This window comes from Schistocerca serialis, chromosome 1, assembly GCF_023864345.2.
Source record: "Schistocerca serialis cubense isolate TAMUIC-IGC-003099 chromosome 1, iqSchSeri2.2, whole genome shotgun sequence".
Lineage (NCBI taxonomy): Eukaryota > Metazoa > Arthropoda > Insecta > Orthoptera > Acrididae > Schistocerca > Schistocerca serialis.
In genome coordinates this window covers 321,780,829-321,925,007 of record NC_064638.1, presented here as the reverse complement: position 1 = coordinate 321,925,007, position 144,179 = coordinate 321,780,829, and the positions used below count along the sequence as shown (strand labels likewise).

Genomic DNA, 144,179 nt, shown 5'->3' with positions numbered 1-144,179 from the left:
CTTCTCCAGATAGTCGCCGCTCCGATGTAGACGTTTTTCGTAGAGTTGTACCAGCTTCCAAATGCCCTCATCATGGAAGGCCAACTCATGTGCTTATCGCCACTTCTCTACTTTCGTCGGCGGTTCGTGGTGCCAAAACGTGGTCTTCATATAAAGGGGCTGTTCTGAGCAGATATGAACGTCAGAGGGAACCAAGTCCGGGCTGCATTTTGGGTGATCAAACATTTCCCATCGAAATTGTTCTGCGGTCTGTGTGGCTGAGCAGTTCTAGGCGCTTCAGTCCGGAACCGCACTGATGCTACCGTCGCGGGTTCGAATCCTGTCTCGGGCATGGATGTGTGTGATTTCCTTAGGTTAGTTTGGTTTAAGTAGTTCTAAGTCCAGGGAAGTGATGTCAGATGTTAAGTTGCATAGTGCTTAGAGTCATTTGAACCATTTTTTTTTTAATTTCTCCTGCTGTGTGCGGCTGAGAATTGTCATGAAGAAGGAAACGCGTGACCGGTACTTCATGTGGGGGTGCATGAAATCAGGCTAAACCTCTCAGCGGACACCCGTACTTGGCGGGAGACACTATTGTTCTAGGAATCTCTACGTTCTCACTGTGTGCTCAGAACTTTTCTAATTAAATGCAATGCGGCGTCAAGAGACCAAAGATGGACTCGGTAGCAGCTTTTGCATCGTCAACTGAGGCAGGGAGAAGAGAGAGTAATAAAAAAGGAACTTGTCACTGGAGGAGACGGGGTGAGGCAGAATCAACAAGTACGCTTTGTAGTAAATCAAGAGTTATTATAAAGTTCAGTTTAATACTAGAAAAGAGGAAAATGGTGGAGAAAGAGGAAAATAGAATGTCTCTTGTTAGGGAAAGGCTTGGAGGAAGTGATACTGTGTCGCGTCCATGATGATGGAAACGGTGGTTGAAGGATACAAATTGAGCAATCTGTTCGGCGGCAGACTTATCAGGGGCGGCCACAACGCTTCTCTGAATCCGACAACGTTCTCCAGCACGCGGGCTCCAGCTGCCGTCATCGGCAAGATATCAGCTGCAGGGCTGGCAGTCTCCGGCTAAGATTACGAGAAAAGTCGGCTCATTATGTCAAGGCTGTACAAGCAAGTGACCCTGTCGCAAAGCTGTCAACAATTTAATGCGAGACTGTTACCACATTGGAGAGCAGACTGTGAATAAAAAGGCTTATGGGCCACCATCTAATAATGGGAATTAACTATGTAATGCAGGTTCAGAAAGAAGTTGATTATTCAGGGTAATATAAGCTTCATAACAAGTTTTCTGAACTACTGATTTTTCTTTCACAAAATACAAGCATTGGCACCTAACCTATCAACCTCTGAGTGCAGCGCAAGATAAGAGCAGGTATGACATAACCTGATATTACCACCTCAAGAAGAGCATCCTGAAGACTTCATGTAAGTGGACAGTGTAAGTACCTACAATTGTAGTCAAATTCGTTCGTTTGAACAGTTACGTTTCTTGTGTGGGTTGTTGCTGGAGCCACCATTACACTTTTCTATCAGCAGTAATTTTAGTGAAAAATTCGGTAAAAGGTATCATTATTTTTTATCATTGTTATATAAGCATGGGCTTGAATAACTCTAAGATGTCGAGAATTGTAAATAATAGATTACAGCTATCAGTCGTCCTTATTTCAATTTTTATTGGCAGATCTAGATTTCAGCTAGAGACTAGCCATTCTCAATGCACTATCATTTTTGGTGAATGCATGTAATGCCTGTTGATCGGGCTTCATCCACAGTTCATTGAATAGTACTCAATGAACTGTGGATGAAGCCGAGTGGAGCCGAGTAGAGGATCTTAATCAGAGGCTCAGGCGGTTCTGCAACCATGTAGACTGCAGATTCCTCTACTTGCGCCATTGGGGCTGGGTTTTTATGTTTCGCTTCGTAGGTCAGGAAGCGGCTATACGGTCACTGGGGGCTGTTTGGAGCGGTCTGGACGTTTCCTACGTTGGCGACAATAAATATGTCAAGTTAGCGGTAGGTATAAATGTCCACTGAAATCGTAGTCCATGCTGTATGAAGATTATTTTGAACAGTTACGTCACGAGCTCACTCAAAGGTAAGTGTTTTCCAAAAGAGACATTACCTCTCAACAACGAACAAATCCAGGCAGGTAAGAAGCATCATCTTAGATGCAGGTCGTTGGAGCAAGACTCAATGTACCTTAGCATCAAAATCCACCAAAAACAAAACCATTATAACTAACTTTTTGGTCGTGCCCTTGTAACGTCTTTGACTAGTAATCAAAACGTCATCCATTACAGCTTCACACTACCCCTGCTTGAACTCTGAATAAAAATCATCAACAACGGTGGCCGAATAGATCCGACATAAGAAATCACCCTCATTTTGCAAATGACCTTTTCAAAGATGCCGGAGGAGCGGACAGATGTTCACAGGGCACTCTCCTTCCCTGGGGGTGGGAAACTACCCCTAAAGGTGGCTGATTCAGCAATGATCACGGCATGACAATGCAGAAGGCAATGGAAACCATTGTATTAAAGACACATAACATGTACTCATAGGACATGTGGCCTGTAATTAAGAAAGTGTAGTGATGATGATCTCTCCATTGGCGAAAGACAGTCCCCCATCTCTGGGATGGGACTGTCGAATGGGAGGTAACCATGAGAAAAAGTTTGAATAACCAAATAAAGGATAATGTTCTACGAGTCGGAACGTGAAATGTCAGAGGTTTGAACGTAATTGGCAAGGCAGAAAATCTTAAAAACGAAATGTTAAGATTCAGAGCAGTGAAATGAGAAGGCAAGAATTTCTGATCAGTCGAGTACAGCGTACTATCAACAGCAGAAGAAAATGGTGTCTCGGGAGTAGGATTCTTTGTAAAGTGGAAGATAGGACGGAAAGTGAGTTACTGTGAACACGTCAGTGACAGGGTTTCTCACATTATAATCGACACCAATCCAACGCCGACAACAATATTTCAGGTATACATATCTACATCTACATCTACATACATACTCCGCAATCCACCATACCGTGCGTGGCGGAGGGTACCTCGTACCACAACTAGCATCTTCTCTCCCTGTTCCAAACACAACGAGGGAAAAATGACTGCCTATATGCCTCTGTACGAGCCCTAATCTCTCTTATCTTATCTTTGTGGTCTTTCCGCGAAATGTAAGTTGGCGGCAGTAAAATTGTACTGCAGTCACCCTCAAATGCTGGTTCTCTAAATTTCCTCAATAGCGATTCACGAAAAGAACGCCTCCTTTCCTCCAGAGACTCCCATCCGAGTTCCTGAAGCATTTCCGTAACACTCGCGTGATGATCAAACCCCGCCTCTGAACTGCTTCTATGTCCTCCCTCAACCCGACCTCATATGGATCCCAAACGCTCGAGCAGTACTCAAGAATAGGTGGTATTAGTGTTTCATAAACGGTCTCCTATACAGATGAACCACATCTTCCCAAAATTCTACCAATGAACCGAAGACGACTATCCGCCTTCCCCACAACTGCCATTACATGCTTGTCCCACTTCATATCGCTCTGCAATGTTACGCCCAAGTATTTAATCGACGTGACTGTGTCAAGCGCTACACTACTAATGGAGTATTCAAACACTACGGGATTCTTTTTCCTATTCATCTGCATTAATTTACATTTATCTATGTTTAGAGTTAAGTGCCATTCTTTACACCAATCACAAATCCTGTCCAATCAAGTCAAGTCTTCAAAAGCTGAAGATTAAGAGGAGGAGAAAATATATGAGGGTATTGAACGGATAATTCAGTACGTAAGATGAAAACCTAATAGTCACGCGGGACTGGAATGCGGTTGTAGATTCTTGATAGTAGGAACGAGAATGGAGAAAGACTAATTGATATCTGCAATACCCTCTTCAGCAATCACAAGAGGAGGAATTATGCTTGGAAAAGGCCGGAAGATACAGAAAGGTTTCAATTAGATTACATCATAGTGAAACAGAAGTATCGAAATCAGATATTGGATTTAAGGCGGATCCATGGGCAGATATAGACTCAGATCACAATTTGGTAATGATGAAGAGTAGACTGAAGCTGAGACTCGGCAGGAAGGTTCAATACGCAAACAAGTTGGATACGAAAGTACTATGGAATGGAAAGAGAAGCTTGAGGTTTTCTGGGGCCATAGATAGAGCGATAATAAAGAGCACAGTAGGCTGTCCAGTTGAAGAAGAATGGATGTGTCTAAAAGAAAATAACAGAAGTTGGAGAAAAAAGCGCATCTATAAGAAAGGTAAATGTGAGGAAACCACGGGTAACAGAATAAATACTTCAGTTGATCGACGAGAGAGGGAATTAACGTTGAGGAAAATTCATGAATATAAAAATAAAAGTTACTCAGGAATGAAATGAATGGAAAGAGAAGCTTGAGGTTTTCTGGGGCCATAGATATAGCGATAGTAACGAGCACAGTAGGCTGTCCAGTTGACGAAGAATGGATGTGTCTAAAAAAAAAATACAGAAGTTGGAGAAAAAAGCGCATCTATAAGAAAGGTAAATGTGAGGAAACCACGGGTAACAGAATAAATACTTCAGTTGATCGACGAGAGAGGGAATTAACGTCGAGGAAAATTCAGGAATATAAAAATAAAAGTTACTCAGGAATGAAATGAATAGGAACTGCAGGGAAATTAAGGCGAAATGGCTACATAAAAATGTGAAGAAATGGAAAAAGAAATAGATGGCAGAAGGACTGACTCAGCATATGGAAAAGTCAAAACAGTTTTCGGTGAAATTAAAAGAAAGGGTGATAACATTAAGAGAGCAAAGGGAATTCCACTGCTAAATTCAGAGTAGAGAGTAGATAGGTGGGAAGAGTACATTGAGGGCTCCTACGAGAGGGAGGACTTACTTAATGGCGTGATAGAAGAAGAAGTAGACGTCGATAAGGAAGAAACAGGGGATCCAATATTAGAATCAGAGTTTGAAAGAGCTTTGGAACACTTAAAATCAATTAAGACAGAGGCGACAGATAATATTCTACCGAAATTTCTAAAATCATTGGGGAAAGTGGAAACAAAACAAATATTCACGTTGGTGTGCAGGACGTACAAGAGTGACTATATACCGACATATTTTAGGAAAAACGTCATTCACGCAATTCCCAAACTCTGCAAGTGCTGTCAAGAGCGAAAATTATCACACAGTCAGCTTAACGGCCCATGCAGCCAAGTTTCTGACAAGAATAATAAAGAGAAGAATGTAAACGAAACCTGTGTATCTGCTAGATGACGATCATTTGGCTTTAGGAAAGGTAAAGGCACCAGACAAGCAGCTCTGACGTTGCGGCTGATGATGGAAGCGAGATTGAAGATAAATCGGGACACGTTCATACGATCTGTCGACCTGAACAAAGCATTCGACGATGTAAAACAGTACAAGATGTCCGATATTCCGGGAAAAGTAGACGTAAGCTATAGGAAAGATGGGTGATATACAGAATGTACAAAAACCACGAAAAAACAATTAAAATGGAAGAACAAGAACAAAGTGCTTGGATTAAAAATAGTTTAAGGCAGGGATGTCGTCTTTCAGCCCTCCCGTTCAGTTTATACACCGAAGAAGCAATGACAGAAGTAGGTTCAAGAATGAGACAAAAACACAGGGTGACAGGATACATCGATAAAAATGCGCTGATGACATTGCGATCCTCAGTGAAAGTGAAGAAGAATTAAAGAGTCTGCGGAATAGACTGAATGGCCTGAACTGAGAAAAGTGATCACGAATTATACGAACTTAAAGAATTTCGCTACCTAGGCAGCAAAATAACCCATGTTCGACCTAGCAAGGAGAACATGAAAAATGTCTTGTACTGGCGAAAAGGTCTTTCCTGGCCAATGGAAGTATGCTAGTATCAAACATAGGTCTTAATTTGAGGAAGAAATATCTGGGAAAGTAGATTTGGAGCACAGCATTGCAATTAAAATCACTCCACTTCATAACTATCGCGGTGGCACTTTTACCAGTCTGTAATTTCTCCAGATTGTCTGACGATGCCTAGAACGGGCGAAGTGCGTCACATATGAAGATTAAATAAAACTGTCTTGTGCAACTAAGTTTATTTTGCATCTACACTACTGGCCATTAAAATTCCTACACCACGAAGATGACGTGCTATAGACGCGAAATTTAAGCGAGGAGAAGAAGATGTTGTGATATACAAATGATTACCTTTTCAGAGCACTCACACAAGGTTGGCGCCGGTGGCGACACCTACAACGTGCTGACATAAGGAAAGTTTCCAACCGATTTCTCATACACAAACAGCAGTTGACCGGCGTTGCCTGGTCAAACGTTGTTGTGACGCCTCGTGTAAGGAGGAGAAATGGGCACTATCACGTTTCCGACTTTGATAAAGCTCGGATTGTAGCCTATCCCGATTGCGGTTTATCGTATCACGACATTGCTGCTCGCGTTGGTCGAGGTCTAATGACTGTTAGCAGAATATGGAATCGGTGGGTTGAGGAGGGTAATACGGAACGCCAACGGCCTCGTACCACTAACAGTCGAGATGACAGGCATCTTATCCGCATGGATGAAACGGATAGTGCAGCAACGTCTCGATCCCTGAGTCAACAGATGGGGACGTTTGCAAGACAACAACTATCTGCAGGAACAGTTCGACGGCGTTTGCAGCAGCATGGACTATCAGCTCGGAGACCAAGGCTGCGGTTACCCTTGACGCTGCATCACAGACAGGAGCGCCTTCGATAGTGTACTCAACGACGAACCTGGGTGCACGAATGGCAAAACGTCGTTTTTTCGGATGAATCCAGGTTCTGTTTACAACATCATAATGGTCGCATTGTGTTTGGCGACATCGCGGTGAACGCACATTGGAAGCGTGTATTCGTCATCGCCATACTGGCGTATCACCCGGCGTGATGGTATGGGGTGCCATTGGCTACACGTCTCGGTCACCTCTTGTTCGCATTGACGGCACTTTGAACAGTGGACGTTAGATATCAGATGTGTTACGACCCATGGCTCTACCCTTCATTCGATCCCTGCGAAACTCTACATTTCAACAGGATAATGTACGATCGTATGTTGCAGGTCCTGTACGGGCCTTTCTGGATACAGAAAATGTTCGACTGCTGCCCTGGCCAGCAAATTCTCCAGATCTCTCACCAACTGAAAACGTCTGGTCAATGGTGGCCGAGCAACTGGCTCGTCACAATACGCCAGTCACTACTCTTGATGAACTGTGTTATAGTGTTGAAGCTGCATGGACAGCTGTACCTGTACACGCCATCCAAGCTCTGTTTGACTCAATGCCCAGGCGTATCAGGGCCTTTATTACAGCCAGAGGTGGTTGTTCTGGGTACTTATTTCTCAGGATCTATGTACCCAAACTGTGTGAAAATGTAATTACATGTCAGTTCTAGTATAATATATTTGTCCAATGAATACCCATTTATCATCTGCATTTATTGTTGTTGTAGAAATTTTAATGGCCAGTAGTGTAAATAACCATAGCATTGTTTGGCAAAGGGACATGGACTGTGGGAAATCGTAACAATAGAGAATAGAAACATTTCAGATGTGGTGCAACAAAAGAATGTTGGAACTTAAGCGCATTGGTAGGGTAAGGAATGAGAACGTGTGAGTTTCCCTTCTCCCTACATACAGAGTGCACATGCGAGGCAACGTAATTTATAGATGAACAGTTAGCAAGTTATGGATTCGAGCTGTAACCGTCTACCGCTGACAGCTCTACACACATACATATATAGAGACCATGCATGCATATTACTAATCGTGAAGTCTCAATTTCAATCACTAATACGTTATTTTCGACAATGCAACAGCCACACAAATAGCAAAAAATCTCTTCGCAAAACAATTCTGTAGTGGATGTAGGCACATTTAAATTCATCCTGGTATAGAGTACAACATAACAGTTACATTACCGATTTTTCATAAAATATTGTCTACATTCTCCAGAAAGGACAACAAACAAATGGATCCTGCTGCGCCTATCACAACCCTTTTATACTTTTAAAGATCTATGATGACAATACATGATCATCCAAATTCCGCTATTTTTTGGCTAGATGGTGACAGGGCATCGTGAATATTATCCTTATGTACAAGACTGAACAGCACATTAGTCAAATGGTATAGTATAGCACTGTACCTGAGTCCATCCAGTGACCCCCAACCAAATGTTCTATGGATGCAATGCATTCGCTCTATTTTCTGTATGTCTATGTCCATGCATATGTCGTGGATGGCTCCAATAAATCCCAACCAGGCGTCTCGCTGGTGGATCTACCTTCGAATCCTACCCCAAGCATATCGTATTGTGGATCATCCTCTAGACAGCGTTCCCGATATAATGTGTAGTGGATCCATCTCCAAACTCTGTCCCAGACATAGCGCATTTTGAATCCATATCTAAATTCTGTTCCAGATATAACATGGGGTGAACTGACATTCTACGACTACCTCAGACCTACCTTGAGTCATGGGATCCACCTGCAAGGTGATGGTAAAAGGGAGGTTGGCTAAAAATAATATTAAAGAGGTCCATAAAAGGAAAGCTACTTGATGGACAATTTTTCTGGATATTTATGAAGGGCTCCGAAAGGGCGACCAAGACGTTATTGCCCAGATTTTAGGTCTTTTTCAGATTAAAAAGGTTTCTCACTCTCTTGGTTAGTCTACACTGTCGTGCATAACGCAACTCAAGGGCTCATTAACACAGTGTTTGTATGTTTGTTACACAACTTGTATAGTATTGCGTTCTTAACTCCCTGAATAGAATTTAGTTACAATGTATTGCATTTTGGCAAAACTGTAATATAAATACAATGATGGTTTACAAACTAGAAATGTTTTTGGCTGCAATGCATTATACTTTCTAATTTGATGTGTACCCATAAGATTACATTTACTAGAGTGAAGCACTGAGATGTCACACACGTCTGTCATCATTGGCATCTAGATGCTGTCTCTGACGCCACCTACTGGCAAAGATGTTTACCTCGTAAAATGCTGTACAGCATGAGCCAATTCAGACGTTGATGTTATTAATGCTCATAAATGACAAGGTATTATGTGTCGACGTAAGGCATTTAACCCATCTCCACTGCTTCACTGCAATATACTTTACTCTACTTTGTCTTATATTACAATTTTTTACCTCAAATGCAATTACAGTTATATGAAAATATGTCATGAGATGTGGAAATAAGGAAAAAGAGAAGTGTAGTCATGGGTGTCAAATATGGGAGCAGATCCCTTGAAAGACTTCTTGTGTAAAGTGGTTCTCAGATGAACATCAATAAAGGTAAAACAAGGATAATGGAAGGTACGTGAATTAAAACTGGTTATGCTCATGCAATTCGATAAGGACATGGGAAACAAAAAGTAAATGATGAGTTTTGTTAATTCTATATGGTGGTGTTGTATTACATTCCTTATAAAATGGAGCAGGATAGAACACTTGTTAATTTACATGGTGAAATTGCTACGCTTCTACATATTTTTGGGCCAAATCGCAGTCATAGTATGGCTACAGACATTCCAAGCCCCTGCGCACATGACTGCCACGTCCCCACAGTGACTTTTCAATATCAAGATGGTGGGGGTAGCAAATTCAAAAATGCATGAGGGGGGAATCCCTAATGGCAGTGGTGGGAAATTCAAAAGTCCAAGATGGCGTAAGTAACCCTACTGCGCTAACAAAATGTTTTTTAAAACAATACGAGTTGGTTAAACCAGCATTCTTTGCAACCTCTCTAATGTCACAAGCCGAGACAGCGGACCTGACTTGTATAAACTGACATCTTGTTCGAAAGTATCCGAATGGCCTGAATTATTTAAGAGAAATACGTGAAGATACTTGACATTACTAATGCATCTTACAGTACTTCCATTTGCATGTGTAAAATTTCTGTATTATTTTTCACAAATATGCTGGCAATAGACACATTGTTTAAGTGAATATCATTTCCAATCATAAAATGTATCCCGAAAAAACATTAAGGGTGTAGGTTTTATTATTTTCACATATAAAATGTCTCAAAATACGCATGAAACTGCTGACTTAACTTACAGGTTAAACTGCACTGAACAATGAAAACAGTAGGAGCATTATACCACACTTAGTGCAAGGAATAATGGAGTCCCAAATAAATGTTGTAATATGTATATGTTCCATAATAGCACAAAACACATGTGGCAGTTGTAATAATTGGAACTTCTACTTATGCGTAAATGAAGCTATGTTACTCATGGTGCAGAAACTAAGTTTCATCAGCTGACCAAGTGCCCGTTTACAAAGGAAGAAGATAATACACCAAGACAAATACAGTTGATCTTACTGACCGGAAAATGTAGCTTATTTGTTACCTTTGATCTTGTGCATCACTGAAATTATGTTCCACTAACATACTTATCCACTGTAACAACTACAACGGCTTCTGACATTAAATGTAACAGTTGTGTTACTAAATGTGACAGTTCTGTCACTCAATGTAACTGGGTTTTCTCTTTTGATGCTGTCAATTGTCAGGATGAGCATTCTAAAGCATTCTGTCAGGGTGAAAATATTAAATAAATTAACTTTTCTCTCTTACAACATGTGGGCAGGGTGGGTTCTTCCTTGGCTCGGGTATGAGGTCGAATGAAACATCATTTTTACATAAGATAACTTTTATTGAAAGTTTCGTACAACTGTATCTTACTGGGACGTTCTGGTTCGGAGAGCGGCGGCCGTGTCGTTGCGTAGCCTTCTGCTGCGACAGCGGCGGCGGCGGCGGCGGCGGCGGCGGCGGCGTCTGATTACGCGTAGCGGTGTGTATCTCGTGTCGCCGTCTCGCCCAGCTGACCGGAGACGCGCAGCGCGAGGTGGCCCGTTTAATTATTGCGAGCGACGTCGTGCATCGGATGGTGATACCTTGAATGTGGCGTCCCAGTGTTTCTCTTCTCTAAGCGGCCGCGTGTGTTGTGCGTCGACCAGCGGAGCAGCGCGGCGGGGGAAGGCCAGTGTCCCGAACTCGAACCACGGACTCCCGCTTGCCAGTCTTCGGCTGTCAGTTCTTTATCCCAGCTCACAGGTGACTGCTGAGGTGAGGCCGTCTCCTTCCCGTCCTCACGAGTCACCCGGGTACGTAAAAATCAGACTTCCAATACCTTTTAACTTCTGTCTTCTGGCGCCGCGGCTGCTGCTTGCTATTCCATTACAGCGGCGGACTTGGTGCGACTGTGCATGATGTAGTCTCTTCTTGCATGACGGTCTTCAGCACCGAAACTGACTGAAAACTACTGCTACTCTTCTTTTCTTCCTTCGTCTCTCGTCTTCGTCTCCGTTCCCGTCTCCGTCTTCGTCTTCGTCCCCGTCTTCATCTGTCTTCCTCTGTCTTCATCCGTCTTCAACTGTCGGGCCCACCGCGTCTCGCGTATTTATTCACTTCAGTTCACTGGAGGTGAACGACTTCACGGCCATTGCCTCTTCTGTCACGTTGAAAAGCTTCTCGAAGAATCTACTTGACCTCGGTCATTGGCTCTTGGAATGTAGGCGGGGGCCTCTGATCGCATGTGACGACTGAGAAACACGTGAGCCGGTCATTGCCTCTTCCGTCACGTTGAAAAGCTTCTCGAAGAATCTTCTTAACGTCGGTCATTGGCTCTTGGAATGTAGGCGAGGGCCTTTGCTCATGCGACAACTTAGAAACACGTGAGCCGGTCGGGCGATGCCCTGACGGCTGAATCGACAGCGCCCGCTTATGTGGAACTGCTGACTTCACGGTCATTGTTTCTTCTGTTCTGCCCGCTGAATGCCAGTATGTAACTCTCTAAACTAAACCAAGTTTTCCATTTATATTCTAATTTCTAGTTCACTTTGATTTCACTAATTTATTTACTTAAGTACCACTCAACACCACCAACGTCAGATTACCCGACACTTCAGACAATGAGCTTTACTGAAAATGGCACGTTTTGACGTGGGCTTTAATGTTTTATATCACTTAATCTGAATATTTTCGTAATACACAAGTAGAGGGCCGAAATATACCGAATACAACGAGCAAACACTACATGTTTTGTTTATGTCATAGACAAATGGCTCTGAGCGCTATGGGACTCAACTGCTGAGGTCATCAGTCCCCTAGAACCTATAACTACTTAAACCCAACTAACCTAAGGATATCACACACATCCATGCCCGAGGCAGGATTCGAACCTGCGACCGTAGCAGCAGCGAGGTTCCGGACTGAAGCGCCTAGAACCGTTCGGTCACAACGTCCGGCCTTCATTTAAAGCTCAAAGCAACCGACTAATTGATATCGACGTTTCTGACAAAAAAGTGACTGACATGAAAAAACAACGGTGGCCTGTCCTGCAAAGTCTTTTTGGCATTTATCTCAGGAATTTGGGATTTCATGGAGCACATGTCGCAGAGCTGTGAAGAAAGCCAGCATGCATACATACAGGTTTACAGTTCTACAGAAACTGAATGTCAATGACAAAGACAAACGCATTACATTTTATCGTTGGTGTCAGGAAATTATTTCTCAGAGACCAGAGGTACTGCAGTACACGAGGTGCAGTGATGAGGTGTGGTTCCACCTCTCTGCCTATACAAACTCTCAGAAAATGAAAATCCACATGCACTCGTCAAACAACCCCTGCATTCACAAAAGATTGGTGTATTCTGTGCAATAGCACATCGTCGTATCATCAGACCAATTTTTTTCTAGTTTACTGTGACAAGCGCAGTTTACATCGTATTGTTTTGGAAATTTGTGAATCTGTTTGACGATGAATAATTTACACTCGGCTGCTACCAAATGATGGCGCCAAATGCCACACATCTCGCGCGACCATGGATGAGATCTAATCATTTTCCCCACCAGAGTGATTTCGAAAGGACTATGGTCCGCAACGTCACCTGATTTAACACCACTGATTTTTCTCTGGTATGACCTAAAGGGCAAGATCTACAGAAACAAACCACACAACTTGGAAGACTAATGAGAGAATATCATCCGTGAAATCCAGGCAGTGATACCAGAGGTTTTGGTCGCAACATTCGAGAACCTGCAGTGTAATGTTCAAATGTGTTTACACCTGAAGAGCGGTCATTTCCAGCACCTTTTGTGATTCTCTTGTATTAACCCACGAACAACGTATTACATGTTCATTTAATTTCCTAATTTTTATGCAAAGCCTTTAACTCTAATTTAAGAAAAATGTTTGTTTCTGTGGCCTCCTTTGAGAGGGACACCCTGTATAATAGTATGAAACACATGTGTCACTACTGCTGCCGTTTATGTGTTCTGTATCAGTAGAAAAACATAAGTTGCTTGCAAATTGGCACTAAAGCTGCTCTGACAACAAGCAAAATTCAGGCACTGTACTCCACTTCAAAGAATGTTTCGCTTATTGGCACTACCGTTCTAACTTACAGGTTAAGGCATATTTCTCGACAAAAACACTTCAATCCTTGTGCCACACTTTAAGTAAAAATGAGTCCAAACGAATCGCTTATAAATTGCTAATTAAACTGACAGTTACCGATAAGCATCAGATAAGATCAGTTCTTTTGTTTTGCGTACTGAATCACAGTTTACCTTAACCCTGTTGCCGTTAGTTCTTTGATATTATATAAATGAATGCTGTTGGGGTAATGATGTCCATTTGACATGGAGACTGTCATTACCTCCACAATCATGGTGATTACCATCACAATGAATGCATGGTGAATATTACTTCGGTAATGATGGTCATTTGACATGGTGACTGCATTACCTGATCATGTTGAGTACCATTGTGCTGAATGTATGGTATACTGTAATAACATAAACCACTGCCAGATGCCAGAGCTGTGACTATGGCACAACTACCATGGATTGCCACATTCGATGGCCTGCCAACACAGCACTGCAGCAGAAGCAGGCACTTCCACGTCATACCCATCCACAAAGCAATAGTGTCGCAGGACACCGACCATCCATTCAGGAGACTTCTGTGTGATATAGGAATTCAGCAATGTTACAGTATGTCTTCCCCATGGTCAGCCCAAGGAAACTTTATTCAAACCCATGGCCCAGTTTAATAAGTTGTGACATGACTGGGCTGCGTTATGATGCCTGCTGTGTAACCTATTGTGAGACTGACACTGTTGTACTAACGAAATAATAATCTCTCTACAGCTGGACTATGCTGTGCCAGATGGCGCTGTACTTATGACGCAGCCACTACCGCCTCTGCTGGACCGCGAACCATCAACCACTACCTCATGGTCTAAAGCACAAACGGACTACCATGCGTCTCTATACCACTGGGGTCTGCCAGCTGCACACTACTCCTCTGCAGACATTGGTCCACTGTTAGACTGGGCGACGCCGTCCTCTGCCACAACACTAGATGACGCTACCGGCTGCCTCTTGGCAGCAGCAGAGCAGTTTCAAGTACTTTACTTAGCCATCGCCACAACTGTTGTGTCGGCATTCTCTGAATAAGCAGCTTCCCTTCCCGCTGTGTGCCACCACTACCAGGCTGTATGCTACAATGCCGTTCTGATGCACAGACTATGCAGAATGACGCCTCTCTAATACAATTGTTTAAGCCTAAGAGAATAATAAAGGACTGCCATGTTTACTGATGGTTTTGCTGCAGCTACCAGTACCGTCCTTCAGTCTCCTTCGCCATCATCCAAGTCCAGGAAGCCCCAGGTGGGAGTCGAGGACGGAAGGTTCCCACAATTGGCCTGCTACACTGTGGAATGGCTTTGAGACTGACCGATGGAGAGGAAGGCGGCCTGATGCATTCTGGTGGCGGAAGCAGATGGAGACTGCAATGGTTTTTAGACTTAGACAGCAGCATATTAAGGGTGTTTGGCAAGGAAAGATAATTATTTAGAATAAGTAATTCTGAACAAAAAATTATATATGAACATAGGCCAGCAAATGTTTCGTTATGAAGGTATGGGTACTGCAAAACTGATGTGCACAAAGTGAACGTATACGCAATACAACTGGGCCATAACGTGATTTTCTTGTCAACAATGCACGGGTAAATGCCATGTTTACGCTATACAACCTATCATGTGTTATGGTCATGTGACGTACGTAATACACTCACCCGTTGTTCGCGCAGTTGTGGTGTGTAAGCCACATTGTGTAGTGTACCGGCGACGGATCGGTTAGCTGTGTAGTGTATTGTGTTAACTGTGTTCGTACAAGTGCTGCTAACACTGCTACACTTTTGCAGTAATGAGGAATACGCTGATATGGTTATGTTAATGGCTTCTGCGATGGTAGTGTTACCGCTTCAAGAGAAGAATACCACAGGCGCTTTTCGATTCGACGATTACCTGATCGCAGGGTGTCTACCAAAGTGTTTATCACTTAGCGTGCAACAGGCTCTCTTCCAAATCGACATTTTTCGTCCGAGCGTGCACGTCAACAAACTTTGCAAGAACAGGAAGAAATTATCACAAGTGTAAGCGAAGTCCCAGTACGAGCATACGGAGACTGTCCCTGCGTATGAATGTTCCATAGACACGTGTATGGAGAACACTACATGCGGAAAACCTGTACCCATTTCACATACAGCATGTCGAAAATCTGCACGTTGGCCAAAATGCCCAACGACTTCAATTCTGTCACTGGGTAATTGAGAATAGTCATTTGATTTCGTACTACTATTCACTGACGAAGTCCAGTTTCACGACGTGGAATAAACAACACAAGCAATAATCATCGATGGTCACGGTAAAATACACACACTTTAGTGGATTGCAATTTCCAAGTTCCATTTGCCATAAATGTTTGGTGCGGCATGATCGGTAACCTTTCGATAGGTCCATTTATTATCAATCAGCGATTGACGGTAGAGAGGTACCTACATTGTTTTGGAAAATTCGTTTGTGGCACTATTGGAAGACGTTCCTTTAGCCAAGAGAACTGGAATGTACTTTCAACGTGATGGGGCCCCTCTACATGTTACCTTACTTGTGAGGGACCATCTCAACCGCACATACCCTAATCGCTGGATTGACCGTCGCGGTGCTTTTAACTGGCCTCCAGATCACTTGAGCTTACAGCTTTAGATTTGTGTTTATGAGGTTGGATGAAATCAGAGGTGCAGAAAGTGAAGGTAAACACACGAGATGAGCTGCTTCGTTGCATCATGGGCGCTGCTAAATTGACCAGGAACCAACCACAGGCAACTGAACAAACATTAAAACATGTTATCACCAGAGCACAAAAGTGCATTGACGTTCGTGGTGGGACATTCGAACCTGTTTTGTGAACTGTACATCTGTACAGTAAGTGTTAAAGCCGTTTGCAAAAGGCATGGTACGTCTTTTACAACTGAATACATGTAACATGCATGTTGTAATGTATTATGTACTAAATGCAAAGTAAATGAACATTATGTAAAAATTTGTAACGTAACTGTACTTCTTTATAACATTGTTTCCAAGAAAATCACGTTATGGTCCAGTCGTATTGCGTATGTATTCACGTTGTGCACACAAATTTTGCAGAATTAAAGTTCCTTTCCATACCAATTCGTCCCTAACGAAGCATTTGATGACCTATGTTCATATAACATATTTTTTTTAGAATTACATATATTATCACTGTGTAAAATATTGACCTTTCCTCCCCAAAGACCCTATATAAATAGCAGATCAGATTTTGAATTTTACTCTTGCGATAACCTGATGTCTCTATCCTTGTATAATTAGATTACCGCTGTCCTGTTTTTCAGTGTTTCGTATTTAGAGTCAGTTTTATTTAGTAAAGACCTCTGGTCTGAACCATTAACACCTGTAGTATACATGCAGTGCAGTCTACTAGGATACAGCTCCATTCTTTGAATCACACGATGTAGTTTGCTGGGTATGCCAACAAAAAGGGCAATACGCCAGCCAATGGGGAGAGTGTGCTTGGCTCAGGCGTGGGAAACAGTGGGTTCAACGAAAGCTCAGGAATACATCAAAATAGCAACAATTTTTTTTCTGTAGACAGGAAATTTTGCAAAATAGAGTACATGTTTAGGTAAGAGATTAAAGGAACTTATAGTTGATATTTACATTACTTATAATGTGTACTGTAGCACTATGGGTAGTAGAAACTTAGTGTGTTTAATTTAGTAGGAAACGCTGACATCTGGTAGTTCGATATTATGAATGTAGGGGACAGTGTAGTCTGGTGGTATGACGACCACAAGAGCAATAATTTTAAACACTATTTAGCTCCCATACGTAAGGGAGATGATAAGGTGAAAGTAAACAGTAATGGTGCAGTGCTGGCAAAGTATAACACAACAGTATCGTATTGTTAGAATTTCCTGTCTTTGCATCGTGCGGCACTAAGTTAAAGCGGCAAGCCGCCGAGGCACCACATGGATAGAAGACGAGTCATTGAACCTGACGTCGTCAAATTGCTCCAAGTCCCTCGAAATACAGTGAGCATGACAGCACAAAATGCGTCCGGGCTAGAGATTTGACATTAAAGATAACGAGTCAGGTACTAAGAAGAATTTTGAAGTGTATAAGGCAGACTTAGAGTACCGGATGGTAGCTGATAAGCGCCTGAAACGAAGGAAGTGAGTCACGGTATCAGATAGCTCTTGAAGCAGAACAAGTGGATTAGACTCTCGGGCTGAGCGGTAATAGTGAGTTGAGGTGTTAAGGTATCTCAAAATGAATTAAAGTTTTGCTATTACGCGATACTGTAATGAAAAGGTGTTAAGATTATTATTATGCTGAATTATTGAATATGATGATGTACTACGTGTATTACTGAGGTACTGTGAAGACAAATTGTATTCATTGTGCCAAAGAACGATAGTCCTCTTCACAGTCTATTTAGCTGAGAATACGACCCAACAGTGCTACCGCTGATTCCTTTCTTTTGCAAATAGTTTTCCTTATTTCCTTTATCATAGTGATAAGGCAACAGAATTGATTAGCGTACATGAGATCGCACAGGTTCGCACAGGTTCGCACAGCGGTTACTTCCCTATTTGAAGCACCGGAGGGTGCACGAGATTGTTTGTCCATGTTAACAGAGGGCGTGCCTTAACAAAATTTACAAGAATTTTTTAATACTACTTAGAGGTATGCTGCGTATGTATTATGAAAACGTGCGAGATACGGATTGTAGTATGATACGCTTTTGTGGAGAGTCTTTGGGTCGTTAATTCCATTGAACTGAGGGATAAAAGTTCGTTGCGCTAGTATGCAGATAGTGGTAGGACTAGCAAGGTTGTGTTGATAAAATGATTTTATGATCCCCCTCCCACACGGTGAAACAACACAGCTGCTAATAATGGTTCAAATGGCTCTGAGCACTATGGGACTGAACATCTCTGGTCATCAGTCCCCTAGAACTCAGAACTACTTAAACCTCACTAACCTAAGGACATCACACACATCCACGCCAGAGGCAGGATTCGAACCAGCGACCGGAGCCGTCACGCGGCTCCGGACTGAAGCGCCTAGACCGCACGGCCACACCGGCCAGCCAGCTGCTAATAGAACCGAAGAGAGGGAGTTGAAGAAATCAGTGCAAACTAGGAACTAGAGACTATGTTGTGAGAGAGTGAAACGGGTGTAGAGAGATAAATGGAAGGATTAGCAAGGTTATGCTGATAAAATGCCTCCCTGATTCCCATCCTCCTCCGAGAAGGTGAAACAACACTGCTGCTAACAGAACTGGAAAGAAAGACTTGAAGAAAACAGTGCAAACTAGGAACTAGAGACCGTGTTGCGAGTCGGTGAAGTGACTCTTGAAAGAAAGGGACATGGTGGGATGCAGGTTCTACCAGAATGATTACCATCGATTCGAGGTAGAGAACGTTAAGCGTAAAAGGAATAACAATATATTTGTGATTTTACATCCAGTTATGTCAGTCTCCCCAAATACTTTGCACATTCAGAAACGTTGCTGTCACCGTCTTTAAATTATGTTCTCAGAAGTGTTACAGGTAAGTCGTCGAACGAGAAACTAAAGGTAAATACAGCAGCAAAGTCACCATTCTCTATATGTCATCTCATATTAAAGCTCAACTTGCAAATCCTCTCTTTGTACTAAGAAATAGTATGTTATTTGCATTCGTAAGAAATGCTACAAATTATACAAACAGCACTGACATGTGCACAGGATAGATTCCTATAAGGAAGACTCGACACTGAAACCTCTTGGCTAAACATCAATTCTTTTTATGGACTAAAGATCCATTCTTCCAATTAATGATTTTGGTTATCCTCTAGAGAACGTTTTCTTCATGTCCAGGACTTGGAGACGAGATTAGTTCGCACGTCTCAGCATCGGCTACTTCATCCCCCACGATATTTGCTTGCTCGTCCGCCGTACCTTGCGGCAAACTGTTGCCAAATGTATTGAACGTAGTGGCCTGATTGTCCTGCACTTCAAGTCACTTGCCTCATCCCTGTTTTCACTCGCGGTTGACCGTATTCTCCATTTGGACCTTGTGGCCACATTCATTCCTAGTAAGAATTTATTTACCCTTGACACAACAAATCAAATCTAGCTAGTAATCTAGAATGACGCATTGCTGTACCACTATTCATATTAACTCTTGGAGAATTTCGGCTTACTTCACGTGCACATTTTAAACAAAGTAACTCCTCCAAAAGAAAATTACAGGAAATGTCAAACACAGCATGCAGTCAAACAATTAAAAAAACGTCCAGAAAACAACGCTGATTCGAGACACATATGGAAATGTGTGACTTCTGAAAATTAGAAGCATTAGCTAGTAAACAGCATCCTACTATCTGGCTGTTTAACAGAAGCCCTATTGAGCACGGTCGACCACATGAAAGCTGTCTACTTCTTAGAAATCGGACGACTGATTTAAACTAGTATCATTTAGCTTTGATTTTTGTTCAGCCCTGCTACATTCTGCTCTAGCAGCCAGGTCTTGATTATGGACTTGATTTTCGTCACCTGGTATGCCAATTGAGAGAATGTTCATAAGATACATGACGACGGCGTCCCACTATATTAATTATAAAGTGATTACCTGATAATGTGCAATGGCTGATGATACCAGGATTCTGTTAAGTATGTGATAGTTATAGATGTAACAGGGGAGATTCACGTCTTGAGCAATGCAACTGCTGACTTGAATTTTAAGAAGGCTAACCTTTTTGTAATACTCAGTGTACTAATGGCTCAAGATCACATTATTCACGGTTTTGGGGGCCCACAAAGGGACTGGTGAAGGGAAGTGGTGATGAAATTCGCTGTTTGATTATCCAAGACAAGGTCTAGTAATTGCAAGAATGATTTATAGTCTAATATTCTTGAACACAGCCCTTCTTGTGGCATACAATCGCATGAAGCAGTGTACACAAACAGACTGGCATCTCACATACGAAAATTGATCGGTTAACTGACAGAAACTCTCCACAAATGTATGTGACCTATATATTTAGTCATGAGCAAGATGAACTAAGTTTAGAAATCATTCCAACCACGGATTTGATAACTTTGAACTAAGACACACATGGCAGCCTGATGTGCAAAAATCAATTTCCGAAAATTCAAAAACTGTGACATTATTCACAGAAGTGCAGGCGTCCAGGTATTCACGAAATGTCAGAGTAAGGAAACCATGCATTTAACATGATTGCAAAATTATACTCCGAACTGATTCGCACTTGGTTGCCTAATTGGAAAAAAAAAAATCAGTCAATTCAAGAACCATGGAGTAAGTCACAAGAATGCGGCATTGAATTCAGAGAAAAAAATGTAATAAGGACTATCACAAAATCATAGCATCAGACAAAGACACACAGGATGACCTGATGGGCGAAAACCAACCAATTTACGAAGATTCAAGAACTACAAAAATCTTATCAGTCAATTTAATTTTCAATATTCTTCCGTAGCATCACATCTGAAATGTTTCGATTCTCTTCTGTTCCGGTTTCTCCACAGTCCATGTTTCATTACCATACAATTTCGTGCTCCAAACGTTCACTCTCAGAAATTCCTTCCTCAAATAAAGACCAGATACCAGTTAATGTGAAGGACATATACCAGTAAATTTCTCTTGGTCGGCAGTGCCCTTTTGACGGTGCTAGTCGGCAATTTATTTCCTCCTTGTGCCGTCCGTCTTGTGTTATTTTGCTGCCTAGGTAGCAGAATTCCTTAACTTCGTCTATTTATTTATTTTATTTATTTATGCATTTATTTTACCTGGCAAGATTAGGGCCTTCACGCCCTCTCTTACACCTAACCAGGCATACTCAGATTCAACAAATTTCAGTGTCTACAGAAAATTAGGACATATAACATGTTATACAGTATTAATGTTAAAGAAAAAAAATAGAGATTATAAAAGTAGTACAATGATAATTATAACAATCAAAAAATAATTATAACAATCAAGAATAATAAAAATAATAATAATGATAATAATAATAATAATAATGACTATGTATATGAAAGTAAACATATTTTTCTTTTATGAGTGTCAGTCCTATTGCTAGTTGGGAATTTTCTCGTTATATTCTTGCAGCTTGTGAGTTATTCTCATCAAGCAGAGACATAAGACGATGGAATGGGGTGAAAGAGATATAGAAGAGGTAGATAGGTTAGAGGAGGAGAAATAGAATGGTAAAATTCGAAGCTATGATGGAGAGGAGAAAGAAAAAGATGAGGGGGGGGCACAACAATGGTGGCTATACCGTCCCTAATACGTAAGTCTTAAGTTCCCTCTTGAATGTTGAGTGGTTTTGGATAAGACGCACATCACAGGGGAGCGCGTTCCATAGTCGTATGGCTGAGATGGAGAATGACACGGAGAAAGATTTTGTGTTATGTAAAGGTACAGCCAAGATGCTAGACGTATCCGATCTGGTATTGCGGTTGTGGAATGATGATAGGTGTTTAATGTGAGAAGATAAGTATTGGGGGCACCAGTGGCTAAGAAATCGATGAAGTAAGCACATCGTGTGGAGATCGCGTGCCTTATGTGGGCGTATCCAACCTAGCTGGGAGTATGAAGGACTGATATGATCATACAACCGTATGTTGCATACGTATCTAACACAAGCATTCATCACTAGCTCGAGCCATCTCGAATTTTCATTATTTGTGCCATGTTGAACTACATCACAGTAGTAAAGATTAGGCAAGACTAGTGTTTGGACTAATTTTTGTTTAACATGGGTTGGAAATATTTTTCTAAATTTTTGAATTGCATGTAGGGAGGAGAGCGATTTCCGGCAAGCTGTGACTGTTTGTTCTTCCCAGTTTAGGTGTTCATCCAAGATTATTCCAAGGTCTTTTACTGTTTTTTGGTATGGTAGTTGGGTACCATTGAGGAGTATTTGAGGGACTGTTTCGCGAAAGTACCGACTGATTAACTTTGGATGAGATATAAGTATGACCTGGGATTTCTTGGGGTTTAGTTTCAGACCTAGGTTCTGTGCCCATCGAGAAACAGAGCAAAGATCTGCGTTCATACTCGCTACTGCGTCAGCAATGTTCTTGGGGCTTGCACTTATGTACAGTTGGATGTCGTCGGCATATAGATGGTAGTTGCAGGAGTGAATCACTGAAGAAATATCATTAATGTACAGTGAGAAGAGTAATGGACCAAGGACGGAGCCTTGGGGAACTCCAGAGCGCACGTTTTTCCATGATGACTTTTCCGACCCACAAATGACTTGTTGACTTCTGTTTTTGAGGTAGCTGTCGAACCAGTGTATTGCGCTGTTTGAGAAATTCAGCTGCTTCATTTTAATTAGTAGTATATCAAAGTCAACTGTATCAAAAGCCTTGCTAAAGTCAAGCAGTGTTAGGATGGTAGCTTCACGTCTGTCCATAGCATGTTTAATGTCATCAGTTACTTTGATTAATGCAGTTGCTGTACTATGGTGCTTTCGAAAGCCTGACTGATATTTGTCGTGGTCCCCACTTCTGTTGTTCAGTTTCTCACTGTTCCCATTTTTGCTACTTCTCATTACTTTTGTCTTTCTTCGGATTACTCTCAGTCCATATTCCGTACTCATTCTGATCATTTCATTCAACAGATCATGTAATATGTTTTCACTTTTACTGATGATAGCAACGTCATCAGCGAATCTTATCATTGATATCCTTTCACCTTGAACCTTCCTTTCAGTTCTGCCATTGAACAGTGATTGTAAAAGACTACACCCTTGTCTTACACCGTCTGTATCCCGAGCACTTCGTTCTTGGTCTCCCAGTCTTCTTGTTCCCTCTTGTTTGTTGTACATATTGACATTACCCGTCTTTTCCTATAGCTTATTTGTCCCAGTATGGCAAACATTAGTCCACCAGTTTTCTAAAATTCAAGAACCACAAAATAATTCGCAAAAAGAAAAACCCACTAAAATTTGACTAAAATAAATAGGTATGATTCAATCCATGGGTAAAGAAAACAATAGGTCTTTCCAAATGATATTTCTCATCTTTACACTAAAAAGGTTGCTTTCAAGGACCCCAGGTATAGCGGTTATTTTCACAGCAGAAAGAACGACCCAGGGAGATCCGGGGAAAAAAAAACGATTAAATTTAAGCCAAAAACTTCACAATGAGCGAAATCTGTGACGGCTGTGCGCACCGAGCGAGTGTACAACCCTACTTCAAATACAAACTGACGCAATCCGACAGAATGCATTATTCATGGAATCAGAGCAAACTGGCAGAGCGCGTCTGTAACTTCCTGACATCCAACGGACGGTGACGAGCCCCTGTCCCGTGGCGCGCATCTACTTCGTGCGAGGGAAAGCGGAATGGCTCTTGTTGCCAAATTTTGCACCTGCACTCAATGAAGACGGCGCATCCGCCCAGTATTGAGTGACGAGAATCTCTGGTTTCATCTAAGATGGTTGGAAATCTAGGTTGGTTTTACGAGTCTACTGCTCTAAGAAAACTTCTGAAAACCTTCACTTCAAACCTGCTGTATCCTCCCATTTACACAAGCTCACAAACACACGCGCAGCAGAAATATAAAGGAGAAAAACGGACTGCATAGAAAGGAAAAAGTAAATAAACATATGTGCATTCTCCCTTACCAGAAAATATGAGTGGTGCTGCAGTGAAACAAAAAAATATGTGTATAAATTAGTCGCTGGCAACAAGTTAAGGCAAAATTTTTACACCTCTTTTATAAATGTGGGTTTTATTCATCCGTTTCAAGGTGATCATACGTTTATGGCAGCAGTGGGAGATTGTATGTTCTAAGATGATAGTTATCACGGACACAGAAATCTTAGGTTTTGTTTGATGAGCATCAAGAGTAAATAATCGGACTTCAAAGGTCCGCACAATCACAAGTTCTGAATTTTATCAAGACACTGGACAGTTCGATAGAATTATGTCACAATACTTCGTGATCAGTAGTTGCGTCATAATTTTAGAAGGGTCTTACGGTCATATTGAATGAAATGGTAACTGGTAACGAATATACACTATTGTTGGTGATCATTCGTTCCTCGGCACCAGTAGGGAATTGCATCTTCTAGGATGACAATGTTCTCATTCATACAGCTATAGATCTTAGATTTTGTTTGACGAGATGATGAGTAAATGACAGCCTCCAGTATCACTGCTTCTGAATGTTATCAAGACTCTGGACAGTTCTGGGCTGGCTCTGAGCACTATGGGACTCAACTGCTGTGGTTATCAGTCCCCTAGAACTTAGAACTACTTAAACCTAAGTAACCTAAAGACGTCACACACATCCATGCCCGAGGCAGGATTCGAACCTGCGACCGTAGCAGTCGCACGGTTCCGGACTGCGCGCCTAGAACCGCGAGACCACCGGGGCCGCTGGACAGTTCTACATCGACGTCTACGAATATACTCGGCACCCCGGTATGTATCGAAGGATTCCTTGTATCGCTACGAGTGGTTTCCTTTGCTGTTCCACACGCAAACAGAGCGAGGGAAAATGACTGTCTATACGCCTCCATACAGACCCTAATTTCCCTCATCTTTTCTTTGTGATTCTTACGGCACGCAGTACGTTGGCGGGAGTAGAATCGTCCTGCAGTCAGCTTCAAATGCCGGCTCTTGAAATTTTCTTAAGAGGGTTCCTGGAAAGGAGCGTCACCTACTCGCCGGTCATATAGGATGTCTCTCTTCAAATTAACATTCTAGTCCGGTTCGTAATTTAAAATTAACTCCGGATTTCTGTCTACATTTGTACTGAACATGTAGTCGGGTGAAATGGGATGCATCTTTTTCAAACATTCTGTTTTACAAAAATCATTTCGCTGCATATCTGTATTTATGTTTCTGACGTCTAAAGTGGCCACCCTGCTCACGTTATCTACTACTTCTAATCGGACCCATATAGTACCTCGTTCGATTCAGAATGAGACTTGAGCAGTGCGGGCGCATATTGAGATAGTGGAGAGGTATTTTCATGCCCTGATCGTTGCAGCTGTTCAGTGCACAAAGGGTCCGGCAAGGGACCGCCATTTTCGTGTTCCAGACAGAAGGAGAGTATCCAGGGGAATAACAGAATGGCGTGATATGGTTTCTGTAACCAATGTGAAGCACAAGGGACCTGAAATGACAGTTCAAACACCGTACAATATCCGATGAGGACACGCAGCTCTGCAACGAACCCGGTAGCGATATCATAATGGTCATTCCAGAACACTGCAAATTCCGTGCAGATCCCTGCACAGAACTGTCAAACAAGATTATTGTTCCTTAAAAACCGTAAATGGCTGAATAGTTACGCCTGGGAGATAAAGTAAATGGGCGCAATATCAAAAAGCTTGCCAGGTGTGTTTGTCTGAATTAAAGACACTAGGAAAGTACTCCGACTTATACTTGAAAAGCGAAGTGCTGCTATTGGGCGACTTTTTTGAAAATATCCGTGCACTCTCTCTCAAAAGAGACGAACTGGATGCAGTGCGTAACGTGACTTCAACTGGTTAAAAGCGGAATGCTTTGCTTAAAACTGCTAACGTAAAATTTTGCAACTTTAACGGATCATAATTTGTTGCTAAGTTCCCGGGGGGGGGGGGGGGGGGTGTTAACTCCACGCCAAGGGCTGGACTCTGCCTTACGTGAGACAAAGTGGTGGAGGATCCCAACACTGCAACTCCCAATGACTGATGGGCTACTCGTGCAGATAAGTAGATGGTGTGCGAATAAGGATTAGCAAAACAAGCGGGTATGAACTGAAATACTGACATGGATAGTCCAGTAGGGGTCAGTTCTATGGGCAAGCAAAATTTTGTTTTACTTGCATTTCTCACTGATCATAGCCAGACAATGGTTGAAATCTAGTTCTACCTTGTGGGACAAGTAAAAAAGGCCCTTAGAACAGAGTTCCTGCAGAAGAAAGGAAATAGAGCACTAACCCGACTCTAGTAGATGTTAAAAGGGATCACGTTTCATCTTTTAGCACTTTTTAGCCCTGGTCAGCAAGATGAGGGAAGCAGATCGACGTTGGACTGCTGGCATTGCTGCAATCTCATCCAAACTGTTCTGCTGCAGTTCTTGAAGACTATGAGGATTGTTACGATACACCTTAGATCTGAGCGGTCACTACACAAAATAAACGCACACTGGAAGATCAGGTGACCCGGGTGGTCAGCTAGGGCCGCGACCAGACGGCGGGTCCAGGTGGAGTATTCGTCCGAATGACCGACGTGATATGCCGGTCTCTTGTGTAAGTAGGCTGTTTAGCTTCTTATATTGGTAATGCCACCGCCACGTAGCGCTCTGTATGAAAATCACTGACTGTGCTGTGTGCAGTCTGAGGCTGGTCGGCATTGTTGCAATATTTGCTATTGTAGTGTTGGGCAGTTGGCTGTTAACAGCGAGTAGCGTTGCGCAGTTGGAGGTGAGCCGCCAGCAGTGGTGGATGTGAGGAGAGAGATGGCGGAGTTTTGAGAGTGGATGATCTGGACGTGTGTCCATCAGAGACAGTAAATTTGTAAGACTGGATGTCATGATATATATTATGACTTTCGAACACTATTAAGGTAAATACATTGTTTGTTCTTTATCAAAATCTTTCATTTGCTACCTATGCCTATCAGTAGTTAGTGCCTTCAGTAGTTTGAACCTTTTATTCAGCTGGCAGTAGTGGCGCTCACTGTATTGCAGTAGTTCGAGTAACGAAGATTTTTGTGAGGTAAGTGATTCATGAAAGGTATAGGTTATTGTTAGTCAGGGCCATTCTTTTGTAGGGATTTTTCAAAGTCAGTTTGCGTTGCGCGGAAAATATTGTGTGTCAGTTTAGTGTTGATCAGAATAGGGAAAGAGCGAAATGTCTGAGTACGTTCAGTTCAGCTCAGCTGTTTGAAAATCAAATAAAGTAAGAGGTTTATCAGCACAGTAATTCATTAATTTTTCTTAGGGGACGTTTCGCTTGCGACAGGTGACGTGTTGATTTGGTAGGATTCTGAAGTATTTTCAGGTGAACTGCAGCCACATTTTCTGGTGTGCGGACAGTTTTCGGAATATTTTTTGACTTTTCAAAACAGATCCTGTCTGAGGCCACTTTCGGACTAAGCGTTGCGCAGCACACTTTGCTGGCACCTTGACACTTTTAAACTTCTCGGCAAACAACTGGCCGTACCGTTTCCACGACTTCGTCGTCACGTAACATTCCACGACGAACAGCCGCTGTTCCAATGTTAATACCACCGTCCCCGCCGGCCGCGGTGGTCTAGCGGTTCTAGGCGCGCAGTCCGGAACCGCGCGGCTGCTACGGTCGCAGGTTCGAATGCTGCCTCGGGCATGGATGTGTGTGATGTCCTTAGGTTAGTTAGGTTTAAGTAGTTCTAAGTTCTAGGGGACTGATGACCACAGATGTTAAGCCCCATAGTGCTCAGAGCCATTTTTGAACCACCGTCCCCTTTGCGCTGCTCCACTAGCGACGCAACCCGCGCTACGCTCTGAAGCGGTGTCGATCAAGTGGCGGTCGCACACGTGGTGTGCGCGTCACGGGTAGTGGTTACGTGCTTACATTCACGTGCAGTGGTGTCCACTTGTCCGGACCACTTTTATTTGCCCCCTCCTGTATAATAAATAGATCGATAGCGACTGACTGCTGCACATTTTCTAACTAAAAAACAAGCACCCGCAGATCAGCTGAGCAAGAAAGGACTTCAGTGAACAACCTTGACGCTGGAATAGGTCCGTTTCCAAGGGCAGAAGTGGTGGAAGAACCAGTGCAACGGCTTACTATCGTAGTTTTAACAATGGACAGAAATATCTGCCCTCTCAAATGTGCTGTAATGTAACAATGTGCATGATGGAAACAATTTTGTAAACAACTACTGCAGGTGATACCGCCAACAGGACTGCTTAGGCGGAGCGCAAAAATCTTCAGTTACTGGGGAGCACGCACCTATATGCAGGATGGAGTCTACATCTACATCTACATCTACATGTATACTCTGCAAGTCATATTGAAGTGCCTGGAAGGGGGTTCATCGAACCACCTTCACAATTCTCTATTATTCCAATCTCGTATAGTGCGCGGAAAGAATGATCACCTATATCTTTCCGCAAGAGCTCTGATTTCCCCTATTTTATCATGGTGATAGTTTCTCCCTATGTAGGTCGATGTCAACAAAATATTTTCGCATTCGGAGGAGAAAGTTAGTAATTGAAATTTCGTGAGAACATTCCGTCGCAACGATTTCCAGCCCAAACCCTGAATCATTTCTGTGACACTCTCTCCCATATTTCGCGATAATACAAAACGCACTGCCCTTCTTTGAACTTTTTCGATGTACTCCGTCAGACCTACCCGGTAAGGATCCCACACCACGCAGTAGTATTCTAAAAGAGGACGGACAAGCGTAGTGTAGGCAGTCTCCTTAGTAGGTCTGTTACATTTTCTAATTGTCTGCCAATAAAACACAGCCGTTGGTTAGCCTTCCCCACAACATTTTCTATGTGTTCTTTCCAATTTAAGGTGTTCGTAATTGTAATACCTAGGTATTTAGTTGAATTTACGGCTTTTAGATTAGACTGATTTATCGTGTAACTGAAGTTTAACGAGTTCCTTTTAGCACTCATGTGGATGACCTCACACTTTTCGTTATTTAAGGTCAACTGCCACTTTTCGCACCATTCAGAGTCGGTTCCATCTCGAAGCCCTTTACGCACTGGTGGTAAGGAGAGGGGAGTGCAAAAGGAGTGGAGAAAGGTGAGGGGAAGGGAGTTGCAAGGTCTAATTTTATCCAATGTCACCACTGCGTTCCCACTGCTCTCTCGTAGTAATATTTACCCCACTAGAGCCGAAATGTTTATAATATATTAAAATTGTTTTTCAACATTAAAAAACCTTGAGAAGACATTTGTTTTATACATTTAAATATGAATGGTTCATTATGAATTTTTAAACAAGTAAAAGAGTCGATTTTGTTGACTATTTGCACTGATCTTAACGGTTTCCAGATGACGATAGTAAATTTAACTAAATGAGAGAAAAGAGATTTTGAAGGTGAGGGATGGAGTACGTATTTATTCGTGTAAGGGAAAAGGTAGCCTGAACCTCTTGTCATGTTTTAGCGGGGAGAGGGGTGTGCGACCCCTAATAAGCTCTCGAACCAAGCTGTTGGAAAGGAGCTTTGGCAGAAGTGAAGAAGAGGAGAAATGTGTTTAATATGAACCGATTTTCCAGAATTAGATTTTCACTCTGCAGTGGAGTGTGCGCTGATATGAAACTTCCTGGTAGATTAAAACTCTGTGCCGAATCAAGATTCGAACTCGGGACCTTTACCTTTCGCAGGCAAGTGCTCTACCATCTGAGCTACCCAAGCATGACTCACGCCCCGTCCTCACAGCTGTACTTCCGCCAGTGCCTAGTCTCCTACCGTCCAAACTTTACAGAAGCTCTGCGCTGCAGATTGAAAATCTCATTCTGGAAACATCCCGTAGGCTGCGGCTAAGCCATATCTCCGCATTATCCTTTCTTTCAAGAGTGCTAGTCCTGCATGGTTTGCAGGAGAGCTTCTGTAAAGTTTGGAAGGTAGGAGACTAGGCACTGGCGAAAGTAAAGCTGTGAGAACGGGGTGTGAGTCGTGCTTCGGTAGCTAAGTGGTAGAGCAGTTGCCCTCGATAGGCAAAGGTCCCGAGTTCGAGTCTCGTGTCGACACACAGTTTTAATCTGGCAGGAAGTTTCATGAACCGATTTTGTTAAAGATATATGGATGTAAATGTGTATTTTCATTGATTTTAAGGGTTCCAAGATGCTGTAGGAAATCGGGTGTGGAAACAGTGTGCGTTTAAAGTTGTAGGCACGTTCTGGTGCTTCACCGCGGAGTATCAGGACTGAATATAGGCGCGAAACACCGGGATGGCTAGTACCAAGTTGTGTGGCGAATACAAGATACGTCGATTTAAAAAAATCACCTGAAGCAATGTGTAACGATGTCACAACTTTTATTTGATTATTCCAAGGTACACGGTACAGTAAAATGTTTCACCACAAGTAACAACCTCGCAGCACTAAACCATTCTGAAGTTACCCGGCAGGAAGCTATAGGAGCCACGGATGTTTTCTAGGAAGAAATCCCTGTGGACCCAGATGCAGCTGCAGGAAAACTGTCAGCGTTTCGGGGAGTTGGATGCAAATGCTGCCGGCTGCAGCGACCGCCAGGCGCCGCACCGCATCTGGAGGCTGGGCTCGTGACTCACAGCGGCCCAGCCGAGGAGCAGCGAAGTAGCCTCACGCAGTCTCAGACCGGCCTCCATCACAGCTGCAGTAGCGACGCGGACCCAGGTAACGCACATCTTCTCTACTAACGTCTCACCCCACAACGAGATACGCTCTGCGAAATCCAGCAACATTGTTGGTAGGTCGTCAGATAGGATCAGTTTTCTTTGAAGCTACAAGAGCAACGTGCAAGAGCACGCGTGAATGTTTTCGTCCCGCTTTCTACCACACCTCTGTGTTTGCCGTCAACCATATTGTCACTCTCATATGAAACGGTTATTAGGATCTGAACACGAGAGCGAAGAGACGTTCAATATCGTCCCATGTCAAAAATTTTATTTCGCGATATTTTGCTATGCCGTACCGTGAAGTCTATATATATAAAGCGAAGGACAGGTTGTGGCGGGATTGAACCTATAAACTGACTCCTTGCACATCATTCCCATAAGCAAATCGTTCAAATTATGTGTGAAACATGTAAGTAAGTACCTTACATCTCAATTTAAACTCACAGATCTCGTATATCTATACTGATGGCAAATTTTTAAACTGCTTTCAGCTATTCAGTGTCACCGAAAGTAAATTTTCGAGCATTTTTAGCTGTCGTGGGTTTGATATATTAAGTTCCACTGGTTATTTTTGTTTACGTCATCGGCATTCAAGGAATGTAAACATAACTTTCTTCTAATGATACCAAACAAGAACAAGTAGCCTTTGTGCGCTCTTTAAACGTTTTTATGGCTCCGTAACTCAATCGGTTACAACGCAACCCTTATAGGATCACATGTTGTCGGTCTGTCCGACTGTTAAGCCCCTATTTCTCAAGAACGGCTACACGTATCAACTTGAAATTTATGTTACGTACTGACGTCTACGGTGCCTTGATGCCTTACAAATTTTACTTTCCGCGTTAATGCACTCAGACTTCACGACCATTTATGTCACATATTTTGATACTCATAAACTCATTCATAAAAACCTGTAGTGGAGTTATGCACGTTCTTAAGTTTTTAGGTAACCCTAAGAGGTCAAGTTCTACTGGCACTTGTCAGCTTTTGTTTTGTTTCTGTCGTTTTTCGTCTCTTCTATCAGCCAATCCGAAATTTATGCCGATCAACAATATTTTCCCGTCATCAAAACTTTGAAGCACCACATTTTTTCAATCAATTGTGGTTTACTTACACTCTCTGCACTATCCAGTCCTGTATAATGTAATTCATCGTGACCTAATAATGCAATTCACTTACGTGCAAGATTTCGAATTATATTTATCCCTGTGAGTGTTTAGTGTAATATAGGGTAATTGTTATATGAGAACTACATTGACGGAAAAAAATCGCAACACCAAAAAACAAAAGTAATTGTTATATGAGAACTACATTGACGGTAAAAATCGCAACACCAAAAAATAATTGACCTATAGCGATGAAAAAAATGTTCAAATGTGTGTGAAATCTTGTGGGACTTAACTGCTACGGTCATCAGTCTCTAAGCTTACACACTACTTAAGCTAAATTATCCTAAGGACAAACAGACGCACCCATGCCCGAGGGAGGACTCGAACCTCCGCCGGAATCAGCCGCACAGTCCATGACTGCAGCGCTGAGACCGCTCGGCTAATCCCGCGGGCTATAGTGATGAAATTACTTTACGTAATGTATTTAAGAGATTAACATTCCAAGGTCACAGGTTAATGTAAGCGGGTGAGAAACCATTGCAAAAGTAAAATACTGGTACGTTAATAACCAGCGTAACCGCCAGAATGTTGAATCCAAGAACGCAAATGTGCATGCATTGTGTTGTACAGGTGCGGATGTCAGATGCCTGGTGAACTTGGTCGGTCAGTAAAGGGACGGTTAATTCTGTTTGTCGATGACTCCGGAGTTGTCGTCCGATGATGTCCCGTATGTCCTCTATTGGAGACAGATCTGCTGATATAGTGTCCGCAGCTCGTGGTCGTGCGGTAGCGTTCTCGCTTCCCACGCCCGGGTTCCCGGGTTCGATTCCCGGCGGGGTCAGGGATTTTCTCTGCCTCGTGATGACTGGGTGTGGTGTGACGTCCTTAGGTTAGTTAGGTTTAAGTAGTTCTAAGTTCTAGGGGACTGATGACCATAGATGTTAAGTCCCATAGTGCTCAAGAGCCATTTTTTTGCTGATCTAGAAGGCCCAGGCAACATGTCGACACTTTGTAGAGAGTGTTGGGTTACAACAGCGGCTTGTAACCCAAAAAATACCCTCTGAAGTGTTGTTCATGAATGGCAACACAACAGGTACAATCACCAGACTGACGTTCAAACTTGCAGTCAGTGTCCTGCTGTTATAAGGAATAGCACCTCAGCCCATAACTCCAGGTGTTGGTTCAGTGTGTCTAACACGCAGTCAAGTTGATTGCTGGCACCCAACTGGCCTTCTTACAACCAACACACCCATCACTGGCACCGAGGCGGAACCAGCTTTCATCGGAAAACACAACAGACCTCCACCCCGCCCTCCAAAGAGCTCTCGCTTGACTCCATTGAAGTCACAAATGGCGGTGGTTTGGGGTCAGAGGAATGCACGCTACAAGGCGTCTGGCTCGGAGCTATCCTTGAACTAACCGATTCCTAACAGTTCGCTGGGTCACTGTGCTGCCAACTGTTTCTACAACTGCAGCTGTAGATGCGGTACGATGCGACAGATCCATACACCCATCACAATGGTTTTCGCTCTTGGTAGTGCCACGTGGCCGTCTGGAATCCAGTCTGCTTGCGACTGTACATTCTCGTGACCTTCGCGCCTAGCAATCATGCACTGTGGCTACATTCCTGTCAAGTCTTTCTGCAGTATCGCATAAGAAAACATCCAGCTTCTCGTAGCCCTATTAATCGACTTCGTTCAAACTTAGTGAGATGTTGATAATGGCGTGCCGGCCGCAGTGACTGAGCCGTTCTAGGCGCTTCAGTCTGGAACTGTGCGGCCGATACGGTCACAGGTTCGAATCCTGCCTCGGGCATGGATGTGTGTGATGTCCTTACGTTAGTTAGGTTTAAGAAGTTCTAAGTCCTAGGGGACTGATCACTTCAGATGTTAAGTCCCATAGTGCTCAGAGTCATTTGATTTGATAATGGCGTCTTCGTCACCTTAAGGCATTCTTGACTAATAAGAACTCACCACGTACAACTTCAAAGGTTACTAACGCTAACAACCGCTACAGCGTGCATTTAAAGCAAACCTGATCTGCATTGTAACGGTCTTTTAAATTAAGAAATCTTTTGAATATTTAGTAAAATTATTCTGCTTTGTATGAAATACACTGAATGATGGCGAGTGCATAAAAATATTTATTTTGCCTTACCTCTAAAGCAGCAACAGTGGAACGCGATATATTTTGGTCTCTAACGAAAAAAATAAAATAAAATTATAGCTACAGGCTCAGCAGTTGCAATGCTGGCCCTAATACTCTGAAATGTATTGGAAACTCTTTTGGCAGATAAATGAAAATTTTTAAGAAAAATCCAACTTCTTTTGAAAACATGTGACCTGGACAGGGAGGCGGTAGTGATTGTGGTGAATTACTAACACTGAGATTTTTAGCAAAGTTATATTGCAAGTTATGTTTGTCTTTCCAAAACATCTAACAACTGAAGTTACATTAGTCAAAAAAATGCATCATATTTACTAAATGATTCACGGACAATAAGATTTGTACAGCAAGTATCATCTAACCTCACTAAACCAGCATAAATGCAAATCAGCAAATTAGATCTAGCTATGCTAACAAATCTTGGAAACCTTATAAAAGTGAAATATCTAATTAGCCTTTTTACTCAAAAATTACAAATTATCAGTCAAGTCATCTATAATAACGCGCTGCAAAACGAAAATCATAATTCTTTAACATACTTACCTTGCTTGTGAGAAGACTTCTGCTTACATGTTCTCGTAATTCCTACATTCATCTAACACCTGGTGGCTTCACAAAGCACACTACAAAAACTGCCTACACCATCCTCTTCCACTCACAGACAGCTACCACCAACTGTGCACCAAGTGCTCTTTACGCCAACACTACAATCTCAGACCAGAAACAGTATCTTTGGCTCTGCGGTCGTGCACAGTCAGCGATCGATTTTATGAACCCTATCAGAGACATACATCGTTTATAACATACTAGTTTTATTTTAATTTACATTAATATTATTGTCGTAGTCGGGTGCCACAAGTACAAGTGTCCTCCAGTAGACTCCTGTCACAACCCTCCAGCGGTCTTTAACAAATTTGGCATATATTTGTAAGTACCCTGTACAACAAATGTGTGGTAAATTTATCCCACTACTGATAAGTAGAAATCTTGAGTTGTGTAAGACCATAAGAGTGTAGTCCTGAGGATCATTATAAAGCAACAATGATTGTACAAAAAATGTAACTGTATAACATAATTAAACGTGAAAGAATTGGTGGTGCTTAGGTGCAGTAGTATTAATTATAATCCGGTTATATTGTGAGTAAATTGTCTCGTAAGCAAGGTTGTTGACAAGTACATCACATAAAGCAATTTCGGCATACAATCCTGACCGTGAAGATGATGGTATAGGATTGGGCAAGGGAAAACAAGAGTCATGGCTGAAACCTACGAGTATGTTGAAGTGAATGCATCATAAATTCCGTTTCCTTTGTATTGTGCAGGTTCAACAAATGAGTAGTGACCAATGTGGATTGCGTTCAGAGGACGAAGACAACCGAACTCCGTATTATTTGCTTCAGTTATGTACAGAAATACAATAGGTACTCGGCAACAAATTATTAGAAAACATAGTTGTCGGTTATCATATGACAGTAATGTGGTGATTTGCATCATCACTGTTCTTCATAGTGCAAATTCCTCTGAGAAAAAACATATACAGTCAGTTATACCAGTAATAAATTGCTTCAGTACTATGAACAGAGGTAGGACACCGGATAATGGAAGGTATGAAAAGGTAACAAAGGTAAGGTAGGGAAAAATGGTCATTTCTACCTATCTCAAGATCGAGTAATCTATCTGATGAGAGAAAGTTCAGTATCCTAATTAAATTGTAGACTGGATGACACAACAGCACATTACATCAGAGTGAATAGGCAAAATTGGAAGTGAACTCAGAATAAGCCAACATCAATAAGTGTGGCATCGGGCTGCCGATTATGCACTAGTATAACCTAATATGACAGAGAACATCACTGGTTCATAACATTATACTGTGGCTCTAAGTGGCCTTATACATGCAATAACGTGACATAATTTCTTAAGAAAACCTAATATCAAATCAAGACTGGAATGGCTCCAGGTGACATTGTAATTGGTATACATGCAAATTTTAATATTTCAAATAATTGTACAGAAACTATCAATCAGATGCTCGAAGTTGCCTTCCTACAAACTTAAATGTTGATCTTAGTAGCTGTAAAATGTGACAGAAATCATCTTTGTGGCTCAAAGTCGTCTAGTTTTAACATGAAATAAATGCTGACCTTAATAGCTAAAATGTTTGAGGCTCCAAGTGGCCTGGTTTTACATGAGATAAACATCAAAGCTGAGAAAGTATCAAAAACTATCATTTACCTATAACAGTACATGGCACTCAGAAACCTATCCATAATTCATAAGAGGAATATGTAGCTCGATATGGTTTTTTCAAGAACGAAGTGCATAAATAGCAGTATTATACAAGAGTATGGCTTTTTGCGAGTACATATTAGACAAATAGCATCATAAAATCAAAGTATGCCGTTGTATGAGTAAAGACACAATATTTATAGGTTGTGTAGCACCCTCAGGGCTTCATAAAACTATCTATAAAATTACCTACATCTCTAAAAACGTGCATGTCTACATGGAAGGACATGATAGATAAGGGCAGTGCACTTGATCTGTAAAGAAAGTGATTAACAGTCAATTGTCATTCGTCCTGAGTCAAGAACTGCTATGGCCAAAGCAAAGAAAAAAATGTGATTATGGTATATGCAAGCTTGAAGACAAACGTACAAAACAGCTTAAAGAGTAGATAAATGTAACATGTCACAGTAAATCATGAGATAAATGTGCAAAGATGAGGGTGAACTGCAGAAATAGTGGAACTTGGAAATGTGATTATCAACCTGAAAAAAAAAGGCAGTCATGCCTGCTAACATAAGAAGGCAGTATCATGTGCAACCTCATAAGGAATGGTGAAAAAGTGTTTTTAGGTGCAAAGGTTCTGTGACAGTGTTCCACAAACATCTCCAACCATGTGTCACAAGGTGAGACAGATTTTCCTAGACAGTACGCAACACACACAAAATACATATTAACATCTTACAAAATCATTATAGAAGAATCATCAATATGATCGTCATTACATTAGTGCAGCTCAGTGCATGAACGCTCATTAGACAACAACATAATGGCTCTTTCGGATACAATGAGACTTCAATACATTGTTTCAGCAAAATATACGAAATGGATGAGTATATGCAATGGACATGAGTTACAGGGTACATTGATTTCTTAAATTTACATAGGTTAAAGTAAGTAAACTATTGACATCATCAAGTACAACAGATATATAGCAAATTAGAGCACAAGACTGGACATAAATGACACATGGCAAAATTATAAAATGCAAAGAGTGACTAACCTAACAAAAAATGTAATAATAATTCATCAATCAATGGCATAAATTTTGGTAGTAATACTATCTTGTATAGGATGTGCAATGATGGCAAAGAGGAGAAGTACAGCTACATAAAAAGTAGCACATTAAAGTAGCACATTACAAGATGTCAGCAAAGACAAAATAGCATCAGAAATAAACGAATATAGGATACATAAATGCTGTGTACAAAAAGGACACCAATTCTAATTATGAAAAATAATGCTTGAGCTACAGTTTGTAGTAGTCAGTCCACCCAAGGGATGTAATCCACTTGACACATTTCAAAATAAGTGGTGTCGCTTTCAATTGTTGCTTTCACGTACATGGGTATGAAAACAGAGAAATGCGCAAGGTGTAAACTTACGGTAACAGAACCGACCTGCGAGATTCTCCGTGCCAGGTACGTCGCCAGCTAATAAAATGCTGAATAACGAAGGAAAAGTGAAAACAAGGTACTTATAGAATTTGTGCAAGCATGGGAAATGTGTCAATCAAAAGGTCTGGTGTGCTTTATAGTTATGTGGACTAGCATGTAGAACTAAAATAAGCATAAACTGAGATTTACTGGTATTGCAAATAACGACTTCTACAGGACAAATGCCAAATATCATCTTTCCTCAAAAGTACCAAAATATTTTATATACCAGGCTGAAAGGCGGAAAATAAATAGCTGTGGTATGTGACCATCAAAATTCTATCTAGCAACGTGAAATGAACCAAAGCAAAAGTTATTAAGGTGCTTGACGTGATGATTGCCTCGCGATTTTCTTGTCCGTGAAGTTTCAGTATGAATCACATTGGGATTGGGAAGGTTACGTATCTTAAAAGGTCCAGAATATAAAAGCTCAAATTTAGTGCAACGACGTTTTCCTCTATTGGATAGGTAGTGAGTGCGTACCAACACTTTTTGTCCTATGCGAAATTCCTGGAGGTTACATGTTTTTGTTGACGTTTGCGGCGCTGTGGTGCGTGCTTTATATTGTTAACTGCAATGTCTATAATTTCATAGTGACATAATCTTTTTGTAGTACGAAAAGAAAGCATTTCACGAATTTTGTTAAGTGAATCCGTATTTTTCGACACAGGATACGGAGAAAGCATGGTGGAGTCATTTAGTATGGAATTGATGTCGTCCTTACTTGCGAGAAGACTTCTGCTTACATGTCCTCGTAATTCCTGCATTAATATGATACTTGGTGGCTTCACAAAGCACACCACAAAAACTGCGTACACCATCCTCTTTCACTCACAGACAGGTGCCTACAACTGTGCTCCAACACTACAATATCAGACCAGGAACAATATCTTTGGCTCTGCTGTCGTGTACAGCCAGCGATCCGCTTCCAAAAGCCTATTAGAAACATACATCGTTTGTAACATACTAGTTCCATTTTAATTTACGTTAATATTACTGTGGTATTCGGGTGTCACATACAAGTGTGCCCCAGTAGTCTCCTTTCAGCCTCATCGCACAACTCCTTCTTGGTGTTTTGTTCATCAGTGTATGTCGATAACAGTAAATCTGTGGGTGGGACTGAAGGCGAAATTATATGAACAGATTTTGTGTTCATTTATGTCAAAATTTGTCACAAATTACACTAATGGGTTTTACAAAGTCTGAGTACTATTACGTATGAGAACTGGAGCCGAATCGCTTGGGTTTTCCAACGGATCACATCAGTGGTGGCACCCGAGGTCAAAGGTTATCAGCAGTGCCCGCTCTTGCGCGCCGACCGCACAAACAGACCGCGTGTTTGACCTCCACTCACGTCATTTACTGTACAAGACCCAATTGTTGTCGCAAAGTGATAATACTCTGATTTTTCAGTAATTTTCAGACTTTGTTCATCGTAGAAAGCTTCCTACAAGTGTCCCAGTGATTTCTGTTAAGAGCATATGGGACGATATTTACATCACGTGTTTCTTACACAGGCTGTAGAGAGGGAAGAGCTCACTGAAAGCATTTTGCGTATACACTCGATTGTAGATAAATCGAAACTCGATAAGTCGAATTTCTCGATAAATCAAGTAATACTGCACCTCGGAAAAATGCCCACAAATTACATACTTCTAACTCAATGGTTATCTAATACTCGATCATTCCAATCGCTTCGTCAGTTCTTTCGGTAATTTTTTAATTATTTAACTACTCATGAGATTACTCTGTTTATTCATTGCTGCATAAAAAACTAGAGTTCATAAATCAGCTGTAAAAATGACTTCAAATAACTACGCCTGGTTGACTGTCACAGAAAGATAGCAAGATGTTGGTTAAGTAAATAAAAGGATGTAGTGGCTGTTATCGTGATTCCGTCGTCCACATAGTTGAAACAGGAAGACAGGATTGCAGAAAAGAATAGTGTCGCATGGAGGAAGATAGCCAGCCAGGCATGCTGAGTTTTCGTTTCTTGAAGAATTCTTCGCCACTACTGAGGGATGGATTACTAGACTATTTAGAAAACCGTTTTAAACCGTTCAGTGCCGATGAAAGGGGATTTCGTTTTCGAGTGTCTTCGCTACCAAACATGGAATTACAAAGAAGAAGACTCTCGTGGGGGAGAAAATGACCACGAAAGACTAACGTGAAAATGGACGATTCTCAGAAACTAAAACAACATTGATAGCGAAGACTAGTGGCCACAGATGTTTCAAGGGTATCGGATCAATTCTAACAAAAATTCCTGGATGACAAAAGCATAATTCAATGAGTGCCTGAAACAATTTGCTAGACAGTTGCTATTGGATACCGATAATTTCATTTTTTTACTTTTGAGGACCCTCTCGAAATTCCAGCCGCTTGAACAAGGAATAAATTCAAAATTTAAAACTCTGAACCGAGAAGAAGTACGATGGTTGTGTTGGACAGCACTGAGAATGCCGGAGGCAATCTTTTATGTATTAGAAAAACAAATTGCTGACAGAAATGGAGCATATGACAAAAACGAATCACAATAGCTGTATTAAGCTGCCGTAATAGTAATCCACTGTAAGATATTGGTTGATTTGCGGTAATGGACCAAAAGGCGAAGTCATCAATCCCATCGGATTAGGAAAGAACGCGAAATGAAGTCGGCCGTGTCCTGTCAAGCGAACCATCCCAGAATTCGCCTGAAACGATTTAGGGAAATTGCGAAAAACCTAAATCAAGAATGCCGGACGCTGGTTTGAACCGTCGTCCTCCTGAATGAGAGTCCAGTGTGCTAACCACTGCTTCATCTCGCTCGGCCACAATAAAATTTGACAACGGTGAAGGAAACAGAAGGTGCGACCTGGCTCGTTCCTCGTGGGGTTGTTGCAATTAACAGTTATTTTGATACAGGTGTAGTGCAAAGCATTTTGAACCTAACAAATTTCGGTCCGGACTGACAATGATACTCGTACCTATACAGTATACTACTAATTCGGCCGGCTAGAGCCGTTCTGGAAATTGTCCCTTGAAAATCCCTTAAGTTCTATTTGAAACATGTTATACAACATTTACCGATCCTCATCCTGCACACGCGATTGTAAATCTTGAACACTTCAGCTACGTAAATCCGAACGAAACTTCCTTACTGTATTTTCCTCTGAATGCTTCTTCTCATCGCACAATCATTTCTTACCTCCAGGTTAATTTTTAATTTTTACCAGTTTCCAACACCACTGTTATCTTCTAAAGATTCTTCCTTCGTCGTCTTGCGAAGCTACGTACTTGCTCACTCTCACCCAAATTACTCTTTGCTTTCCACTTACTTAAAAATCACTAGGGGTCTCGAATCGAGAAACTCGGATTGTCAGTACGACAAGGTTCACCGAATGCCCACCTCTCAAGGAACTTGGCCCCGACAGATCTGATACCTACCCCGTCATCGTGGTTCTTTATTTGGGCCATGCACAACCTCACTCGACATTATCATCTTTTCACAAGTAATGTATAAATGATGATTGCCTCCGACTGAACATAAAAACAATTAAGAATTTGGAAACAAGTCCTGTCTTGGCACGCTTCAAATCGGAGAATAAAATCAACTGAATCTGAATGTATTCCAGTAATCTACGATATGTTCACAAAATGATGGCAGAATCAGTAATAATGATCGAGGCAGCGTCAAAGCAGGTTGCGTGAAGTGGTGGGACGTCAACAGAGTGTTCTGCGACAAGATTCTTCAGAGTAAATTATCCGTACTGTTGATAATGGTGGGCTCCATTTAAAGCTCAGAGCAATTGACTCATGAATATCGACTTTTCTGACAGAAAATTGCAATGTTTATTTGTTTTTACCTTTTTCTTAATCGAATAAGAAAGATGTGCTGAATAAAAAGAAAAATATGTGGCTACAATAAGCTAAGTTACCAGTGAAATGAAAAAACCTTCGATTCAAGGTTTTTATCACGTAAATGGCAATTCAATAGCATTTCCTTGTGTTAGTTTCAGTATTATTTGTTTTTAAGAACTAAATGAACTATGCACAAATCAGTTGAACCATGTGTTGATTCGTTTCTCCTCAAAACCATTGTTTAGATCAGTGGCTCCCAACCTGGAGAGAAGTACCTCCTGAGGGGCACAATGAAATTTTATGATTTTGTCTCAGTCATTAAACTAAATTAATTTTAAAAGATCATTACTATTATCATAATTTTACAAGACTCTAATATTTACTACATAATTTATCAGTAATTACTTTTTGTTAAATACTAGCATTAAGGAGTGACACGATGCGGTATAGGTTACAGCTTGTAAACTGAATATATGAACAACATCTATGTCACACAGTCCACACATCACACATGTACTTTGTGCTGTAAGACATATACATCACACATGCTAAATATATCATAAACTTTCTCTTCAGAGTTGTAAATAATTTCTATTGTCTATCATAAATGGCTTCATCACTTATTTTGAAACAGACAAACGATCTAATTGACAGTACAGGACAACGGTAACTACATAATGGCTACTATAGTGCTCCACACAGGATTATTATTATTGTGTTATCATTATTATTATTTGTCGTTATTACTGGCAGTGGTCAAACACAAAGCACTGACAGCCTTAAATCTTCCAGTATCTGTTATTCAGAAGTAAAATCGTCAGAAATAAGCTGTACCAATCGTCTCACTGACTCATCAGTTCTTGGTTTAATGAAACACCTACAAAAACAAAATGCATCATTTTAAAAGTAAAAATCTTTTCATTGTACAATTTAGTTAAGTTCAAATGTTAATTACAGTAGTGTGGAGAGTGTAGAGGGGTACTAGCTAATATTTGATTGCACTCAGGGGTAATGATCTCACAAAGGTTGGGACCCTACTGGTTTATATTAAAGACATAACAAAGAAAATTAACATATTTTATCAAAAACCCGCAAATGTTATACACTTATTACAATAGTCTATCTAAATACATCCGACTTCATAGTTTCTTTTGATCTAGCTCTTGATGCAATACGCTGATTAATAACTTTCTTCTAAGAATTTTGTAACTGTATCTCGCTAGATCACGTCATATCACCGACGTAAACATTGTGTGCTAAATTTCAATAGCATTTGCAGACCCCCATCCTTAATTTTCAGTACGAAATTGTCACATCTTTCCCTAAATTGGCGATGTTTATTTAAAATAACGCCTTTTCTTCACTACCTACACGTGTCTATTAAATACGTTAAATAAAATCAAGCGATGACTGGGAAAACTTGCTGAAGGAGTTTCATGTAATGTCATACATACTTACACCGCATTGTCTACGAATTGCAGTATTGATATCCCGGTTTCCATAATATACACAGAAGAAAGTGGACTGAATGAAACATTTTACTGTTAAAGGAGCTACATAGGGGGAAAATAATAATAATAATAATATTAATACAATAATAGTCCATCTGCAAAGAAAAGCAGGAAAGTATGTATGGTAAAGAACACATTTGGTAGAAAGAACTAATTTACTCAATATAAGGTACAAACGGTCTTAATGGGAACATTTAGGAGAAATCGTTGCTTAAGAAAAGGAAATAATAGACCAGAAACAGCAACATATTTTACGCAGTAGACGCTATACAAATTGATGATAAAGACAGTTAAAATTCTCTCTACCTCTTTGTCTCTCTCCTTGCGATTGTCTGATTACCTGTGTGTTTAACAACTCACTATATCTACGTTTAAATCCATGTGTACGTCATGTCATTAAACGATAGTTACGTCGTTTTGCAAACGGAAATACTGAACGTGTTACCGGCACCTGCTGTATGAATGAGATGCAGATATATGCCAGTAATTCAGGATTCTGTATTCAAAACGAGGGAGCTGTTCGCCTCCCCATTATGTTATCGATAGATTTTCAGAGTGATAAATTATATTGGAATATCGCTCATAGTGACAGAATTTTGGAGGAATACTCTCTCGTTAAACTGTTGATTCAACGCACTGTTTAATCGCGCCATTGCACAAAGTGGTGGGAATAAATTGAACGAAAGCTTTTCCAGTCTTTATCCGGAAGATATGTTTTAGAAATATACTTAATGACAGACTCCCCACTTACCGCTCTCAAAGAGACTGCATTATTAAGATGGTCTGCAAGTGTAGCGTGTCCCACTAAGTCAATTGGGCACCGTTGCAGCAGTCCAGCGCTAATTAGAGTGGATCGACAGAAACATCGCTACTGAGAGAGGTGGAGAGAGTGGAATCGCAATCGCGAGAATGGCGGCTCACATATGTGCCCAACCTATCAGATTTAGATTTTCCGTTGATTTTCGTAAATCATTCCAGGCAAAGTCAGGGATCGATCTTTTCAAAGGGCGCGACCAATTTCCTACCCCATTCTTGAATTATTCTGAGTTTGTACTCTGTCTCTAATGACCTCGTTGTCGAAAGGGCGTTAAATCTTAACCTTCCTTCCTTTCTTCTAGAAACGTCGCTGCTCTTCTTACATGTTCTACTTACTTGTTCAACAAGGACCTTACAAATTGTACTGTCATGAGACAAATGGAGCAAAAATCTAGAACGAAATTTTCAAGTCCAACTTCTGATACAATTGGCCTGAAGTCGCTGAGAGTTTCTATGTATCTTTATTATTTAGTTCACACCAAACTTTAAAGTGATTTCACAAAGTAATTTATACTTCCTCCAAACATGGGGTGTAGGGTTGTGTTTTACATTAAGTCAGTTTGAATCATTCGATATATTTATGTACCTGTATACCACGAACAGTATGCCATCGGCTTAAACACCGTTCCTCGGATCAAGGTGTTACAAATAAATAGGGTGAAGCATTAGAGACGATATCGCTTAAATACTGTAAGGAACCAAAGAATCGTAATTGATTTTTCTGTGATTAAAGGGTCTTGAACGGGTAACGCGTGTGAGGAATGTGATTGTTACTGTTTATCATTCGTAATAAACAGCCCTCCCATTGAACTAATGTTCGAGGTGCTCTTTTGAAAAACAATGCACGTCTTCACTGGTGTGTCCAGTATGATAATGTTTACAGTTCATGGCTGGTTGCCGGAACATTGCTAATTACAGGATACAGCGACGGACAGTCAAATAAATTTACAGAGAAATGTTTGGAAACAGCTTTCCCTCTAATTCGAAGAACTTTATCTCCATGGATAAAAACTTGCGAGAAAGTGTAACTTCCAGGTAGTAGAGGGTGGGTCGACAACGGTTCTCGGCAAAGGCTCGTTGCAACTATAGAATTTGAAGATAAGATGTTGGATCAGGTAACAGAAGACTCGTCAGCACAACAGCCGTGAACATGCCAGTGAAACGCACGCTAGGCAATTATCGCTTTGAGCAGCTGCTAAGAACTGAAGCTGTTGGTATAAGCTACGAGTTGTTTGTGTCAATGAAAACAATTTCCTTACCTCAGGCTGCTCACTTTAGCATTGCCACCATTCGTGCAATTGTGAACCTAAAGATTTGGGATGCCCTGCATTAACCGTTCCATTTCTTGCAGGGTATCGAGCTTTTAATTTCCACAAAATTATGTTTGATAGCATTATCAATTAACACGAACGTTTTAGGTTGCTGCTGAAAGTTGCTTTTATCAGCATAATAGTGTGCCCCGTCACTTCAAAAAGCTACAACCCTGTATTAATAAAAAGTAGACAGACGCTAAGAGGTGCATTTAATGCTTCAGATGTTCTAAACAATCTCCTCCCCCCCCCCCCTCTCTCTGTCACACACACACGCACGCACACACACACACACACACACACACACACACACACACACACACACACACACACAAAGTTGAATACGACGAACAGAACCTTCATACAAACATGTGAAATTTTCAGTACAGTCCTTCTATAGAATGTTGTTCAATTCGTGCATCACAGTGGCTTGAATGTCAGTTGCCCGACAGTCAAAGTGTACAGGGTAAACCTCGCACACAATTTTCCACAAAACATGTCTCGAACACTCGATTTTGCTCCATTGTGATCTGTGACACAGTAAAGTTGACACACTGCGATCGCAAGCCCACTACTTAATACTGCCCGCCGACAACTGACTGGTCGAATGCATATTTTATTTTGTTTAGAATTGTTAGTTCAGGCTTTCAATGTAGTTAGTGCGTTGACGTCGCTTTTACGCCAAAAATAAAATCAGTTCCGAACTCTCTGGCAGTTCGGTGCATACTACTGGAAACAGTCGCCGAAACGTTTGTTTGTTTTAAACAAGAACGTCTTCATACGCACAGTAGAATTTTATTGAAAGCGGTCCCAGGAGCATGTGCGCATGGACATTTTTCAGTGGAGAACACTGTTGCTAAACAATAGTCACATCTGGAAAGAATTGAAGCAAGAGGAGATGTGGAATTTCATCCTCATGCTCATGACAAGAGTTCTAAACCCTTACAGCCATGTTAGTGATGGCATTATCATATCATAGTTAGGAATTCGTAACATTTTATTCCTGACGCATTATCACCATCAGTACTTAAGGAGAAATAATTATTTAACTTAACCATAGATTCTTGGGACTTAGTTGAATTCACTTAAATGCAGCCCACAGCACCTTCCATTGTCAGTTATTACTTTTTTTTCTCGTTTTAAAGAGTAAAAATTGTACTGTCCAGACACGTTACGTTTTTATTGACGAAGCGTCATCACTGGGGACGTATCACTCTTTTTCACATATTTTAAAGCTAACAGTCTTTTCCTCAACGCCAGTAGAGGTTTTTATCTAACAAGCTGGACCTGATTGTCACCCTGTGCGGATAATTTTTACGAACCTGCTTAATCTCCTGCTGTATTTGCATTATTTGCACTCCACGTTATTTCCGCAGCACTTCACGCAAGTTACTTTCATAGAAATTTTTTAAGCACTTACTGCTGGCAACGAAGGAAAGTAGACACTTCAAAACATCTGAAAACGAGTAATAAATGCCAAGCGCTTCTGAGGATGCTATGTCAGTAAAAGATAAGAGCGCCTTCCTTAAAGCTCCCTTAAATTGCAGTATTCAACAGGAGGAAAAAATACTATGAAAGACACCTATTCAAAAAATCAGAGTATCATCCATTCTCTTCTCTTCAGTTCTAGTGATCTTCATGGTGTTTCTTATTTGTCCCACCAAGGTGTAAATTTTGTACCAGGATGTTCTTGAAATATGTAACTCGACTGGCCTGAAGCCATATCATGAGAAGAAGTCTTTCGTCGACTCACGTACAAAAACGTCTGCTTTTTGGACGCTATTGATTTAATAGAAAGATATCTGAACGTTTCTGACATATCTTCTTATCTAAAATATAATTATCATATAAATTACAATCACTTCAAAGCAATTCTGCCTTATTTTGTGATAAATTGTAATCAGACATTGCCACATAGTTTGCATGCAGCAATGGAACGAAGAAAATTTACACCAATGAGCGGAAGAAAACTGCTTCGCAGCTCACAATGAAAGTAGCAATCACTAACCGCCTAATCTCTTATTATTGTATCTGTACTCGATGCAATTCATACGTCTTCTGAGTACAAACTCTGGTCATATTTTTCAGGTTGGTCTCGGCAGTTATGGGGAAGCTACCTATGCTGAAGCAATGCTGCTGTGGTTGTTCTCTCAAGAGGGGCAGCATTATCATTGGAGCTCTGGGAATAGTAAGTAGCGCGAATACAGGCTATATATCTAATCCAAGAAAAAAGGAACTAAATATACAGAAAACATTTCACTCTGTTCTAAAAAAAAATTATTGTACATCTCACAATTAAAGGAACTGAAATATTTTCCAGCCAGAAAGAAAAACTTGTTATTACATGTCCGTTAAACTTTGGGCACATGATACTGCCCCTTACAAATGATTTGCTATAACTGACCAGGTGGTAAACTCCTGTCCTGGTGACAGGACTGAGTCGTTTTTATTCGAAGCAGGAAGTGGGCACACTGAATAGTAGGAGTAGAGCGCTAATTAAAGATGAACTGACTTGCTGTTCAGCTTGGCTGTGAGTTACAATATACAATATACTTTTTTCACACACACATCTGAATGAACGGTGATTTCGCTTGCTCCAAATTGTCATGTCAAATACAAAATACTAAGCATAAAGGATGGAATTCATGTAGCACATATGAAAAACACTGGTAGACTCCTAGCTCCACTCAACATAAACTGAGGCCTAATAGTCACTGACTGATAGCCTGTGTCATCAGTTAGTATATGCAGAATTCTGGTCAGATTGTCACAGTTTACCGCAGGACTAACGAAGAGATTCATTAGAAGTGTAATACCTGAAAATTTACTTTCCTTTCACTAGAAGGATTGTAAGTTTCCTAACCAAGAGAAAGTAGCGTTAGCATAAAATGCATCAATAGAACTTAGCTTTTTTCCTGTTATGCTGTTTGTCATTAATTTTCAGTAGTTTTTTAAGAGTGTTACTGATTCAGAGCTACCTATGTCTACTATGTAATTTCAAAACATTGGGCGGCAATGGAAGATAAAGTGTTTTTAGATTCCTTGACCTGCTGATGATTCCATTTTGTGTACAATACATCGACTATGAAATAGGTGTCTCCTTCCAGAAGAATTCCTACGTATGCTCGCTGCCTGGTTTCTAGCTGCTGTCCAGATTAAGTGCGAGCACACAAGGCTACAGATCACAGCACCTGAAGGAGACGCCAACGAGAGAGTCGGTAAATTGCGTACAGAAGGCAATCGCATTTCCAACCTTCAGATGCCTTTTTTTTTCTAACTGGCCTCCGAGTCAAGATAGGTTGTTCTATTCAGATGCATTTCATGTACGCGAAATGGAACGTAATCGGGAAACTTTTGGAACGTCCGAAATAAAACAGCTGGGCGAACGTTTAACATCGCTGTTTCTCCGCCATCATAGCGTTTACTGTATCTGTACATGCCATTCATCGTCTCAGCTTCGAAAAAACGTTACGCAGTTAATGTTACAATATTTATTGTCCAAACGCAGTAACTTCGCAAAAAATATAGGGAATTCGCCCTATACCGAGAAAATATTCCTACATTTTCTGTGTTCCGAGCCCAACGCCACTGAAGAGCTCGTATCTACAGGCTTTAATAATGTAGACACACCCTGCGCCATGAACATAATGTCACTCGGCTTGTGAGATCCCGGAATGTGTCAGCAGTTAAACATGTATCTGGACGTTCAAAGAAAGTTAAAGTGTCGTCGGCCTCTAGGAAATTGTCCAGGGATGAGGCAAAAGACAGGCCGTTGCCTTGCATCGATAAAAAATTCCAGTACTGGCCTTAAGTGATTTAGGAAAACCGAATAAAACTGCTTGAAGAAATGGCGTTTGTAGCTCTATCTCCCAAATCTCTCCTAAACGACTCAAGCGAGGAAGATTTGTCACGTGGTCTGTCTACGAGATGGGATGGTGTGCCTGGCGAACCCCTTGCTATAAAACTGTTCAGCACTTGTGTAATTTCCCTGGTAGTTGATTCCACAGCTAACATCACCGAGAATCAACCACCAAGTGAGTTATACTCCTTGATGTCATTCGGTATTGCTACCATGTTTCACCTTTCCACCTTCCATCCCGTACTTACAACCTCACATGTCACAACGCACTAAGCAAAGAATATGGGACCGAACTAATGAGTAGACATTGGCCTAAAGTTACTTGGGTAACCACGTAAACCTTATCAAAACTGCAGGACACGCAGTAACTGCTCTGTTTTGCTCGATGTCTTAACAGATAGCTACATACGACTGTTACAGTTTCCAGGCCCGTTGGTGGAACGCTTTATGTGAACGAACATTATTGTTTTACTAAATGATGTGTCACTTCATACGCTTTCTGCCCTTAGAAACATGTCTGGAAAGGATGTGGACTTTTCTTAATGACTTGTAAGTGCAACTTTAGACTTTGGATATCACAGAAATGTTTGATCTGCAGTGGTGTATGTATGCGACGTACCGATCATAATGTTGCTTACTAAATAAATCTCTTTGACAAGATTAAGCGCTAGAGGAAGTTGGGCGATACACGGCTCTATTTGGAACATTAGCTCGACATTATCGTAGTGTAGAGGGGTACATGTCTCTTTTCTTGTCCAGCAGCTAAACTCTCTAAAAGAATAGTATCATCCTGTGACTCTTTGGTCATATTTAACTAAGCATAATCAAATAATGCGAACTGAAATAGATGCAACTTGCATAACGTAAATATTAATAAAACGTTAAAAAGTTTAAATACTCCTGAATAATTGATGTAGCCAACTCCAAAACGTTTATATTCTAATCAACTGATTATTTATTCGATCAGTTAAAGCACACATCAGTCAAAATGGTGATACTTCAAAACATGTTTGACCACGAAAAAAAAATCACAAAATTTTTCAGAGCATTAAAGGTGGCATGATTGTGCATTTTAAGTCGTAGCAGATTCCCCACTTAGTATTTACACAGCACTGATCCCGTTCCGTTGAAACAAACAAAATATTTGCTAGTGAATAAGTAAATGAGCTTCACCTTGGCGATCAACATATCGAAAATCTCGTAATCGTGATTAGATTCCCGCAGTCTATTCAATAATAATTCTAGATTGCAAACGAAAATAATTAGCCTTTGCGAAATGTTATAGTTCTAACTGGCTTGCTGATTCTAAGTCCGATTTGATAATAAATTTTTAAAAGTTTAGTATTCCAGAGGTCGCTTGCCGCCAAAAATCGATCGTTTCAGAAGTCCTAAAACCACAGTATCGGATCCCCAACACTCAAATAATGTCCAAGATCGATCTGCACACCGTGAAGGCGTGCCACAGAGTTCGTGTGGGCCTTAGGATGACAGGAGCTACAAGACGTTCGAGATTGTAATCTTCGGTTTCCCGACCAAAATTAACAATGAACGTAAAATACAGTAAGGGATCACCACTCAAAATACATGCACGTTACAATTATAACGTATATGTTAAATGAAAATTGTTTCTTTCTCAGTCACTCATACATGTTTTCCTATGCCTGATGGCTTACGTACAGTTAAATAAAATAAGAAATATGATCACACTTTTTGAAGATAAATGACAAATAAATTGTTGCTAAACAGGGTAAAAAATAAAGGTTCCCTGTTCAACGGTAGTAACAATTACTACATTTAAATTACCGCTTTCAAGAGACGAGAGCCTTTAATATGGGAAGAATTGATTATGTCATTAATTATAATAGAATTCATGCAATAAGTTATACACATGTTACACAGGGTAAGGTTAACGCATAAAGAACGACTTGGTACATTCATGTTCTGTTTAAGCGAGGAAAATACGATGATCAGGCACATATACACTAATACGAGGGGCGTTCAGAAAGTAAGCTCCGATCGGTCGCGAAATGGAAACGACTATGAAAATCCGATAAAGCTTTGCACAGATGTGTTGGGTAGTGTCTCTAGTATAACCCCAGTTAGCATCACGTCGCTCTTCTCATTTCTGAGCTCGCAGTGAGTGCGTAAAGATATCTAGAAAATAGTGTCTGCCGCCAAGTACGAGAGCCTGGTGAGAAATTTCGCCTGAAGCTATGCAGCTAACATTACATAACTGTCGTGCTGTTTCGTCTTCACGACAATTCTCAGCCGCATTCTGCAGGGCAATAAAGATGCTCCTGCATCGTTTTCAAATGGAAATGTTAGATTACCCACAATACAGTCCGCAATTGTCTCCCCCTGAGTTTCATCTCTGGTCACATGAACCGCTGTTTTTGAAGACAACATTTTGACACAGACAACGAGGTGTAGGCCAGCGTGGAGAATTGACGGAAAGCACTGGCGGCTGCCTTCTATTATGAGGCTATTGAAAAGTTGGTACAACGCTATGACAAAAGTCTAAGTCAGAACGGCGACTACGTAGAGAAGTAGCTGAAAGGTGTAGCTAATTGTTACAAGTAAAACATATCTGATGTTCACTGTGGTTTCAATTTGGCAATCAATCGGAGCTTACTTTCTGAACAGGCCTCGTATAATGATGCAAAGCACATAATAATTATATATATACATTTGCGTATATATATATATATATATATATATATATATATATATGTGTGTGTGTGTGTGTGTGTGTGTGTGTGTGTGTGTGTGTATGTGTGTTGGTCGGTTGGGTGGAAGGCTGAGTGCGTCGGAGGGGGGGTGGGGGGGGGGTTACTGATGATAGCTAGCGCCCCCTCCGCTATATGTATACCTTGTTTGTTCAGATTGCATGAAGCGTCGACTGTTATTAACTGTTAACGATTATTATAAGGGTATTCGGTTGCTGTTACATCTAACGGAGCGTGGCGGAGGGTACCCACTACCACTATTAGTCGTTTACTTTTCTGTTCCACTCGCAGATAGAGCGGGGTAAAACGACTGCTATATGACTCCGTATGAACCCTCATTTCTCGTATCTTATCTTCGTGATCCTTATGCGATATGTATGTTGACGGCAATAGAATCGTTCTGCAGTCAGCTTCAAGGGCCGATTCGCAAAATTTTTTCAGTAGTGTTCCTGGAAAAGAGCATCGCCTTCCCTCCTGGGATTCCCATTTAACTTCTCGAGCCATTATCGCAACTCTTGCACCTTGTTTGAACCTACAGGCAACAAATCTAGCAGTCCGCTTCTAATTTGTTTCTGTTTCTTCCTTTAATCCTACTTGTTGCAGATCTCAATCACTCGAGCGGTGCTCGAGACTAGGTCACACTAGCGAAATATGTGAAAGAGTGTCATTCAAAGAAAGGCGTTTTTCGTTGCGACGGAATCTTCTCACGAAATTGCAATCACCAACTTTCTCCTCCAAATGCGGAAAATATTTTGTTGACACCGACCTACATAGAGAGGAACGATCACCACGATAAAAAAAAGGGAAATCAGAGCTCGTACGGAAAGATATAGGTGTTTATTCTTTCCGCGCGCTATACGAGATTGGAATAATAGAGAATTGTGAAGGTGGTTCGATGAAACCTCTGCTAGGCACTTAAATGTGATTTACAGAGTATCCATGTAGATGTAGATGTAGACCTCTATGCACTCTCCTTTACTGATGAATCACACTTTCCTAAAATTCCTTCCCTGCCATAATCTTCGTACGTTCGTTCCATTTCACACTGCTTTGCAACATTATGCCCAAATATTTAAACCACGTGAATGTGTCAAGCAGGATGCAACTAATGCTATATCTGAACATTAAAGGTTTCTTTTCCTTACTCATCTGCATCAGTTTACATTTTTCTATATTCAGAGCCAGATGCAATTGATCACATCAACTAGAAGTTTTTTCGAAGTTACCTTGTATCATTCATCTTCGACACCCTCCCGTACGCCACAGCATTACCAGCAAACAACAGCATATCGCTGCTCATCCTGTTCGCCAGATCATTTACGTACATCTAAAATAATAGCGGTCGTATCACACTTCCCAGGAGAACTCCTGTCCCTGACGAACATACGCCGTCGAGGACAACACACTGAGTTTTATTACCTAAGAAGCCATCAAGCCACTCACATATCTGGGAACCGGTTCCGTATGTTCATACCTCCATTAACAGTCTGCATTGCGGTGCCGTGCCAAATGCTTTTCGGAAATCTAGAAATATAGAAACTGCCTGTTGTGCTTCAAACAAAGCTCGCGGTTTATCTTGAGAGGAAAGTGCAAGCTGACTTTCGTATGACCAATTCTTCCTAAAACCTTGCTCATTCACAGACATAAGCTTTCCGGTGTTAGGAAATTTATTACATTCGAACTCAGAACAAGTTCTACAATTCTGCACCAAACCAATGATAAGGATATTGGTCCGTAACTTTGCGGGTCCGTTTCTGTGATATAAATAATATTAAAGTCTCAATAGGTACACCTCACTGCCATGGTTGATTTGATTCGTCTAGCTACACATCTAAACTGTGAATTATTGTTTAATTTTATATTACTTCTCAGTAGCCGCAGTGTGCCGTGTTACGACACACGCTGCCTTCAGTACTTGCATCTCCCTCGGCGTGCTGGTGCTGCAACCAACGCTCACATCACACCTTCCATGTGTGGGAAAAACCACCGAATTACTGCGGCTGGTCGCTTGCTCGTCGTCAGCCTCGCGCCTACAAAAATAGCCCCAGCCAGCCGCTTGCCCATGCCCTGGTGCTCAGCCGTGCCAAAACAAAACTTCCTGATTGCAATAAGTTTAGACGGCTGACAGCTCGCGAGCATATACGTCATGTTACACGTGGTAGAGAAACGCATAAGAATGTGGTAGGGCGCCCTATTCACTGATTGTTAAGCAACCGGTTTTCTGCTTTAGAACTTTAACAGTTCGCTAACAGTATCTTAATTCTTTCGATATTTTGCACAGAAAGTCGAAATATCCTCTCCCCATGGATGTAACAACAAGAAAAAGTTTATTATATGTGTAGACTACTAATGAAAGAATAATTAATATCTAAATAACCTAATGATTAAGTCACAGGACCGTGCGGTGTACACGCCCTGTCTCGGGCGTCTTGTCACTGTTCGCGCGGCTCCCCCCCGTCAGAGGTTCGAATCCACCCTCGGGCATGGGTGTGTGTGTTGTCCTTAGCGTAAGTTAGTTTAAGTTAGATTAAGTAGTGGGTAAGCTTAGGGACGGATGACCTCAGCAGTTGGTCCCATGGAACGTACCACAAATTTCCAAATTTACAAGTCACGGGATTCGCTTGCGGAAGAAGCAGGAATCAGATCCCTTTCCTGCCAAACAACGGGTTTCCTTAAATTTCTTAAAATGAAATACACTGTTCCATCCTTGTCTGATTGTAGCTGTAACTCCATCTTTTATTATCGTTGTCTCGACACTTATCTGACCTAACGGGAAGTATCAGATCAGCATGCAGTGCTCTGTAAAATGAAAATACATTCTGGAAACAATCCTCTAAGCTATCGTTAAAGCGTTTCTCTGCAAATCTTTTCTTCTCGAAGTGCTAGTCCCGCAGGGGATGCAGGAGAGAGTCTGAGAAGTTTGGAAGGTATGAGAAATTGTAATGGTGGAAATAAAGATATAAGGACGGGTCCTGAATCATGCTTATATAGTTCATTCAGTTGAGTGTTTCATCGTAGAAGGCTACAATCCTAGGTTTCAGTTCCAGACCGGCAAACAGTTCAGTCTGTTAGGCAGTATCACACACGATATGATTCTTCCCAGTGTGTCTATGTGGATATAGTGGAAATATCATTGCACCACGCTGACTGTACATCGTTTTCTAGCTTGTGTAATTCGTACCAAATCACACAAGTTTTATGTTTTTGCCAAAAGTCGTAAAATTTAATTAAATTTATCGATGAATATTTGGCGCTTGTTCACGATGCTATAGATTAATTCTCAGTAGCTGCACTGTATTAACATTCGTCAGATTTCCATAGATTACAATTCTGAAAACGTTTTCTTATTTCACAGGTACACGGGATAGCGACCATCGTCGAGGCAGTTCATCTTCGTAAGTATCAGATCTGCTTTCTCAGTTCGTGGGCCTCTGTATTTTTAATTCACATATTGGTTCTCGACGAAACTCTGTAGGATGTTCGGTACCACTCTCCGGCAAATATTATGCACTGCACTTCTTGATGAGCTGAACCATATAATTGACATCACTATTGAGTAACAAATATTCCTTTTTGTATGGGTGTCTGTTTACTCAGCACACAACGGTAACAATTATGTCCTCAGTAATGTGCAAAAATCAATTTCGCTCCCATATTACTACACGCTATTCTCTGCTTTTCTAGAGTTTGTGTAAGGTACATGTTTCAACTTCCTCACTTTTATGAAAATTATCAAATCGTGTTGTAATACTGTAGTACACCGATTATTCTCTGTTCGTACGATCTGGTTGTAGAGAGGTGAATAGCAGAGACTCAAGCATAATAAATACAACACAACTTAAGATTAAGAAGTCTACACAGAGTGATAATGATTGAAGTTTCCTAATCGTACTTACCTTGTTTACAAACTTCTTTTCGATGTTTATAATAAATTAAGCTATACAAGATAAATGTCTGAATTCATTTTCATACTTGAGAAATGATATACCTACAGGGTTTTAGGTTCGCAGCTAAGTTATTTCCCCAGAGAGACAAACCCAAAACCTTGAAAACTATCTATTTCGCCGAGAAAACCTGAAGGATTGTGGAGAAAAGTTCTGAAAACTGAGGCAACAGTTGTATTAAACACTATAGGAAATTACAGCAACTACCCCAAGGACTTGGCTAAAGAGTATTTAGCGACGGAGTCCTTAGATACATTGTTGTCGGTTAAATTGCCAAGTCAGATTCGGATCGGATCCGAAGCTTACGATAACTGCATACGTCATCATCGTCAGGAGCTAAGTCTGTCATGAACCTAGAGAGACTCTCACTTTTATGCCCAGAGACACTCATATGATTTGGTGGATTACGTCATGGAGATGGTGCGTGTTGTGGTGGTACCCTCGCTGTCCCGCATCGTTTGCATCGGCAGCAGATTGCGACAAGTCTTCCTCTTGCTCTTTGTTTATCAAGAGTGGACTTCCATGAAGAACTAGGTACGTGGCTGGTGTCTGTATTAAAGTTACTTTCACACAGCCCAATTTCCACTGCTCTCAGGAATTTAATTTTGTTACTTAAATAACACATAATAAGCGTTCGCATTATTCTCTATTTGCACAGAGCTTCTGAATTCACATGCATAGTATCGTTTTCAACTGGTTAAGCAAAGTAGTTCTTAGTTCTACAAACATCTCTCAGTTGGACTGAAAAAATCATGACAGAAAAATCCTCCATTAATTACCACCAAGCTACTAGACCAGCATACTCGTGTTTATTATCGCTTTCAGAGAACCAGGTGGGGTGTTTATGAACGATTTACCTTCATTTTTCTCTGTCTTCTTATACTTCTTGTCTTGACATTGTTTCTCAGTTTCTCTTCTAGTCCTCAGGTCTACCTTAATCTGATCCAACCATCTTTTTCTGGGTCGTCTTACTGCTCATTTCCCCTGCCCATTTACATCCAGATATTGTTTTGACAGACGGTTTTCATTCACCCTCTTCCCATGTAGAAACCACTTGACCTGTGCAGAACGTAGTCCTTCTTTCATTGTCAGATCCATTTACATCTCTCCTCTGATGTCTTCATTCCTAATTTTATCTCATCTAGTCTTCTTCAAGGCTGATCACAAGAACTTCATTTCGCATGCTTGTAGCTTGTTCAAATCGCCTTGTAAATTACACATCACCCCAAGCTGTACGTCGCAATCGTCAGGAGATACGCTTTAAACATGTTCTGTTTGACTCTCAGGTGAACTCCACAGTCACTCACGAGACTCCTCACTTGAAGAAGAAGTATAGGTCCTTTTCTTACTCTGTTCTGAATTTCTTTTTTGACGCTTTCAGTCCTTGAAATTGTACTTTTCAGGTAACTGCCATCTTCCACACACATAATTTTCTCTCCATTTAGCATCAGGTTACCAAGGGTAGATGTCCGGCTCATAACCATTGCTACAGTTCGCTCTTCCTTACTGTCAGGTGGTACTCTTTAAACTTGAGGTTCCATTCTTCTTATCTTCTCTGTAGCTCTAGTTCTGTTTGTCCTCGAATAGCTACATCATGAGCAAATTTGTATTTTTCCCAGGACGTAACTGGATTTCAAGTGAACGCTGGTGCAGGTTCTGCTTGAAGATCACTTCCAATTGAGATCCCCAACCATGCCCAACTGTAACAGTGCTCCGTCTCAAAGTACGATAGTTGTTTCTGGGTGTTTCTGATCGAGTCCTACCTAACTGCCTTTTACCTCATATACATCAACAGAAAAAAAATCCCACCTGTCAATGCTGCCGAGAGGTTCTAGGCGCTTCAATTCGGAACAGCGCTGCTGCTACGGTCGCAGTTTCGAATCCTGCCTCGGGCATGTATGTGTGTGATGTCCTTAGGTTCGCTAGGTTTAAGTAGTTCTAAGTCTAGGGGACTGATGACCTCAGATGTTACGTCCCATAGTGCTCAGAGAGCCATTTGAACCACTTGAAAAAAATTGCAACACCAAAACCAGTGCAAAAGAGAAATGCTGGAACATTAATAACCGTTATAACCGCCGGAATGTTGTATGCAAGTATGCAAACGTGCAAGGATTGTATCGTGCAGCTGCCAGCTGTCAGTTTGTGGGATCAGTCAACACAGGGACGGTTAATGCTGAAGTTGTCGTTCGATGGTGTCCCATATGTGCTCCACTGGAGACAGATCTCGTGATCGAGCAGGCCAGGGCAACGTGTCGACACTCTGTAGAGCACGTTGGGATACAAGAGCGGTATGCGAGTGAGCGTTGTGCTGTTGGAAAACACCCACTCAAATGTTGTTCATAGATGACAGCCCAATAGGTTGGGTCAGAAAACTGACGTACAAATTTGCAGTCAGGGTGCGTGGGACAACCCAGACCATAACTCCAGATGTAGGTACTGTGTGTCTAGTACGCAGACATGATGGCTGCAGACCCTAAAGTGTTCTCCTTCTAACTAACACAGGGTCATCACTGGCAGCGGGGCAAAAATATCTTTCGTCACAAAACATACCTCCACTGTAACCTCCAATTAGTTCTCGCTTGTAAACGCTGCAGTCGTAAATGGTGGTGGTTTGGAGTCAGTGGAATGCACGCTACAGGGCGACTGGCTTGGAGTTGACATGGATGTAACCGATTTGTAGCAGTTCGTCAACTGCTGCTCGTATTGCAGCTGCTGCTTGGATACATTATTAAGCGCCAGACACATGCGCCGAAGTTGATGGTCTTCCCTCTGGTGGTGTGACGTGGCCATCAGGAACCCGGTCTTGCTTGAAATGGTTCAAATGGCTCTGCGCACTATAGGACTTAGCTTCTGAGGTCATCAGTGCCATAGAACTTAGAACTACTTAAACATAACTAACCTAAGGGCATAACACACATCCATGCCCGAGGCAGGATTCGAACCTGCGACCGTAGCGGTCGCGCGGTTCTAGACTGTAGCGCCTAGAACCGGTCGGCAACTCCGGCCGGCAACCCGGTATTCTCCCAGCTATATATTCCACATAAACACCGCTGTCAGCAGCCATTTACAGTGGTTACATTGATGCCAACTCTTTCTGCAGTATCTCAGAAGGAACATCCGGCTTCTCGTAGTACTATTAAATTGCCTGGTTGAAACTCATTGAGGTGTTTATAGTGGTGTCTCTGTCGCCTTAAAGGCATTCGGGACTAACATCAACTTACCACGACCAAACTCTCAAAGGTAATTACCACTCACAGCCGTCACAGAGTGTATGTAAAGCAAACCTGATTTGAATCCTCGTAATGGCGCTACTAGCGCCACTCTTATGCCACCGGCAGGGAATTTAAACAGACATCATATTTCAGATGCGGAAACACGCATACCAAATTCTGTTTACGTCGCACAACTCTTTTTTGGTGTTGCGATTTTGTTCCGTCAATGTATTTCGCTAGCGTACGCGAATGGATCTGTTATAGAACATACACACACACACACACGTACACTCACTGGTCATACCGGACTGGACAGTCCATTACCTCAGCAACGTATTTTCGCCATTTGTCCCTGTCTTGGACTATTTCCTTCCATTCATCTTCACTACCTAGGCTCCTCAAATCAGCCTTCTCATTGTCCTCCCATCTACGCCTCGGTCTTCCCACAGGACGTTTTCCCTCTAAGTGCCCTACCAGTAGTTTGCGCGCCGCCCTGCCCTCATCCATTCGAGCTACGTGACCCGGCCATCACAGCCTGCGTGATTTAATAGTACTGATTATGTCAGGGATTGAATAAAGTTCGTGAACCTCTTCGTTATGCAGTTTCGCCACTCTCCGCTAATGTCTTCCCTTTTCGCTTCGAAAATTTTCCTCAAAATTTTGTTTTCAAATACTCGAAACTGCTTTTCATTTTGCACAGTGAGAGACCAAGTCTCACATCCATAGAGCATAACTGGTAGAATAATAGTTTTGTATATTCTAATCTTTAAATCCCTAGAAAATATCCGTGATGAAAGTAATGTATTCAGTGAGAAGTAGCACGCATTTCCCGCCCGTAATCTCTTCTTCAGTTCGGATTCAATCTGACTTCTCGAAATGATGTCCACGCCTAGATAATTAAATGTGTTGACTTTTTTAAACTGCATGTCTCCAACTCTTAACATTTCCTGATCTACTGTTGTTGGCATTCTAGTAGTAACCAGATATTTAGTTTTGTCTTCACTTGTTCTTAGACCTACAACTTCACTAGCCTTGATTAACGCATTCGCATTTGCTGTTGCAGATTCTTTCCTATCGCTAATGATGTTTAGATCATCTGCATACCCTGTTGTTGTTGTGGTGGTCTTCAGTCCTGAGACTGGTTTGATGCAGCTCTCCATGCTACTCTATCCTGTGCAAGCTTCTTCATCTCCCAGTACCTACTGCAACCTACATCCTTCTGAATCTGCTTAGTGTAATCATCTCTTGGTCTCCCTCTACGATTTTTACCCTCCACGCTGCCCTCCAATACTAAATTGGTGATCCCTTGATGCCTCAGAACATGTTCTACCAACCGATCCCTTCTTCTAGTCAAGTTGTGCCACAAAATTCTTTTCTCCCCAGTCCTATTCAATACTTCCTCATTAGTTATGTGGTCTACCCATCTAATCTTCAGCATTTTTCTGTAGCACCATATTTCTAAAGCTTCTATTCTCTTCTTGTCCAAACTAGTTATCGTCCATGTTTCACTTCCACACATGGCTATACTCCATACAAATACTTTCAGAAACGACTTCCTGACACTTAAATCTATACTCAATGTTAACAAATTTCTCTTCTTCAGAAACGCTTTCCTTGTCATTGCCAGTCTACATTTTAATCCTCTCTACTTCGACCATCATAATTTATTTTGCTCCCCAAATAGCAAAACTCCTTTAGTACTTTAAGTGTCTCATTTCCTAATCTAATTCCCTCAGCATCACCAGACTTAATTCGACTACATTCCATTATCCTCGTTTTGCTTTTGTTGATGTTTATCTTACATCCTCCTTTCAAGACACTATCCATTCCGTTCAACTGCTCTTCCAAGTCCTTTGCTGTCTCTGACCCTAATATCTTAAGATTTCCATTTAACTCCACACCCTATGAATTATCTGCTGCCATTCGTACAATATATTCTAGGACTAAATTAAAAAGTAGCGGAGACAGGGCATCTGCCCGCTTAATATCATACACACCATTGAATCCCAGAATTCCTTCAGAGTCTTTGCAGCGAAGTTAATGCTCGAATTCTCTCCTTGTTTCAGTCTGCGGGACATGCCCGACAACGTTCAAGATGAGCCTCGGGCCAGGTGAGTAGCAGAAACCGCCCCTGGGCTCGCGGCGCTGCAGCGGCTCGCAGCATCTTCACGCAGCGTCCGCGCTCTGGAAGCGACCAATGAGGCACGCGGCAGCAAGCCAAGGCCCCAGCCGGCCTGCCGCCCGGCCGCGCAGCGCTGCGCCATAGCGTCGCCGCCCACGCAGCCTACTAGGGCCCGCTATCGTGCTGCGCATCCTGTACGGCGCTGAGCTCAGCAATAACGGCACGAAGGTCACCTACTATCTGCACCACCGGCTAACGTACACGCCGAATTAATTTTGTCATTATATCTGTGTCTTCGGTCTCGAGGTACACTGAAGCGCCAAAGTAACTGCTGTTGGCATGCGAATTCACATACAGAGATATGTAAACAGGCGGAATACGGCACTGCGGTCGGCCAACGCCTTCATAAGACGAGACCTAGTAGATAGTGTCGGAAGTTCCATGCGGCTTTTCGCGGATGATGCTGTAGTATACAGAGAAGTCGCAGCATTAGAAAATTGCAGCGAAATGTAGGAAGATCTGCAGCGGATAGGCACTAGGTGCAGGGAGTGGCAACTGACCCTTAACACAGACGAATGTAATGTATTGCGAATACGTAGAAAGAAGGATCCTTTATTGTACGATTATATGATAGCGGAACAAACACTGGTAGCAGTTACTTCTGTAAAATATCTGGGAGTATGCGTGCGCAACGATTTGAAGTGTAATGATCATATAAAATTAATTGTTGGTAAGGCGAGTGCCAGGTTGAGATTCATTGGGAGAGTCCTTAGAAAATGTAGTCCATCAACAAAGGAGGTGGCTTACAAAACACTCGTTCGACCTATACTTGAGTATTGCTCATCGGTGTTGGATCCGTACCAGTTCGGGTTGACAGAGGAGATAGAGAAGATTCAAAGAAGAGCGGCGCGTTTCGTCACAGGGTTATTTGGTAAGCGTGATAGCGTTACGGAGATCTTTAGCAGACTCAAGTGGCAGACTCTGCAAGACAGGCGCTCTACATCGCGGTGTAGCTTGCTGTCCAGGTTTCGAGAGGGTGCGTTTCTGGATGAGGTATCGAATATATTGCTTCCCCCTACTTACACCTCCCGTGGAAATCACAAATGTAAAATTAGAGAGATTCGAGCACGCACGGAGGCTTTCCGACAGTCGTTCTTCCCGCAAACCATACGCGACTGGAACAGGAAAGGGAGGTAATGACAGTGGCACGTAAAGTGCCCTCCGCCACACACCGTTTGGTGTCTTGCAGAGTATAAATGTAGATGTAGAAGTGTCTGAAGCAGTTGTTAGATCGGGCACTGATGCTACAATGGAAGGCTATACAGAATTAAGTGAATTTGAACGCTGTGTTATAGTCGGCGTACGAACAGTGGGACGCAGCATCTCCGAGGTAGCGATGAAATGGGGATTTTGCCCGTACGACCATTTCACGAGTGTACAATGAATATTAAAAATCCAGTAAAACATCAGATCTCCGATATCGCAGTGGCCGGAAAAAGACCCTCCAAGACAATTGAAGACAATCGTTCAACTTGACAGAAGTGCAACCCTTCCAGAAATTGCTGCAGATTTCAATGCTGGGCCATCAAGAAGTTCAGCGTACGAATCAATCAACGAAACATCATCGATGTGGACTTTCGAAGCCAAAGGCCCACTCTTGTACCCTTGATGACTGCACGGCACAAAGCTTTACGCCTCGCCTGGGCTCGTCAACACCGAGACTGGACTGTTGATGACTGGAAACATGTTGCCTGGTCGGACGAAACTCGTTTCAAATGGTATCGAGCTCTTGGTCGTGAACGGGTATGGAGACAATCTCATGAATCCAAGCCCCATGCATGTCAGCAGGGGACTGTTCAAGCTGGTGGAGGCTTTCTAATGGTGTGGGGCGTATGCAGTTGGAGTAATATGGGATCCCTGATACGTCTAGATACGACTCTGGTAGGTCAGACCTACGAAAGCGTCCTGTCTGATCACCTGAATCCATTCATGTCCATTGTGCATTCCGACGACCTTGGGCAATTGCAGCAGAACAACAGCACAATGCGACACCCTACACGCCCAGACTTGCTACATCGTGGCTCCAGGAACATTCTTCTGAGTTTAAAGACTTGTGCTGGCCACCAAACTTACCAGACATCATTGCCGAGCATATCTGGGATGTCTTGCAACGTGCTGTTCAGAAGAGATCTCCACTGCCTCGTACTCTTACGGATTTATAGACAGCTCTGCAGGATTCATGGTTAGGCAGGTGTACCAGTTGCTTTGGTTCTTCAGTGTATTATACATCTGGTCAGAATCAGGAAACGTAGACCACTACAACTTACGTCAAAGCAAACACTGGTCGGCCCTATGCTGGGCAACCAATTTACAGCATTAACTCCGTTAATTGCACTTAGGAAGATATTATTATGTCATGCTGCTCTTTTTATATCATCCAGTTTGATAAATTAATTTCCCTTTAGTCACATTTATGAACTACAAACACTGCATGTTTTTCACTTTTGATTCTCTTCCAGTACAGTGTAAGAGACAGCAACAGGAGTTGGAAGATCAATTGAAAGGAAATGATAGTTGCGAGGATAGTTCTATCGCCGTAGTCTTAGTTGTGACAACGTGAACTTTGCTTCCCTCTCTACTAGAGCAGTTTAGGTGGATTGCACTGTCATCTGTAAAGTAATCGGAATGGCAGTGACTGTCTCCCTACCTTCATGCTCTTCCAGGTGTTTTCCCTGAAAGACTACTCTTCTGTTGCAGCCATGTTTTAGTGGAGCTGCAAAACCCATCGTGATGAATTTCCCATAACCCTCCAAAATTAATTACATCTATCCAAATTTATATAAAGATTAAATGGAAAGCAGCGTGACTCCAGTATCAGTTATTACTTCTTTCCTTCCTAAGAATTTACTCTCTCCTGTTGATAATCATTAAATCCTGTAATGCTTGATCAGAAAAGTAATTGGAAGCTAGAGATAAAATAACCGGACAACCACACATTCAAAGGAGATGAGACAGGCGATCGTCCTAGATTCTACCACTTTGTACTTGATTTAACTGTTCTGCTGGTGCTGCCAGTCATGCTCGCCAAAAGAAAGACTGGTATGCACCGAGCTGCGCAGTGCAGAAGTTTAGGCTCCTTCACAAAAGGGAAGCGTCATCAGCTGAGAGGTACTCCAATGCGTGGCGCCCTCTACTGCACTGCTACAACGAGTCGGTCAGGACGTTTGCATGCTACGGACCAGTCAGTCTCATGCAGTGCTCACTTTCAACCTGTGTATTCCTTGCCGCCGAAACAGTGTCAGTCGCAAATGGCAAAATTACGAACCATTGTAGTACGTTCCCGACAATTCTTTCCAATAGTGAATCCCCCCAAACATAATGCGTCTTTTTCAGTCTCCAATGACAACGTGAAGGTCCCCCCCTAGTAACAAAAGATATTCATTTCAACACTGGGACATAGTCTCTCTCCCCCCTTCCATCCTCTTTCTTCCCCACTTCCCCTCTCTTTGCCCCCTTCTCTCCCCCGAGTCCTTTTACATTTCCCTCCTCTGCCTCCTCTCATTCCCTCTCGCGTCTGCCCCTCTCCCCCTTTATTAGTCCTCTCCCTCCTTGGTTTCCCCCCCTTCTTTTTCGTTTTTTTCCTTCCTCCCTCCTTGTTCTTCCCCCTCCTACAGGTCCCCACCCCCATCTGCCTTTGGCTCGGGAGTGTCATCCTTGTGCCGCCACTTTCGTGCAGTGTTCTACAGTGAGTGTTCCGTGTTGTGTTTTTTTGGGAAGTGTTGCGAACGGCCATCATACTGTCGCTGGGTGTGCCTTTTATCTCTTGCGAACAGAAACCAGACCGTCGCCGTGTTTTTTAATTGTGTGTGTACTATGTTCTTCTCTGATTCCTGTGTCTTTTATTAACGTTGCCAACCCCTTTTGCTTTCTTTCCGCATTTTTCCGCCATTTTACGCTTGACGTCACCATTTTATCGCCTGTTTTTCTTGTTTCTTTTCTTCTTCCGTTTTTTAAAATGAAAGTCTGTAGGCTGTAGAGCAGCGTACTACGCTGCTGCCAGCCCACCCCCTTCGGGGGAAATTGAAAATCAATAAAGGAAAAAAAGGGACATAGTATCACACTACTTTACGCCAACTGTATGTTCCCCTGCCAATGTCCATAGCCTCAGAAACCAGTACGTAAAATTCAGAGAGGAACACTATGATACCAGAGTTTGTTGCCAGTGGCCTGCGTTTTCTGCAAATACTAATCTTCAAAAGAAGTCAGAGAAACATGGAAAAGTCGCCCCCGAGTCCTGCACGCAGAGCCGTACCGCCAGAGTCACCATGCTAAAAGGGAAAAGGACGCAGGCACAAGTTGGGGCTAGTAGGCAGACCCGGGACCTGACCACTATAAAACTGTACACCACAGCGGTGAACATGTCGGGGCAGACGAGTTCGGCAACTGGGACTGGCCGACTGGTCGGCCTGTGAATGGGCTGCTTCCCAGCAGGGGGAGAACCAATTCTATATCAGCACTTATTTTGATTCTTTGGACGCCCAGAGGTTTACATTTTTTCTGCCAGGAATTGGTTCAAATGGCTTTAAGCTCTATGGGACTTAACATCTGAGGTCATCAGTCCCCTAGACTTAGAACTACTTAAACCTAACTAACCTAAGGACATCATACATGTCCATGCCCGAGGCAGGATTCGAACCTGCGACTGTAGCAGCAGCGCGGTTACGGACTGAAGCGCCTAAGCCGGCCGGGGTGGCCAAACGGTTCTAGGTACTACAGTGTGGAACCACACGACTGCTACGGTCGCAGGTTCGAATCCTGCCTCGGGTATGGATGTGTGTGATAGGTTAGCCGGTTGGAGTGGCCGAGCGGTTCTAGGCGCTTCAGCCTCGAACCGCGTGTCTGCTATGGTCGCAGGTTCGAATCCGGCCTCGGGCATGGATGTGTGTGATGTCCTTAGGTTAGGTAGGTTGAAGTAGTTCTAAGTTCTAGGGGACTGATGATCTCAGATGTTAAGTCCCATAATGCTCAGAGCCATTTGAACCATTTGAACCATTTGAACCTTAGGTTAGTTAGGTTTAAGTAGTTCTAAGTTCTAGGGGACTGATGACCTCTGTAGTTAAGTCCCATAGTGCTCAGAGCAATTTGAGCCATTTTTGAAGCGCATACAACCACTCGGCAACAGCGGTCGGCACCAGGATATGGTATTATCTCACATATTGAACGCCAAGAAAGAGGAAAATTGAATCATTTGGAGCAGTATGTACAATTTATGCCATACTATCAGAAGGACAATGCTTGCCACCCTGAGTAGGTTCGCGCCTGACCTCACTTTCCAGAATCTTACACCATCCAGGCTGCGGTCTAGTACATCCGCCACTGCCCTGCTCGGCCAAAGCGTTTCCTACCGCTCTGCTTCGAATCCTCTCCAAATATGCACGGACATCAGACATTAATAAACTATTCGAACCATCATTGAGTTAATGAGCTAGGGAGCGACTTGCAAATTTCACACAGGACAGTACTGCCGGCCACTGTTTATTACGATATTAGTAATACTTTCCACACCGAATTTCTCTTTTCTTAGCATCGGAATGATAAATATATTCTAATTATTAATGAAACCAGCACGCGAAATGCCTGCCGCATTTCATAGTAGCACTGATATCGCGGAAAAAAAACATTCTAAACAACAGGTATAATAATAAAAACTCTTCAGAACCATATAATTCGATCACGTACTTACTTCCATTGTACATGCAATAATACCTCAGGTTCTCCCCTCACTCTCGATATTCAAGCCCACATTCGTTGCAAATTATGTGGACAAATTTCATTTAAAATCTTGCCCTGAAGTGCATACTTGAAAACTTAAATTAAAGTTCCATAATAAGAAACGAGCAATGGACACGTCTGAAAAGGGTGAAACTAGGACAGACAAGTATGGACGCAAGACGTAGGTACAACAGTTCTCAGGAAATGACGGGGAAACAGCAATATAAGTCACGTAGAAATAAAATAAATAGAAATTTTAAGGAAGTTAAAGTGGAATGGTTACAGGAATAAGTGAGGAAATAGAAATAGAAATAGTCGTCAGAAGACAGATTCAGCACCTGGAAATTTCAAAGAGCCACCAGTGAAATTAAACGCAAAGGAGTCAAGATTGCAGAAGGATTTCTATTGTTAAATGCAGACGAAAGAGCAGATAGGTGTAAAGAGTACGTGGAAGGGCTCTACGGGTGTGAAGAAATCAGATGATGTGATAAGGTCTCCCGTAGTCAATTGATACACAGTTTCTGTGGTAAGCAGAGTACACATAAGCTTTACTTTGTGTCAATATAACAACTTCTTAGTGGAAGCAGATAATTTGAGTTTAAAAATTTGGAGAAACGAGCTCGAATGCAAGAATGGAGTTGCGTAAGAAATAGAAATCAGTACTGCGATTTCTTTTTGTTGAATTTAATTTTATCACTACATTGTAAAATAATGAAAAGAGGAAAATAGTTTTCGTTGACTACAATTCCACTAGTCAAAACGTTATTGCTGTATTCTGTGCTTGTATTATCACAAACAAAACGTAGTGCCTGCGGATTAGTGACACATGTAACAAAAACTTTGGCGCTTACAACCAGTCAGTTCCCTTGTATGATACCAAGAACTTTCTTAATAAACTATTTATTATCTAATTTGTCTCACTATTTTGTGCAGTGATTAGGTGTCCACCATGATTTTGTGGTATCAAAATGCCTTCTTATTTTGAAGGATATTAATAAATTATTTACAAAAAGAATACATTTTTTTTATTCTCGGTAGTATCGCGTACACAAAATATAAAAGGGTGGTGCAACGTCAGAGGTGTGATTTGTACCCAATTGATTCATGTCAACAGGTGCCCCAAATGGCTGATTGACGTGAATGGTAACTGGAATGAGAGGCATAGGATATTCCATTTGGAAATCGTTATGGAATTCAATATTCACGGATCCACTGTGTCAAACGTGTGTTGAGGATACCAGATCTCAGGCATTACCTCTCACCACGAATGAAGCAGTCACCGACGGCCTTCACTTAACGACCGAGAGCAGCGGCGTTTGCATAGAGTTGTCAGTGCTAACAGACAAGCAACACTGCGTGAAATAACTGCAGAAAGCAATTTGGGACGTACGATAAACGTATCCCTTAAGACAGTGCGACGAAATTTGGAGTGAATGGGCAATGGCACCAGATGGTGCCTCGCGGTCTGAGGCGCCTTACCAAGGTCCACGCGGCTCCCCCCGTCGGATGTTCGAGTCGTCCCTCAGGCATGGACGTGTGTCTCTATCCTTAGCGTAAGTTAGATAAAGTAGTGCGAAAGCTTGTAAGCTTAGGACCAGTGGCCTCAGCAGTTTGGTCCCATAAGACCTTACCACAAATTTCCTTTCTCCAGCAGACGACCGACTTGCTAATAGCACGACATTGGCTGCAGCGACTTTCCTGGGCTGGCCATATTGGTTGCACCGCAGACGACTGGAAAACCGTGGCCTGGTCAGGTGAAACCCGATTCCAGCTGGTAAGAGCTGATGGCAGGATTCGAGTCTGGTGTAGACCCCACGAAACCATGGACCCGGTTGTCAACAAGGCACTGTACAGGCTGGTGGTGGCTCCATCATCGTGTGGGCTGTGCTTACATAGAATGTTCAAAATGGCTCTGAGCACTATGAGACTTAACTTCTGAGGTCATCAGTCCCATAGAGCTTAGAACTACTTAAACCTAACGTACCTAAGGACATCACACACATCCATGCCTGAGGCAGGATTCGAACCTGCGTGTGGTTCCAGACTGTAGCGCCTAGAACCGCTCGGCCACTCCTGCCGGCACATAGAATGCACTGGATCCTCTGATCCAACTGAACCGATCGTTGACTGAAAATGGTTATGTTCGGCTACTTGGAAACGATTTGCTGTTATTCATGAACTTCATGTTCCCAAATGAGAATTGTATTTTTATAGATGACAATGCACAATGTCACCGGGACGTAATTCTTCGCGATTGGTTTCGAGAACAGTCTGGACAATTCGATCAAATGATTTGACTACCCAGAATTCCCGATATGTATCCCATCGAACTTTCATGGGACACAATCGAGAGATAAGTTCGTGCATAAAATTCTGCACGGACAACACTATCACAATTATGGACGTCTGTAAATACATCACAGCTCAATGTTACTGCAGAGAGCTTCCAATGGCCTGTTGAGTTCATACCACGGCTTGTTGCACTACACCGGGCAAAAAGAAGTTGGACACGATATCAGAACGTATCCCATGACTTTTTTCACCCAAATCTATTTTCACTCCGCAAGCTTTGTTTATCGGCTGTAAAGTAATACCAACTGGCTGTGACTTCACTGCTAAGTGCTCTGTGAACACGACGGACAAAGGAGTATGCTGTGGTGCAAAAACTAGTGGCAGTTGAGAGGAACCGTTTACATGCTTCCCCACATAGTGTCTTTAAAGATGTAAGATGAATATCAACGAAAGTATAATAAGGGTGATGGAATGTAGTAAAATTAAATAAGACGATGTCCAGAAATTAGATTAGAAAATGAGACACTAAAAGTAGTAGATGAGTTTTGCCATATTGGCATAAAAATAACTGATGATGGCCAAATTATTGGGGACATGAAATGCATAACTGCAATGGCAGCAAAAGATTTCTTGAAGAAGAGAAATATCTTAACGGATGGTAGGAATTTTCTGAAAGCATTTGACTAGACTGTGGTCTGTACGGGAGAGAGGCGTGGTCAATAAATATTCCATACAAGGAGAGAATAGGGAATATCAGAACGTGGTGCAGCAGAGGAATTCTGTAGATTAGATGCGTAAATCGGATAATTATTGGATAAGTACTGAATTTATAGGGGAGAAAAACATTTTTGGCACAACTTGGTTGATAGGGCAGTCCTGGGGCATCAACGAATAGTCACTCTGGTAACGGAGTAAATGGTAGATGATATAAATTGTAATAGCAAAAACGGAAATGAAATATCTTGAATAAAGTGTGTTGTGTATAAACTGTAAAGGAAGACCACGTTTTGGCTAATGTAAGCAGGTCCAAGCATTTGTAGGTTGTAGCAGCAATGCAGAGGTGAATAGGCTTGCACAGAATAGACCAGCGATTATGTGTGTCAGAGTAGTAATCTGATTGAACCCCTCAATAACAACAAGGTGGACTGCGGGCTGTTTGAGGCCAGCCAAATACCAGGCTTGCTGTCAATGTGGTAGAGAATTCCCCAGTTGAAAGTTTATAGAACGGGCGTACTAGCTCCTACATTTGCCTTATCACCAAGGGAAACCTTCCGTAAACCGTGGACAGACTTCCAAGGAGTTGGAACCATTTTTAATGCAATTCCAGGACCATGGATAATATTTTCCGTTGCCCCATAATTACGTTAAAATGATTCCAATCATCTGGTTCCGACTAAGGTTTCGGGAAGTATCCCTTCGTTCATTAGCACAGAGGCACATTAAAAATGCATTTCTAGTCATTAAAAACAGTTCCAATCACCCCCGTCACGACCAATGATTTTCCGAAGGTTTTTCTTGATCCATTATCCCAGTGTCTTGAAAGGAGGATATAAGATGAACATCAACAAAAGCAAAACAAGGATAATGGAATGTAGTCTAATTAAGTCGGGTGATGCTGAGGGAATTAGATTAGGAAATGAGGCACTTAAAGTAGTAAAGGAGTTTTGCTATTTGGGGAGCAAAATAACTGATGATGGTCGAAGTAGAGAGGATATAAAATGTAGGCTGGCAATGGCAAGGAAAGCGTTTCTGAAGAAGAGAAATTTGTTAACATCCAGTATTGATTAAAGTGTCAGGAAGTCATTTCTGAAAGTATTCGTATGGAGTGTAGCCATGTATGGAAGTGAAACATGGACGATAAACAGTTTGGACAAGAAGAGAATAGAAGCTTTCGAAATGTGGTGCTACAGAAGAATGCTGAAGATTAGATGGGTAGATCACGTAACTAATGAGGAAGTATTGAATAGGATTGGGGAGAAGAGAAGTTTGTGGCACAACTTGACCAGAAGAAGGGATCGGTTGGTAGGACATGTTCTGAGGCATCAAGGGATCACCAATTTAGTATTGGAGGGCAGCGTGGAGGGTAAAAATCGTAGAGGGAGACCAAGAGATGAATACACTAAGCAGATTCAGAAGGATGTAGGTTGCAGTAGGTACTGGGAGATGAAAAAGCTTGCACAGGATAGAGTAGCATGGAGAGCTGCATCAAACCAGTCTCAGGACTGAAGACCACAACAACAACAACATATCCCAGAAAGACGTTCACTATAGTACCAGCTCCACGGTTGCGACCAAGGTTTTCTTGGTGGTAAGGCAGATGCCGGAACTGGTAATCCTTCCTCATTTACTCTCATTTGGGAATTTCCATTTGCAATAATTAAAAACAAATAAAGCAATAAAAATAAACAGATCAGGTGCATAAGCTGCTGCATTGTAGTTAAAGTCCATGGTAGTTGCTTCTGTTTCCATGAATTTCACCTATTTTTGGGGTACCACTAAATTTACGACAGTTATAATTCGTGAAGGCACTCAGTAATGTACCTTGAAGTGTACCAAAAGAATGGACGTCTTTTTCTCACACTCTGAGATTTAAAAATGCGCATTCTATTAATGATAACCTGTTGCTGTCTTACTTTAAGACGAATGGAATATTGCAGGCCGGCATTCACTGGTGTGGTTCAGTGTGGATCATTATCAGGTGGTGTCTGACCGGCGTGGTGGTATCCAAGCACTCACAAATTTCACACTGCGTCGTTGTGATAGAAGGCAGCGGCTGTTGTCTACGACCGTGTGGGACTGCACCTCAGGCATGTAACAACCGTGGTTGACCGTAGGAGTCTGCCCAACATCGAGAGACGTCGTTGTTGTCAACATACTGGACTCGCATTCGCGAGATCAGCTTTTCCATCCAGCCATCCTAATTTAGGTTCTCCATGGCTCCCACAAATCGCCAAAGGCAAATGTCACTCAATTTCATTTGAAAAGACAGGATCGGTTTCCTTCCCAACGTTCCCATTATCCTAGCTTGTCCTCGGTGTGGAAAGCTGTTCTTGATGACAGGCCGTTAAACTGTAATCTTAATTTCTCCTCTCACAGTCCGTATAATTAATTCGTTATATTTGATTGCCCCACCAGAACTCTTCATCTCGTCATATGAATAATTTTTTAGCAACTTTATTGCAGTTGAGCAAATCATTTCTTTCCCACACTTAAAGGAAGTACATCTATCCAAAAAACGTTTTTCCTAAAATCGTTGCAGAATAATGCTTATTTTGTTGCTTTCTGTATCGTGTTTCAAGTTTTCTGCATCTCGGCCTAACTCGTCAGGGAAGCTCGGTAAGGGTTAAGGAGTTATGCGAGAGGAGGGGGGGGGGGGGGGCGGAGTATCTCGGCTGGGATATTAATGTAAAGCTAGATTCTTTCTTCCCCGTACCTTTTTCGGTGACCAAATCTTCATCTCTTCTGTTCCCTCTTCTCCCTTCCGAACTCTTCAAATTAAAATTATCCCAATAACAGCATTCTTCTTGACATGTAACTAGGTGTCTCGACTAATACTCTATATTTCGAATGAAAATGAGACATACTGATAAAATTTAATCTATGAAGGCACATAGCAAGTCGGTCCCGGATAGCAAAATTAGTGTAAATTATACCCTATAAAATCAAGGTTTTTGGTTCACAAAATATCGGTGCAACATAGTTTTCATGTGTCAGGAATATTCTTATTATGCATTTTCTATTGGGCAATACAGTTTCAACCACTGAAAATCAATGCAGGCGGGAGTAGAGAGCGATCCTCAGTCTAACGTACAACAGACAGTCTTAACTCGGCACTTTCATTCAACAGAGTGCAGGTTATACGGGGTGAATCACTTAAAACTGTTACCGTAAATATTGCGGAAATGGAGAGGGCTTTTGATGTGCAGTTTTCACAGAGTGGGTTGATAGTCAGAGGCTCATACTGTTAACCAATCGCCGGCCGCGGTGGTCTAGCGGTTCTAGGCGCTCAGTCCGGAACCGCGCGACTGCTACGGTCGCAGATTCGAATCCTGCCTCGGGCATGGATGTGTGTGATGTACTTAGGCTAGTTAGGTTTAAGTAGTTCTAAGTTCTAGGGGACTGATGACCACAGATGTTGAGTCCCATAGTGCTCAGAGCCATTTGAACCTTTTTTTTGTTAACCAATCAATAGATTGTACTAATATTTAGAAAGTGTATTTTTTGTGCAAACATAGAGATTTGTTAAATATAACAGTGCCTATTGACATTAAAAAACTAAAAGTAGGGTAAATTAGAAGCCAGTGGTGTTTGTTGCAGGATTCTAGTGCGAGGCGTTTACAAGATATGGTATTTTGAAAAGTTTCCTCACCGACGCTTGTTTCTGCTGTTTAGTTTGCTTAGTTTCTAGGTACGATATTGTTATGTTTGTTTACAGTGTGCTTGTGTGTCTCTTGACTGCATTTCGACTTGCTAGTAAAATAGGTGCCTTGCCCATTAAAAGGAATCGGGAATAGAAAAATTTTGGAAATTTGTGGTAAGTACCTATAGGATCAAACTGATAAGGTCATCAGTCCCTAGGCTTACACACCACTTAATCTAACTGAAGCTAACCTACGCTAAGAACAACACGCACACCCATGCCCCAGGGAGGACTCGAACCTCCGACGAGGAGCGCCGCGCGTACCGTGGCAAGGCGACCCAGACCGCACAGCAACCCGCGCGGGGATCGGCAATGGCAGAACCTCCCCTTTCACCACACAACGTGGATTTTTGCTTACAAGTGCCATATCAGTGTGACTTTCCCTTATCTAGAAGGGAGGTCTGGGGTTGAATGTCATACAGAAAACCATATACAAGAGTCGTCGGCGCATCATAAAGGGTTAGGGCCTGGAACAAGGATCGTCTATCTGACTGCTTAAAAAATATATCCACCACAATCAAACAAAAGCTACTCATTGAATTTACAATTAATTTTACCTTCTTAAGAGGAGCATTTTCAACAGGGGGCTTCGCAGTGCTAGCATTTCCTTGATATATCTATAAATGGGGTTGGCACTCTTCATTGAAAATCGGATTAAAAGCACAATTTGTTATATATCTAAATTACACTTGTACAACCGAAGTATAATTACTGAGTATACATATTTTGTTACATATGGATGTTAACACAAGATTGGTGGGCATGGGGGGATACAGCCTAAATTCAGCAGTCACTTACAATACTAGCATTCGAAATGGACAAGGAAAGGTGGGAGCTCACCATTCAGAAAAGAATTTACTCTAATAATTAGTGAAAGGTAAGAGACGGGATCCAATAGTTAATACGTAAATGTATTGAAAAGACAAACTATGAACTACTTGTGGGTGCATGTTATTGAAGCGGCCTCCCATCCTTAAAACAATAAAATTCATAAAACTCACTCTGCAACACCTAGATTAACGCAATAAAAAGATACGCGGGTCATGGTACTTCTGGATCAATTTAGATATCGTGTGCAGAACTACTCATCAAGTGTTCCCACGTGGGCGACAGACAAGGGTAAATGTAACACACAAACTGCCGTTATGAAATGTTCACTAAATCACGGAGTATTGGAGAAGGAAAGACATACGCTGAAGTCGAAGAGCTTACAAGGGCGGTTGAATTATACCGAACGTGGTGACTGAGAGTTCTACGTATATTTTGCATAATGCAACTGACCAGGATCTGACGCCAAGTCCAAATTCAAAATTGCAAAAGGAGGAAGAAATCAAAGCAATGAGGCGCAAATCCTCCCGAAATTAAAGGTCACCTAGCACTTTCATATGTATTCACGATTCAATCCACTTCTGAACCTAACAAGAGCACTCACGCTTACCAGCTTGCAACCATTTAACCGCCTATCGACCATTTCTCCAGGGGAGCCGGGCCTTGTGGGGGTGGGAATTGGCGTACTTTTCGCCAGCCAATCAGGGGCACGGATCTGTCGCCGAACTAGCTGCCGTTCAAGCAGATATTCCTGACTTGACTGAGTGACTCGTGATTGGATAGAATTTAGTCAGGGAGACGTCAGGGAGGCCTCTTTACAGAGCCCAAAGAGCAGGAGAAACTGAGTTTTAGGTTGGTACTACTACTTAGAAGAATAAGAAGAAGGACTACTGTGGCATCTCCAAATCATTCAAACTACCGGCCCACGCATCCAAGCTCAAAGGTCAGCGCGAGAAACGAAAAGCCAACATGGCTATCTGATGGAGATACTGAATATGAAAATAAAATAAAAGCACCTTGCTCCAGTCCTCTCTCCAGTTTCATTATGCTGCTCATACTGAAAAAAAAAATCAGCAGAATAGCAAGCATGCTATTGCCATATAGGTAATGATAATAATATGACAACCATATCGTAATCGTACCGAGCGAGGTGGCGCAGTGGTTAGCACACTGGACTCGCATTCGGGAGGACGACCGTTCAATCCCGTCTCCAGCCATTCTGATTTAGGTTTTCCGTGATTTCCCTAAATCGTTTCAGGCAAATGCCGGGATGGTTCCTTTGAAAGGGCACGGCCGATTTCCTTCCCCATCCTTCCCTAACCCGAGCTTGCGCTCCGTCTCTAATGACCTCGTTGTCGACGGGACGTTCAACAACACTAACCTAACCTAACCTATCGTAATCGTAAATAAGTGAAAGAAGTGCAAGGCAGATACACGTCTTTCATTAGTCAGTTAGTATGTGACAGACCAAGCAGTAGGCCGTGAGTGGACAATGGAATTTACCAATCCAGAAAAAGCCGACATGCTGAGAATGTACGGAGAGTGTAGGAAGAATGTAGTTCGTTCTTGTATGGTGTATGCGGCAAGATATCCCAGTAGATGTCAACCATCTTGCCATCTTGACAGTTATTTACCAATCTCTTCAACCAGTTATGTAGTGTAGTGTAACACCTAAACGACATAACAGAAGGAAAACAATTGGCAACAAAAGAGAAAGAAATTAATATTCTTGCTGCTGTTGCAGTTGATCGGCACGTTAACTCCCGCGCAATCTCACGAGGAAGTGGCATGAGTCAGGCAAGTGTCCTACACGAAGTGGCACCTAAGTCTACGGCTTTTTGCATTATGCAGGAAGCATTTACAACAGGATTGGCCGCATTTTTCGGAAATATGATGTGAAATGTGTTTTTCGACAACCTTCTGAGATTAAGGCCTTGTTGGCGTCCGTAAAGGATGACCTTGGTTTGCGTAAGGCTGGTGTCAATCGTTTTCTTTGCAGTTGTGGCATGTCATATATTGGTCAGACAATCAGGACTTTGGAAGACCGGTGTATTGAACATAAGCGTCACACACGCTTACAACAGCCGAGCAAATCCGCTATTGCGGAACATTGCCCTGACACCGGTCTTCCTATGGAATACAACAACACGGAGATTCTGGCTTGTACGTCCAGTTATTGGGATAGTGTTATTACGGAAGCTGTTGAAATCAAACTATCAAGCAACCTTATAAACATAGATGGTGGTTCAAATGGCTCTGAGCACTATTGGACTTAACTTCTGAGGTCATCAGTCACTAGAACATACAAAAACTTAAACCTAACTAACCTAAGGACATCACATCCATGCCCGGGGCAGGATTAGAACCTGCGACCGTAGCGGTCGTGCGGTTCCAGACTGTAGCGCCTAGAACCACTCAGCCACTCTGGCCGGCTTTCTCCTCTGTGAACCGAGGTATTAAATTCCCTTGCACATTGCTTCCGCCTTGCAGTTGTGAATTGAGAATGGCAGGGTGTGCTCCTGTCAAAATATAGGCGGTGGTCGACGAGGTCACCCGGCAGCAAACCCGTAAGTTATTTGAACATTCAATTCGCCGGGAAAAGTTAAGGTCTCACGTCCTACACATTCTCCAACGACAAAGGTCCCATCACCATCACATCTCTCTCCATCAAGAGCTGTATGGGAACGCTTATTAGAATTGTGTTAACCTCTGTACACGCCTAATTAAGACAGGATACTCGGTGTGAATCATATATCTTGTTTAGTGATGAAGCCACAGTTACCAATCATGGACAAGTAAACCAGCAAAACATGTGCTGTTGACAGTACGCGTTGGCTTCGTCAGGAGGTTCAAATGGTTCAAATGGCTCTGAGCACTATGGGACTCAACTTCTTAGGTCATTAGTCCCCTAGAACTTAGAACTAGTTAAACCTAACTAACCTAAGGACATCACACACATCCATGCCCGAGGCAGGATTCGAACCTGCGACCGCAGCGATCGCGCGGTTCCAGACTGCAGCGCCTAGAACCGCACGGCCACTTCGGCCGGCTTCGTCAGGTGGATCATCAGCGTCCATGCAGTGTAAACGTATGATGTGGGGCAGTGAACCATCAGCTCATAGCCCAGTTTTTCAAAGACGGAACACTGAACGCCTGTAATTATCGTAGTCTTCTAACAGACCATATTCCACCGATGCTGGAAGACGTTTCTCCGCAGACTAGAATGTGATCGCTATCCAGCCTATAGTGCACAAAGTGCTATAACATTTCTTCACGTACTGTTTCCAAATCGTTGAATTGGATACAGAGGACCTGTACCTTGCCAACCAATTCCCCAGAACCGACGCCTGTAGACTTTTTCCAGTGGGGAAAGCGGAAAGGCAGTGTCTACGAGGATATAATGACTACACTCGATGACATGAAACAACGTATTACTTCAGCCTGCTCGGACATACCCGCTGAAATGCTAGCACGTGTGCAGCAGTCGTTCCACACCGGACTGAAAGCGTGCACTGCCACTGCCTTTGGTCATTTTGTACACAATCTGTGATGGTCAGCTGTCTCGTTACCGGTGAGAATCCATATAACTAGAACTAGTGTATGCACATATGTTGTTCTTTAGTGTGTGCTACCACAGGTATTGTATAAGTGTCGGTGTGGGAGCTTTTCGAAATAAGATATCTTTTAAACGATTCGAACTAAAATCCTGCAACAAACACAACTGACATTCTAATTTACTCTTCTTATAGTTTGTTAATGTCAATAGGCATTGTCTCATTTACAAACGTGTATGTTTGGACAAAAAATACATTTTCTAAGTGTTAGTACAATCTGTTGAGTGGCTGACAGGATGAACTCCTGACTACCAATCCACTGTGTGAAACTCGCACATCAGTAGCACTTTCCATTTTGGCAAAATTTGCGGTGAAGTTTTAGGTTTCTCACTCTGTGTACTTCAGCAAGATACGAGGTGCGATAACGAGAGTGATTTTCTTTGCAAGGTGTGGCAACCCTGCAGGCTTCCGTGGGCACAATATCTTTGACCTTGGTCTATAAACTGCTTCTAGGCCAAGTGGCACATCGATGCAAGTGCTCAGTCGTGAGTTGTGTTGTAATACGTTAACACATGTTTGTGTCTCTCGTCATGGAAATGGAACCGCATAATATTGCGCAACGGTATGCTATTTCTTATTGCGTTAAATTAGGTGAAAACGTAACGACAACTTACAGTAAGCTTCAGAGGACTTTTGGAGAGGAGATTATGCGAAGAGCTCGAGCTTTTCATTGGCATAAAATGTTTGCTGAAAGCAGAATGAATGTTGAAGACTGCAGTGGACGATCATCAACCTCACGGACGGATGTCAACTTGGCCAGAGTGCGTGAACTCATACGATCTGATCGGAGATTATCCTTGAAAATGATTGGAGAACAACGTAACATCAATCGAGAAACGGTTCGTTTGATAATAACTGAAGATCTTGGTATGAGAAATATTTGTGCAAAAATGGTCCCCAAAAATCTCACACCACAACAGCGAGAAACATGGAAAAATGTGGCAGCCGATCTGTTAGAGCAAACGGAAATCAATACAGAATTGTTGAGCCGTGTTATCACTGGTGATGCAAGTTGATTTTTCCTGTATGATCCATAGACAAAACGCCAAAGTTCGCAATGGTGCTCAAAGGGATCACCCAGGCCAAAACAAGCTCACATGTAAAAGTCAAAAGTGAAATCCATGCTTGTGTGCTTCTTTGATTCCAAGGGAATTGTTCACAAAGAGTGGGTGCCTTCTGGACAAACAGTTAACCAATATTACTATAAACATATTTTAGGAAGACTTCGTAAATGAGTTCTTCGTGTCCGTGCCAACATCGCTGATAATTGGATTCTGCATCACAATAATGCTCCATCCCATACTGCTCTGTCAGTACAGCAATTTTTAACCTATAAACAAATTTCAGTACTACCACAGCCACTGTGTTTCGCACGTGCAACTTTTTTCTATTTCAAAGAGTCAAAATGGCGGTCAGGGGACCATTTTCAAACAACACAAGATGTCTAAAAGCCTGTGACGAGGGTCTTGGAGGATATTACAGAAGATTTTACCATCAATGGCGGAAGCGCTGGAAAAAGTGTGTGCAATCAGAAGGGAACTACTTTGAAGAAGACAACACCAATCTTGACTAAAACGGAAAGCAACATTTTTTTTTCACATCGGTCTCATTACTTTATTGTCGCACCTCGTAGAATGCTTGTATCTCAGCAGTGTTGTTGCTTCTGTCTCAAGAGAAGTACTAATGCAGTCATTTAATTAGAATTTGGGTTAGTAAGTGCTCCAATGGAGCAGTTTCACTTGATCACACCATCACATACTTTACCTGCCTTTCTGTTACAGAGGGTGAGATGACTGTGGTGACGGGAAGCGTGTTGGGCTCGCTACTCATCGCTCTCGGAATCGTCCTCATAGTTGGTAGCGTCATGGTGAGTACCGCCAGCCCAACGTACAGGGTTTCTCGTATTGTACATTACCTGTTCTTGTTTGCCACCTTGTACTATCCTGAAACTCCCTAGCAGATTAAAACTATGTGCCTTGCAGGAACTCGGACCGAGGACCTATGCCTTTCTCACGCAAGTGCTCTACCGACCTTTTTTTTTTTCGCGGGCAAGTGCTCTAACAATCTTGTTTTTTTTTTTTTTCTCTACTGACTTGCTCTACTGACCTTTCTTCTTCTTGAAATAAAGAATAATGCCTTCCTTATAGAGAACAAAAAACAGACATGTACTGTATGAGCAAAATGTTGCACATGATGAGAACCGACTGAGCTACCATCCTCACAGTTTCACTTCTATCAGACAACATTTTTCTGTCTTCTAAACTTCAAACATGTTTTCCTACGATACTTGCAGGACTAGCACTTCTCGAAGAAATGTTATTGCGGAGATGTTACTTAGCTACAGCCTGGGGGATTGTTTCCAAGAAGCTTCGTATCAGCGCACGCTCAGCTGCACAGAGAGAAACTCATTTTACTGTCCTGTTGATAACGAATTTCGCAGATTTGGGCAAGGATGGAGGAAGCAATTGATCACATGCTTTCGTGAGTAACCACGTCAGCAGTTCTTAGAGGTCAGCATTTCTACGTCCAGATAGCGGCGTTCTGGCCTCGATTTCCGGCCGGGTCGGGGATTTTGTCCGCTCGTGGCAGGGGGCGCGTGTCATTATTTATTTCCATCACACGCCCAAGTCGGTGAAGTCCCGTCTAGCACAAAGATTTATGCATGGCGACCGAGCAACCCTCGGGCAATAACGCCATATAATCTCTTCAGTTCGTTTTCATGAGTAACCGTATGGCCTTTAGCTTTAAGAACTTTAGAGAAATTATAGAAAATTATACCATTCCCGTTTTGCAGGAACTGAAACCAGGCCTGTCAAAACTATTAGTAAGAAGAACTAGTGTCGCTGTACGAAACCTTCAGTGATTAGACAGAGTTTATCAAAACTGCAGCTCGATACAAACTCGACTGTTAAGCTCAAAATATCTGAATGAGTGTACCTGAAACATCGTAAGCAGACTGACTTGTAAGCTCCCATATAGTGCAGGAAAATACCATAAAATTCCTAAACTGCGAGCAACGTTCATCAGTGCATGAATAAATTCAAGTCCTCACAGAGGTTGATATACGAAAAATTTCTAACTGGCTTGATAGCGATACTGTAATTTTTTTAAAGTCCGCCGTAGCTACATAAAACCAATAGTCCCAAACACTCGTGAAATAATCAGCCTCTAAACTGCACTTAGCTGTGAGTACATCCACTAGTGATGACTGACACACATCCGAGGTTTGGTGACTTCCAAACGAGTGTAACTTTCAGCCTGTAACTTTCAGCCTTCGGGTGCCCTTGTTTTACCCATGATCTGGATTTTCCAAGGTAGTCTATCTATAGCTTCAATTTTCATATTTATTTGTAAATTAAAAATTGCAGCAATCAGTCTTTTTTTTCCTGTGTTGGATTTTGATTCCCCCCCGAGGGGGCGAGCTGGCAGCAGCTTAGTACGCTGCTCTTCAGCCTACAGAATTTTTAAAACATAAGAAGATAAGAAACAATAAAAGCAGGTGATAAAACGGTGACCTAAGATGTAAAACGACGGAAAATTGCGGAAAATTAAAACATAAAACAAATGGTGGGCGACGATAATAAAATACACAGGAAGCAGACAGGGAAAATAGTAGGCAGATAATTAAAAAACATGGCAACAGTCTGGATTCTTTTTGCTAGGGTAATAAAAATCACACCCTGCCACAGCATGATGTCCGTTCGCAACACTTCGGTAAAGACGCACAACACTTAACAATCACTGGAAACACTGCACTAAAAATTCGGCACGAAGATGACACACCACAGCCAAGGGCAGATGGGGGGGGGGGACTGGACAGATGAGGGGGGAAAAAGGGGGGAGGAGAGGAAAAAGGAAAGGCGGGAGGGGGGAGGGCCCACGGCCCACGAAGGGAGAGGACTCAAGTAATCAGTCGTCCTTGCTTAAATTTTATTGTGCAGATCTAGATTTCAGCAAGAAGCTAGCCATTCTCAACGCTAAGAATACAAGAAGTACATAGTCAGATGATGTACAAAAAGTTATAAGTAATGGCTTAACTCATGCGGTTTGTATATTACACACCACTATTTTCGCTCAAAGCACGTAAGTCCCTGTTGATCGGGCTTCGACCACAGTTCATTGAATACTATTGCTTGCGGAAAGCAGGCTGTATGGAGAACACATTGGTTGGTTACATGACGCCATCTACAGGAACTACATATATAAAATTCAAGGGAAATAAATCACTTCAAATTTGAATGAGAATTACATAAAATGAAACATAAGTAAAATTCTTTACATTGTAGTCCGATTTATTTCATATTTGCTGGCAAGTAATAAAATTTCCATGTTCACTCCTTGAGAGTCTGTTATTATTATTGAAACATCTAAATTACGTCAGATAGCTAAAACTTTTTAAATTTTCTAAAAATTTATAAGACGCAAGAAGAGACGTGCTGTATACACCTATTAGTTGATATGGCTTAAATATTTTTATCTTTATATTATATCTCCCTTTATTAAAATATAATAGTATATTGTTCATCATATTTACTAAATATATGTCAGTCAGATGCATGGTTGGTGCAATTTAGCTATTCTGCTATAGATATAGGGGGGATACTAACCTCATTATCCCTTAAAACCTATTTTCCTTGTAAATTCAAAACAACCAATATACGGAATTGCTGTTAATAATACTGTATATGCATCTGAGCTAATGTATCATGGAAGAAGTGCTGTTGGTTCAGAATTATGATCGTCGTACTTGTACAGTATTATGCAAATGGCTGCTACATATTGGCAAGACGGCAGGTGTTACCTCCCCCACCCCTCTATGAGTCCTCTCCCTCCATCGGTCCCCCCCTTTCGTTTTTCGTTTCCTCCCCCCCTTTTTCCCCTCATCTGCGCAGGTCCCCCCAGCCCCCCCCCCCATCTGCCATTGGCTGTGGTGTGTCATCTTCGTGCTGACATTTTAGTGCAGTGTTTCCAGTGATTGTTAAGTGTTGTACGTCTTTCCCGAAGTGTTGCGAACGGACATCATACTGTCGCTGGGTGTGTGTGTTTTTTTATACCTCTTGTGAACAGAAACCAGATTGTCGCCATGTTGTTTAGTTGTCTGTCTACTATTTTACTTGTCTGCTTCCTGTATATTTTATTAGCACCACCCACCCTCGTTTTATGTTTTAACTTCCCACAATTTTCCGCCGTTTTAAAATTTAAGTCACCGTTTTATGGCCTGCTTTTATTGTTCGTTATCTTCATATGCTTTACAAATTCTGTAAGCTGAAGAGCAGCGTACTAAGCTGCTGCCAGCCCGCCCCCCTTGGAGGGAATCAAAATTCAATAAAGGGAAAAAAACGGGGAGGGGGTGTTACCTCGTGCACCCTGAGTCAAACCCTACAGTTTCCCAGAACCGTGCATTATTCATAACAACCTGATCGTTAGTCAGGTTGCTGTCGGTATTTTTGCGATGGCAGAAGATATCGAACTCCTCCAGGAGGTCGAGGAACCTGCCCTTCTCGCAGTTCTGCAGCAACTTCACATTGGATGTCAAAGTTGCCACCTTATGTTTTGTTGTAAGTAAATGTGGAGCCATACTCGATTTCTCCATGGTATCTTTTCCTCCCAATGCGACGTGTTCCCCAAATCTGATTTCCAGCCACTTTCCCGTGTGGCCAACGTTACAGACCCTACAATATGGGTAATCAATTTTATAAACTCCAGAAGCATGAAATATGTTTTTTACGTCCACAGAGTGTTGCAAAATACATCCTAAGTTACTTTTGGTACCAGAAGACACTGTCATATCGTACTTTAGAAAGATAGTTGCAATCCTAGAGCTCACTTTTCGTAGTAAGGTAAGCTGACAAACGTAGTATGTTCTTTAGAAGCCGCATTATTATTGTAAAGCGTGATTCTATTTTTGTATTTATTAGCTATATTCTTATATATACACTCCTGGAAATTGAAATAAGAACACCGTGAATTCATTGTCCCAGGAAGGGGAAACTTTATTGACACATTCCTGGGGTCAGATACATCACATGATCACACTGACAGAACCACAGGCACATAGACACAGGCAACAGAGCATGCACAATGTCGGCACTAGTACAGTGTATATCCACCTTTCGCACCAATGCAGGCTGCTATTCTCCCATGGAGACGATCGTAGAGATGCTGGATGTAGTCCTGTGGAACGGCTTGCCATGCCATTTCCACCTGGCGCCTCAGTTGGACCAGCGTTCGTGCTGGACGTGCAGACCGCGTGAGACGACGCTTCATCCAGTCCCAAACATGCTCAATGGGGGACAGATCTGGAGATCTTGCTGGCCAGGGTAGTTGACTTACACCTTCTAGAGCACGTTGGGTGGCGCGGGATACATGCGGACGTGCATTGTCCTGTTGGAACAGCAAATTCCCTTGCCGGTCTAGGAATGGTAGAACGATGGGTTCGATGACGGTTAGGATGTACCGTGCACTATTCAGTGTCCCCTCGACGATCACCAGTGGTGTACGGCCAGTGTAGGAGATCGCTCCCCACACCATGATGCCGGGTGTTGGCCCTGTGTGCCTCGGTCGTATGCAGTCCTGATTGTGGCGCTCACCTGCACGGCGCCAAACACGCATACGACCATCATTGGCACCAAGGCAGAAGCGACTCTCATCGCTGAAGACGACACGTCTCCATTCGTCCCTCCATTCACGCCTGTCGCGACACCACTGGAGGCGGGCTGCACGATGTTGGGGCGTGAGCGGAAGACGGCCTAACGGTGTGCGGGACCGTAGCCCAGCTTCATGGAGACGGTTGCGAATGGTCCTCGCCGATACCCCAGGAGCAACAGTGTCCCTAATTTGCTGGGAAGTGGCGGTGCGGTCCCCTACGGCACTGCATAGGATCCTACGGTCTTGACGTGCATCCGTGCGTCGCTGCGGTCCGGTCCCAGGTCGACGGGCACGTGCACCTTCCGCCGACCACTGGCGACAACATCGATGTACTGTGGAGACCTCACGCCCCACGTTTGAGCAATTCGGCGGTACGTCCACCCGGCCTCCCGCATGCCCACTATACGCCCTCGCTCAAAGTCCGTCAACTGCACATACGGTTCACGCCCACGCTGTCGCGGCATGCTACCAGTGTTAAAGACTGCGATGGAGCTCCGTATGCCACGGCAAACTGGCTGACACTGACGGCGGCGGTGCACAAATGCTGCGCAGCTAGCGCCATTCGACGGCCAGCACCGCGGTTCCTGGTGTGTCCGCTGTGCCGTGCGTGTGATCATTGCTTGTACAGCCCTCTCGCAGTGTCCGGAGCAAGTATGGTGGGTCTGACACACCGGTTTCAATGTGTTCTTTTTTCGATTTCCAGGAGTGTAGTACCTGCAAAGTCACGAGGATAGGTATTTACTTTTACAATGTGCCTTATTGTTGCCATTTCCTCATCGTATTCGTCTTTTGACAGCGGAATTTTAAACAGCCGATTGAAAGCAAAATTGGGAAACGCCTTTTTATGTTGAACTGGGTGGTCTGAAGTAAAATCCACAATCCCATCGGTACAAGTCTCATTACGAAATATACCAAATGTGTGCCTGCCATTTTCATTTCGAATTGATAGATCTAGAAAAATAATAGATTTACTTATTTCAGTCTCACAAGTACATTTAATGGTTTGATGCAAATTATTAATTTTCACTACTATGGTGTTGATGACACAATTTTGTCCGCTAACCAAGGATTTGCAGAGAAGAATCTGTTTTCTAGATAATTAATAAAGATGTCTGCAAGCATTCCCGATATTGAGCTCCCCACAGTGAGACCATCTTGTTAGAAACAAATGTCCCCATTAAATTTAAAGTAGTTAAACTTCATAATTATGGTACGTAGCCCAATGAATTCATCTGCTACTTATTTCCTCTCTAACTTCTCCCTTCAAGATTCTATTAATATCGTCATACATAATCGCTGAAACCGATGGAACTTGTCCGATATTTCTAATATAGTGGTAAATTATTTGCTTTCAGAAATAATTAAAACATTTAACTTGTTCTTTTGTTCTGTTTTTGATAACAATTTTTGGTGTCATTGGTTTCAACTACTTTAGAAGCCATTCTTTTAATTTTGCTAACAGAGATTTCCATATGGTAATCTTTTTTCAGGAGGTTCTAAGAACCCTACCACAACAAAGGTCAGCATTTAATAACGATTGTGGTGTTGCTCACGCTGCCTAATACTGCATTTTCTGGCAACAACTGTCATATTATGTGGCAGGTGTCATTAGAGCACAGTTAATAAAGTCATTTCATGTAATAATAAATAAACTAGGCACTCATCTTTTTGTGTTTCCCACGCTGGTCTCGTCGTAAAATCATGGCTCAGTCGTTGATAATCTAGGTGGTTATGATTCCAAGCTCGGATGAAAAGAGGCCTAGGTTTTATTCTGCTGTATTCAAAAGTTTTGTAGATGCGCTTCACAAACCATTCTTGAAGCTTACACTTTTACTGAACAATGGTGATGTAAAAAAAATAATCAGCACTCCGAATTTAAGTTACACTTCCTTTTAATTGCTTTTATTGCAATATCATGTAAACACAAAACATCACTTCACAATACAAAACATATTTGAAAACATCTCTCTCATAGTCACTGTTAAAGTTCACATTTTATAAGCGGACTACGTTATGCGTCTTTCCAACATGACATCCAACACTTGACTTCCTCAAGGTCCGACTCTCTAACAACTGAACAACTAACTAATAATCGCTTACGCGCCCAAAAATCGGAGTTACAAGTACGTCACAGATCATAGCGACAAAAGAAAGAATAGATATAAGAATAATGTCATTGCAGTATAAACATATCGATGTATCACAAATGAAATCAAATCTGAATGCTGTCTCAGAAATATGTCAACTACTTTGCAGAAACACAGTAGAATATAGCTGGTATCGAGAGGTTCAGGTGAGGTGCCGTAATGGTTGCGTAATTCAAGTACCATTACAAGGTGCACGTTGCAATTTCTTTTCATCGTCAAGTACAATAAACTGATTGTCTGCAAAAATTTAGTTGCTTATGGTTCCCTACCATTGTGTCTATAACCCTACGTTTCCATCTTCTTAAGACGTCGTCAGTGTATACACTAAATAACGTCGATGATAAGCTGTACCTTTGTCTGGCACCTCGTTTACAATGATCGTATCTGAAATTCCTGCACCTGTCGTAACGTTGCGTGAAAATGTGGAGAGTCATCTGATAACCTGACGGCAGACTGTGTGTGATGTGCAGGAGGCGCCGCGAGTGGTGTTGGCGTGGGTGGTGGCGCGCGGCCTGGTCGGGCTGCTGACCGTCTTCCTGGTGCCCATCAGCATCGGGCTGAAGGTGGCGGAGGGCGGCGTCAGCCACCTCTTTGCCGCTCACGCGTTCCTCGTCTTCGGCGTCCCCGAGATAGGTAAGCCGCGCAACTACGTGCTGCAATATACAGGGTATTACGAAAAGGTAAGGTCAAACTTTCATTCCTCACGCACGTTCCTCACGCACAAAGAAAAAAAATATGTTATGTGGACATGTGTCCGGAAACGCTTACTTTCCATGTTAGAGCTCATTCTTATTACTTCTCTTCAAATCACATTAATCGTGGAATGGAAACACACAGCAACAGAAAGTACCAGCGTGACTTCAAACACTTTGTTACAGGAAATGTTCAAAATGTCCTCCGTTAGCGAGGATACATGCATCCACCCTCCATCGCATGGAATCCCTGAAGCGCTGATGCAGCCTTGGAGAATGGCGTATTGTATCACAGCCGTCCACAATACGAACACGAAGAGTCTCTACATTTGGTACCGGGGTTGCATTTCAAATGCCCCCATAAATGAAAGTCAAGAGGGTTGAGATCAGGAGAGCGTGGAGGCCATGGAATTGGTCCACCTCTACCAATCCATCGGTCACCGAATCTGTTGTTGAGAAGCGTACGAATACTTCGACTGAAATGAGCAGGAGCTCCATCGTGCACGAACCACATGTTGTGTCGTACTTGTAAAGGCACATGTTCTAGCAGCACAGGTAGAGTATCGTGTATGAAATCATGATAAAGTGCTCCATTGAGCGTAGGTGGAAGAACATGGGGCCCAATCAAGACATCACCAACAATGCGTGCCCAAACGTTCACAGAAAATCTGTGTTGATGATGTGATTGCACAATTGCGTGCGGATTCTCGTCAGCCCACACATGTTGATTGTGAAAATTTACAATTTGATCACGTTGGAATGAAGCTTCATCCGTAAAGAGAACATTTGCACTGAAATGAGGATTGACACATTGTTGGATGAACCATTCGCAGAAGTGTACCCGTGGAGACCAATCAGCTGCTGATAGTGTCTGCACACGCTGTACATGGTACGGAAACAACTGGTTCTCCCGTAGCACTCTCCATACAGTGACGTGGTCAACGTTACCTTGTACAGCAACAACTTCTCTGACGCTGACATTAGGGTTATCGTCAACTGCACGAAGAATTGCCTCGTCCGTTGCAGGTGTCCTCGTCGTTCTAGGCCTTCCCCAGTCGCGAGTCATAGGCTGGAATGTTCCGTGCTCCCTACAACGCCGATCAATTGCTTCGAACGTCGTCCTGTCGGGACACCTTCGTTCTGGAAATCTGTCTCGATACAAACGCACCGCGCCACGGCGATTGCACCGTGCTAATCCATACATCAAATGGGCATCTGCCAACTCCGCATTTGTAAACATTGCACTGACTGCAAAACCACGTTCGTGATGAACACTAACCTTTTGATGCTACGTACTGATGTGCTTGAGGCTAGTACTGTAGAGCAATGAGTCTCATGTCAACACAAGCACCGAAGTCAACATTACCTTCCTTCAATTGGGCCAACTGGCGGTGAATCGAGGAAGTACAGTACATACTGACGAAACTAAAATGAGCTCTCACATGGAAATTAAGCGTTTCCGGACACATGTCCACATAACATCTTTTCTTTATTTGTGTGTGAGGAATGTTTCCTGAAAGTTTGGCCGTACCTTTCTGTAACACCCTATATGTGTATGCTCACAGGGGTGCACATTGAATAAAATAGACGCCATGTCATTAAAACTGTAATACCAGGAAGCATACCGAATGCAATTTTACACATTGTGTATATTCAAAATAGTAGTAAGTACGCTTCATTAAATTTGTCGCTGATTTGAAGGTGCACACCGAGCTGCCACTCTGACAGCAACAACGGCTCTAAACTGGCTGCGCGTCGAGACGAAATGAGTTGGGGTGCCACCCTGTTACAAGCTCCTTCAACTCTTAGACAAAGTTCATCAGTCGGAGTTTCTGTCTAGTGCTTTCGCGCCAGTCTCTTGGCAATGAACGACCAGATGTTTTCAGTCCGTGAGAGACCTGAATAACTTGCTATAGGGGAGCAGTTGAACACCACAGGTATCGAGCTAGGTTGTGGCAAGATGGACAGTACGCAGACTTACGTCTATTTTTGAAAGTTGACGCCACAAAGACCCTGAAGGTACGCCACAGCCACCAGCCTAATCATGTCAGAAATGTAAGACCTGCTGCCCAAATCATCGGCTATCAAAATAGATGTTATGGTGAAACTTCCTGGCAGACTAAAACTGTGTGACGGACCGAGACTCGAACCTTTGCCATTCGCGGACAGGTGCTCAACCATCTGAGCTACCCAAGCCCGACTCACCATCTGTCCTCACAACCTTACTTCCGCTAGTACCTCCCAAACTTCACAGAAGCAAGCCTTGCAAGACTAGCACTTCTGGAAAAAAGGATATTGTGGAGACATGGCTAAGACACAGTCTGGAAGATGTTTCCAGGCTGTAAGGACGGGTCTTGAGTCGTGCTTGGGTCGCTCTCAGCCTTCAGCGGCGCAGCGGTTCTGACGGTATTTACGTCCTTGCAGCACGTGTACGCGAGAGATGTTTACGTTAAGTGTGCAGCGGTATGGCGCGGTAATACATAAAACGAATCATTGTCTTGTCGTTCCGCAGATGGACAATGAAATTTAGGTTTGTTGACCAATATGCTCGACCGAAGACTTAGGAGATAGAACGTTATTTACGGGACGAGACAAAAATCGAACCTGACTTTCTGGTTGGTTTACGGTTACCTATAGTCAGCACCGCGGTCTATGTCATGGTCGTCAGTGAAGCGACATGTGACGAACTAATGCTCCGACACTGACTTGGACTTCGTTTCTGTCATTCGGACAGGAATGTTGGAGCGCCGGCTTTGCTTTCGAAGTGCCAGAAGAAATGGTGACAGACGCCTTGCGTCCTTACGGAACGGCTCTATATCATGTAGCTGGAAAATGAGCATGTTTCAAAATGTATCCCGTCCTCAAATACGGATGGAACTACGAAAACATGTTTCGTCATACCTGGCTGAGAAGTGATTGTCATCAACGACGGACAACCAAGAACGTGCTCTGGGTGTGGGAAGAGAGGACACGTACGTTCTGAGTGTATCCAACGAATGTTGTTACAGCTGCCACGGTATGATCCAGCACTCACACGACATCCGATTGTGCACCCTGTAATCTGTGTTGAGGCACTACATGTTGACTTAGGCCGCGCTACAGAAACGTACCGGAACGTATAGTCAGAGGCACATCGTGGCGAACCCCAGAAGGAAGACGTTGCGCTGGTCCACCTGCAACAGTCACAGGACGCCCTTTCTTCGGTACCGCTATCGGGCATGCTGACCTCTGATTCCGAGGCTCAGCAACGGAAACAGCGGTCACCAAAACGCCGGAATAATTGCCGCCTTACGGTGGAGAACGACCAACCAGGTCCACCAGACAATGCTGAGGTGTGGATGTAGGCTTGGCCAGCGGGACGATAACACGACCTTCCCATGACGATGCTCCAGGAACAGCAGAGGAGTCCGATCGACAGCAACAGGATACTGGGAAGGCTACGGTGCCTAAAAGGCACGACAACGATGGGACGCTGGGGAACTGGTCACAAGACCCACCCCCGTGAGGAACAGATGATGATGGAGATGTGTGACCCGAAGAGAGCATGGAGTAACGGCAGACCAACTGAGGGGACGGCGGGGGACTGTAGAAAGAAAGCAGCCTGGAAGGTGCCCCATCTCCGCTGGCAGCCAAGCAACAATCTTATCGGATAGGGTCTGTTAACATCAATATCATTGGGACTCCTGTAAAGATCAAGATGCTCAGTGACATGATAAGGGCTGCAGACTTAGACATAGCGCTGTTACAGGAAGTTCGGGTGCTTCCTCCCCTCACTGTTACAATGTTTACTGCTTCCTGTGTGACGAGAGAGGCGTTGGCACTGCGATACTGTTCAAGGAAGGGATGTGTGCAAACGAAGTGGAGTATTTGCCTTCTGCCCGGGGTATGGCCGTTACCATATGTGGAATACCTTTGATCAATATATGCACCCTTAGGTTCTGATAAGAGAAGGGAAGAAGCAGATTCTTACGCCCTTGGGGTGACACACGTTGTTCCAAGGACGATACAATGCTTGCATATTCGGCGGACATTTTAACTATGCGCTGGACAGGAAGGACCAACATCCTAACTGTACTCCTAGCCAGGAATTTCGGGAGCTGGTCAACGGGATGGAATTAGTCGGTACATGGATACTGGATTGGTAGGTACAATATTATATGGGTCTCCTAGAGGGTAAGGATTAATTAGACATAATAACCGGGATATAAATTTTTTTCTAACCACTCCGCGAGCCGTTTGGATCGTATCCGTGTTTCAAGGGAGTTGGCGATGACGACGGTGGACGCAGAAATTTGGTCGACCGCGTTTATAGACGTTGAGGTATATAGTTGGACGGTTACCCTTGCTGGACAGCAGATACGGAGGCGGAGGGTAATTGAACGTCTCCCACTTGTGAGATGCAGAATGCTGAGTCATGGTGGAGGACACGTGGCATGGCTGCCTCTGTCGACGAAATTCTTATGGTTTTGTCTTACACTGGTGGATCGAGTGCGCGAAGCCAGCTTTACGGAGGACTTCAATAGGTTATGGGAAAGAGATATCTCGACAGCAGCACACAACCTCTGATTTTTACTTTACGGCCCTCTGGTAACTGTTCGCTCAATCACCTTCACCAGTAAGCCAGACAGCCGTTCACCGAGTCAGGGCGAAGCTGATACAACTTGCGATGCTAAGGATGGCGGGTGCGATGGTACGCGCGGGGTCGCAGGACTGCCTTCCCAATGCAGCTCCCACGATGCTTTATGTGATAATGGAAAGAAGAAGGAGACGAAGGACGTTAATTCATGAGCTAGATCTCGGCGACGACCGTCGTTTTTCAACACAAAAGGACATAGAACAGGCGTTCACGGATCATTTTAGCAGATTCTATGCGAGCAACGGGATGGGCCACTGGTAGCTCCTAGACGAGACCCCAGAGGGGGAAGTGGACGTGTTAGGAGGAGCTGTAGGAAGCGATTACACGAGATGCCTCCAACAAATCCCCAGGCCTTGATGGATTCCCGTTGGAATTTTACCTTCTAATGAGCTTCTGCGGCAAAAAATCCCTGTTCCCGTAGAATTCACGAAAGGGCTCATGATCCCGATACTTTAGCCACGTGGTGGCTAACGACCTTGTGTTATCGCCCCTTGACCCTCCTTAATAGTGACTACTAGATCTTTATGCGTATACTGGGCAGTCGTATCGCACCAAAACGTCGCTAACGGATCAAATACACACCGACAAGACTTCTATGGCGGCATCAGTAATATCCACTCAGCCTTGGGAGACCATCGTGACGTCGTCGCCCACTCGGCTGCATGCCGTCTCTGGGGGGCTGTAGATTTCGATCATGACTTTAGTCGGGTAAATAATGTGCACCTCGCTGCGATGGTGAGCACGATGGGTGTCTCGCCAGTACTGACTACAACAGTGATGCGTCTTTCACACGGCGCCAGATCAGAGATGGTGATCAACGGAGGGAGAACAGATTATTTTAAGATCTTAAGATCGAGCAGACAGGGTGGCCTCTTGTCGATCTTCCCATATGCGATCGCCTTAAAACCGTGCCTCGCAGGCCTTCGTCGTCGACTTACCGGGATCTCCCTGTGGCATCTATCATTCAAATGTAGAGCATACGCGGATGACATTGTGTTCTTCGTCCGGAATGAGGAGAGACTCAGTCAGCACTGGATTGACTATAGACGCATGGGATGGCAGCTGGCAGTGAGGTCACCTTCCGAAAATCACAATTCATCCATGTGGGGTGTGCACTAGAACTAGGAACGGAAGGATCCTTATCTGTGGTGCAAGCACTCCGATGCTTGGGTATCACCTTTCGTAAGGCAGGAACGGCTGCGGACAATTACCGAAGGCTACTGCTCAGAGTTCGCACGTCAGTACGACTCAACGCCCTATGGTCGACGGATATGCTGTAGCGAGTATCACTCGTGAGCCTTTATCTCGCACACATGTTGTGCCACCTGACACATCTCCCCTAGCAGAGCATGATGGCTAAGAGTGTCAATCTAGATATACTAGGGGTGAGAGAAGTGGAAAGAAGACAAGAATTTCTGGTCAGATGTTCATAGGGTAATACCAACAACAGCAGAAAATGGTATAACGGGAGTAGGACTCGTTATGAATAGGAAGGTAGGGCAGAGATTAGATTAGATTAGATTAATTATTCATTCCATAGACCCATAAAAGAGGGAATCCTCCTGGGTGTGGAACATCTCAGATAAACACTTTTTTTTTTTTTGTCATCAGGCTACTGACTGGTTTGATGCGGCCCGCCACGAATTCCTTTCCTGTACTAACCTCTTCATCTCAGAGTAGCACTTGCAACCTACGTCCTTAATTATTTGCTTGACGTATTCCAATCTCTGTCTTCCTCTACAGTTTTTGCCTTCTACAGCTCCCTCTAGTATCATGGAAGTCATTCCCTCATGTCTTAGCAGATGTCCTATCATCCTGTCCCTTCTCCTTATCAGTGTTTTCCACATATTCTTTTCTTCTCCGATTCTGCGTAGAACCTCCTCATTCCTTACCATGTCAGTCCACCTAATTTTCAACATTCGTCTGTAGCACCACATCTCAAATGCTTGGATTCTCTTCTGTTCCGGTTTTCCCACAGTCCATGTTTCACTACCATACAATGCTGTACTCCAGACGTACATCCTCTGAAATTTCTTCCTCAAATTAAGGCCGGTATTTGATATTAGTAGATTTCTCTTGGCCAGAAATGCCTTTTTTGCCATAGCGAGTTTGCTTTTGATGTCCTCCTTGCTCCGTCCGTCATTGGTTATTTTACTGCCTAGGTAGCAGAATTCCTTAACTTCATTGACTTCGTGACCATCAATCCTGATGTTAAGTTTCTCGCTGTTCTCATTTCTACTACTTCTCATTACCTTCGTCTTTCTCCGATTTACTCTCAAACCATAATGTGTACTCATTAGATTGTTCATTCCGTTCAGCAGATCACTTAATTCTTCTTCACTTTCACTCATGATAGCAATGTCATCAGCGAATCGTATCATTGATATCCTTTCACCTTGTATTTTAATTCAACTCCTGAACCTTTCTTTTATTTCCATCATTACTTCCTCGATGTACAGATTGAAGAGCAGGGACGAAAGGCTACAGCCTTGTCTTACACCCTTCTTAATACGAGCACTTCGTTCTTGATCGTCCACTCTTATTATTCCCTCTTGGTTGTTGTACATATTGTATATGACCCGTCTCTCCCTATAGCTTACCCCTACTGTTTTCAGAATCTCGAACAGCTTGCACCATTTTATATTGTCGAACGCTTTTTCCAGGTCGACAAATCCTATGAAAGTGTCTTGATTTTTCTTTAGCCTTGCTTCCATTATTAGCCGTACCGTCAGAATTGCCTCTCTCGTCCCTTTACTTTTCCTAAAGCCAAACTGTTCGTCACCTAGCGTATTCCCAATTTTCTTTTCCATTCTTCTGTATATTATTCTTGTAAGCAGCTTCGATGCATGAGCTGTTAAGCTGATTGTGCGATAATTCTCGCACTTGTCAGCTCTTGCCGTCTTCGGAATTGTGTGGATGATGCTTTTCCGAAAGTCAGATGGTGTATCGCCAGACTCATATATTCTACACACCAATGTGAATAGTCGTTTTGTTGCCACTTCCCCCAATGATTTTAGAAATTCTGATGGAATGTTGTCTATCCCTTTTAATGTCACCAAAAGTTGTTTTGACTTTCCTGTATGCTGAGTCTGTCCTTCCGACAATCATATCTTTTTCGATGTCTTCACATATTTCCTGCAGCCATTTCATCTTAGCTTCCCTGCACTACCTATTTATTTCATTCCTCAGCGACTTGTATTTCTGTATTCCTGATTTTCCCGGAACATGTTTGTACTTCCTCCTTTCATCAATCAACTGAAGTATTTCTTCTGTTACCCATGGTTTCTTCGCAGCTACCTTCTTTGTACCCATGTTTTCCTTCCCAACTTCTGTGATGGCCCTTTTTAGAGATGTCCATTCCTCTTCAACTGTACTGCCTACTGCGCTTTTCCTTATTGCTGTATCTATAGCGTTAGAGAACTTCAAACGTATCTCGTCATTCCTTAGTACTTCCGTATCCCACTTCTTTGCGTATTGATTCTTCATGACTAATGTCTTGAACTTCAGCCTACTCTTCATCACTACTATATTGTGATCTGAGTCTATATCTGCTCCTGGGTACGCCTTACAATCCAGTATCTGATTTCGGAATCTCTGTCTGACCATGATGTAATCTAATTGAAATCTTCCCGTATCTCCCGGCCTTTTCCAAGTATACCTTCTCCTCTTGTGATTCTTGAACAGACTATTAGCTATTACTAGCTGAAACGTGCTACAGAACTCAATTAGTCTTTCTCCTCTTTCATTCCTAGTCACAAGCCCATATTCTCCTGTAACCTTTTCTTCTACTCCTTCCCCTATAACTGCATTCCAGTCGCCCATGACTATTATATTTTCGTACCCCTTTACATACTGCATTACCCTTTCAATATCCTCATACACTTTCTCTATCTGTTCATCTTCAGCTTGCGACGTCGGCATGTATACCTGAACTATCATGGTCGGTGTTGGTCTGCTGTCGATTCTGATTAGAACAACCCGGTCACTGAACTGTTCGCAGTAACAGACACATTACAAAAATGTAAATAGAATAACTTGAGTTTCATTAATTTTAATGATCCTTAGTCAATAAACAGTAAAATTATGTACATGAATTAACTTTAAACTTCTAATATTTACAGGTTCAATACTTACATCTGCTTTCATTAAATCCATCATTCAGACATTTGCTAGTTTCTTGGCTATTACAACCAAGTATTGTCAAAAATTAAGGTAAATTATTCATTTCAGTGGTATTCAGTTAAGAACAGTCAGGTTATGTGCAAGATTTAAAATTAAACTTCCACTATTTATAGACTTAAGACTTTCATCTGCTTTCCATACATCCATCATTCACACAGTAGGTAGTTACTGGGCTGTTACAACCAAGTATTGTCAAAAATTAAAGTATAATAAATTTTCATTAAAATGGTCTACTGCACTTGCTGAGAAACTCATGGATGGAATAGAAGTTGGCCACCAAAAATTCTTTTAAATTATGTTTATATTGTCACTTGTCTGAAACTAAACTCTTAATGGTTGCTGGTAACCTATTGAAAATGTGCATTGCTGAATACTGGACTCCTTTCTGAGCAAGAGAAAGTGATTTTAAATCTTTATGTACATTGTTCTTATTCCTAGTATTGGTACTGTGTACTAAGCAGTTGGTTGGAAAAAGAGATGTATTATTTACAACAAACTTCATTAAAGAATAAATTTTCCGAGAAGCTATGGTTAATATGCCCAATTCTTTGAATAGGTTTCGACATGATGTTCTAGGATTTACACTACTCATTTATTAAACGCTTCTGTACTCTAAAAATTTTTTCTCTGTTTGTGGAGTTACCCCAAAATATGATACCATATGATATAATGGAGTGAAAATAAGCAAAATATGCTAGTTTTTTATATTTATATCTCCTATTTCTGACATCATTCGCATTGCGAACACAGAGTTGTTTATGCACTTTAGCAGTTTGTTAGTGTGTTGCTCCCAACTGAATTTATTATCAAGTTGTAATCCCAAGAATTTTACACTCTCAATGTCTCCTATTTGCATGTCATCATGTTTTATAGACACACCATATGGAAATGTCTTGGAAGTTCTAAACTGTATTTAGTGGGTCTTTTCAAAGTTTAATTACAGTGAATTGGCTATGAACCATTTATTAAGGTCAGTAAAACTTTAATTAGCTGCCCTTTCTAAATTTATATTTGACTTACTATTTATTGCAATGTTTGTATCATCTGCAAATAAGACAAACTTGGCATCTCGTAATGTAACAGATGACAGGCCATTAATATACACAAGAAACAGTAGTGGACCTAGTATGGAACCTTGGGGAACGCCACATGTAATTTCTTCCCAGTCAGACGATATCTGATTGCCTACTGCTGAAGTCTTATGTAATGACACCCTTTGTTTTCTATTTGTAAGATATGACTGAAACCACTTTGCAGCGCTACTAGTGATGCCATAATATTTTAATTTACTTAAAAGAATGCTGTGATTCACATAGTCAAATGCCTTTGACAGCTCACAGAATATGCCAGTTGCCTCTAATTTGTTGTCCAATGAATTATGGACATTTTTGTTGTAAGTGTAAATAGCTTTCTCAGTATCAGAACCCTTAAGAAACCTAAACTGTGACTTTGACAGTAGGTTATTTTCATTAAGTTGCTTAAGTAGACACTTGAACATAAACTTTTCAAAGATTTTTGAAATAGCCGGCAAAAATGAGAGCGGTCGGTAATTTGAAGGAATTTCTCTGTCCCCTTTCTTGTGGAGAGGTATAACTTCAGCATATTTAAGCCAGTCCTTGAATGTTCCTGCGACAAGTGATTGATTACACAAGATATGAGTAAGCTCACATGAACACTCTATTATTAACTTCGTTGATATGTTATCATAACCATTAGAATGCTTTGATTTCAAGGACTTTATGATGGATTCTATTTCTTTGGGTGAAGTAAGTGTCAATTCCATTTTACTGACAACCCCATGCTATCAGTAACAGAGACAAAATACTTGTTTAAGTGGTTTGCAACACAACATGCGTTTGTTACCAGGGTTTCATTTATTTTTAGAGCTATTTGTTCCTCCTTATTTCTGGTCCTACCTGTCTCTGACTTTACTATATCCCATATTGTTTTTATTTTATTGCTGGATGTATTTATCTTCTTCTCATAATGCAAGTGGTTACATTTCTGGATAACCTTCTTCAATATTTTGCAGTGATTTTTGTAATGATCTATAATGCTAGTATCAAAGGTGTTCCTATGTGTCAGATAGAATTTCCTTTTTGTCTCACATGATATCTTTATCCCTTGTGTGATCCATGGTTTCTTATTAGGCCTCTGCTTAATTTGAGTTACCTTCGGGGGAAAACAATTTTCAAATAAGGTGCTAACTTTATTAATGAATGTTTTGTAATTTCCATTTGTGTCTTGGATGCTGTAAACATCCATCCAATTAATTTCTTTGAGCAATCTCCTAAATTTCTCAGTTTCTGACTGTTTTATCGGCCACCTGTACACAGTTCTGATAGATGTTTTACCCTGACAATTTTCAAAATTTAATGTTGCATGTTACAGTCAGATAGCCCATTTACTACTGGTTTTGTAATGTGGCTTAGTTACCTAGAATTGTCTATAAATATATTATCAATGGCTTTCTTAGAACATTTGTATACCCCAGCTGGGAAATTTACAGTAGAAATTAAATTGAATGACAATGTAACTGATTTCAGTAACTGTTCACTGACAGTGTTTTTCGGGACATCTATATTAAAATCACCAGCAACCACTAGTTCTTTGTTTTTTAATTTTAGATCAGATAATAAATCTTCAAGACCGTTTATAAACAGGTTGAAATTTCCTGAAGGTGGTCTGTATATGGCTACTATTATAAAGGACCTATTATGAAATACTATCTCTGTTGCACATGCTTCTAAGTGCTGCTCTAAGCAAAATTTATTAATGTCAGTATTCTTAAATTTAAAACAGATGTGTGTTACTGTGAACAGTTTAGTGATAGGGGTGTTCTTATCAGAACCTACACCTACACATCACCGACAACGATTGTTCAGGTATACATGCCATCGTCGCAAACTGAAGATGAAGAGATAGAGAAAGTGGATGAGTCTTTTGAAAGGGTAATACAGTATATAAAGGGAGATGAAAATCTAATAGTCATGGGAGACTGGAATGCAGTTGTAGGGAAAGGAGTAGAAGAAAAGGTTACAGGAGAATATGGGCTTGGGACAAGAAATGAGAGAGGAGAAAGACTAAATGAGTTCTGTAACAAGTTTCAGCTGGTAATAGCGATTACTCTGTTCAAGAATCACAACAGAAGGACGTATACTTGGAAAAGGCCGGGAGATACGGGAATATTTCAGTTAGATTTCATCATGGTCAGACGGAGGTTCCGAAATCAGCTACTGGATTGTAAGGCTTACACAGGAAGAGACAGACTCAAACGACAATATAGTAGTGATGAAGAGTAGGTTGAAGTTCAAGACATTAGTCAGGAAGAATCAATACGCAAAGAAGTGGGATACGGAAGTACTAAGGAACGACGAGATACGGTTGAAGTTCTCTAAGGCTGTTGATACAGCAATATGGAATATCTCAGTAGGGAGTACAGTTGAAGAGGAATGGACATCTCTAAAAAGGGCCATCACAGAAGTTGGGAATTAAAACATAGGTACAAAGAAGGTAACGGCAAAGAAACCATGGGTAACAGAAGAAATACTTCAAGTGATCGATGAAAGAGGAAGTACAAAAATGTTCCGGGAAACTAAGCAATAAAAAAATACACGTCGCTGAGGAATTAAATAAATAGGAAGTGCGGGGAAGCTGAGACGAAATGGTTGCAGGAAAAAGGTGAAGACATGGAACAAGAAATGATTGTCGGTAGGACAGACTCAATGTACCAAAAGTCAAAACAACCTTCTGTGACATTAAAAGCAAGGATGATAACATTAAGAGTGCAATGGGAATACCACTGTTAAATCCAGAGGAGAGAGCGGATAGGTGGAAAGAATACATTGAAAGCCTCTTTGAGGGAGAAGATTTTTCTGATGTGACAGAAGAAGGAACAAGAGTCGATTTAGAAGAGACAGGGGATCCAGTATTAAAATCAGAATTTAAAAGAGCTTAGGAGGAATTCAGATCAAATATGGCAGAACGGATATATAACATTCCACCAGAATTTCTAAAATCATTGGGGGAAGTGGCAACAAAACAACTATTCACGTTGGTGTATAGAATTTATGAGTCTGGCGACATACAATCTGACTTTCGGAAAAGCATCATCCACACAATTTCGAAGACAGCAAGAGCTGACAAGTGCGAGAATTACCGCACAATCAGCTTAACAGCTCATCCATCCTGGTCGCTTACAAGAATAATATATAGAAGAATGGAAAAGAAAATTGAGGCTGCGCTAGATGACGATCAGTTTGGCTTTAGGCAAAGTAAAGGTTCCAGAAAGGCAATTCTGAAGTTGCGGTTAGTGATGAAAGCAAGACTAAATAAAAATCAAGACACTTACATAGGGTTTGTCGACCTGGTTAAAGCGTTCGACAATATAAAATTGTACAAGGTGTTCAAAATTCTGATAAAAGTAGGGGTGAGCTATAGGGAGAGACGGGTCATATACGATATGTACAACAGCCAAGAGGCAATAATAAGAGTGGACGACCAAGAAGGGAGTGCTCGTATTAAAATGGGTGTAAGACAAGGATGGAGCCTTTCACCCCTACTACATTCTGTACATCGAGGAAGTAATGATTGAAATAAAAGAAAGGTTCAGTAATGGAATTGAAATTCAAGGTGAAAGGATATCAGTGATGCGATTCGCTGATGACATTGCCATTCTGAGTGAATGTGAAGAAGAATTATATGGTCTTCCGAACGGAATTAACAGTCTAATGAGTACAGAATATGGATGCCCGCGCGGTTAGCCGTGCGGTCTAACGCACTGCTTTCCACGCGGGAAGACGAGGCGGTCCCGGCACGTATCAGCCCTGAGGATTAGTGTAGAGGTCCGGTGTGCCGTCCAGTATGTGGTTGGTTTTTATGGAGGCTTTTTCCATCTACCTCGGCGAATGCGGGCTGGTTCGTCTTATTCCGCCCCAGCTACACTAGTCGCATGTCAGCGATTGATGGCCAAACACTGTCTCCACGTACGCGTACAACATAATTACTCTACCACGCAAACATTGGGGTTACACTCGTCTGGTGTGTGACATTCCTGTGGGGGTCCACTGGGGGCCGAACTGCACAATAACCCTGGGTTCGGTGTGGGGCGGCGGTGGGGTGAGTGAACTGCTGTAGCTTGTTGTGGTGTTGTGTACCACTGCGGGCTACGGCGAGGACGAAGCCTCTCCTTCGTTTGTAGGTCCCCAGTTCACCACAATACAATACAGAATATGGTCTGAGAGTAAATCGAAGAAAGACGAAGGTAATGAGAAGTAATAGAAATGAGAACAGCGAGAAACTTGATGTCAGGGTCGATGGTCACGAAGTAGATGAAGTTAAGGAATTCTGCTACCTAGGCAGTAAAATAACCAATGATGAACGGAGCAAGGTGGACATCAAAAGCAAACTAGCAATGGCAAAATGTCTGTGAAATCTTATGGGACTTAACTGCTAAGGTCATCAGTCCCTAAGCTTACACACTACTTAAACTAAACTATCCTAAGGAGAAACACACACATCCATCCCGCGCGGCAGCAATGGCAAAAGTGCATTCCTGGCCAAGAGAATTCTACTAATATCAAATATCGGCTTTAATCTGAGGAAGAAATTTCTAGATTGGAGATTAGATTAGAATAATTTTTCGTTCCATAGATCCGTGCTGAGGAGATCCTCGTGGATGTGGAACATATCTTTTTTTTTGTTAAGCTGAAATAACAATACTAATACTGTGATTATATACAATACACCATTTGTTTCTATTACAAAATTCATCAATGGAGTAGAAGGAGTTGGCCACCAGTAAGACTTTCAGGCTCCTTTTAAACTGATCTTTATTTGTAGACACAAAATTTTTTATGTTTGCTGGCAAATTAGTGAAGATGAGTGTTCCTGAGTAGTGGACCCCTTTTTGAACTAAAGTAGGTGCTTTTAAGTCCTTGTGCAGATCATTTTTGTTCCTGGTATTGTATGTATGAACTGAGCTGTTTGTTGGAAAAAGAGAAATATTATTTCTGAGAATTTATGTCTGGAGTACAGCGTTGTACGTTAGTGAAACATGGACTGTGGGAAAACCGGAACAGAAGAGAATCGAAACATTTGTGATGTGGGCTACAACGAATATGCGGAAAACACTGATAAGGCGAAGGGACAGGATGATAGGATTTCTGTTAAGACATGAGCAAATGACTTACATGGTACCAGAGGGAGCTGTAGAGGGCAAAAACTGTAGAGGAAGTCAGAGATTGGAATACATCCAGCAAATAATTGAGGACGTTGGTTGCAAGGGCTACTCTGAGATGAAGAGGTTAGCACAGTAGAGGAATTCGTGGCGGGCCGCATCAAAACAGTCAGAAGACAACGTTACAACAGAGTTTCGGTTTGCAGGGCTCTGGCAGTTAGTTGACTTGAACGTAACTTAATGTAACGCGTTCCACATACATACGAAAAGAAATCCACTACTGCACAACTGTACTGTTGATAGCAAAATGCTATAAGGAGTAACTCTCCAGAGCGACCATAAGTGGAATGGCCATACAAAACAAACAGTAGGAAAAGCAGATGCCACAATGAGATTCGTTGGAAGAACCGTAAAGAAACGCAACTCATCTACGCAGTAAGTGGCTTACTAGGCGCTTCTTCGACACGATTCATCACAACATCGTTTAGTCCGTGCGAATACTACAGATATGCTCAACAAATTCCAGTGTCAGACGCTACAAGAGAGGTTATGTGATTCTCAAAGAGGTCCATTATTTAAATTTCGAGTGATCGATTTCCTGGAAGGGTCGGACGACACATCCTCTTCATTCCCAAGCAAACATTAAAGGTACGAGTGGGCTACTGTTATGTCAGCTGGCTTGTGTTAATGCTAATTAATAATTAATGACCCCAAAATACTTTTTGTAACAGTAGTGAATTTCTTATAGATGGTTTCATACATGGTAGCACAGGACTTGAACAGGACAACACAGAACCGTGTACCTTCATGTACTCTAAAAAAAAAAAAAAAATTGCACATTACTCATATTCCTCATATTTACTGTAGATTTCAGGATAGGACAAAATTCACGCTTGGTACCAATACATTCAACAGTTGTAAGAAGACAATTCAAAATACTTTAAAAAATGTACCCTAGCAAAATTTTTCCAAGTTTTTTGTTTTTCCTGTTATTATTACTTGGATGACTATTCAGTTAATACTAGTTGTCCTGACTTACTTGTACTTTTGTGGAATGTGTATAGCAACTTTTATCAACAGTCAAGCAGAGGAACACTTTGCACTGCTAACACTGTACAAAGGTAAGGTCTCTGCAGCCTTCTGCCTCGGATTTTGATCCATTCTTCTAAACATGGGAGTCATGCCTGGTATGAAGCTAAAAAAAATTCGTACCACCTCCACTGACGTAAGCAAAGTTAGCACGGAACCCTGAAGTATCATATATGAAGACCTTATTTCAATAGTGGTACGAGTCCATTTTTGTTCATTCTGATGTACAGAGTCCTAAAGTTAAATGAGCGCTGAAAAATCTGCAGTTGAGATACCAGTAATATTCAAGTATATATACTTATAAATATTCAAGTATATATACTTGAATATTTCTGGTATCTCAACTGCAGATTTTTCAGCGCTCATTTAACTTTAGGGCTCTGCATCTCAGAATGAACAAAAATGGACTTGTACCACTATTGAAATAAGCCCTTCATATCATACGCCAAAGTTTAAAGTCTACAAATCCGTTATAACATTGATTTATAATTATCTAGTAATTAAGGAACGTCCGCGTAGCGTTAATAAGTTATTAAAGCATGTGAAAACATTGCAATTATAAAAAGATAAGTCTTTACCTTTATTTCGGCAACTGCAGAATCGGAAGTTTGCAATGAGTGCTGCCACCTTGTGGTGCACGACAGAAGGATGAACCACTGAGCAGTCCAGAAAAGCTCCAGCTGCGTTCGTGCTGGAGAAAAAAGTAAAACCTGGAGGTATCGCACACGAAACAAGCGGCTGAAGAGGATATTACTTCCCTTGACATACATCTCGCGAAATTACGACGAGAAAATTGATAAAATTGGAGCTAACACAGAGATTTACCGATAATTATTCTTCCCAAGCGCTATTTGCGAGTGAAACAGAGAAGGCGAGGTCAGTTAGTAGCACTAGAAGTACCCTTCGCCACACACCGTTCGGTTGACCGCAGAGTATGACGTAGGTGTAGGTGCAGACGGCAAATGCAATCTCGCACCGGCCGTTCTCCTCTGAAACGTCCGCACAGAGAGAGACGTCCGTCGTGATGCTGTATGCAGACTTGGGACTCGGACAAAACGGCGTGCTGTCACTCTTGTGTCCAGCGGTGCTGAGCGCACCATTTCGGCTCACCACCCCCTCCCCTCTCCCCCCCCCCCCCTTCCTCCAGTGCCACGCGTAGGACATCCGCAAAAACCGCTCATCGTACTGACAGCCCTTTGTGCTCCAGACGTCGTGCAGTGTCTGTGTGGATACTTGTCTCTCTGGGAACTTGTCTATTTCCTGGCTCAGGATACGCGACGTGGCAGCACAGTCCTAAGATAACGACTCTCGGGTCCGGCGCTTGCAGCGTGGGGCCCTTGAGTTCAGATATTAACCCATCGATTCCTAATTGGCATTGCAATCGTGGGAACCAGACCGACGTAACCGACAACATCGCTGTTTCGTTAAGCCACAGACCTACCTGTGTGGAATTCTAGCAAGTGCTTGTAGAATTTCCACCTGCCTTCCTTTTCTTATAAAGCGGTGGCGACCAAGAATTCGATTCACGAGTCGTGCCGTGGCACGAGCGCCATGGCGCTCGGCATAGCTGCACACTACCCGCTTCGCCATAGCGCACTGTCTCGGCGTGAGGAGTAGGGGGAGGGAACTGCCAATGCACCGCGTTTAAATGTCAATGCAGTCGCACTGCAATCGATTTTGTTCTGTAGTTCATATTTCTCGGCAACGTAGATCACAAACAAAACAAATTTTGAGTATACTTTAATTATTTCTGACGTGCTGAAGACACATATTATTTTTATTTGTTACGAATTGTCGGCATACGGACAGACGCAAACAATTTCACAAATTTTCACACACAGGTCGCCACGTAATACTGAATTTGATAATCCAAAAAGAGGTCATTCATACACATATGTAGATTGAAATAATGCAGCATTTTTGTAAGCTCATAGTTGAGACCTGAGCCAACCAATGTATAAGCCCTGTGCCGCGCGGGATTAGCCGAGCGGTCTTGGGCGCTGCAGTCATGGGCTGCGCGGCTGGTCCCGGCGGAGGTTCGAGTCCTCCCTCGGGCATGGGTGTGGGTGTTTGTACTTAGGATAATGTAGGTTAAGTAGTGAGTAAGCTTAGGGACTGATGACCTTAGCAGTTAAGTCCCAAGATTTCACACACATTTGAACATTTTTTTTTTATAAGCCCTGCACAGTTTATACGTAAAAATATTTGTCAGTAAAACTGGAGTTACTTTGCAGGTTAATCAATTACATCTGCACATGCACAGGAGTACTTTCAACTGAAGCGGTAAACGATATCGAAAACAGACATCAGACATAAGAGTGACAAAGCCCTCGAAACGTTTAGAAACGTTTAGAAAACTGTCATTGCAATTCTGTCGAGGACATAATGATTTCTTCAGATCTTGAAAGAACTGGGCTTTCTCAGAATTTGTCTGTTCTACAATGCAGTCTTCTTTTTAAATGCACGCCATGAAAACAGAAAGAAATTATTCTCATTTTACACTGTCTTGCTGTGGGCAGTGGGCAGTTAAGTCCACTTGAAGGATGAAATCTGCAGTCCATTCCGCATGTCCTAAATTTCGCTGCTGCACTCCTCTTTCCTTCATAAATTCAATTATAGCAGGTTTTTAATCGAAAAATGTTTCACACTAGCATTCTGCCGTAACCAACTTATTTTGAAGCAATATATAAGGTCTTTACACTCTTCGTTCAGTTCCATCTGAAACTGTTGTAACTGACAGTGAAATAATGCGTGTAACTACACAAATTTTGCTATTCGCGACACCTACACTATGTGATCAAAAGTATCCGGACACCACAAAAACACACATTTCTCATATTAGGTGCAGTGTGCTGCCACCTACTGCCACGTACTCCACATCAGCGACCTTAGTAGTCACTGGACATCGTGAGAGAGCAGAATGGGGCACTCCGCGGAACTCGCGGACTTCAAACGTGGTCAGGTGATTGGCTGTCACTTGTGTCATACGCGTGTACGCGATATTTCAGCACTCCTAAACATCCCTAGGTCCACTGTTTCCGATGTTATAGTGAAGTGGAGACGTGAAGGGACACGTACAGCACAAAATCGTACAGGCCGACCTCGTCTGTTGACTGACAGAGAACGTCGACAGTTAAGAGGGTCGTAATGTGTAATAGGCAGTCACCTATTTAGACCATTACACAGGAATTCCAAAGTGCATCAGGATCCACTGCAAGTACTAGGACAGTTGGGCAGGAGGTGAGAAAACTTTGATTTCATGGTCGAGCGGCTGCTCATAAGCCACACATCACGACGGTAAATGCCAGACGACGCCTCGCTTGGTGTAAGAAGCGTGAACATTGGACGATTGATCAGTGGAAAAACGTTGTGTGGAGTGGCGAATCACTGTACACAATGTGGGGATCCGATGGCAGGGTGTGGGTGTGGTGAATCCGCGGTGAACGCTATCTGCCAGCGTGTGTAGTGCCAACAGTAAAATTCGGAGGCGGTGGTGTTATGGCGTGGTGGTGTTTCTCATGGAGGGGGCTTGTACCCCTTGTTGTTTTGCGTGGCACTATCACAGCACAAGCCTACATTGATGTTTTAAGCGTCTTCTTGCTTCACACTGTTGAAGAGCAATTCGGGGATGGCGATTGCATCTTTCAATACAATTGAGGACCTGTTCATAATGCACGGCGTGTGGCGGAGCGGTTACACGATAGTAACATCCCTTTAATGGACTGGCCTGCACAGAGTCCTGACCTGAATTCTCTAGAACGCTTTGGGATGTTTTGGAACGCCGACATCGATACCTCTCCTGAGTGCAGCACTCCGTGAAGAATGGGCTGCCGTTCCCCAAGAAACCTTTCAGCGCGTGATTGAACTTATGCCTGCGAGAGGGGAAGCCGTCATCAAGGATAAGGGTGGGCCAACACCATATTGAATTCCAGTATTACCGATGGAGGGCGTCACGAACTTGTAAGTCATTTTCGGTCAGGTGTCCAGTTACTTTTGATCACATAGTGTATTTCTTTACGTGGTCCATGCCTGCAAATTTAGCAGAAAGTACTTCCTGATGTACATAACAATGAATCCCGTCTATCGATGGTGTAATGTTTTGCTCGTTCAGTGTCAGCTAAACATTGTAACTCTTTCTGCACGGTATTGTAATGTCGTTTCACAGCAAATCTGCAATACTTGACTGCATAACATATACTGACAATTGTTATCCCTCTCTTCTGTCGTTCCCATTCAGTCTTAAAGGTGTGTGACGATAGATCGCTAGACTGCCTCTTTTTCTGCAAACAGCCACTAGACCTATGAGCATCCTCATAACACGAACAAACAGCAAAGGAAAAACAACAGTGACATCTCCAGTCTGCAAAACTGAAGAGAGTCGTACCGACTGGAAAATGCTACGTGACAGTACCAAATAAAATTTTGCGCTGTATAGAGTTCTTCCGAGAAGGACAGAGCAAAGCCGAGAGATGTCAAGCCTCAGCGCGCACATGGCCCGCACGTATCCAGCACACCTGGCTCACGAGCTGCTGCACAGGGCGAATCATTTGCCACTTGCACCGCAAACATTTCGATCATGGAAGACGCAGTCGACACTCGATATCCACAGAAGTGAATTTTAGTCAAAGGCGCGTATTTGCAGCCAACCCACAGATTTATAGATGTTTACGGTATTATTACAGTTGTTACAAACTTTTAAATGTCGAAATGCCTAATGGCAGTAAAATCCTAAAGGTAGTGTAAATTAAAATGTCAGCGGTGTTTACTGAAGAAATATAGTGCAAGTAGTTTATAAGTTGTCGTACTGCGAACATTGTAAACACTGACAGCTGTTTGTTCCTTCCTATAGTTTAGCCGCTAGGTGACTAAGTTATGTTTACCATATTGTTAATTTCGTGGCCACTTGTTGACAAACTTCCTGTTGGCTTCTGAAATTTTCACTCTACAGCGGAGTGTGCGCTGATATGAAACTTCCTGGCAGATTAAAACTGTGTGCCGGACCGAGACTCGAACTCGTGACCTTTGCCTTTCGCGGGCAAGTGCTCTACCAACTGAGATACCCAAACACGACCCACGCCCCGTCCTCACAGCTTTAATTCCGCCAGTACCTCGTCTCCTACCTTTATATCAGCGCACACTCCGCTATAGAATGAAAATTTCATTCTAGAAACAACCCCCAGGCTGTGGCTAAGCCATGTCTCCGCAATATCCTTTCTTTCAGGAGTGCTAGTTCTGCAAGGTTCGCAGGAGAGCATCTGTAAAGTTTGGAAGGTAGGAGACGAGGTACTGGCGGAATTAAAGCTGTGAGGACGGGGCGTGAGTCGTGCTTGGGTAGCTCAGTCGGTAGAGCACTTGCCCGCGAAAGGCAAAGGTGCCGAGTTCGAGTCTCGGTCCGGCACACAGTTTTAATCTGCCAGGAAGTTTCAGTTTACGTTATGTTTGTCTACACTGCATTGCGTGTACGCCGCGATTGCCTGTCAGTTATTGTGTAATAGAGCACACAGTAGAGCGTACATTGGAAGTTCATATTTCCCTATGCGGGAAAAGCGGACATGCCCATGGTATATGGCCGTTCGTTCGTGTACCGTGTACGCTGAATGATATCCTAATAGACGTCAACCATCGCGACAGTTATTTGCGAACCTCTTCAAACAGTGATATGGAATAAAGCCTAAAATGTGTAACAGAAGGAATCGTGTAACTGGAAAGGAGGCTCAAATTAATGTTCTTGCTGCTGTAGCAGTAAATCCGCAAGTTAGTTTCCGTACAATAGCACGAAGGAGCGGCATGAATCAGGCAAGTGTGCTACGCATTCTCCATCATCGTAAGTTCCATGTCTATCGCATCTCTCTCGATCAATTGCTGCTTGGAAATGATTATGGAAGTCGTTTGAACTTTTGTATATGGGTTTTAAGACGAAATACTCTGAACGTGTCATATATCTTGTTTACAGATGAAGAAACATTTACTAATCATGGTCAAATAAAACGAAGAAACATGTACTACTGATCCGTTGACAGTCCCCGTTAGCTTCAAGTGGAAGACAGCTACCATATAGTTTAAATGTCTGGTGGCCTATGACCTCATAGGCCTGTTACTGGTAGAGGGAACACTGAATTAGAAGAAGTATCTCAACCTCCTAAACGACGATCTTCCACAGATGTTAGAAGACGATCCCCCTGAAAGTTGGAGGAAGCTGTGGTATCACCAAGATGCCTGTTGGCCCATAGTGCACGAATTACGACTGCGTGTGTTCAGAGATTGTTTCCAAATCGATGGACTGGACTAAGAGGGCCTGTTCCTCAGCCTGCCTTTTCCCCAGATTATTGGATTTTTTTCTGTGGGGGAAGCTGAAAGATACTATCTACATGGACATAAAATTACACCAGATGATACGAAACGGCGTACTACTGCTGCCTGCTCTGCAGTTTCCCCTGCAATGCTGAGACGTGTGCAGCAGTTGTCGCATGGCAGACTGGCAGACTGCAAGCACATAATGATCCCGGCGGTGGCCAATTTGCGCACAGCCTTTGAGAGTACATTGGCTATTTAGGTACCAGGCGCCACAGAAGAATTTTATTCACCTTTGTTTGTCTTTCATTTGTCCTAGGCAATGTTCCATTTAACGACACGACACCTCCGGCATCGTACTGACATCAGTGTAGAGTGGCACATACGCACCCATGTCTAATTCACATTTGTTTGTGCTAAAACAGGGAACAAACGACTGTCGTTGTTTAAAATGTTCAAACTACGATATCTCGTAAACTACTTGCACCAGTTTCCTGCTGCAAAAACCATTCACATTCTAATTTACTCTACTTTGATTGTGATACTGTCAATAGGTATTGCCACTTCTGTAAATAAATACACCTTCGAATCGGATGACACTTTGCGTATGAACTACAAACGCGGGCCCTGCCTACCACTCCAATCTGTGAAATCAGCATATCGATAGCGCCTTCCATGTCCGAAATATTTCCAGTGCAAGTGTTAGGTGATTCACCCTGTGTACAGGATATAGATGACATTACTCCTACCAACTTCTTACGGCTGCGTTGTTTATACATTCATGTAGTTCTACACTCCTTGCCAATATGCTGTGTGTTGGATACCGTTTTAATGTTGCAATTTTAATACCGAACAGTGTAATATGAAAAACCATCTAACCCGGTACGGTTCATATGTAAAATACTGATCAGCGTTGTTTTGTAATACAACTTGCAAGCAAATTTCCAGCATTCTCAGAGATATTGAAGGAAGGTAATGGAGTATTAATTGTTCCAAAACAAAGAATACAGTGGCACGTTCATACTCAGAATTATTTTTGTGTGGTGACGGGGAAAGATGTATCTCATAATCTGCCGTTCTGGGGTGACAGGTAGAGACGTGTTAATTCATCCTCATTAGGATGGTTCTCATTTTCCAAGGTTAAGCTTTTCTTTGTGCTAATCTCTAGTTTGGTTCCATTACACCAAAAAATTATTTGTTTCGATTCACAGGAAAAGGACAGCCTCCCAACTTCTGAAAGGAAAGGAGAAAATTCTCATTTACTTTTTATCTCATACAATATTGCACTCATGTAGCTGAATAATCAGTTACTTCCAATTTTATCATTAGTTGTATTGTATTGACTTTAATAATCGAATATATAACAAGTCTATGCACTCCTAAATTTTATGTATATATCGAAGCGGCAAGTGGATATTCACTCAAAGGCTGGGAATCGAACCCAGGTCTCCTACTTATTAGTCAGGTGCGTCAGCCGCTAAGCCATCTGGGCAAAGCGGTTCACACAACTGCGTGGATTACCCTGGCTTGCGTCCCCCCTCGATCCAAATTCTCACTGCCTCCCCAGTCTTCATTAAATTCCCCTGTGCAGTTGTGAACCGCTGTGCTTAATGATGCGTAGTGCCTAACGTACCTGTCTCATAAGCAAGAGACCTCAGTTCGATTACCATCCTTGGTACAAATATTCACTCGCCATTTCAGTCTACATACACAATATCATATCTGTATGAGACCAGTATACGTTCTGAAATTGTGTCAATTCATTTGTGTGAGTACACTTAAATTTAGTTTTTTTGTCCGTAAAAACTACCAGCTTTTATTAAACATTCCGCTATGGAATACAGTGAGTTCTCCAGTAACAAAGAATTTAGGCTGTATTTAAAATTTGTTTTCATGCCTGTCAGACAATTTATGTTATTGGGAACATGACTGACGGATTTTTGAACTATCCTCAAATTGTAATGGAGTGTTTGAGAAGAAGTTTATTAGTGAACACACATATTGTGAAGGAGCATTTAAATTCCTTAGCTGATTAAAAAGTTGTCTGCAAAATGAATATGGCTGAACACCACATATTGCTTCCTCTTCTCGTTATTGGCCATCTTGAGGCTGAAGCTCACACTTGTACACGTATTTGCTTTAAAAAGAATTTTTTTGTGGAAAACTACTACAAAACAGACTACGGATAATCAGACAGAACCGTAGAAAACAGATATGATACAAATACTATTACACTCAACCAAAGAAAAAAAGAATTGAAACAAAGAATAAAGCAGCTTATAGAATAGGTAGTATACTGAAAAAAAAACAAGAATAGTTATAATATTGATGACTAAACACAGAAAAAATTAAAGACAATCATTACAAGCCGGCCAGGGTGGCCGAGTGGTTCTAGGCACTTCAGTCTGGGACTGCGCGGCCGCTACGGTCGCAGGTTCGAATCCTGCCTTGGGCATGGGTGTGTGTGATGTCCTTAGGTTAGTTAGGTTTAAGTAGTTCTAAGTCTAGGGGACTGACGACTTCAGATGTTAAGTCCCATAGTTAAAAAAAAAAAACCTTACAAACACAGACAAACATCACACGTCTTGTATTTATTCACTGACATGTCAGGACTGCAATTCTATTTATGTTGGACAGACAAGTAAAAGTTTCAATATAAGGTACATGAAACATGGAGAAGCAGTGAAAAGTAATAACTGTCATTGTACACTGCACAACACAAAGGAAGTGTCAGTTTTTTGCAACTCAGTAATTATCTCCATCTACGACGAAAACGTTTGAAATATTGCTCAAAGGTGGCTATAATCTTCCTCTGTAACGGTGCAAAATCGTGGCGCCCTGTAGCTTTACATAGACAGCCCGTGAGAGGTTCCTAGGCACGTGCAGGCAGGCAACCTCTTGACATTCTTCAACTGAGTGTCGTCTCAGACAGAAATTTGTCGACCAATGTGAAAAAAAGGCAGAGCTCAGAAATTTATGTGATGGTTAAGATGAGTTAATGATGTCATATTGGTACCAAATCCCATTACAATTCTATCCAACGCTACCACACGATGGAAACTTCGTCACACCTGCTGTTACCCACATTTCACCCCTTCTTTTTTAGTCTCTGCAATGTAGATCACAACTGCGACCCCGAACGCTGAAATCACGTAGGTTTCTTATGGGTGACTGAGGAAAAAATTTTAGAACCGCAGCCGCTCAGAATAGGCACGAAAAGACGTCATGGGTTGACGTAAAGGGTGTCAGTGAAACCAATCTTTTCCTTGAGCCCATGGTTCCCACACATTTCGCAATCGATAGTTCGCAGTGCTGTGAGCAACAGGAGGATGTTCAGACAACCTTTGATACTGATGGTACTCAACAGACAATTCAGCCCTCTAAAGACATCTTGGGCCTGCAACACCATTGAACATGAATGCACCGCTTAGAACTGTAGGGGGACAGTAAAATTTGCCCTGGTGTACAGGCTGGAACCACAAGGGATTGTTAAAAACCATTCGGTGAAATCTGAACTTGATCCAAAGAAGCAAAGGGTGTTTATGCTCTTTAAGCCCTACTGTATTGCGTTCTACTATGGCGTCATCAAGGGGGCGGTTGGGGGCTTGGAGATTGACAGATGTTGAATAAAACGGCAAGAGATCCCTCCAAGACCCTCAAGTTCAGCAATGCAATTGCAGAAAATTACTGTCCTCTGTCGAGCAAATAGAGACAGATTTATAGGTGCCTGCCAGCAGGCAACCCCTTAACATCCCTCAGGTGAGTGGCGCTAAAGTGCTGATCTAACGCCTGCATGTGGGTATGTGGTATCTATGAGACGGCAGAGGGGTTACCTGACTGCAGGAGCCTAGGAATCCATCACAGGTCATCTGTAAAATGGTTCAAATAGCTCTAAGCACTATGGGACTTAACATCTGAGGTCATTGGTTCCATAGACTTAGAACTACTTACACCTAACTAACCGAAGAACATCACACACATCAATGCCCGAGGCAGGATTAAAAACCTGCGACCATAGGAGCAGCGCAGTTCCGGACTGAAGCGCCTAGAACTGCTCGGCCACAGCGGCCGGCCAGGTCATCTCTGTAGAGTACATTTCTGAAGTGCTCAGTGCAGATGCACTGATGTCACCGAAGGTGCTGCCGAATTGTGGGGTCTAAGAACGTCCCACTGCCGTTTTATTCACGCATGTAACTTCCCCCATGTTCACGCCACAGGAGGGCGCGAAACAAGACGCTGAAAAAGCACAAACACGCTTTGCTGCTTAGGATCACGTTCAGATATCGTCGAATGGTTTTAAATGTCCTGTGCACCAGCGGAAAAATTGAGGTTGTATTACACTTCAAACGAGTGCAATCACATTCAGTGGGGTTGCAGACTCACGATATCCTTAGAGAATGGTTGAATTGTGTGGGTGTTGTCACCAGTGCCACAGCTTGTCAAAAATGAGGTCCTATTGCTCATCGCACCGTGTACGGTCTTTTTCGACCGTGAAATGCGTGGAAATCAACGCCCCACAGGTAAGGATGGTTTCACTGACGCCCTTAAGCACCCCACTCCCGTGGTCTTTTCGTGCATATTCTGAGAGCCGATGTTTCTGAAATGTTTTTCTTGGCCACCCGCAGGAATATCGGGGGAATTCAACTCTGGGCGCGTCGGTTCTGAACTCAATCGCAGAGGCTACAATTGAAGGGGTGAAATATGGCTAAGAGGATATGTGACGACCTTCCCACCGCGTGAAAGGTCCACAGTGGTGTTGGGCAGGTTTTTGGTGGAATTTGGTTCCAATGTGACATCATTAACCCACCTTGCACCTTATGTGACCTTCTCAGTTATGGCCCACGCTTCTGACTGAAACATCGCCTAGAGCGAGAATGACATCTCAGGGCGCCACGCTTTTGCACCACTACTCAGGAAAATGAAAGGCGCCTTTGAGGCAAATTGCAAACTTTGCGTCGCAATGGGTGACAATTATTGTGTTTCCAAGAAGGTGACCTTTTGTTTGTGTTGTGCAGTGTCATTCGCAGCACAAGTTACGGATATCGACCAAAGGCCAACGACATAAACACCGACCTCAAAATTCTCAGATGCAGCCACGCCCCCCACAGAAACTAATAACGGAAGAAAAATGCCAAATTGAGAAATCACAGTAGAAGGAAAAGAAATAATAAACGATTACGCAGCTCTCTGCAATGGAATTCTATTCTTTTCCCTAACCTATAAACATACACACACACACACACACACACACACACACACACACACACACACAAAGAGAGATACACCTCACAAAGCATTTTAAAAAAATTCAATTCACCCTCCCTGGACACAGTCAAATATTCGCCATATAGGTTGTATCTGTACATTGCAAGTGGTGAAACAATGTAGTTCACACTTCCTGGCAGATTAAAACTGTGTGCCAGACCGAGACTCGAACTCGGGACCTTTGCCTTTCGCGGGCAAGTGCTCTACCAACTGAGCTACCGAAGCACGACTCACGCGCAGTACTCACAGCTTTACTTCTGCTAGTACCTCGTCTCCTACCTTCCAAACTTTACAGAAGCTCTCCTGCGAACCTTGCAGAACTAGCACTCCTGAAAGAAAGGATATTGCGGAGACATGGCTTAGCCACAGCCTGGAGGATGTTTCCAGAATGAGATTTCTGTAAAGTTTGGAAGGTAGGAGACGAGGTACTGGCAGAAGTAAAGCTGTGAGTACTGGGCGTGAGTCGTGCTTCGGTAGCTCAGTTGGAGGAGCACTTGCCCGCGAAAGGCAAAGGTCCCGAGTTCGAGTCTCGGTCGGGCACACAGTTCTAATCTGCCAGGAAGTTTCATATCGGCGCACACTCCGCTGCAGAGTGAAAATCTCATTCTAATGTAGTTCACAGTCAAGACAATGCATAAACGTGTAAAAGTAAGTGTAAAAATATTGTGTATGCAACACACACACACACAGTCTTCCACATAAAATAAGTTCAGTCACACCACTATAACACCGCCACTCGTAAATTTTCAATATAAGTATGCTTTCTGTGTTGTGTTCTGTATAGCTGGAGATGAGAAACTATGAAATGAAAATAGATCAAACGCTAAGTACAGTAAGCTACAAAAACACAGCATGTTTTGACAATTTATTTTTTAAAAAAGATTCTGTTTTCACGTTTGTGAACACTTTACTTAAAAGCTGAATTTGTGAGTATGCAGAAAGTTAAAACCAGTCTTTCCTGCTATTTAACATAAAGCAAATAAAATTCCCACATCGTCTAGTGGATGGATGGAGGTGTTTCGCTGCTTCCAGTGCATGCCTCTGGTTATACGTAGCATATTGGATATAAATCCTTAGACAGAACACAAAAACATCGATCACTCACTTAACTGAATTCATTTTCAGCACTCTTGTATGCTATAAAAATTTTTGGTGGATAAACTTCAGACCAATCCTGTAGAGAGTAGCTACAGTGGTTCCAGACAAATACGTGTTGTATGTTACCAAGTCTCAGTTCTCAGATTTTGTGCTTCTGAAACAAATTGAAAATAATGAATATATTAACGAGATCTGCACAATTTGGTATTTCTATGTTAAAATGCCTCAAACTGATTTCTGCAGAAACACTTGGTGAACAAGTGCCTATTACTTTTATTTATGAACATACAAATAAAATAGGAAATTTTCAAACGGCTCTGGGCACTATGGGAATTAACATATGAGGTCATCAGTCCCCTAGAACTTATAGCTACTTAAACCTAGCTAACCTAAGGACAGCACACACATCCATGCCCGAGGCAGGATTCGAACCTGAGAGCGTAGCACTAGCGCAGTTCCAGACTGAGGCGCCTAGAACCGCTCGGCAGGGGAAATTTTCAGAATAAATTATTAGAGGTTATGTTTAGTAATATTAGTGAGTGGATATGATAATCGTAGAGCAATGCTGAAGAGCTCACTGAAAACAGGATAAACAGTGTAATAATTACCGCATCTGTAGTCCGCCTGCTTATCTGGGTGGTGTGCTTGCCTCCAATGCAGCAGGCCCTGGTTCGATTCCTCACAGGGTTTGAGATTTTCTCCACTCGTGGACTGAGTGTTGTGTTGCCCTCATCATCATTTCTCATCATTGGCGCGGAAGTTGCCCAATGTGGCGTCGACTGAAATAAGACTTGTTTTCGGCGGTCGAACTTCCCCGGATTGGGCCTCCTGGCCAACAGTGCAGTAAGATCATTTCACTTTTTTTCCGAATCTGTGCAGAGGCGCCTTAGAAGCACCATCTGTTTAATATTTCAGACTGTCGTTGGAGGACAGAAACTGTTTCCAATACCTATCTGATGACACTAAATGATAAGGAAGAGTGAAGGTTGTCTCGCTTTCGAAAGACATGATTAGAGGCAAATATGTGAAGGAAATCACTTCAGATGCAAATCAAATCTCGTGAAATATTTTCAAAAATAATATATTAAAATAAGGACCACTGTGTAGAAAGCAGTGAACATAAATTCCTTAAATTTTCTAAGTAAATTGAGATTTATATGAACGATATATGATGGCTTAGACATTTCCACCAAGATTCCATACTAGAATTCACATGGCGAACTGCTAGCCCCATCGCATCTGTGCTGTGCATAGCACTCAGGTCGTGATGTCACGAAAGGTGGTCGCAGCCCCCCTCCCCCCCCTCCCCCCCTCCCCCCCCCAACCCTGTATGTAGGCCTCGGGTCAGTGCGCCATCGAGCAGGGGGTGGAACAGGATTGGTACAAGCGTCCCTTCAGGGCGAGGAGAGGGGTGGGAGGGCATTGTCTTCCCTCATGGCGAGAGCAGTTATGGGGCCTCATTAGGTGGGCTATCACAGTGCCCGAATCAGAGACGCGGCAGACGATGTCTTCCAAAAGCGCACAGGTAATTATTTAAACGTTAAAGTAAGCATACTAAACTCCAATAATGTTAACACACCCTCACCCTACACCGCCTGCTGACTATGTTTCGATGTAAACCGAAATTTAAAATGAATGAGAAAAAATCCTGCTTTCTGTTGAAAACACTGCACAAGTCTGACGGTTATGGTGGTAATGAAACATTGCACCACATACAAAAATGGGCTATTTTGAACGTTGAATTTCGACTTTTAGAACAAGCAAGCTATCTTCGATTCCTCAACAGTTTGAATGATTACACCAGTATATCAAGTATTATTTTTAATTTACCACCATTTAAAGCAAGCTACATCGGATCTTAAATGCATAAAACTACTTAAAACAAGTCTGCCAACTTGGATTCAGACATCATAGAATTGGCGGGAGGAGTGGGAGAGATCTTCTGTTAGCCCTGGGGTGATCTTAAATGTGAGCTTGGGAGTGGGGATGGGGTGGTGGTGATGTATGGGGGAGAGAAGAAGGGGAGGAGGAAGGTGGTAATAAATCATTCTTTTGTTGTGGATGAGAGGAAGATAATCAAACATGTGTCTCCAGTGGGGGTACAGTTTGCAACAAAAGTAGTTGTGCTCGAAAAGACAATGCTCCCATACAAATACGTCAAAATTACGTCAAAATATTTATTTGTGTGTTTCCAAAACCAGAAAAAAATTGGTTAACTTAGTCGGTTGAACAGTTTAGTAATATAATTGTTCCACTTCAACACTTCATCAATATGTTCACCCATAAACTTGAAAAATTCTTCACAATATTCTGACTCCTTTTTATGCCCTATATTAGTTGGTACCATTATATTTGTTGTATAAAACTAAAGATATATTCCATTTTTAGAATTGTAGTTGTCATTGTTGTTGTCGTTGCTGTTGTTGTTGCTGCTGTTGTGTTCTTCAGTCTGAAGAATGGTTTGATGTAACTCTGTGTAACCCTCTGCATCTCCAAATATCGACCACAAAACACACCTCCTTCTGAATCTGCTTACTGTCTTAATCACTCGGTGCCCTTATACCATTTTAACCCCCCCCCCCCCCCCCCCACACACACACACACACACTTCCCTCCAATACTAAATTAGTGATCCCTTGATGTCTTACAGTGTGTCATATCAACCGACTCCTTCTGCTAGTAAGGTTATGCCACAAATTTCCTTTGTCCCCAGTTCTGTTCAGTACCTCCTCATTTGTTATACCCACCTAATCTCCAGCTTTCTTCTGTAGCACAGCATTTCTAAATCTTCTATTCTCTTTTTGTCTAAGCTGTTTCTTGTCCGTATTTCACATCCATACCTGGTTACACTCCATACAAATACTTCCACGAAAGACTTCCTACACTTAAATCTATATTAGATTTTAATGAATTTCTCTTCTTGCCAGTCTACGATTTATATCCTCCCAACTTCGTCCATCATCAGCTACTTTGCTGCCCAAATAACAAAACTCATTTACTTCTGTAAGTATCTCGTACCTTACTCTAATTCCCTCAGCATCGTCTGATTTAATTCCACTACATTCCATTACCCTTCTTTCGCTTCTGCTGACTTCATCCTATATATTCCTTTCAAGACACTGTCCAATCCATTCAACTGCTCTTCCAAGTCCTTTGCTGTCTTGATTGAATTACAATGTCATCAGCAAAGCTCAAGGTCTTCATTTCTCCTCTCTGAACTTTAAGTCCTACTCAAAAATTTTCTTTGATTTCCTTTACTGCTTGCTCAATGCAGAGATTGAATAACATTGGCGATAGACTACGACCCTGCCTCACTACCTTCTTAACCACTGCTTCCCTTTCATACCCCTTGACTCTTACAACTGCGGCCAGGTTTCTGTACAATCTGTTAATACGTTTCGCTCCCTGTATTTTACCCCTGCTACTATCAAAATTTCAAAGGGAGTATTCCAGTCGACATCGTCAATAACTTTCTCAAAGTCTACAAATGCTATAACGTATCTTGTAAGAAAACGTTTAGTATCAGTATTGCCTCGCTTGTTCCTACATTGCTCCAGATTCCAAACTAATCTTCCTTCCATTCTTCTTTAAATAATCTGTGTTAGAATTTTGGAACCATGGCTTATTAGACTGATAGTTTCGTAATAAACACACTTGTCAACACCTGCTTTCTTTGCAACTCGAATTATTATTATTGTTATTATTATTTTTAAGTCTGAGGACGTTTCGTCTGCCTAATATATCTTCATACCAAATGGAAGAGTTGTGTCATGGATGGCTCTCACTTGGCTGTCAGTAGTTCTGACGGAATGTCGGCTACTCCCTGATCTTGTTTCGACTTAGGTCTTTCAGTGCTGTGTCAAATTCTTCTCGCAGTATCATATCTCCCATCTCCTCTTCATCGACGTATTCTTCCATTTCTCTGGCTCCACTTTCATATGTCTTGCATAAACCCTCCATATAATTCTCCCACCTGTCAGCTATCCCTTCTTTGCTTAACACCGGTATTCTATCTGAGCTCTTGATATTCATACAGCTGCTTCTCATTTCTTCAAAGGCTTCTTTAATTTTCCCGTAGGCGGTATCTATCTTCCCCGTAGTGAAATACGCTTCTACATCCTTACATTTGTCCTCTAGCCAGTCCTGCTTAGTCACTTTGCACTTCCTCTCAGTCTCATTTTTTAGACGTTTGTATTCTCTTTCGCCTCCTTCATTTCCCACATTGACGGCCGCTGTGGCCGAGCTGTTCTAGGCGCTTTAGTCTGGAACCGCGCTGCTGCTACGGTCACCTAGATGTGTGTGATGGCCTCAGGTTAGTTAGGTTTAAGTAGTTCTAAGTCTAGGGGACTGATGACCTCAGATGTTAAGTCCCATAGTGCTTAGAGCCATTTGAACAATTTTGAACCATTTCCAGCATTTTTACATTTTTTCCTTTTATCACTTAAATTCAATGTCTCCCGTGTTATCCAAGGATTTCTGCTACAGATTGTCTTTTATCTAGTTGATCCTCTGCTGCCCTCACTATTTCGTGTCTCAAAGCTACCCACTCGTGTTCTATTGCACTCCCTGTTTTAGTCAATCGTCGCCTAATGCTCCGTCTGAAACTCTCAACGACACTCTGGTTCTTTCAAATTATCAGGGTCCAGTACTCTTAATCTCCTACCTTTATTGCAATCTACGATTCATAACCAAGAAATTTGCCACTTGGAATTTGTTACAATTTAAAATCTGATTCCAAAATCTCTTTCTAACTATATAATGTCTGAAACCTTCTGGTGCCTCCAGGTCTCCTTCACGTATCCAGTCTCCTTTCATCATTCTTGAACCAAGTGGTAATGATGATTAAATTATGCTGTGTGCAATATTCTACCAGGTGGCTTCCTCTTCCATTTCTTTCTCCGGCCCATACTGATCTAAAATTTTTCCTTCTCTTGCTTTTCCTGCTGCCCAATTCTAGTCCCGTATCACAATTAATGTTTCGTCCCCCTTAACTATCTGAATAAGTTATTTTACTTCATCATACATTTCTGCAGTCTATTCATGATATGCGGAAATAGTTGGCTACTGTGGTGGGTGTTCGCTTTGGGTCTCTCTTGGCTTTGATAATGCATTCAATATGCTTTTGATAGTAGCTTAACCGCTTTTTTTATTACTCGTTATTAAACCTACTCATGCATCGCCCCTATGTGATTTTTTATTTATAGCCCTGTATTCATCTGACCAAAAGTTCTGTTCTGTTACCACCGAACCTCACTAATTTCCACTATATTTAAATTCAGCTTATCCATTCTGCTTTTTAAATTTCCTAGCCTAACTGTGCAGTTAAGGGATATAACATTCCACTCTCAGACCCGCAGAATGAGAGTTTTGTTTCTTATGGTGTCAGCGTACTTCTGAGTAGTCCCGTCCAAAGATCCGAATTTTATTTTACCAAATGGTTCAAATGGCTCTGAGCACTATAGGACTTAACTTCTCAGGTCATCAGTCCCCTAGAACTTAGAACTACTTAAACATAACTAACCTAAGGACATCACACACATCCATGCCCGAGGCAGGATTCGAACCTGCGACCGAGCGGTCGCGCGGTTCCAGACTGCAGCACCTAGAAGCGCTCGGCCACTCCGACCGGCTTTATTTTAGCTTCGGAATTTTTTTCTCAAGAGGATGCCAACATCATTGAACCATACAGTAGAGCTGCATGCCCTCAGGAAAAATTACGGCTGCAGTTTCCAGCCCGTTCACAGCACCAGCACAGTCAGAAAGTTTTGATTGATATTACAAGGCCAAATCAGTCAGTCATCCCGACTGTTGCCCCTGCAACTACCGGAAACGCTGCTGCCACCTTCAGGAGCCACGCATTTTAGAGTAGCACTTAGTAATTGTTCGAAAAATATTGTTAACATTTTCTTTACACATTCGTCTGTATTGATTAATAGTACCCCTACAACTACCGAAAATGCTGCCGCTCGTCTTCAGGAACCACACATTTTAGGGTAGTAATTACAAATTGATTGAAAAATATTAACAATTTCTTTACTTACTTTACCTCTATCTTGATTAATTACAATGCTCGTAGCATTTGCGAAAAGAAGGCTACAAATTATTTTTGTGTAAAATAGGCTATCTTAAGTGAAAAATAGACATCATGATTAGAAGTGAACCCAAACTGAAACCTGTGAAACTCTCTTCATCATTTGCGCCAAGTCAACAAACCTTTCTCTCCTTCCAGCATTGTTTGAGGTTAAAACTGAGCCAGATCGAGACTCGAGCTCGGGACCTCCGCCTTTTGCGAGTAAGTGCTTTACCGACTGAGCTATGCGCGCACTACTGAGGACCCGTCCTCACAGCTTCAGTTCTGCCAGGCAAAGGTCCTTCGCTCGAGTCTCGATCCGGCACACAGTTTTAACCTGCCAGAAAGTTTCACTGTCTGAGTTGTTCGACACTTCTTGCGTTGTTTTTCTTTAAAGCGGTTCTTTTGAAAACCCATCAAATCCATACAATAATTAAAAGTTTTCTAAGAATATGAGGTGTTCCTTTAAGCACGCACACTTGATAAATCATAAAAGGTACCAGTGGACGGTATTTCGTTATTTAAGACATGTAATATATGATGAATAAATGTATCAACGTATTTTCAGTCAACTAATCATTCTGTCATCTAAATTTCGCTATTCTAAGTAATTTTTATACATAATTGCGTCAAATGAGGACATATAGTAGGTTGCAAGTGCTTCTTTGAGATGAAAAGATTGGCACAAGAGAGAAACTCATTGCGACACCCATTAAACCAGTTGGAACACTGATGGCCCACAGCAAAGTGTGTTACTGCTCTTGAGTACATTACTTCCTCAAATATTTTGGAAAAATGCATCATTAAGGAAACTGGACGACGAGTATTTAAATTATTCCCGTCACCTTTCTTATATAAGGGTTCGATAGTGGCATGCTCTGGTATGCTATTACGTATTTCTTTCTAACGATTCTGTAAACCTACTAAATTACAAAACTGTAAACTGACTTTATATGTTTCCTGGGGTACGTCTTGACATGTTGCAATCCATATCTAATTTCGTAATTTTTCTCTTACCGTGACTTAATTCTACTGTTAAGTTCGTGTGTCTCCTGGCCACTTCGACATCTTCTCAGCTTGAACTGGAATGCTGTAGTTGGCGGGAGAATAGAAGGCAAAGTTACTGGGGAATAATGACGCAGCAGTATTGATGAGAGAAGGGAAAACACTTCCTCAGTTTTCACCGAGTAATGGTAAATACACTTACTTACATTCTACATATCGTCTAGGGCTGGCGTCTCTTACAAGTAATAAAAATATTCTACGTTCCGGTTTTGAAGCCATCCAGTGCGTAAATTTTGAATAAAAAATCATCTTTAATGGCAGCCGTAGACTTATCAGAGAAGGAGGGGAGTGGACAGAGGTTAAGGGCACTCCTTGCTGTTGGGATTGGAAACTGCTCCTAAAAGGTGGAAGAATCAAAATTGATCAACGGCACTGAGCTGCAGGAGGCAATTGAAACCTATGCATTAAAGACACATGATCTGTATCCAAGGCACACGTGGTTTGTAACTGAAAAAATGTCATGACGATCTCTCCATTGGCGAAAAATTCCAAAATATTCCCTCATTCGGATCTCCGGGAGTGGACTGAGTGCCAAGGGGGAGGTGAACATGAGAAAAATATACAATAGCCAAGGAACAGATAGCCTTTTACGCGTCAGAGCATGGAATGTCAGAAAGGTAAACGAAGCAGAAAAGGTACAAAAACGGAACGAGAATGCAAACTGTCAGTATAGACAATTTGGAGGTCACGGAAGTGAAATGGAAAGAAAGTAAAGATTTCTGGTTAGACGAATACAGGGTAACATCAATAGCAGCAGAAAATGGTATAACGGGTGTAGGATTTCGTTATGAAAAGTAAGGTAGAGCAGAGAGTGAGCTTCTGCAAACAGTTCAATAATGGAGTTGTTCTCATCAGATTCGACAACAAACCATCTCCGACAAGGATATTTCATGTATACTTGCCGGTGTCACTATCAGAAGATGAAGAGAGACATAAAATATACGAAAATATTCAAAAATAATTTATTATATAACGGCGATGAACATGTGGCAGTCGTGTGGGACTCGAGCGTTTGCAGGGAAAGGAACAGAGGAAAGTTTATGGGACAGTATGGGCTTGGCAATAAGAAAGGGAGAAGAGAAAGACTAACTCAGTACTGCAATAAATTTCAGATGGTAACGGTGAATATTCTGTTAAGGAATCACAAGAGAAGGAGGTGAACTTCGAAAATACCAGGAGACACTGGAAGGTTCCCGCCGGATTCCATCATGGGCACGCAGAGATTCTGATATCAGATGTTGGATTTAAGGGCTGTCCAGGTGACAACAAACAGTCGAAATTCTCTAAAGCTGTGGATATTGCCCTAAGGAATATCAGAGTGGGAAGTTCGGCTGCAGTGAATTGGATTTCTCTGAAAAGGGCAATCACAGTTTTGCGACCTTTCAAATAGGTACAACGAATGTAACTTGGGTCACAAAAGGAATACTTCAACACAATCGTCGAAGGAAGTAAATACAAAAAGGTTTCGGGAAAGGCAAGAATACAGGAATCTAAATCACTTAGAAATTATATAAATAGAAAGCGCAGGGCAGCCAAGGTGAAATGGCTGCAGAAAAAGTCTAATAAAATCTAAAAAATAAATGACAGATTGAGCACATAGAAAAATCGAAACAATCTTAGGTGAAGCTATAAGCAAGAGTGGTAACCTTAAGAGTGCAATAGGAATTCACTGTTAAGGAAAGAGAAGAGTACGGTTAGGTGGGAAGAGTAAATCGAAGGCCTCTGTGAAGGGGAGGGCTTGTGTAACTGATAAAAAAAAGAAACTGGAGTTGATGTGGAAGACACAGCGGATCTAGTATTAGAGTTTAATTTATAACAGCTGCTGAAGCCTTGAGCTGAAATAAGACAGTAGGGACAGTAACATTGTATCACGGCGCTGGGTAGGAGCGCGGTCTGGAGGGCCTTGTCACGGTCCGTGCGGCTCCCCCCGTCGGAGGTTCGAGTCCTCCCTCGGGCATGGGTGTGGGTGTTGTCCATAGCGTAAGTTAGTTTAAGTTAGATTACGTAGTTTGTAGGCTTAGGGACCGATGACCTAAGTAGTTTGGCCCCATTAGACGTTACTACAAATTTCCAAATTTTTCCATTGTATCAGATCTCCTAAAATCATTGAGGGAAGTGGTAACGAAACGACTTTTCACTATGACTAGCGGTGCACCGTCAGGCTTTCGAGAAAGCCAGTTCTGAAGGTAGCAAGGACAGATAAATGCTAGAACTATCGCACAATCAACTTAGCAGCTCCTACAGCCAAACTGCTGACAAGAATAATAAACAGAAGAACGGAACAGAAACCTGAGGATCCGTTAGATGACAGTTTGCCTTAAGGAAAGGTAAAGGCAACACAGAGGCAAACCTGTTGTTGCGCATTATAATGGAAGCAAGACTATACAAAAGTCAGGACGCGTTCATAGGATTTTTCACCCTAGAAAAAGCGTTCAATTATACGACAAACGGCTTCAAGATGTTTGAAATTTTGTGAAAAATAGTAGTAAATTATAGGGAAAGACGGGTGATATGCAGCATGTACTCTTATATTACCATCAAGAAGGTATGATAAGAGTGAGAGACGAAAAACGAAGTGCTAGGATTAAAAAAGGTGTAAGACAGACACGCAGGCTTTCATCACTATTGTTCTGTCTGTAAATCGAAGAAGCAATAACGTAAATGAAAGAAACTTTCAAGCGCAAGATTAAAATGCAGGGCGCAAAGGATATCAATGGCACGATTCTCTGGTGACATTGCTACCCTCAGTAAAAGTAATGAAGAATTACTGGGTCTATTCAATGGAATAAACAGTCTAATGAGTGTAGAGTATGGACTGAGAGGAAATCGAAGAAATGAGAACAATGAGAAATGAGAATATCGAGGACTGAAGATCATGAAGCGGACGAAGTTAAGGAATTCTGCTACTTAGATAGCAAAAGAGCCTCGATGGACGGAGCAAGAATATTATAAAAAGCAGACAGCACGGGTGAAGAGGACATCCTGTTCAAAAGAGGTGTACTAGCATCAATTACAGGTTTAACGTGAGGAAGAAATTTATCAGAATGTCAATTTGGAACACAGCAGGATAATGTGGTGAATGATGGACAATGGGAAAACGGTAACATAACTGAACTGAAGCGTTTGAGGTGTGGTGATACAGAAGAACGTTGAAGACGGTATGAGCTGATAAGATGCTGAATGAGGAAGTTTTCTCCAGAATTATAGAAGAAAGGAACATGTGGAAATCACTGACAAGAAGTAGTGACAGGTTAATAGGACATGTGTTAAGACATCGGTGAATAACCTCTACGGTACTAGAGGTAGCAGTAGAGGATGAAACATATAGGGAAGGCAGAGATCTGCATATACCCAGCAAATAATTGAGGTTGTGTGATCCAAGTGCTACCCCGACATGAAAATGTTAGCGCAGGACAGAAAATCGTGACAGCCTGCTTTAAACTAGTCAGAAGACAGAAGACTTGAGAAAAATCGGTACATGCTTATTCTGTAAATAGTAAACCAGTTTATGTATTCTTTCTAGATATTGCCATAATTTCATATGCATTGATGAAGTGTACAAAGTAACTTGTTTCCATTCTAGGAGACTCTCGAACATTCTCTCCATCTATACGTAGATTCTCTGTACGACGAATGCACAGAGTTAATAAAGAAAAGACTTTGTGAGTCAGTTATATATGAATTTCTGATGTTCGAAGAACAGACACCGCGCTTTCATATAACCGATCCGCCTCGATGGTGCAATGAATTCACCACCTTCACTGCGGATGCACAATAACGTTCGACCTCCTGCGGCAGTCTCAAAGTAGCGAGCATTGGGGACGTGGATTGGGATTGCGTATTTGTGGCGCTACGTGGGAGTGTGGGTCGGTCGAGGGCGTCCAGAGATACTCTTTGCAGGGGCAATCATCACTTTGTGCTCTTGGCGCAGTGGTTAACGCAACTGCCTAGGAAGTGTAAGATAGCGCGTTCGAATCTCGCTCTGCCTCACATTTCTGATTCTGCGTAAAGTCCCAAGGCAACTGATATCGGTATTTTCTTCCCTCTCCTCTCCTTTCTCCCCCTTCTACCTTCAGTTTCCATGATTAGTGAGTCAGGCTCCGCACAGCTCTGGCATTGGAGACAAGAACTTGGCACGCATATTTTTATTATTTTTTTTTTCTCTAGCTGTGTGCCATACACATAATCCTTTTACTAAGTGCAGCACATTTCAAGTGCCTGGCCAATTCAGTGACGTATGCCATGGACTTCCAAGATAGTTTCTTTGCTTATTCTTTGTCTAAGCCAGCTGAGACACCGAAGCTTTGCTGAGCCCTCATCTCTGAATTTATCCTGTCGCTTCTTGATGCATCTGATACTGCCCAAATCTCACAAGTCGCTGGTATGGTGGGTTGCCATGTTTGCTGTTTCCACTAATATGCTATGGTTATTTGCTTGCTAGACAAATTAATTGTTTCACTCTCTAAACATCCATACCAAGTTTCGTCAGCTAATCCACAACATCACAGTTTTGGCATCTGAAACTTTTTCGCGGATTTCGTGCGGCTCGATCACTAGAGACACCACTGATCATCAGTCTACTGAATTATAGATACTGACAAGTGAAGGTAAATGTACTTCTGAATTATCGGTATTCTGAATATTTTTCTTTTTGCTAGAAAATTAAAGGTAGATTAACTCTGATGCAGCCGGCCAAAGTGGCCGTGCGGTTCTAGGCGCTGCAGTCTGGAACCGCGAGACCGCTACGGTCGCAGGTTCGAATCCTGCCTCGGGCATGGATGTGTGTGATGTCCTTAGGTTAGTTAGGTTTAACTAGTTCTAAGTTCTAGGGGACTAATGACCTCAGCAGTTGAGTCCCACAGTGCTCAGAGCCATTTGAACTCTGATGCAGATACATGTCATGCGGTTAAAACTTTATGCTCTGCACCGCTTACAGCTTTTGTTCAGTGAATACAATGGATGGAATTTTTTTAACCTGGATTTAGTTAAGTGGGTGTGTCTGAGACAGGGAAAGACTGCGTCACACTTTGTTCTTAATAGATCTCACGCAATCGATAGAAGCAGCGCACCCCACAACATTGCAATGTAAAGTACTATAATATTAACAGACTTATTTTTCATCCTTGCCCTTCGCTGTGTTTTCAGGTCTGGACATTTATTTCCTGCTCGTGGTGTACAGCTTCTACCGAATAATTGCGGGAAACGAACCGCCGCCCGAAGACGTGTGACGGCTGACTTCTCACTCTGACGGCACCGAAACCATCACTGCTGGTCGTACTCCCTGTCCAATTACAACCGCATAAGTGGGGTGCACGCAAGTGTTTACGTGTGTGTGTGTGTGTGCGCGCGCGCGCGTGTGTGTGAGAGAGTTTCATAACACATTTGTATTTATTCTCAATAAACCCATGAGATATGAAATTAAAAGCAACTGAACAGTTATTAAAACGCTAATTTATTTCATGCACCTGGATTTATATTTATATTTAAAAAATTCTGCATCATTCCATGACAATGGAGAACTGACACTATGCTTCAGTCAGTTACAATTTAGACTGCTTGTGGCGTTAGCTGTGTTATTCAGTGGTATGGTATTTAACTAATTTGTAAATGAAAATGGTAATGTTATGTTATTACAGTGAGTAATTACAAAATAATTTTTTCTCCCGGATAAAGATTTGGTCAAGTTGCTAAAGAAATCCAAGTTAACGTTATGTTAAAGTGTTGTATGTAAGTTGTGTAAGTGTCACTAAATCACAGTTTGTACAACAGATTCTATACAACTATTGATTATGGTGGAAACAGTTATCTTCAGCAAAATGATCATTAAAACCACCAAATATCAGCCGCACGCTACACTGACGTATGTTACCTGAAACAATTTTCTTCGCAACTCGTGCATAATTAATTTCGGCTCCATACATCAACAAGAAAGGTTTGTTATATGGATCGTGCTATGAGCCCTGTTTTTAAACAACCAATATGATTCGAATTAGTTTCATTAAAATGAGTTTGGGACCACTGGTGCACATTTATTTTTACACATTTTTATTACCTACGGCATTTACGTCTGCAGAGTTATGTAATTTGAATTTGCCGCTGAGATAATTGTTAAGATAGTGGCAGACAATTGAGAGAGACTTCCTATTGTTAGAGCAAATTTCCTTTTAACGGGATAAGTATTTGAATTAATGCTTATTAAACTTTACTTTTATATTGTGCACTATTTAGACTAATTTTCATCAAGCAAATCTTTGATACTTTCGTAAGAAACACAGATAAAAATGCGATACAAATCGCTATCATCAATGGCTGCGCTCGTTGCAGCGCGAAGAAATAATTAACACAGATAATGCTTATTGAGAGAGGAATTAAAGTTACAAATAATTATTCACTCATATTTATAATAATAATGAACTCTATTCTCAACTAATAATTAACAGACAATTACAATTTCTTAACATACCTCAGTTTGATATTCGTCTTGCGTCCGCAACCTACAAAAGCCAACCAAAAAAGGTAAAAACAAAGGAAGACGAACTCTGATCATAAAATGAATTTACTATTATCATTGTCTTTGTATGATACACATCGAAATGTCCAATTACATCATAAAATATTAAACATAATTAATATTTATCATCCTCCTTTTTTTATTTCACTGTTTTTCTATATGTCGGATAGATAAACTGTTATAGGCGTAATTTCCTCTCGTCGCACTGTAGCTAAAATTTATCTCGTGGATGTTACATACTGCATATACGTTAAAGGCGTGTAACACATAGTAACATATCCATTATTTCCGTAAACTGTGAATAAAGTGTGCCCTCATTTGGATGAACTACAGTTTGTTACAGCTACAGAAAACGATCAAGTTCGGTTGTTGAGGACTGTATTTATCTGTTTCACATGTAACTGAAAATGTGTAGCAATCTACTGCAGCAGTAAATCTAGTCGTCTTTATTGACATCTATTTACAGTTGCCAGTTGCCGTCTACCCTTGCAGAGACAGGATCGTCGCCTCGGCAGAGGTGGTTTGTTCCACGGAAGAGCTAAATGGTTCAAATGGCTCTGAGCACTATGGGACTTAACATCTGAGGTCATCAGTCCCCTAGAACTTAACAACTACTTAAACCTAACTAACCTAAGGACACCACACACATCTATGCCCGAGACAGAATTCGAACCTGCGACCGTAGCGGTCGCATGGTTCCAGACTGAAGCGCCTAGAACCGCTCGGCTACACCGGCCGGCGGAAGAGCTAACAAAGGATATACTTTCTACGCAGTAGATGCTCGTCACCAACAGGAAACTTGTGTGAACCATTCAAGTGCGTCGTCAAGGCCGCTCGGTTTCTATTGCACCAACATACAGACAGCTAGATCGTTCTTCAAACCTAATTCCTACGTGTACCTAGGTGCGACATCTTCTCACTCACCAGGGCCGTCTGTCGACCAGCCGACTGCGTGATAGCGCCCTGTTGCTACAGAAACAAACCTGAATTCTTAAAATGAACATAACACGTTATCTAATGATGTTCAATCTCTGCGAGTAGTATAATCTGGCCAGGAATACGTTATGCGCCTGAAAACTAAGCTTAGAAAAACAATTAAGAGTGGGTAAAAAGTCATCAAACGGCACCATAAAGGTGTGTTCTCTCCAGCATTTAACGTAATCTTCAGAACTGCTGAAGCCCCTACGGGGATATCTCAGTAGAAAGGAGAATACCAGCGACACGAAAGTAGTTTTCGGTTCCCTTCAGCGTTCGTCTACAGATCTATATGACAATAAATTCCTTCACGTTCATTCAGTCACAATTGTTCAAATCATTTGATACGCTGTGTACGACGATTCACATTTAATTATGTCCTCTTGCGCTGTGGTGAAATCATTATCTCCGCCACATCCTTTCAGAGATGCTGCTCTTACGGTAATTGAGAGGCTTGTTAGAGCTCAGAATAGAATCAATGGTTGAATACAAGAAAGATATCTGTAGGATAATGCAACTGACTACTAACAGCAAAATACAACGGTTTCTACTCAAATTATCGTGCAACATGGAGTTGAAAATCTTCATCATATGTGTAACCTTAGGGTTAACTCTGCAGCAGCCGAAGGTGGCGCTGTATCGCTACCGCCCAGGTCAGGACACCGTCTCAACTATACTTACGGTGTCCTCAACGAATGTGACGGAAAGAGTGTAAGAAAATCTTAACACGTAATTTTATTCATATTTGCGCCCGGCAAGAGCGTGAATAGAGCACTTATTTGGCGGAGCGGATACAAGAATGAATGATGATAATATGGGGGACCGGAATCTATACTTTCGTACAATAGTTCTCTGAGCTCTGATTATTTAACAGCACGCGACTCACCGCCTTGTTAATACAGGATTGCGAGAGGCGTTTTTAGAATTTGTTGTAAAATGTATGTCTACGTGAAACGTCCATAGAGACAAAAACGAAGACGTAACCTCAGGGATTACATTTCATGTTATCACATTAAAATATTGCTGCAGGATATCTGTACCATAGTGAAATTAATTAAAAGAAACCTCTGTATTAAAGAAAGTATTTCCTTTTTAAAAGAAATAATCTTTGTTTTACCGAGAAGCGGCCAATATCTATACTGAACTGAAAGTTTTTAGTTTTTACTTTAATATAAAGTAAATTAATTTATGCACTTTCTTTTCTTTACTAGTTATGATTGTGTGTCCTTTCAAGCATCCGTTGATGTCGAAACTTCTCGTTGGTGTTGCGACTTTTTTTCGTCAGTGTATCTATACTTATGGCTTACCTTTGTTCACGCTTAATAGAAGTATTCTGCCACCTATACTGTCAATTCCACTTAACATTAACTCACTTTATTTCGTCCAGAGTCTATGCTGTCCTTCCAGATTTTACCTCGGCTTTAAATTTGTCTGCACTCTCCTACTTGCCTCCAAGTACAACAACAGAGACTATAATCCGCAATACCGCCTTATAGGTTTCTTAACAATCTCTAACTTCGTAGAAACCGAAGAAGATACTGTTACATACAAAGACCATGCTGTTAGTAATGGCTATATCCTGGAACGTAGATATAGTACAAGCAATCATTTTTTACTTATTTTCAGGTAGGGAGGGTAACATCAAAATGTGTAGAATCAAGCTGCAGTTACATTACCGTTAGCACGAATTGACAACTACAGCAACGTATTTGGCTCCCCACAGACGAGTGGAAGCTACGTAGAAAGGTGCTGAGAGTTTATCAGGTGGAGCACTGTGAAGCAAGATGCGTGGTAGACAATAATTAGCATGCACTGATAATCCATATCTCACTTGCGATCAGTCCATAACATCAGGGGTTTAAAGTAGCTTGGATCAAACTCCACTAGGTGACGACACTTCTAACGTGAATGCAACTTTCTACTTCAGGAAAGACAGTTGCGTGTTTGGGAGTGCAATATGAGAATGGGCAAGTTCATAATGGATGTTTTTCTCTTCCGTGTGAATGAAAGATTCCACATAATAACGGGAAAATATTTCCCTGATCGTCGTGTGTCATCATCAGTTTCTGTTACAATATGTGTAGCAACATTTCTTCTTTAATGCCTTTTAATCACCTATATTATCAGAGACCAGGAAAGGCCAGTTTATGATCATCCATTCTCATTAGATGTTTTAAGGCACAGTGCATGACTTTGGCCCTAAGAGTCACCATACTCTGTGTACATCTACATCTACGAGGTGCATTCAAGTTCTAAGGCCTCCGATTTTTTTCTAATTAACTACTCACCCGAAATCGATGAAACTGGCGTTACTTCTCGACGTAATCACCCTGCAGACGTACACATTTTTCACAACGCTGACGCCATGATTCCATGGCAGCGGCGAAGGCTTCTTTAGGAGTCTGTTTTCACCACTGGAAAGTCGCTGAGGCAATAGCAGCACGGCTGGTGAATGTGCGGCTACGGAGAGTGTCTTTCATTGTTGGAAAAAGCCAAAAGTCACTAGGAGCCAGGTCAGGTGAGTAGGGAGCATGAGGAATCACTTCAAAGTTGTTATCACGAAGAAACTGTTGCGTAACGTTAGCTCGATGCGCAGGTGCGTTGTCTTGGTGAAACAGCACATGCGCAACCCTTGCCGGACGTTTTTGTTGCAGTGCAGGAAGGAATTTGTTCTTCAAAACATTTTTGTACGATGCACCTGTTACCGTAGTGCCCTTTGGAACGCAATGGGTAAGGATTACGCCCTCGCTGTCCCAGAACATGGACACCATCATTTTTTCAGCACTGGCGGTTACCCGAAATTTTTTTGGTGGCGGTGAATCTGTGTGCTTCCATTGAGCTGACTGGCGCTTTGTTTCTGGATTGAAAAATGGCATCTACGTCTCATCCACTGTCACAACCGACGAAAAGAAAGTCCCATTCATTCTGTCGTTGTGCGTCAACATTGCTTGGCAACATGCCACACAGGCAGCCATGTGGTCGTCTGTCAGCATCCCTGGCACCCACCTGGATGACACTTTTCGCATTTTCAGGTCGTCATGCAGGATTGTGTGCACAGAACCCACAGAAATGCCAACTCTGGAGGTGATCTGTTCAACAGTCATTTGGCGATCCCCCAAAACAATTCTCTCCATTTCCTCGATCATGTCGTCAGACCGGATTGTGCGAGCCCGAGGTTGTTTCGGTTTGTTGTCACACGATGTTCTGCCTTCATTAAACTGTCGCACCCACAAACGCACTTTCGACACATCCATAACTCCATCACCACATGTCTCCTTCAACTGTCTATGAATTTCAGTTGGTTTCACACCACGCAAATCCAGAAAACGAATGAATGCACGCTGTTCAAGTAAGGAAAACGTTGCCATTTTAAGTATTTAAAACAGTTCTCATTCTCGCCGCTGGCGGTAAAATTCCATCTGCCACACGGTGCTGCCATCTCTGGGACGTATTGACAATGAACGCGGCCTCATTTTAAAACAATGCGCATGTTTCTATCTCTTTCCAGTCCGGAGAAAAAAAAATCGGATGCCTTAGAACTTGAATGCACCTCGTATATCTATACTCTAGAAGCCAACTTACGCTGTGTCACAGAGCGTATCTTCTGCACCACTTTTGTCTCCCCCTTTTCCTGTTCCAGTCGCGGACACAGTCTTTTTTCAAGAAATACGTAGAAGAAAACAATATATTGCTTGACGCTTTTAGGAAGGTACACTCCCGGAATTTTAGCAGAAAACCTGATGCAGGATACCTCTCTTGCAGTGGCTGCCACGGGAGTTGACCGAGCGTATTCGTGATGCCTTCAGCATTACTAAATGAAACTGTAACGAAACACGCTGCTCTTCTTTGGCTCTCCTGTCCTCCTCCTATTAATCCTATGTTATATGGGTCCAAGACTGACAACAATATTCAAGTACTGGTCGAGCGAGGATTTTCTAAGGTAACTCATTTGGGAGTGGAGAACGCTTCCTCAGGATTCTTCCAGTGAATCGAAGTCAGGCATCTGCCTTACCTGCGACTAGTTTTTTGTGGTTGTTCCACTATAAATAGCTCTGTATACATACTCCTAGTTATTTTATGGGCGTGATTGCTTCCACTGATTACACTGCAATCGCACTATACGTTAATTTACTTACGTCGTTCACAATGCTGTAGAAACAATACCACTGGGCAGAATGACGTCAAATTGCAATGGAAGGTTATCGGAGAAAGGGGAAAACGTATGGCAGAAGAACAAAAATAGTGTGAAAATTGATGAATAGGTGGCGCTGTATGCGTCAGAGTAAATGAAAACACCTGTCATGCGCACGACCCATTGAAGTTGGTATAAACAGTCTGCGACGATTTCCATGACTGCTTTAATTAAGGACCGCACTCTGCTTGTAAAGCTGTATTACAAGAATTATGACTGTGCACACGTCACTCTGCAGAAGTTCCGGACACTGAAGGGTTTGAAAAGATCTTGGTACGATGACTGCCGTGAATCTGGAGAAAATGATTCGGAAATTCGAAAAGACGGATTCTTTTGTTGTACAAGCTGGTAGAGGGAGGAAGCGAACTAATTCGACGTCAGTGGAAGCAGTGGCCACAGAAATGCAGGAGGAGACGAGTGGTGGTGTGCAAACGTGTAGTGCTCGGTGAATTGCCAGAACATTGGACATACCCGTCAGTACGATGCGTAAAATCCTACGAAACATCCTGCATATACAACCAGCATTAGAAAACTGTCATAAAAACATATGAAATGTTTATCGAAGGAGGCAACAAGTGTCCTGCAATTCCAATCACAGAACGGCCGGCCATAGAAGATTCCGATGTGGATTCTGATCCTGAGGACTTACAGAGCGATACTGATTCGGATTAATAGGTGTGAAACCATTCAAATAATTTTGTATGCAGCAGGACAACATCTACAATATCACCGGATTATGTTTTGAATGATAAGACCAATTGTCTTCAATAGCCACTCTTATTATCGTTATCATTATTATTATTACTAATAATAATCTTATTATCATAAGAATTACTTCTATCGTTGATTACAATATTCCGTTTATTAATTGTATTTAATCGGCGACTTTGAAGTTAGTCCCATTATACACTTAAAGCGCCAAAGAAACTGGTATAAGCATGCGTATTCAAATACAGAGATACGTCAACAGGCAGAATACGGCGCTGCTGTAGACAACGCCTATGTAAGACAACAAGTGTCTGGCGCAGTTGTTAGATCGGTTACTACTTCAAGTGAGTTTGAAGGTGGTGTCACGGTCGGCGCAGGAGCGATGGGACACAACATCTCCGAGGTAGCGATGAAGTGGTGGTTTATCTGTGCGGAAACTTCACGAGTGTACCGTGAATATTAGGAATCCGGTAAAACATCAAATCTCAGAGATCGCTACGGCCGGAAAAAGATGCAAGAACGGGACTAACGACACTGAAGAGAATCGTTCAACCTGACAGAAGTGCAACACTTCGCCAAATTGCTACAGATTTCAATGCTGGGCCATCAACAAGTGCCAGCGTGCGAACCGTTCAACGAAACATCATCGACATGGGCTTTCGGAGCCGAAGGCCCACTCGTATAGCCTTGATGACTGCACGACACAGAGTTATACGCCTCGACTGAGCCCGTCAACACCGACATTGGACTGTCGATGACTGGAAACATATTCACTGGACGGACGACTCTCGTTTCAAATTGTATCGAGCGAGTGTATGTGTACGGGTATGGAAACAACCTCATGAGCCCATGAACCCTACATGTCAGCAGGGGACTGTTCAAGCTGGTGGAGGCTGTGAATGGTGTGGGGCGCGTGCAGTTGCAGTGGTATGGGACTCTAGATACGACTTTGGCAGATGACACGTACGTAAGCATCCTGTCTCATCACCTGCATCGATTCATGTCCACTGTGCATACCGACGGACTTGGGCAGCAGGACAATGCAACACCCCACACGTCCGGAATGGCTACAGAATGGCTCCAGAAAAATTCTTCTGAGTTTCAATACTTCCGCTGGCCACCAAACGTCCCAGACATGAACGTTATTGAGCATATCTGGGATATCTTGCAACGTGTTGTTCAGAAGAGATCTCAACCCCCTCGCACTCTTTGCGATTTATGGACAGCCCTGGAGGATTCACGGTGTCAATTCCCTCCAGCACTACTTCAGACATTAGTCGAGTCCATACCACGTCGTGCTGCGGCACTTCTGTGTGCTCGCGGGGTCCCTACACTATATTAGGTAGGTGTACCAGTTTCTTCGGTTTTTCATTGTATAATTGTGTGGCAATTTTTGTGGTGTCGAAGAAGTGTTATTCTCCAATAAATTTTGATGAATATTCTGTTATTTTGGTTTAATAAACAAATCATGTTTCACTCTGCAGCGGAGTGTGTGCTGATATGAAACGTCCTGGCAGATAAAAAACTGTGTGCCGGACCGAGACTCGAACTCGGGACCTTTGCCTTTCGCGGGCAAGTGCTCTACCAACTGAGCTACCCAAGCACGACTCACGCCCCGTCCTCACAGCTTTACTTCTGCCAGTACCTCGTCTCCTACCTTCCAAACTTTACAGAAGCTCTCCTGCGAACCTTGCAGAACTAGCACTTCTGAAAGAAAGGATATTGCGGAGACATGGCTTAGTCACAGCCTGGGGGATGTTTCCAGAATGCGATTTTCACTCTGCAGTGGAGTGTGCGCTGATATGAAACTTCCTGGCAGATTAAAACTGTGTGCCGGACCGAGACTCGAACTCGGGACCTTTGCCCTTCGCGGGCAAGTGCTCTACCAACTGAGCTACCCAAGCACGACTCACGCCCCGTCCTCACAGCTTTACTTTTGCCAGTACCTCGTCTCCTACCTTCCAAACTTTACAGAAGCTCTCCTGCGAACCTTGCTAGAACTTCTTGCGACTGTACATTCTCGTGACTATCGCTGCCAACAGTCATGTACAGTGGCTACCTTCCTGCGAAGTCTTTCTGCAATATCACAGAAGGCACATGTAGCTTCCTGTAGCCCTAGTACATGACTTCGTTCAAACCCAGTGAAGTAATGACAACGGTGTCTTTGTCGCCTTACAGGCATTCTTAACTAACATCAGCTGATACGTCCAGTCTCAAAGATAACTGTCGCTCACGACCTTTAGACAGCGTGTTTTTAAAGCAAACCTGACTTCATCCTTATAGCGGCAACTGGAGCGAAATTTTTCAGATGTAGAAACACGCCTACCAAATTTCGTTTATGTCGCAAAAATCTTTCTTGCTGTAGCGATATTTTTTTGTCAGTGTGTAATTGCATGGCTTCCGAATCAAAGTCATTTGACAAAAAAGTTTTCTGAGTATCGTACCGCAACACAATGTAAAAAATTATACTGAAGAAACCAAACAGTAGACACAGAAGAAGGCCACTGTAACCGTGGCCAGGATGTTGGTTTCTTCAGTACAGTTTTTCATATTATGATGTAGTACCACGTTCATCACATTCGAATAGTTACAATACATTCAGCGACTAGCATAGCTGATGGGAAAGGGGGGGGGGGGGGAAGAGCGTATGTAAAACATGAGCGTACCACATGTCCCATGAAAAGTAGAAAACATAAAAAACAGAAAAGAGGTGACTGCAGAGAGCAATAGAAACTACTACATTAACGTAAATGAAATGGTCTTTTTTTCTCAACATTCCCATGAACACCACTTAACTCACAAACTACACTACCGGCCATTAAAATTGCTACACCAAGAAGAAATGCAGATGATAAACGGGTATTCATTGGACAAACATATTATACTGGAACTGATATGTGATTACATTTTCACGCAATTTGGGTGCATAGATCCTGAGAAATCAGTGCCCAGAACAACCACATCTGGACGTAATAAAGGCATTGATACGCTTGGGCATTGAGTCAAACAGAGCTTGGATGGCGTGTACAGGTACAGCTGCCCGTGAAGATTCAACACGATACCACAGTTCATCAAAAGTAGTGACTGGCGTATTGTGACGAGCCAGTTGCTAGGCCACCATTGACCAGACGTTTTCAATTGGGGAGAGATCTAGAGACCGTGCTGGCGAGGGCAGCAGTATAACATTTTCTGTATCCAGAAAGGCCCGTACACGACCTGCAACATGCGGTCGTGCATTATCGTGCTGAAATGTAGGGTTTCGCAGGGATCGAGTGAAGGGTAGCGCCAAGGGTCGTAACACATCTGAAATGTAACGACCACTGTTCAAAGTGCCGTCGATGGGAACAAGAGGTGACAGAGACGTGTAACCAATGGCACCCCATACCATCAGGCCGGGTGATACGCCAGTATGGCGATGACGAATACACGCTTCCAGTGTGCGTTCACCGCGATGTCGCCAAACACGAACAGAACCTGGATTCATCCGAAAAAATTACGTTTTGCCATTCGTGCTCCCAGGTTCGTCGTTGAGTGCACCATCGCAGGCGCTCCTGTCTGTGATGCAGCGTCAAGGGTAACCGCAGCCATGGTCTCCGAGCTGATAATCCATGCTGCTGCAAACGTCGTCGAACTGTTCGTGCAGATGGTTGTTGTCCTGCAAACGTCCCCATCTGTTGACTCAGGGATCAAGACGTGGCTCCATGATCCGTTACAGCCATGTGGATAAGATGCCTGTCATCTCGACTGCTAGTGATACGAGGCCGTTGGGATCTAGCACGGCGTTCCGTATTACCCTGCTGAACCCACCGATTCCATATTCTGCTAACTGTCGTTAGATCTCGACCAAGGAGAGCAGCAATGTCGCGATACGATAAACCGCAGTCGCGATAGGCTCCAATCCGACCTTTATCAAAGTCGGAAACGTGGTGGTACGCATTTCTCCTCCTTACACGAGGCATCACAACAACGTTTCACCTGGCCGGTCAACTGTTGTTGGTGGATGAGAAATCGGTTGGAAACTTTCCTTATGTCAGCACGTTGCAGATGTCGCCACCGGCGCCAACCTTGTGTGAAAAGATAATCATTTGCATATCACAGCATCTTCTTCCTGTCGGTTAAATTTCCCGTCTGTAGCACATCTTCGTGGCGTAGCAATTTTAATGGCCAGTAGTGTAATTGCAGAGATATACGTGTAACTCATTCGTATGTTCTGGTGAGGGTTACGAAGATTTCAGTGAATCTTGTTGTGATGGTTAGGATTTAACTTTTTCAGACACAATGGAAACCGTGTATAGAGAGAGTAAGGTGGAAAAATTTAGGCTAAACATTGTACGAGTTAATCTGAAGTGAAATAGCAGATTTCAATCGAGAGACAGCGTCATGATCAAACAGTAAGGCACATACGGTCATAAAAGTAGCTAACATGTGTTCGAATTATTATTCTTAAGAACGATATAAAACCAACGGCATGTCCAATTTTACAAGTTTCTACACTCTGCCATCATTTCCAATTTTGGAACAGCTGGACTGTAACGAGCTGCATCGGTTCTATAGATGCAGAAAGAATTTGTTAGCTTCTCTGCCGAAATAAAATTCTTTGACCTCAGCCCTATTGAAAATAACCAGTTCCAGACACTAAAACATACGGACCATATCCAGAATTAAATGGCACCAGGCAGTACAGAGCTCGCGACAACAAATACAATTACTGATTTACCGTATCAGTATGCTTCAACACTAGTACCGTCATCTGTGTGATACTGCATAGCAACAAACGTAATAAATCAACAGTATTCGACAGACACAGTGTACTTGAATAAATTTTGACTCATCTCAAACGCGCTACAGTCGTTCTTTACATATAAAAACATTGTTTTTAAACCCGTCCAAAACTTTTATTTGTATAGAGGAATATACATAACCCCAAACAGACATGAACATGGAGGTCGTGTTAAACAGTGGTTCTTCATTTTATCTCGGTGAAACGGTCCTTCCATGATTCCTCGTTGCTCCCGTGGCCCCGCACAAAGTCGCACTCGCAGACGGGCCAGAAACACGCACTCCTGACGACCTGCGACGCGCGACGCAAATTACTCGGTGTAGAGCTACGCAAATTTACACGTCGACGTTTATTGGCGGACCTGGAGTAATTCTCTGCACTGCTGCACCTGTGAATTCTGACTAATTAAAGATCGCTAGACTTGCTTTGACGTGCGAAATGGGGTTAAACTTCTAACGAAGCCTAAGTCAATAATTAAAGTCTTGCAGATATCCAACTACTCAGCACGATTCGCAGATACGAGCACTGGACTGGAATACGTTCACCGCTGCTTCCCAACAATTGCCGCACACGATCTCCATAACTATAAAACAGTAGTAATGTGTATAATCCATAAGAAGAAGTCATGAAAAACACAACAATCAAATTTCCATGGAAACAAATGAAATGTATTTGCTTTAATTAAACCTCGCAAAGCCCGCTTCATTCATTTAATGCCACCTCCATCCATCTACTGTATCTCGGTGGCTATCGGAGCATACAGGGTGGTCCATTGATCGTGACAGGGCCAAATATCGCACGAAATAAAAATCAAACGAAAAAAATACGAAAAACGAAACTCGTATAGCTTGAAGGGGTAAACCAGATGGCGCTACCGTTGGCCCGCTAGATGTTGCTGCCATAGGCAGTTTAAAACTGTGTGTCCGACCGAGACTCGAACTCGGGACCTATGCCTTTCGCGTGCAAGTGCTCTACCATCTGAGCCTGTCATGAAATATGCTATTCAATACCGCTTCAACCGCACGCGAGTTATGTGCCGGACATCCATCATGTTGGAAGTACATCGCCATTCTGTCATGCAGTGAAACATCTTGTAGTAACATCGGTAGAACATTACATAGGAAATCGGCATACATTGCACCATTTAGATTGCCATCGATAAAATGGGGGCCAATTATGCTTCCTCCCATAATGCCGCACCATACATTAACCGGCCGAGGTCGCTGATGTTCCATTTGTCGCAGCCATCGTGGATTTTCCGTAGCCCAATAGTTCATGAATGACGCTTCGTCGCTAAATAGAATGCGTGCGAAAAATGTGTCATCGTCCCGTAATTTCTCTGGTGCCCAGTGACACAACTGTATACGACGTTCAAAGTTGTCACCTGCTGCATAGAAATATGGTACGGGTGCAATCGATCTTGATATTGCATTCTCCAAACCGACGTTTTTGAGATTCCCGATTCTCGCGCAATTTGTCTGCTACTGATGTGCGGATTGGCCGCGACAGCAGCTAAAAAAACCTACTTGGGCATCATCTTTATTGCCGGTCGTGGTTGACGTTTCACATGTGGCTTCCTGATCGTTAAATAACGTAACTATCCGGCGAACGGTCCGGACACTTGGATGATGTCGTCCAGGATACCGAGCAGTATTCATAGCACACGCCCGTTGGCTATTTTGATCACAATAGCCATACATCAACACAATATCGACCTTTTCCGCAATTGGTAAACGGCCCATTCTAACACGAGTAATGTATCACGAAGCAAATACCGTCCGCACTGGCGGAATGTTACGTGATACCACGTACTTATACGTTTGAGACTATTACAACGCCATCTATCACAAAGCGAAAAAAGTGGTCCGTCTAAAACATTCGTATTTCTTTACTTACTAAACGAATATTTAATAAAAAATGGGGGTTCCTATTTTTAAAAACGCAGTTGATATCCATTTGGCCTATGGCAGGGCCATCTAGCGGGCCAACCATAGCGTCATCTGGTTTCCCCCTTCAAGCTAGACGAGTTTCGTTCTTTGTAGTTTTTTGGTATGACGCTTATTTCGTGAGATATTTGGCCCGGTCACTATCAATGGACCACCCTGTATATGTAGAGTTTTATAGATGTAAGATCTTTCAAGATACAGTAGGGAAGCGTCTGTATTTTACAGTGTCGGTATAGTTTGATGCAATGTTCTTTCGGACATGCGCGTGTGTCCAAAGAACTATAAAGACACTGCAAAGCACAGATATTGCCCTACCGTATTTCGTGCCACAAAAGGAAATCTGACGAGCGAAATCAATGTCCCTCCCTGTACGGGAATCACACGATTGATAATTCTTATTTACGTGCCTGGTAGGAAAAAGTGGATGAGAAGTTCCGCCTTATGCAAAACACTTTTGGAGTTTTATTTAAGCCAGATATGTTTCAGCATCTTTTGTGCTATCTCCATTGGGTTACTTTATTTCCTTTCTTACATGAAGCTATTGAATGTTGTTATCTGTGAGTCTGCTACCCAACCTACAAGTTGTCATGGCCTTGAATTGTGGTGTTTGTTTATGTTATTTGTGGTGTGGTAACGCAGTGATTTCTACCACCTTTGTCGATTCTGCGATTTTTCGAATTTCAACAGTGCTTGCGCCGTCATTACGTATCGTAGCTGTGTAGTACTCCGTGTGCCACACAACAACAGCAACACATAATGGAGGCGTTGTTGTAGGTTTTGTAAACCCTCGTAGCCAGTTTCGTAAAGGCCTCGTCGCTACTGCTGTGAAGGCCGAGTTGCCATCGTTGTTACGGTAGGCCGACTCTGCAGTACACCACTAGGACAGTTTCTGCCTGCCACTATTACACAGTTACGCCCCAGGATCACGTATCAGGATAGGAGAACAAAGGTTCTGGAACACTCCAACAAATTAACAACAAAGCCACACAAATGAGTTAAAGAGGTTTACTTGTCTCTATGACTTGTCGAAAAATGAAGTCTGCAACACTGCATGTAACATAACATAAAAAAGGCCCTCAATGGCTAAGTGCAAATAACCGTTGGTAAGCTTCACAGTACTAGCAAATGAAATTTATAAAAATTGTCTCTTCACTTCTAAGAGTTCACTAAACGACGTTCCTGTCTAAGCCAGCCCTGGACGGTAATATACGACCAAGTGAGCGAGAGCTGCTCTTCTATCTTCCGAGTACGCTTCTATCCGCCGTCGTCCGGACATTGACGGATTGTACTCGCCCAGCAATTGGCAGAGGCCAAGCCAATATCTTCACCCTTCAGCGCCACCCGTGACGAAGCTGGAACTCGCCCAAGTGGTGAGTCCCTATGGCACTATCAAAAGCTCAAATCTTCGCGCATGTGGTGCTTTTGCCCTGGCTGTGTCTTGTTCGGACGACACAGCAGTAGGCTGGGTAGCAGATTCACAGATATCAACATAAACATTCAATAGTTTCACGTATGAAAGCAAATAAGTAACCCAATGAAGATAGCACAAAAAGTGCTGAAACATAGCTGGGTAAAACAAAACTCCCAAGGTGTCTCACATAAGGCAGAATTCCTCATCCAATCAGACGACAGATTTTTTTTTTGTCTTTTTTTTTATTTT

General features: G+C 42.4%; 1 protein-coding gene across 1 annotated transcript; it reads left to right on the top strand.

Annotated features, from left to right (window-relative positions):
* The first annotated feature begins 30,631 nt into the window (after positions 1–30,631).
* LOC126469797 (uncharacterized) lies at positions 30,632–128,852 on the top strand. The gene is made up of 7 exons (XM_050097054.1): positions 30,632–30,781; positions 47,346–47,445; positions 55,198–55,237; positions 61,065–61,109; positions 79,828–79,913; positions 87,312–87,474; positions 128,553–128,852. The coding sequence occupies exons 2-7, from the start codon at positions 47,362–47,364 to the stop codon at positions 128,633–128,635; spliced, it is 501 nt and encodes a 166-aa protein (XP_049953011.1). The 5' UTR covers positions 30,632–30,781; positions 47,346–47,361; the 3' UTR covers positions 128,636–128,852.
* The last annotated feature ends 15,327 nt before the right edge of the window (positions 128,853–144,179 follow it).

What these genes read in the sequence shown, in the direction of transcription:
- LOC126469797 (XM_050097054.1), top strand. Translation starts at nt 47,362, where the DNA reads ATGGGGAAGCTACCTATGCTGAAGCAATGCTGCTGTGGTTGTTCTCTC. An exon ending in TCATTGGAGCTCTGGGAATA is followed by an intron (nt 47,446 to 55,197) that starts GTAAGTAGCGCG and finishes CTTATTTCACAG; the next exon opens with GTACACGGGATAGCGACCAT. An exon ending in TCATAGTTGGTAGCGTCATG is followed by an intron (nt 79,914 to 87,311) that starts GTGAGTACCGCC and finishes TGTGATGTGCAG; the next exon opens with GAGGCGCCGCGAGTGGTGTT.